The sequence below is a fragment of the Pipra filicauda genome, unplaced genomic scaffold, assembly GCF_003945595.2.
Source record: "Pipra filicauda isolate LSUMZ 115617 unplaced genomic scaffold, ASM394559v2 scaffold256_size1097316_pilon, whole genome shotgun sequence".
Classification (NCBI taxonomy): Eukaryota; Metazoa; Chordata; class Aves; order Passeriformes; family Pipridae; genus Pipra; species Pipra filicauda.
The window spans coordinates 877,549-1,021,727 of NW_024104372.1; the positions used below are offsets into that span (position 1 = coordinate 877,549).

A 144,179-nucleotide genomic window follows, 5' to 3' on the forward strand; every position below is an offset into this window, starting at 1 on the left:
TGCTCAAGCTACTGTTTCCATTTGGCCCTTTAACTTCTGTGCAAGAGAAAAGGCTTTCATCAACAGTTTCCCTATGAAATGATAATCTACCACCATGTCAACTATTTCATGGAGAGGAGACCAAGCAGGACAAGACTGGCTAGCCATAAATTTCTATTTATTTCATTTTCTCTGCAGTCATTGGTATTAGTTCATTCATTTGTTCAATGTGTAAAATAACCAGCTGTTGTGGTTTAGGGATAGTACTCCCTAATTCAGTGCCCCCAAGAAGACTGTCCCAAGCCAGAAGACACTCGCTCGCTCCCCCCCCGCCCCCCGCCCAGTCCCCTTCCCCCTTCCTGATCTAGGGATGAAGTTGAGACTTGAAGGCACAAAAGGGTGAAAATCATGGATTGAAATAAGAATAATTTACTGGAAACAGAAATTTACTGGAAACAACAATTTACTGGAAAGAGTAATGTGGCTTGGTCACACCGCCTCCTTCTGATCTGGGCCAGAACCAGGACACCAGTTCTTAAAGCCACTGTGTTTAGATAGTATTGCCCTGAAAAGGAAGAACATACCTTAAAATCTTTGAATTCTGTGTAGGGCAACAAAAACATACTGACTTTTGTAAAATAAAACAGAGGGAGTATTACATTAAATACCTCATAAATTTTCACAAGAGGGTAGAGCCTTTTTAAATTGAAGTTACTGATTCTGACATTTCAGATCATAACTACAGAACCTGGAAAAAAATGTAAATGTTCTTGTCAGTGCTACAAGAAAGATTACCCTATGCATTCTTGTGCAGAGATACATGGTGGCTCCACACATGCATACATTAACCTCAGTTCCAGGATTTCAGGTCAGCTGGGCTATGGGTAGTTAAACATTAGGCCTAGCGTTCTACAGTGTGCAAGCCACATCCACACTTCACACTTTCATTTTCATCGTTAACAGAGAGGTCAGATGCTGCGATCATGCCTGAACCAAGTGTTTTGCTTCCAGGGAAACGCTAACATAGTTTACTGCTGAGCATTCTGGTGTGGTCATAGCTCCAGATTTTTTAAGCAGTTCTTTCCCCTTCACCCCAGTGTGAAACTGGTAAAAAAAACACTTTTCTCATGCAATTTTATCTACATGAGTGTGTCTTTTATGTCTGCCGCATCAATTGCGTTTATGAAATATTTTAGAGAGTTGTGGCATGTAAGTCATAGTTCCTTACAGTCTGAACTACATTTATTGGTTCTCAACAAGGTAGGGGCATCCTGAGGAAATGAGAGGGGTAACGGAAATCTTCCACGGACCAGTGTGTGCCCTTGATGACTCCACTGAGATTTCTTCACTCTGGAATTACAGGTGCGCTATCTAGAGTCAATGCTGTGTAACTCTCTTTTATTTTGAAATTTGTTCTTTTATTTCTATAGTATATTGTTTTTATCTCCCTTTCACCCAGTTTATTTCCTGCGTATTTCTTCATCTAGCTTGGTTTCCTATCCTATACCTTCCTATTTTTGGTTGCTAGAGGCTCTTTCTGCCTTGACCACTTTCCAGCATCTGAGCTCTGTCTCGGGCAGCTAGGACACAGTGCACTACCTGATCACACGGACCAGGGCCAGAGCTGCAGCCTAGTACAGCCCTGTGCTTCCTTCCTCTAGCCTTAGACCATGAGTTATGAACTGCTCTTGGTCTATCAGATCTGGGAACAAGGAACTTGGAACTGTGGCCTGTGATCCTCTTCCCCTTTTCAGTAATCCTAGAAATCAGACAGTACACTGACAGCACCTGTCTGGATTTTCTGTGAAAATCCTAATACAAAGCATGTTGAGCCCTTTCCTATTTTAATTCTGCTTTTCAGACACTATTTCTAGAAGACAATGATGAATTCCTGATCTCTGATTTTCTCTGTTAACAGAGCTCATTAGAGCAACCTTGCAGTACCAGACACCTGACCTTTCTTCTTCCTGACATTTATCAGTCACTCTGAAGGTGTAATCTGTTTACAGCTTGTGAAAACCTATTTGCTTCATAGGAAGCTGGTGTCCTTGATCACAGAATGAGGGCACACTGTAGCACCTGGCTCTTTATGAATCTAAAGGGAAACACAGGAGCAATGCCACTGACAGATAAATGGGAATGAGAAAAACAGGTGTTTATAATGATGATGAGACCATGGGAAAAAATTGATGCCTCATGAATAAAGTAGATAGCATTCAGGAAGTTGGTAACTAAACCAAATCTATCAAATGAGTCAGATTTCCATTGCGGTTATATATGTTATATATGTGTAATATATGTTATATATGTGTAATATATGTTATATATGTTTTGACGGCAAAAGAGCTTCTGGAGAATCTCTTGCCTCAGATGTAGTTGTAAAGGCTACAAAGAGCAACCTCAGTTCAGCATTTGCAGATTAATCAAAACATGGAGCATCAGATTTTCACGTGACCATTCATACAAGAATGAATTTGGTCCCTCCAATAGAAGAATAGAAAAGATAAATGATTAATACCATGTTCTTGACATAAGAGATTACTTCTGGTGTTTCTACAACATGGTGTCAGTTGCAGACCATAAAAGAGAGGAGGCCTTTTTATGTAGTTTCTGGATAGAAGAACAAGATAACAGAAGTTGTACCCATAGTTGCCACAGTTTACCTCTTGACTCCTTTAGCCATGATGCTTCTCAGCAAAGTCTCCTACACAGGTCTTAAAAGGACCCAGTGGACCTTCTGTGAGGAAAGGAGGACAGTAATGTCCATTTCAAGTTCTTTCCTACTCAGACATTTGGCCTTCTTGACTGTTGTAACTGGCTGCTGTAGAGTGTAGATAATGGCTGTAGTAACAGAAATAATTAATTTTGTTTCAACACTTATGAAAAGAGTTGACAACTGTTGCCTCACCAAAACAGATGTTTTCCTTTCACTCATTAGGCAGGGTGAAGGAGCAGAAAGGATGGATCTGGAAAGGTCTTTCTTGTCCAGGATGAGGCTATTTGTTGCCTGTTTCCAGACCTGGAAGTCCATAAGGCCTGTTAGCCTATTAGAGAAAGTATGCTGATAAAAGACCCCTGATGCCTGTTCGTAGGGCTGCAGGAAGCCAGCACCTCTCCTTGTAGTTAGGCTTGAATATTTTCATCATTTAATTTGGGAAACTTAGAAGTGAGGGGGAATCACAACCATGTGGTTATACAGTTTAAATCATTTAGTCCAACATGCAACTCCTGCTTTCTTCTCCCTTCAGTTAGACTACACTTTCTACATCATATTTTCTTCTATTTTCTGTGCAGTTCAGACTGGGAGATGCAGTTAACTTCCAAATGAGGTAGGTTATGTTAGGCTCTATACTTCTGCCCCAGCATGAGAGAACATTTTTCACTGAGGAAGCTGCATTTCAGGGCTGCTAAAGTTGCCTTTGATTAGTACCTTTGCCTTCTAGTGGTGAATCATGCTGTTCTTCCCTCCTGTGAAAGCTAATCTTAGTTGATGTTTTGGGACAAATACCTTACAACTGCAATTATTCACTAGCAGTGAACTCAGTGCCTTTCTATTTACAGCAAACTTCCTACACTCTGTTGTCTTATGAGAGATCTGAACTTAACAGAATCACAGGGGATGGCACCGTACCCTTCTGTGTTAGAAAGAACCTAAGAAGAAAATTATGTGATACAGGAAGCAGCGAGGTGGGAAGGGGCAATGGAATACTCTGGCATAGAGATGTTCAAGACACACATTTTCTTATAAGGAGGTGAAAAGGACTCTGAAGCCATAAGAAGCAATGGGCCATTCATTATCCTCTCACTATCCAAACTCAAAAAGTTCTATGTTCCAGATTAGTTGAACACCTCTTAATACACAGCATAACATCATCCTGCTGGAGAAGGGGAATCCATCTAAGAAAGGTAATACCTTGAAAGAAATGCTGTCATGGTCAATAATTAAGTTGAATGACTGTGTAAACATAGATAACTGTGTATGCCAAAAAAGCTTTGCTTCCTGCTGGGAAAATTATCAGTGATTAAGGAGTGCCTACACCTCTGCTACAGGGAAGCATAAAACCTATTTAAATGTGTGCAACGAAAAACAAGACTGAGAACCAGAAAACAATCAGTTGCTCAGGCTGTAGTGACAGTGGGATCTATCAACTTCATTTAGAGGTTTGTTCAACACTCTACATATCATAGACTTACAGAATGGATCAGGTTGGAAGGGATCATAGTGAGTCATCTGGTCCAACCTCCCTGCTCAAGCAGGGTTATCCTAGAGCACATGGCACAGGATTGCATCCAAGCACTTCTGGAATATCTCCAGTGAGGGAATCTCCATAGCCTTTCTGAGGAGTCTGTTCCAGTGTGCAGTCAACCGCACAGTGAAGTTCTTCCTCATGTCCAAGTGGAATTTCCTGTGCATCAGTTTCTGCTTGTTGCCTGTTATCCTATTGCTTAGCACCACTGAGAAGAGCCTGGCTCCATCCTCTTGGCACCCTCCCTTCAGACACTTATAGATATTCAGGAGGTACTGTCTCTGTTGTCTCTTCTTGAGGCTGAACAGGCCCAGCTCCCTCAGAAGAGAGATGCTCCAGTTCCCTAACCATCTTTGTATTCCTCCACTTTACTCTCTCCAGGACCTCTATGTCTCTCTGTATCATAGATTCAAGAATGGTTTGGGTTGAAAGGGACCTTAAAGATCACTTATTTTCAACCCCTGCCATGGGCAGAGACACCTCCCACTACACCAGGTTGCTCAAAGCCGCATCCAACCCTGGCTTGAACATTTCCAGAGATACATTTGAGTATTGCTAGATGCTGCTGTGTTCCATGAGTGAGTTATTCATATATTTTTCCAGGTTAAATATCCTAAGATGGCAATACAGTTGGAAGACCTAATAGCAGCAGAAGGAGAGATCCCCAGTTAACATATTTGTGCATGGCACTGGCCTCCAGGCTAACAAAGGTTTGCCAGCACTGGTTTGGGGCATATGACTCCACCCAGCCCATGGGACTATCATGAGTTGGTTTGACTTCCAAGAAACTATACCCCAAATATGTCTTGATCAGATTGTGCAATGTGCAATATGAGTAGGGTGATTGCTTCTCCAGAAACCGTGTCATCCTGCTTTCATATCTTGCTTCTGAGTCAATCTTAGTGTTACACTATCAGATTTGTTTACTTGGTCCGGGATAACAGCTTGTTAAAGAAAAAATTTATTATATTCTGTCTTCACCATTAGCTGTTGACGCAAGATGCAATCCTGAAGTTGCTTTGCATTTTTATACAAAAGAGAGAAAAGTGGCAGCAATGGAAAAGGTGCAACTTGGTCTTCAGACTTGCTCATTTTGTGTTACTAAGATATTTTACTTCCTGAACCTAAAGATCTCTGTTGTTCACCATTGTATACCACACTTGTGGGGATTACTTACAAGGAAACTTAACATTATAAAGGAATGAAACATATTTCTAGCAGCATTTAATTCACCTTGATGGGTAAGAAGTAAGGAGAAGAGCCGTTTCAGTGAGGTCAGCCTGCTCTCCACCAGTGAATATAAGATTCTGAGAAAGTTTTGGTGGTGGGCAAATGGCTAAAAATTGCTCATTTTTCTTCCCTCTACACTTCCCGTAAAGTACCATTTACTCCTTAGCAAATACCGTTTATTCGTCTTTAGAACTATTCTGCTCTTCTGGGTTCCAGATTCCCATTCCTATGTATTTCAGGTGCTATTGGGCCTAATAGGTCCCAAGTTTAGTTCTTTCCAGAACGTGAAACCAAAAGTCAACCAAATTATAGAATACAGAATCTAGCAGCTTTTTCCCTTTATTTTTATTAATATGCTACAGTCACTTATAAAGCAGTGCACATCCACTTTGATGAATATGTACCTTCTGGATGGTCAGACAAGTCTTAATCCTTGCCCAGGATATCAGGAAGCAAGGTAAAACACCAGTGCTCTCAGGCAAATTGCTAACAAGTTTGTTTGAGTGTCTATATGCAGGAAGGTCACATGACTTCATGTTTGCAGTAGTTAAATGCTACCAGGCAGAAATTGAAAGGAAATTCTCTATAATTTCTGTAATTCAAAACAGCTTGCAGCATTTGCTGCCAGCACAGATTGTTCAGGTTTGGATGTTGACTGAAGGATTAAAAAATACAAGCTATGTAAAATTGATCATTAATTGATGAAAAGGACTAAATGTTTCCTATGGAAGGCAAAAAACATCCACCTACTTCCTACATCACTCCCACTGTAGCACCACTTTCCTTGCCCACTTACTTTCCCATTCCCAGGCATTTTACTACAGCTGCATCTTGCCCTTTATAAACTGCCCTTCTTTTCTATCATTTGGCTGCTTTAATAGAGAAATTGCAAGTCATACTGGTTTGCAACAGCCCCTGCGATGTATGCAAAAGAGGAAAACCAGGATCAGAGTCACATGTTTGTGTTTACTTGTAGCCTAGGAAGGGATTTGAACTCAAGTTTGTAGGAGGAACAGGCGTATCTTTTTTGTTGTTGCAATTTACAGTATGTTTCAAAAATTGCCATGGCTTAAAGACTGATGTTGAATTCATGCTTTCTTTGATAAGAAAAAAAAAACCCAGAACCCACTGTCCTTGTACAGGTCTGAAAGAATGTAAAGCATAGCATCAAATGAAGATCTTTTATGTAGGCAGGCAAAAATAAACTGCTTCCTTACTGTTTGCTAAGATCTTCTGACAAAAAGAGGTACGCCTTTTATGAAAAACTGTTCCCTGCTTCCAAAAGAACTCTGCATGTGTTCTTGTTTAGTAGCTCAGGACACAAATTAAGGTGGGTTAAGACTTACATTTTGCAAATTGTTCTGTATTTGATCATCTATGGTTAACCCTGACCATCAGAGCTGCACTGCTAGGTTAGTGAAGACACCTGTGAAAAGTCTGGCCTGTGTGTTTTCCTTGATGCTTGCAAAAAGGCACTTCTGAGTCTCTCCGGAGGGAAGGGATAGCAGTATCTGCCTCAAAGAGCAAGGCTGCTCCCCTGCATGTCCAGTCACGGTAGGGAGGTATTTGCTATTCCAAAAGTGCCCAGAAAGTAAAGCACAGCAGTGTAGCTAATGTTCCCCTTCCTCATAGGTCTTGCCAGTGACAAGAGAGAAAATCATCTTTCACAAGTTGAAATCTGACAGTAGTTTTAAGGCTGACTATATGATCAAGTCTCAGAAAGTTTCAGCTCTCTTAGTAAATGATTTCTGCTGTGGAAGGTAGTTGTGGATCCCACTGTAGATTTAACAGTCACAAAAAAAAGATACCTGGATAGCAAAATATATAGACAAACTGTCCATGACAAGTCCCTGACCTTCTTGAGTGACGATTTATCTTAGAGATTCAGAGCTGTTATTTTCTTCTCTGTCTTGCTGTGCAGTATTAAGAAAAAGTACATGCTAATGCTGTTTGACTGTTTTTAAAGTAGAACAAATACATGAAGAACAAATATAAGTCCAAAACACTTCCTGCAGTACTGTTGATACAAAGGGAAAACAGTCATTGGACTATTACGAAGTGGCAACTATTGTGTGACTATTTAATCTATGTCATACTGAATATTTATTTCCAAAATCTAAAGCAAGGCTCTACAAAAATGACAGAATTAGTTCAAAATGAAACAGGATTCAATTCAGGTGATTTCAGACATACTTGGATACTGAAAATCAATTGATACAATATTCTGCCTACTGTCAGAATAGAATGACTATTTAGTAGATTAAAGCAATCATCTAGATCATTATTATCAGTTGTTATTATGTGCTTACCTGGGCTCTTCCAAAAGATACTGAGTGTTATTTTTGAGTAGCTAGATTTTCAAATACTGTATTTCTATGCATTTCATTATATAAAGATTTAATTTGAAGAAAATAAGTACATGAAATAAGGTAGTTTTAACACTTTTTCCTGAGTGGAAGTCAGAATAAATGAATAGAAAGGAAACATAAGGACAAAGGCAGGTCAATCCCTACTAAGTGGTGAATTATTGCCCTATAATTGTTGCATTTGGTAAATAGAGCATTTAATTAATAAGCCTAATGTAAAAGTCGAAAACTCTTACATAAGTACAGATTTATTTTATACTGTTTGAATTCAGAAAATCCTTTTATTAGTAAGATTCTGAGAGTAAGCCTGAATCAGAGCTCACTGGAGATGGAGGATTTGCTTTTAAAAAAACAGTGCTCTAACCTCTGCGCATTAAAAAATGAGAAAAATGCAAAAGATTAGGAGACTGTAATACTCCTAATCCCATGTTTTTAACTACTCTGTCAACCAAGGAAGAGTTATTTCTATCTAAACCTATTGTATTTTCTACTCACTCTGCCTCCTTCTGTTTGCTCACAATAAAGAGTTCTTGCTACCTGGACAGAATGAGTCCTTTGCTCCTTTGGTCCCTGTCTGTCTTGTGGACATTTCCTCTTTGCTGGAGGGAAGAAAATAATGTGGAGAATCAACCCTCCACTCATCCTCTTTTGAGACAAAGAGTCTGCGCAACCATCAACCGTAAGGCTTCTTGTTGCAAGCATGAAAGACACCAGACACTCTTCTTCACTTTCAGGCCCCTCTCCTGAAGATTGAGATTATTTGATCCCTCGCCATTCATTTAGGCTGTTATTATAAGGTGCCAGCTGTGCAACTCTACCTCTGCATGTAACTCTACTGTTGAAGATGGCAGGATTATCAGTTTCTATCAGAGAAGATGCCTGCAATTCCGTTAGTGTTCGTGGACACGCATTCTTTCAACTCCCTTCACAAATCCTTGCTTTGGAGAATGAATATTCACTTAATTGTGTCAAACTTGTTTCAAAAACTTAAAAGACATTGAGGCTGAGTTAATTTACATTTAGACAATTTATATTCTCTTCTGACTTATTGTTTAATCCTTTTTTTCTGTTTTCTATGTTGTGCACTCTACACTGATAGTCAATACCCCATCAAATTTAGTAAATGCTTAAATTCTGGCACACTAATTGTCACAAGAAACAGAATAGTACTGTATGTGAGCTAGTATTTAGGTATACTTATTTATTTCTGTTTTTTTGAGAAAATGAGTGGCACATATATACAGGAAAGCACAAGTTACAGTTTTTCAAATTCGTTAGTAGGGGCATTTTACATAGGTTCAAGTATTGTCCAGTGAGATTTTTCAGCACAGTTTGACAACAAATAGTGAAATATTTGAGAGACAATATACTTTCTTCTTCTGTTGAGGTAAGATAACTTTTCAAGAAAAGTGAAGCTGGTAGCATCTTTTCCCCATAAAACATGCTTATTTTTTGATCTCTCAGGAAAAACAGTTTCCTGCAATTAGAATGATGGTAAATTTCCTTACAGATGTTTTTTCCAAAAAGTGATAGTGGAGTGGGGCTTATTCAGAGTTTTTTGTAATTCCTTCTTATCACACACCTTCAGTTTTAAAATAGGCAAGATATTTTAGTTTCTTCCTCCTGGAAACAATATCATGTACTGTCATCAAAGAGATGATCAGCTTGTTTTCAGATACACATTTAAAGCAGACAGAGACACTTTTCTTACTCTCACAGAATTTCAAGAGGCAAGTTTGCTCTCCGTATGAGAAGTATGTCAGCAGCTTGTGTCTGCATAAGATACCACTGGTACAACAATGTATGCTGGCAAACATAGCATGTTATTGCATAGGACCGGACCAGCACTCCTAACATTGCCATCCTTCTCCTCCAAGAATTCTTGCTGTATTTATCACTGTCCCATGTCCTGCTTCCTCAAACACCAACCTGCAGTCTTCAGAGTTATCAGAGGATATCAAGTAATGTGTTCCTTTACTAACATTCCTTGTCTTTAAGAGAGAAGGTGCCATATTGGGAAGAGTATTGGTGGCAGTAAGAGTGTAGAGAAACACTTCCTTTCTGTATTTCATTTCATAATGGAGTATCTGTTTTGTCACAGATACTGGGTAAATTTATCTTACATCCAGGATGCTGAGAAAAAAACCCCAAAACAACCAACCTGGAAAATTGTAAGTAAGCATGGTGTGATTAAAAAAAAAGTTGCCTTGCAATGAAACTGCACAATCTCACATGTCAATACCATAAGAGAAGATCCTTTGTCTCCTGACATGCTTTAGAAATAGCCATGAAAGAGATAGTGCAGTTCCATCTATTTCTGGAGATGCAACAGCATTAGGGATTGTTCCAATATTTCAAGGATTGGCTATAAAGAAAATGAAGACTCCCATTTTTACAAGGAGTGACATGGAAAAGACAAGGGGTAATGGGTACAAGTCAGTCCTGGGGAAGTTCCAATTAGACACAAGAGGAAAATTTTTCACAATGAGAGCAGTCAGCCATTGATATAATCTCCCCAGGGAAATGTTGGATTACTCAGCATTGAACACTTTTAAGATTTAGCTGGACAAGGTACTGGACTATCTTGTCTACACCATGCATTTGCCAAAAGCTGGACCTTGAGGTCTCCTCCAAACCTAGCACTCTAAGATCCCATGATTTAATTAGGTAAACTCCATCTGCCTACACAGGTGAATTCTTCTCATAACCTTCTCAGTCCTTCACTTGAATCCAAAGAAGCATTTACATGTGGCTTGCTAATGAACACTTCCATTGAAGCATACCATTAAATAATTGGAGCTGTGCTAAAAATTATTCTGTTATACGATACGCATTCTGCATAGTAACCAGGAAGCAGTCTCACATGAATCAAAGTTTGAGAACACTGCCTCTAAAAACTGGCCTGACTGATTAATGTGTGTTGCTAGCAGCTTTCATCTGCTTGTAGCAAGGTTGTACTTTGATGTCATACTTTAGTAATGTGTGGGAGAAGAAGTGTATTCCCTTTATTAATGTTGACAGAGACTGCTGACTCCAGAAAAAAACTCCGATGAGAGAAATAGCAGGTAAAAATATCCTTTTCTTAAAAACTCAAAAGGATTAAATAACTTTGCAACATCTCAGATCTTCCAACCTTTTTTCTGGAAAGCCAGAAAGTGAAAATTACAAAGAGGAAAACCCAGAACACAGCCTAGTAAAAAGAAAGTTTGTGCGTGTATCAGGGAGTGGGGAGTACCACAGGGAAGCCACAACCTGCTTCCACCTTCCTGAGCCGTGGGAAGGGCAGTGCAGAGATCTGAACAGGTTGTCTATAAACCATGATGGTTGTCCAGCTTCTCCTGTGCCATGCTGTTCACTGGCACATGAACAAGCTTTTGCAATGTGCTTCTCGAGCCCATTAAAAGTTCCTGGCTGGGTGGATGTCCTTGCATGGGTCTTTGCTAGCAGAGGGAATCCTCACCAGGCTCTGTCCCCACTCATCCAGCTCAAAAAGCAGGGATTAAGCTTTACCTGAGTAATTAAAGCCTGTGTCTTTTCATCCTGGAAGACTAGGTGAGATCTGCTCTTGTTTTTTAATCATGTCTTTGCTGTTGTACATGATGTCTTAAAATTTATATTATATAAAACTGTAGTATAACTTGCTAGTACTTTTAGTTTGCTAAGTGCCTTTGTATTAGATTCCTAAAATGCTGTTTAATGTTTCTTGTCAAGAATTTAAATGGAAAGAGGTTTTAGCAAGGTGAAAAACACCTTATCTGCAGAAATGTACTCAGAATAAGACATAACAGGGTCACACCACTTCATGTGACCAGTCAAAACTACTCAGAGCCCTTGAAGCCATTCCAAGGAAGACATAGATGATGAGGAAGACGAGGGTTGAGAGGAAGTGATGGTTGTTTTGAGACCACTGACTCAAATTTGGGAGGCATGGCGAGGATGGTCTGATAGGAGGGATGGTTTTGGGGATGGGTGTAACCAATGAGGTAACCTCCAGATATTGTCATTATATAGTATTATAAAATTGCACAGGCCTATGCTGTCAGTGTGTGCAATATATTTTGTGCACCTACAGCGCCTCAATTAAAGAACTGCTTTTTGCCTTTCTATATTCAAAATTGTCCAGAGAACTATTTCTTCAATTCTAGGCAACATATCCTGGCTAGGGTTACTGCAAACTGCCGTGGGAACCATTTAGCTTTGTAAAACACAGAAGATGTACACAAAACAATGACAGAAGGTGAACCACATTGTTGACCATCATGTGGCACTTTCAAGGATGGTAGTTCTTCTGGCTTAATGATAGCAGCAGTAGCAGAACTTATGGAAATGTGTCATTTCACAAGATGGGTGACACAGAGCAGAAACCAAGGTAGCAGAGGCTTCTGTCTGGCAACATCCTAAAAGTTGTAGCTGTTCTCCGATCATCCTGACATAGCATGCCTGGAGGTAAGAAAGCCTTGTAAGCATCTGTCATGAGAGCAGAAACCATGGCACCATTAACTGTGGCTGCATTTTATCAACACTTTGTATTCTGGCCCATTTTTAGCTTTTCCAAGTTTAGAATGACCACTTGGCTCAGGCACACCTCTTGGCTAGGCATTTTGTCCTGTTTGACTAAAAAAAATTATTTTTGGAGTTACAGGCTCCTTTTTTACCTGGATATTCCTTTGTAGTATTCTACAAGAGGTTTTCTTCTACATATAATTGCAACAACATCCTACCTCTCATATCGTAATTCATTGTTTACTAGACAGATGCAAGGACTAAGATGTTCACTGGGTTACGGATTTCTCCTTTAAAGATCTACCAGTCTCATACTGGCAAATGGAAAAAAACCAGCTTTGCCTTCAAGAGATATTATCACTTGAATTAAATTCTTTGTACACATCAATACAAAATGTTATCATGGCAGATCTACTATGGAAAAACCCTGCTGGACAGAAAGCAATTCAGAAGAGTAAGGTAATGTAAGTTCAAGAAAGGTCTGACATTATAGGGAGATGAAAGCCACACAAATAATTTGCCTTCATCACAAGTGCTTCTGCTCTACATGGTACAAACTGCTTTTTTGGCAGTAGCTTGAGCGTGAAGTCATATCTAGACAGAAGGACACAGTCTTACTTTCTACTTGTCCTGTCTCTGTTCTATTTCTGCATTTCAGAGATGACTTTATCATGAAATAGCTGTGATTTTACAGGACTTCATGCTGGAGTGCTCATCATCTCTCCTCCTGATTTGGGTCACAACAATGGGAAAAAAGTTAGACAAGACCTCATGAAAGAAAAATCGTTTGAAGAGCTACTTCCTTGCTGACAAGCAAACCTTGCTGTTAAGCCATGTAACTTGCACATATATTTGTGGAAAAAAGTAAACACTATCTATAAGCCCTAGCTACATATGGTGCATCTTCCCAAACTAAGACTTTGCTCTCAGACTCCCCACCCTTAAGGTCTCCTGCCTTGCTCTAAACTGTGACTCCAATACAATGTATGTTCCTCTTTCTCCATTTTCTGTATTTCCCGTTCCATTTTCTGTACTGCTGAAGTTGGACCCATCATACATTGTTTCTTCACTTCCAGGACCTGGCCTTTTTTTGATTGACAGGTTCCCTGTAACCCCCATGAATACTATTTAATTTCTTGAAAGCTGCAGACAGAAATATTTGCAGCCTTGCCCAGAGTCATCCTGGTACTTGCAGGGCCACATCCTCTTTCCTCTTCTGTGGATGCTGTCAAATGCAGCAGATATCAACAGGACAGCCCGGCCAGCCAGGGTAACAGAAAACTGCAACACATTACCTTGCAGTTGTGGCAAGCCTACCAAGAGCTATGCTCACCAGGCCCCACTAGAAAGTAACTTTTCCTTTCCAGGCATGTGGCATATCTCATGAGAGAGGATCCAGATATCAGAAGAACCTATGTTAAAAAAAGAAAGCTGGGGAGAAAGTAGTCAAAGAGTAATATTTCAAGCAATCATGAGCTTCTCTTAGACTAGTCCTAGCAAAGATGGAAAACAGATCTGAAATAGACCAAAATTAGGGAATGCTTTGTTTTAACTGCATGCATAGTTTCTTTAATCACTGATACAGGGCTGCTGTTACCTTCTGTATCAACACTAACTTTTATCTTGGGTTCTCTTTCTCAGGATTTTATGAGGATGATTTAGCATAATCTTTGCAATGGGACTGTGGAGTGGACCCCAAAAGCATTGAAAAATGTCTTACACTTCTTTAATGAAACAAATTTTTATATGTCTGCTTCACTGTGGAGAATGACTCTTTTAAATATGATGGAATATACCAGGTGCTATGGTATGTTATTGAAACTTACATTGCCAGAAGTTTGTAGTGTGTTGGTCAGAGTGACGTAACAAAAGCAGCTATTTATACTTTCAAGCCCTTCTTTCATCAGTAGCTTAATCACCTCCTACTTTTAATCAGGGTATTTATTTTACAGAGGAAGAGTATGTACAGGAATCTTATCTGAAGGGAAATCTTATCCATGGTCTGGATACAGGACTTGAATGGACCATTAGCAAGTACGGTGACAATACCAAACTGAGAGGTGTTGTTGACTGAGAGGTGCTTGAGGGACAAGTGCAAAGATCTGCATAGATTGGAGCACTGAGCACTTATCAATGGCATGAAATTTAACAAGAACAAATGCTGGATTCTGCCCCTGGGATGGAGTACTGCTGGACACAAGTATAAACTGGGAGAGGAGTGTCTGGAGAGCAGCCACTACACCCTACAGAGGGATCTGGGGGTGCTGGTGGGCAGCAGCTCAGTGTGAGTCAGCAGTGTGCCCGGGCAGCCAGGAGGGCAAACCCCATCCTGGGGTGCATCAGACACAGCATCAGCAGCTGCCAAAAGCGGATCATCCCGCTGTACTCAGCCGTGGTGTGGCCTCACCCTGAGTCCTGTGTGCAGCGCTGGGCCCCACAGTTTGAGAAGGACGTGAAGGTCCTTGAATGGTCCACAGGAGGGCAACAACACTGGTGGAAGGCCTGGAAGGCATGTCCTGTGAGGAGCAGCTGAGGACCCTGGGGTTGTCTAGTTTGGAGAGAAGGGGCTGGGGGGTGACCTCATTGCTCTGTACAGCTTCCTGAGGAGAGATGTGGAGAGGGAGATACCGGTCTCTTCTTCCTGAAGTGCAGCAACCCAGGATGGGAATAGTTCAAAGCTGCACCAATGGAGGTTCAGACTGGACATGAGGAAACATTTCTTTACCAAAAGGCTGGTCAAACACAGGAATAGGCTTCCCTGGGAGGTGGTTGATATCCCAAATCTGTCAGTGTTTAGGAGGCATTTGGACAATGCCCTTCATAATTTGCTTAACTTTTGGTTAGCCCTGAATTGGTCAAGCAGTGGGACTAGATGATCATTTTAGGTTCACTCCAACTGAAATGATTCTATCCTATCCTATCCTATCCTATCCTATCCTATCCTATCCTATCCTATCCTATCCTATCCTATCCTATCCTATCCTATCCTATCGAGTATTTTAGTCTTGAAGATTTAGGACTATTTCTAAGGATCTACAAAGGTGAGGGAAATATATCCATTGTCAGAGGGCTGAAATTTAGTACACAGGACCCCCTACCCCCACCTGAAATCTTGTGTATGTTTTCATAAAATTCTGGTTTAATACATCAAAATTGTGCAAGATTACCTTGAGTTATTTTAAGAGGGAAAGTCATCCACTCTTGTTCTTTAAGGTCAAATAGTTCCTACCCTAGGGAAGTATTTTGAAAAGCTCTTTTTGCCAGTTTTGTGACATTAATTCTGACTATAAAGATTAGAAATTGAAAGATTAGTAGGTGTTGCTTCTTTTTCAGCATAGTCTTTTTGCTTACACTTTAAAAAAAATTAAACAAGTAGAAAAAAAAAAGAACTATCTATACTGCATCCACTCTATATACTATATTCACTTACAGAGTGGGACCTGAGTGAAAAATTGCCCCAAATTAAGTACAGAGAATAAGGCTGGGGCAGGTGTGTCTGCATATTGGCCTGACTTGTCTGCCACCAGCTAGTCCTCTCCAAAGCAATATTTTGGCATGCCTTGGAATAACCATAGGACATTAACTGCTCTAAAGGGGATGCACAGGTGAACATAAACAACCTGGGAGGATAAAAGAGATTAGTTACATGGATTTAAGCCAAGCCATGCCTGCTGTCCTCAAGGCCAGAGAATGGTTCCTGGCCAATTTTATGTACTACTACAAATGTAAACAAGGCTTGGCTTGACAAAATAAAACCCAACTCAGGTTTGAAACAGTTACCAAAATGGTAGACTGCTCTCTCAGAGTTGTTCTGCTGCCCAGCTCCAAGTAATAACTTTCTGCCAGTCCTTCAGCAGGAACTCTGCAGCAGACTTCAGTCGCAGACTGACAAAAGCTATGTAATCTGTTCTCTGTATTACATAGTAGTTTGTTTTTAATATTCCAGACTGGCTAGCCTACAGCCTTGGGGAAACTTACTGTAAATTTCCTGAAACATAATATAAAGGCACTTTTGTTTATCCTCTACACTTCACATGAAAGAGTACAGGGAAGGTTAAAAGAAGAACCGTATGAACCAATTATAATGGTTACAATTGAAGGGTATGAGCATTTTAGACTGTTTATAGCTGATATCTTTCCCCTTTTAGAAACAGAGCTCTTTTTTTCAATTTGCAAAATACAGGTTAAAATTCTTGTTAGCTCGGAAAGATAATGAAATACACACAGAATGCTATAGGAACTCTGAGGGCTTTCATAACCTAGAATTAGAGCAAATCATAGGCAGCTTTCCACAGTCATTTGGTGCATTACATGTAAAAATTCTTAAGTTTATGATATATAATGTGTAGAATTTTTGTATGAGCATCTCCAGCCTTGATAAACTGGATATACAACAATTGGATATACTGTGAACTCGAGACCAAAGGCCTCAACTACTAGTTAATATGTTCTACTCAGATTCCATACATTTGGAATAGCAAATGATACAAGTAATTACTTGCCTCTGAAATATGATGTATGGTTTAATCAAAGAATATTTGTGCAACATTTACAGAGTGTAGTGTGTTATGGTCCAAAGCTTTTTGTTTAATGTTTTATTGAAGGCTCTTTAAGTGGCCAAAAAGCAATAAGACAATGAAAAAGGACAACTGAAATGCCATGGCAACATATCTTTGCCATTGGCAATAGTGGCTGACGATATGCAAGCAATTTTTAAACCACAAGAATACTAGAGGGGCACATTTCTACTATGTCAATCTTTTCAATAAGCTTGCACTCCTCAATAAACACATATTTTGAGACAGACTGGTTGTTTTCTCTGGCTTCATGTTGTAGTCTTTATTTCTTTGTATGCTTCATTGTAAGGTATGTTAATTGTGCTGTTAAGAGTGTGAAAGCAGGTGGCATAAAATACTTTAGGTGAACTGCAGATCAGACCAGGTAGCTTTTTAACAAATAAGTTGTGCCTCCTTCCTCATAGGACTTTGAGGAATCCTTAATGAAGTGAAACATCAAATGTCAAAGTCTTGCTTCATTAATTGCAACTTTTTTAAAGTGAAAAGCATGGGAATTCTGATAAGTAAGATTCAGGTTACTGGATTAGGTAGCTGTAGCTACACAAACTTGGGAATTCTTGGTTTTGAAATACAAACTTTGCTGTGTATCTCTAAAACTGCATCCTTCTCCTGGATATGAGTCAGCCTTAGTACATTTGATTTATTAGTCAGAGCGACAATGGGACTTCCGCCCAGGCAAGAATATCAAAGTATGCTTTTAAACTGTCCCCTTTTTTTATAATTAATATGTATTACTTTTTTCAGGATCTCCCACAGCAATTCTACTCTCAGAGTTGAGTGATTGCATCTTGAACTGTGGGCAGCTGATGAGGTCATATAATCTGGAGTCTTCCTTCAGGTAATTAATATAATAAATATGATATGATACAATATGTGATGTACTACATACACATTTTTTTCTTAATATGTCTAGGGTTTTAATAATCTTCTTTCTTATTATTTTGTTGGCTCCTTTCTAATATATATTTTTTGTTTATCTCAAACCAAGAAAATCTGTTTCCATATTTCATGATGATTCCTTAGAACTTCAGAGAAATTAGAAATTTCTACTACAGTTTGACCCAATACATAGCACAGATACAGCTGCTTTCCGTGTACAGGGAATACAGAGATTTGACCATGGCTGGTGCTGTCACTCAATGCTACCATGATATGAGAGCCCGTCACCGTGCCCGTGCTCACTCTATTCAGATTATGAAGGTTGAGGAAATTGCTGCCAGCAAGTGCTGCAGGCCAGCTGTCAAGCATTCCATGATTCTGTGTATTTTGCTCCCACTGATCACTGTAAGTGGATTTCTCAATGTATGGATTACTTGAAATGTACATATTCTGGCACTGGAAGTTAAAAACCAGTACCCTTGTTTAACCCCTTCTGAAACAACCTTGAGAAACAAACCTTAGGTAAAAGTCACATAATATTACTGAAATTGGTTTACTAGGACATGTATTCACTGAAGATTTATGTTGACAAATGGAATTTCTGTAGCATTTTCCACTTGCATCCAGACAGCTTCACTTTGAGGGCTGCACCCTGTCTACTGCAATTGACTCCAGGGATAGCATAAAGATACTGTTCTCAATGCTCTTTTTTGCACAGAAGAATGCAGGGCAGTGTCAGCGCTCCACCCCACAGAAATGCAGTTTTGTTCCTTCCTTAAATACTGATTTTCCTTCAAAACAGAACAGACTCAGTTAACTACCTTATTTGTGGAAATAAAAGGTGCTTTTTTTCCACTTAAATGCACTTAAAAAGCATTTTAGACTGTTACATGCATCCAGTTCAGTCTTTCCATTGAACTTATTCCTCTCTGCAACTAAAGCAGCCTGTCAGGTACCACATTTTTTTCAGGATAAAGAATACTAGGAAGAATAACTTAAAAGAGTCTTTAAGGAAGAAAAGGAAAGAAAAAGACAAACCATGACTCAAGGTAATATTTTCCATGGAACCTGGGAGGTGAAGAAAGTCAGCTGCCTGTGGTAAAGATAAGAAAGAAGCCCTTATATTTTAAGGTTTGAAGTTAGAACAGGTTTGTTTTGTTTGTTTGTTTGTTTGTTTTACCAAGGAAAAACATGGATTTCCACTAAAAACATTCCTCCTGCAGATACACAGACGAGTGTCTAAAAACTAGTATTTTCAGTGTTTAACAAAAAGATTGAATTTACTTCAGGGGAATCAGTACTTAATATCTGTATCTAATGCTCCGGTGACAGAAAATATCTGTGAAAACCTTTAATCTACTCTGCTCAGCACAAAAAAACAAGACTGCTACACTGTCTGGAGAGAGGTCTTCACACTATGCTGAATACAACAACTCCTCAGAAGCCTAAATGGTATCTCAGAGTATTTTTCTGCCTTAGGTTGTCAGGAAACCTACTATTATGCTTGTGTCTTTGTCACATTAACCAGGTAAGACACAGAGAGAAGAATACTTTGAAAATCATAAGTTCAGAATAATGACGAAACAACCTGGATGCTTGGTGCAAAGTACCATTTTTTCTCAATCCCAAACACACAGATGCATTAAGAATCATGTTTCATGTGAGACTTTCTGCCGCAACCTGAGCTCACCATTCTTCACCAGTGCTATTTGATTCCTGGCCTGTGATGTGCTGCTCTGCCACCCACCAGCCTCTTTATTTCTGAGAAGGAATAAAGTGCAGAGACTGCATAGTCCAAGACCAAAATGATTTTCCTACCTACATGAAATTGATTATTTGAAACAGGCCCACATGAAGCATATTTACAGCAAACAAAACATTATTTCAATGTGCCATCTGTACTTTTCCAAAATGAAGAAGTTTGTCTAAACTAAGTGTTGCTTAAGGAGTGCTTAAGAGGCCATCCAGCACTCAACCTGGCTGGGTCACACCTATCCTGAGTACCACGGGGCTGCTGAACTTATCATGCACTTTGACTCATATTTAAGAGAGATGAGTTTTTTCCACTGGCATTAAAAGGAAGCTATGAATGACCCATGCCTTAGATGGCTAAGACCATTACATATTTAATTGTGACCACATAGCTATCTAAAGTGAGGCTGCATATTCTAAAATCAAAACTTAGACATGGGAGGCCTTAGGTTCTACTTACCTCCCTATATGAGTTAATACCAAATGTGAGAAAAGGAATTTCCACAGGCTGGAAATTGCCTTTCCAATTTCGATGTTAATGTCTTAAGGCTGTGCTTTGCATGTTACAGACTTTGTATGTTGTCTTGTCCATGGGAGCACTAACATTCAGTAACAAAGCTTATTTTTGCAATTCCATTCCTCACAAGTTATTTTTTTGTTTTGAAAATGAAAATGATACTACTCAAACAGGCCTATTGTGCACTTAAAATGTTTTGAAAAGCTTCTATAGTTTTACAGAAAAACATAAAACCTCTCCCCCTGTATTAAAAGGAATTAACAGATCCACAGTTTCTATTTTAAGCTGGGAAAGAACATAATCATCACTGATTTTTATTTAATATAAGGCATTAATATGTTACCTCATATTTCCATGTTCACATGAAAGCGTGGCCTTTTTATAAAGGACATCTAATATTCTGCTAGGATTAATTACAGCCCCTTCTGTATCACATGTCCAGATAACTCATGGACATCAGATGCTCATACTGCCTTACCACCTAAGCAAGAGTGCTCATTCCTGAATTCATGTTCTGGTCATTATAGGGACAGTACTCTTAAATAGCATGAAAAGTACTGCTGATCTTGTCTTGCTAGATAGCCCGTACAGAAGGAAGAGAATAAGACTTACTGGTTTTGGTGGTGATCATCTGTTCTGAGCTGCTTGCACCACAGACCCATTCTGAGGTACAATACATAGTATTCTACTGACATTCTGAAGCAAATGTTCATCAGAATGAAATATTATATTATGTTTCATTATTATATTTTTAATATAGGATAGTATACTATACTAATAGTTTTGTTTGAGACAATGCTCTAGTTATCACAAAACAGGGAGAAACCTAGCCTCAATTAGGGCTCCTAATCCCTGCTTCACCCTGCCTGGCCCCTTGGACAGGTCAAGAACTGGTGCTGGCTGACTGGGGTCGCACTCAGATAACAACAAACAATTGCCCGTTGGGTCTCAAGTGAAAGCATCCTTCTGGCCAGTGTTAACAAGGACCTATGTCAGCTCATAATCACAGATGTAGTTACAACATATATTAAGCATTCATATTTCCACTTCAGCACAAAGAACAATTACTGGACTTTACCCAGTGACAAGGTCAGAGCTGAAACAACAGGACCACCATCTAAGGCAACAACAGACAGAAGGGCTTTCTCATTATAAAGGCCTTATAGGATTATTTGGCAAGTTTTATGTGTACAGCAGAAAACTGTAGGGAAGATGCCAGCAGGCAGAAGGAAACAGTTTGGTTCAAGAAGCAGGAAAGAGTAAGTGGGCTCCCCAGGGAACAAAATTATGTGGGTGTAGTGAACCATCTACTGAGGCTTGTTCTCCTGTGTTGAGAGAAGCAGGACATTTGTTTGATCTCGACACTTACTGCTGTTCCCCTATCTCTATCTATGACTGATCACACTTGTGTAGATACTGAGCTCACAAGTGTCTACAAAAGAGAAAAGGAACTAAATTTCAATGTTTCTGTTCTCTGCAGACTGAATCTACTCTTGCCTTCATTTGTCTATCTTCACTTGCATAATCAATTTGTCTTTTCAGTTCAGATTATCCTCAATTTGTGAAAGGAGCTGTCAGAGGCATAAGTACCATGGCTGCTCATATCACCCTGCCAATAATTATAGATCTGGATTGATTTCTGTGAATTGTGTGTCTTGGGCAAAAGTGAAAAGAAATAAACTAGAAGTATTATATTAGCCGAGACCACAGATTTTGAATGAAGCTGGTTGGTGCAGTAATTTAGATTCACATTCATTAAAAATAGCTGTCAAAGTCTTATGTCAATCTGTTAGCACAATGTTCAATTTGTCTTTCTCCTCAGCAAGGTTGCTTGGAAACAGGGAAATAGTTGGAGAAATCCGTTTGTGAAAGTGTGGTAATACTTGAGAAATCAATACACCCACTTTGGTTTTATTCAAAGATTTATAATCTCTGAGATAAAAAACCCAACAAAACAAACAAACAAACCTATTTCTAATAATTTTAAACAGATCTGGTGCAACTAGCAACTTGCAGATGGGTCTTTGTTAAACACACAGTGATCTGTCACTTTCACAGTTGTGGTGCACACTGGTATCTCTCTCCTGGTGCAAGTAACAATCAAAATCAAGGCAGAGTTTCTCTTGCAACACGTAAACTTAAGACTGAGGCCTTAGACTGGCTTCACAGAGAGAAATTAAAGCAAATTATTTTTAGAAGCAGAACCATGAAATTGCAGCATGAAGGGCAATAAGAGCATGGAAATATCTGTCCCTGGAAGACAAACAGAAGTCTCTTGGTCAGAGTAGCTCATTTAAATAATGCTACTGAAGACATAAACATCTAGATTTGTTGTCAGCTCATATACTGTTTCATGTCATGCACGATAAGGGTAAGGAGGCAAGAACAGGCAGGAACAGAGAGATGTCTGGGTCAGTTATATTAATTGGCCAAGGGAAGAAATGGACACGCAAGATTTTTCAGAAATACAGTTCCAAACTGTGAGTCTCTCATTTGACTGCGCTGAACTCTGTGCTGATGAATAATGGTCTTCAGGGAACACTTACAAAACATGAGCATCAGGCACTACAAAGAGCTTTTTGAGATAAACAGCTAGGTTGCAGGATTTCTTTTAATGCAGGGGATTTAACGAACTTTTAATTTTTTTCTTTATTGGATTATACAGAGGTTTAAGAACCCAATACAATCTTAATTATGTGAAAAAAAAATCACAAAGGCTATTCCCCTGAAGTTCTTGGGACACATGTGTGGGTTGAACACACTGCTTGATCAGGCTCCATGACTCTTTGCCAGCCACAGCTGAACCTGCTCCACATCACTCTCCACTCCCCGCAGTTGTGCTCCTCTATTTTCCACATTTCTCAGCATCTTGCCTTCATAGGCACTAGACAAAAATGCAGAACTGAGTATGCTCAATACTAAGTCATGAATGCAACAGAGGCGGCTGGAAAATGTTTCACTGTGGTCAGTTGCAACATTGTCCAGTCAGAACTTTAGGCAGATGCAGGTTAAACCAAAAAGAGTAGGAGTAGGAGAAGACAGTGCCTGCTGGAAGAGCAGGGTGAACAGTTTATGTTGAATAATTAATATGATACGCTTCACTATCCTCATTCTTTATAGATTGTCTGACAGCAGGCTTATTGTTTTCCTGTTAATTTTCTGAGGGAAAAAAAGATCCAGGTTGGTTTCTGCCAGTGAGGTTGTTTGCCATCAGTGGGGACAGAGTGAGCATTCACTATGCAGACTGATCAGCTGCACTGGTTACTTTTGACCATAAAAACATACCTGTTTTCTGTCACCTTACACGGAGAGTGACATTCTTCAAAGACTGGTCCTGCTGCAATTGAATTTTCTCCAGGATCCCCATTGACTTGAATGATATGAAATAATATCCTGCAGTCATATGCTCAAATCAAATCACTGCAGCACAGGTACTCACACTGAAAATAAAAACAAAGCCTCAGAGGAGTTTATAATCCACATGCATGAATTTTCCTGTCCAAAAGGTTACATATACATGGAGGACATGATAACAAAATGCATAGGTCAATTCCTCTTCTTTGTTAGATCTGAGTATGAGAAGTATAATTCACTTGTAGCCAATGGTTGTTTTACATTCATATATTTAACAGCAAAATTTGACACAAGGCAGGAAGGCCAAGAACCAATAACAAACCACCTTTCAGGTTTTGTGGCCTTCAGCTAAGCTAAAATGATTCAAATAATACAACATGCAATTTCAATAACCCTACAGGGATGCTGTTCATGAGCAAATGCAAATTATGGTGAATTTATGCATCTCTGGAGATTTACTCAAAGAGAATACAGAGATGATTGCCTTTGGTATGAATGAAAGCTGCAGTACTCACTGTGCTATACCCACTGTGCTATACTTAGCTTCTGTGAGCAAGACATGAAGAATGATGGCAACAGAAAGAATTGTTCTCAGGAGGGTTCCAAAAGAGTTGCTTCATGGGTGAATGCTCGTCAGAGAAGCTGGGGTATCTTCAGGGCAACTTGTCTCTATCACGTTCATCCCACAAGCATAAAGTATTGACCCGTACAACCCTATGGATGTAGGCCAAGGATTTTGGCAGTCTTTCAGTATAGGTTCTGACTGTACACAGTTTTCAAGAGCATTTAATTCATGGAGAAAATTCAGCAGCTCTAATATGGACACGAGCATATGGACTTAGATGAATGTAGCCTCTTCACTAGTGATGCATATGTTCACATGCTAAGGTGTCCAGGGATACAGGGTAAATTTAAAGCACAGGCAGGACAAGAAACAGTCATCAGGAAGTGATTATCAAGTCAAGAAAACACATGGATTAGAATGTGGGATTTTTTTCAGGCAAAATAACTTTAATTGTACTTTATTTACAAATTGCCAAAGTGAGGATCACTCTGGGCCTCTTTTTTAATCGGGTGTAATACTCCTAATACTTTAGGAGGTTGGGGTGTGTGTGGTGTGTGTGAATTACAGTCTCAGTCACCTGAGTTCCACCTCACTCCTAATCAGCTATCACCTCTTATGACCACTCTTTATAGTCTGCTTTGTTGCTCAAGGCTGGTGGGAGGGTGTGCTGTAGTTTACTCCCTGAAAGGTTCCATTCACCTCTCCAGAGTGTTATTACACTTGAAAACAGAGCAGTGCTAATTAATTTGAGACAGAGAAGTGACTACAAAGTAAAAGAATTTCTTTTCCGAAGTGCCTTGTCTTTGTTGTGATCCACAAGATGGTCTCCCACAAAAGGGGCCTTTCAGAGGGGCACTCCAACTGTTCAAGCGGAGGGCTTTATTCAGAGGGATCTTTAATTAGCAGCTGTAAAGAAATGGTGGTGTGGAAAGTTGCATAGAATACACTTGGGGTTATGATACTGAAGGCAAAGGAGGAACTTGAACACTAAGGCAAGATAACAGAAGAGGGATACGAGTAGGAAATTACAGATGAGTTTTCAAGATGACTTGATTGAGCCATTCACTGAAACTGATCTTTATACAACCTGCTTGACATTTCTAGCCCAGGCATTGGAAGTCGTGTGTTAAAAGGAAATTGTATTTCCAGGTATTTGTTAAGTGCAAGAGGTGCTTTGCTAATGGTTAAGAGATGCCAAACTTTACTAGCAATGTTAAGTTCAGGAGTCATAATTCGTTAAGTTTGCAACTCAGATATGCGTACATATATATATATATGTACAGAGTCTAAAACTCCCCAGGAAAAAAAAATCTTAGACGAGTTTCACAGACTTATTAGCCCTCCTTCCTTAGATACCAAAGAACAGCTAGCCACTGCATTGAGAGTTGGCCAAGTTAATGAAAAATTGCTTGTCAATATGAGGAAGCCCCATTAAAAAAATCCATTTACCTCAGGAGCTTGGGGGGGGGGGCCCTCTGCCGCACTGCGCTTCACAGATCTCTCCAAACATAACTGTACACATTGCTGTATTACAACAAATATGCAGAAACATATGTTCAGTTTTGAGTTGTCCATTTCATGGAAAGACAAAAAGGTAAATAGCATCTGGCTACATTTGTACATTTTTTTTTCTCTCTTGAAACTGAACAGTACTGATCTTGTTCTGATCTTGAACTAGGAGTTCAAAGGAGATCTAGAAAATAAGCTAGAGAGTCATTTACATGGAGAAATTCAGAAAGCTGCTACTTCCCTGTGCTCTTCCCCCTGGTGACTGTTTTATTAAGAAACGGCAAAACCTGAAGGGAACGGCAAAGATGACAGCAGCACTTGGGAAGAGCGTGCTGCCCTCCTCAGGCAACCTGCCTTGAGGAGCTCACTGCTGCTTTGAGACCAGCCACTAACTCAGGAGAGGTTCCACTGCAAGAAATAACTCTATTTAATTTTAACAACCATGGCACAACGCGGGAACAAAAAGCCGGCCATCACAGCCGGTGACGCTTCCGCTCTCCCTGTGAGGGCGAGGGCGCGGCGGCGGCGGCTTTTCTCAGCACCTCAAGGGCCTTAGAATGGCGACGGGCGAGCCGCGAGGAGGGTGAGAGTTGTCCTTGCATGGGCGCCCACGGGCCCTCCCGACAGGGATGTAGACTGCGTTGACGTGAAGGGGGGAGCTGAGGCCGTGCTGTGTAGCTGCCAAGCACCTACCTCCCTGCGGAGGGGCGCGAAGGGGGGAGAGCAGGGGCATGCGGCCGTTGCAGCCTTCCCTCCCTCTCCACCCGGAGCAGCGGGTGGCAGAGCCAGCTGGGGAATCTCGTTTGTGTCGGGGAAAGGCGCAGCCGAGAGAATAGTTATTAACAATTTCAACAAAGTACCGGCTAAGAATAGGTGACCGAGTTTGGCCTGGCCTCTAAAAAAGACGTGTGCTCTCAAACTGCTCCCTTGGCAGTGGTGGGGGCCGTGCACCGCCTTTGCACTGTAGTGCTTCTTGGAGCAGAAAGAAGTCCGCTCTATTCTAGTGTAAAAGATGCTGCCTTCAGGTTTTCCTGTAAGTTGAGCCTTGTATTTACACTTTGGAAATAGTCAACAGACCAGGTGGCAGAATTATCTGCTTGACTGATAAAAATGCTAACCTTGATGAGAGTTATTCATGTTCCATGCATCCACTCAGTCAAAGAAAGGCATATTGTCTCTAATATAATGCCCAAGCTTTCAGATACATAACAGCAGGAGAGATGCTTATGTGTTGGATGCTTTTGTATTGGAGGAGCAGAGACAAGCTGAAATAGAGGTGGCCACTCTCGTCCAGACCAAAACTAGACTCAAACATGGTTTGGAGTGTTTTGTTTGTTTGTTTGTTTTCTTATTTCCTTCAGATTTACAGACAGAAACTAATATGCCACATATAACCTAGTGATACAACGGCTTTTCCTTCCTTTTTATCTATGATTTTGGGACCCCAGAAGGTAACTGCTCCTCAAATGATATGACTATACCTTGCACTTGATAACAGGAATTTTGAGATCCTCAAGAACCCTTATTTTTGCCCTAGTTTCTCAAAGGACTTGAACTGCTCTGGTGACCAGCAACACGACCTAAGGGAATAGCATGAAGCTGCGTCAGAGGAGATTTAGACTGGATAGTAGAAAAAGGTTCTACACCCAGAGCATGGCTGGTAACTCCCCAGGGAAGTGGTCACAGCACCAAGCCTGATGGAGTACAAGAAGCATTTGGACAATGCTTTTGGGTACATGGTGTGACTCTTGTGACTGTCCTGTGTAGGGCCAGGAGTTGGACTCGATGATCCTTGTGAGTCCCTTCCAACTCAGGATATTCTGTGATGCTACGAACTTGAGTTTTGCATGGCACAAGTGGTAAGATTTATGTGCAAAAGCACGGCCTTGTAATGCCTGTAACCATCCCCCTTTTTAATGTGTGAAAGGCTCCGTGGGATTCACAAGGACTGCAGAAGGCCAGCATGCAGTCCTGCAGTGATCTGCCGCACCGCCACTTGGTGTGTGGACTCACCACTTGAAGCTGCTGTAGCTGGAGATGGCAAAGTAGGAAATATTTCTTATATCCCACTGAGCTCCATCAGGGGTTACTGGCTGACATCTGCAGCTCAACTCAATATTGAGTTGACAGCTGACTGTCAGGCTGAAGTGTCCAATGTGGGGGACAGTCAGTGTGCATGGAAAATTTTGTAGTTGCTCATGTTGCAGTTTCTTCTCCCGGCCTCAGCCCTGATTTCTTCCCAGAGCAGGAAGCAAAGCTCCTTCTAGGCCATTTTTGCAGACTCAAGGAATTAAGTTGAAGATTAGCTAAAGTATTTAAATTATAGTACTTTGATCTACAATCTCGTGGATTGTGCTGCAGCTACCACTAATGAGAGCTACAAGTGTAAATCTAGGATGTGATTCAGAGAGTCAAGTTCTCATTTTGGTGCAGTGTATAGCATCTGTTATGAATTCAGCACATGCAACCTCTCTCACTGATACTAAGTTATGTGAACGACTAGAAGGCGTGCCACATACATGAACTAAGCAAGCCAATTTATATTCTCAATTATACTACTGTAAAGGTAAGGTACTTCATTAAATTCTAGTGGTGCCAGGTTTATACCACTGATACAGTAATTTAGTCTAATTTAAGAATATATTTAAAAATGTATTTGTATTTTTCTTTAGTGTGATTGGTCTGAGGCTTGGGAAGCCAACTTGTGAGTTTACAGAACATTCACTGTTAATCCACAGAGTGGTGCTGTTGGTGTATTCTGGATGTACTGCAGCAGAATATAGAAATGTCTTAAGACTGTTTAATTTAGCTAGATTTTTGTCCAGGTGGCATTGTAACTAAGGACAGAATTTAAACAAAATACTTTACTTCTCTATGTACTCAGTCTCTCTGAAAAATAAGGGTTCTTTTCTAATTGCAATTCCATGTATCCAGATCAGTTTTTGTTTTTTTTCCACCACGCTTATGTCATATTATTGTTGTTTATAAGTGAAGTTAGTGTTCTTCGACACAGTGCAGGACTGGAGAGGTCTGTCTGTCCTTGTCATGTCTTTTGTCGCTCAGTGTATGAAATGACGTGACCTGAGGGTTTTAGATGACAGCTGGGGACTCTGCAGTCTGGAAAGGCTTCCTTCAGTGTGAGGTTCTGCATGCAGGGAAGCCAAGTGCAGAAGCCAGGGTAACACCTCTTGCTCGCCAAGGTTGTGTGTGATAGTCATTGCTGTTCTCCATTCTCTACTTCCTGACTGTGCAGAAACAACACAGTTGATACTGGGTCAAATTCCTCTACATATGCCACCACATGCTCTTACCTAAATTCTGCCATGACAGTGTAACTCTCTGAGAATAAGAGAATATTTTGATTCTGATGCCCTTAAACTCCTGGCTTTTCTGAGGTGATTGCCAATGAATTCTGTTTATACCATTCTGTACCACCCTACTAAAATTACTCTTACTCCTTTAAAATTTACTGCTGTTTTGGTTATTCACAGAGTCACAGAATATGCTGAGTTGGAAGGGACCCATAAGGATCATCAAGTCCAACCCTTAGCCCTGCACAGGACCATCCTAAAAAGTCACACCATGTGCCTGAGGGTATCATCCAAACACGTCTTCAACTCTGTCACACTTGGTGCTGTGACCACTTCCCTGGGGAGCCTGTCCCAGTACCCAACCACCCCCTGGGTGTGGATCCTTTTTCTACTATCCAATGTAAGCCTCCCCTGACACAACTTCAGCCATTCCCTTGGGTACTGTCACTGGTTACCACGGAGAAGAGATCAGTGTCTGTCCCTTCTCTTCCCCTCACAAGGAACTTGTAGACTGCAGTGAGGTCTCCCTGCAGTCTCCTCTTCTCCAGGCTGAACAGACCAAGTGACCTCAGCTGCTTCTCATCTTCATTGCCCTCCTTTGGACACTCTCTAATGGCTTAATATCTTTCCTATATTGCAGTGCCCAAAACTGCACACAATATTCAAGGTGAGGCCGCACCAGTGCCAAGCAGAGCGGGACAATCCCCTCCCTCGACTGGCTGGTGGTGCCTCCCAGGACGCAGTTGGCCCTCCTGGCTGCCAGGGCACACAATGTGGAGAATTATGCTGCCTTTACCTGAATTGCTGATTTATCAGCTGCAAGTTCACAAGAATCAAGTTCTTTTTACCTTGTCAGATAAATCAGCACTTTCAAAAAACCCTTGATTTGTATTTACTCAATAAAACCTTTTTCAGAGCCCAGGGCTACATTTAGCCTAGAGATTTCAACTTGCAATGAGGGTGCTGCATCCTCTGTCACTTCTTTTCAGCTGCCCTGTATACCAGTACCAGGCCCACAAAATGGCAGACTGTGCTTACTTCCAAGATGAGCCTTGTTCAGTACTTGCTCTCACTGGGTATGTGGAGGGCCTCTTCCAGATTAGATACTAGAACAGGTAGTAAACTGGGGCAGGAAAGCTCTCACCACTATTGTTCAAAGGAGCATAAAGAGCTTGTTGAAGGACCATTTCCCCAGGTAGAAAATGGTTTCTGCCAGGACTTGAGAGTTGAATGTGGGATTTCCAATCTCTACCTTTCTTCATGGCCAGAAAACAACCTTGAAATACACAGGCAAAATATGTTTCGTATTTTCTTCCACTGGTTTATCTAGTTTAAGGTTAACAATTCACGTGCGTAATCAAGTGCTCTTTTAGCCCAGAATTAGAGTCTATATGGTCTGGTATTCTATTTTTGCAGCAAAAGAGCGAAGTTAATAACATTAAAAGAAATGTAACACTCCAAAGTTAAGCACTACAGATTTGTGATTCTTCCTCTTGCCTTATTTTCTGAAGAGAGCAGCTTTATTTATTGGATAGCTTTCCTACATTCCCAAACTCTCTGTCCTCTTCCCAGAATTTTGCAGAGGCTGTTTGGAAAAACAGAATGCACACATGTACTTTAAAAGAGCAGAATAGCATGTGCACAAAGGGGCCAAGTTTCAGCAACCTTAGTATTCTTAGCTTCTATCTGAAGTTTTATACTGCAGGGTGTTTGTTTTTCCTTAGTTTAATGTAGCTTGAGAGATAAAGAAGAGGTTGTAAGATTAACTGAAGAAAACCGAAGTAGTGATACAATATAATTATCATCCTATTTGAAGTGGAAGTAAAGGAAGTATCAGAGCTAAAGGAACAGTGAAATTTGAGCAGGTTTCTCCCTTTAAATATCCTTTCTCCCTTTATCCAATATCCTTTAAATTCCATTTTGTTTCCTTTCCTCTCTGGTTATAATTCATGGAGAACTGAAAGGTGGACTGCAATTTTACAGAAAGGTAAGGACCTAATGTTTGTAAGTACCTAGGTTTAGAAAATGACCGGTGCAAAAAAGCGTGCATCTGTTTCAGTTCAAGTGACAACAAGGTATTTGGCACTGGCCAGTTCCTGGGGGTACGGTCTTTGCAGACACAACTCCATTGACTCCCCTGAATAAGCCCAAATACATTCCAGCTGTTTTTACTTTCTTTTCTTTCAAAATGGAATTTGGCATGGCTGCATCTCTGATCCTGCAGGGCTCTGACACATACTGGTGGAAAGCCCCAGGATTGCAGGTGGGGAGTATTGTACACAGCTGTGCAGAGTTAAACAGTGACAGTAATTCTCTGTTAGCAGTTGTTACATTTCTTAATTTTATGGTCACCTCTTGAATTGGTAAGTGTATCTATGACTGTGTTTCATGTAGTCTTTTAACAAAGATGTAAAGAAAGGAAACTATATTCTGGCCTTTAAAATATTGTTCTTTCCCATTCCTAAACGCTAGCCAGAATCAATGAGAGTATCTTTGGAAACATTTAATTTATTCAGCAGTCAGGCTTTGTTATTAGTGAATGGCTAAATTCACATGCCCACCAGTATTCTTTGTGACACTAGTGGCCTGAATTAGAGAGAGTCTGAAGTTTTGCAATGTGAAACTGATGGTTTAGTGTCCACCATCTAAAGAGAAAGGCTCCATTGGCCTCTCCTTCCTTGTGTGTCTTTTCTGTCTCTCAGGTTCCCTTGAGGCAGCATTAACACTTCATATTAGCCAGGTAACATTTGTCTGAAAACAGAATCGTTTTGGGAAAGTTCATCTTTTTGCATAGGATGGGACAGAGAGTAGGGAACTGGCTGGAGATTAGTCTGTTTTGCTTCATAGTTTATTATAAAATGTTAATTTTTTTTTTCGATGACTTTGCCTAAGTATTAACATTTGCTTTGGAAATCTAGTAAGCTTCTGTGAAGATGAAGGACAATACTCCATATATTCTGCTTTCAAGTTTTCAGAAGAATTTGACTAGTTATGTTATCAGGCTCAATTCACCTATAAGACTGTCTCACAGTACCCATTGCATTCCCCTGTGGTAGTCTGGACCTTCTCTACTCTGGATTTGTGTGATACTGTTGTAAAGGCAGGTGGTGTTACTGTCACACATCCTTTTTCAGGTCTCTTCTGGGACAGGGGAATTAGCCTTGGAGATGCCCTGAGGAAATACTGATGTGCGATTTGGGTCACACTTTGTAGAAGCCAGAGGCCTTTTATTTTAGTGAAGGTGGAAATGTCTCTGGGAATGTCTAAAGGGGAATTGAGACAGTATTTCTTTTCTGAAGAATGCATGAAAGCATGCAGTTGTCTTCAGAGGATGATAGGCTTCTGAGAAAGATCAGTGTTTCAGGATTGTGTTTGTCTTCGCTGGCTGGGGTAAGGATAGAGCTTGGTGTCTAAAAGGGAAAAAGGAAGGAGTATTCAACAGGAGCTCAGCTGAAGGATGTGGTATGGCAAGAGGATAAAGGAGGTCATGTAGAGGAGGTGCAATCAAGAACAGATTTTTCATGTGTGACAAATTAATACACTCTTACAGTTCCTGGAATCCCACTTTCTCCAGTTGTCAGGACTTGTGTGTGGGCTCTTTCAATGCTGTCAGTTGCAGTACTTCATTAATGACCCTTAAGGGGCTAACATTAACACCTGTTTGTGGTTATTTCCTGTCACTGTTTACTCTCCCAGATGGTATAAATACAATATGCCCAGTGTGTTAGGCATTCGGCAGTAATACACTCTTTGCCAGCTAAATGCCATTCATGTTAAATTTGGCAGGCATTTCATGGTCTGAAGAATCCGTCCTCTAAGTCAAAAGCAAAAACTTAGATTCTGAAAATAAATAGGAAAGAAGTAGCCCAATTGTTTGTCTTCCATCTTATAGGTTAGTCTTCTTGTACCAGAAGGGTAGAACTGAGGAGAAGAATCTTAAATTCTAAAATACATAAGACTGAGATGGGTGCTCCAGTGTAGTTGGATAGCATATACTCACATGATCCTGAAACTTTTATTTCATGACCAGAGGATGTGTGACTTTGTTCTGATGACTGAAAGCCACAGATATAGGAAGACTTTGCTGTAGAGATGAACGTGGTCTCTGAGTCTTGAATTAAGTCTTGCTGCTGCCTGAGAAGATGTTTAAAGAAGTAATCAGAGAACTCATAAACAGAGTTTCTGGAGTGCTCTGAGAAGTTGTCCAATACTGGTCAAAATGTTTCGTGCATGACTTCAATTTCTAGTTCTCCCAGAGCAGGGAACAGTTTTTTTTCTAGGACTGTAATGTGCCATGTCCCTTTGCAGTTCTAAGGAAATGTTTTATATTGATAGAAATAAGAAAAATGCCATAGTATCTTGGCTTTGTCAGGGTCAAAAACATTAATGACATAGGCATTTGTGACTTTCTAGCCCAATGGGGAAAAGTCTAAAAGATGAGTAAATGCATATCTATGCTAACCCATAGCCCAGTTGTTCACTAAAATCATTGCTATATAAAATGCTACATTCTGCACTGGAAAGGTTAAATGGGGTGCTTATGCCAACAGTGGGCGTATAGATTCATTCTTCTAGATAATGTTATTCAGAAGCTGAATCCCTGACAGCTGTGCCTTGGTAACAGAGATGACGGTAAAGCATTTGTCTCTGGGTTCTGCACAGGCAAATATCCAAATCTGATTATTTTACTAGATCAAGCAGAGCAAAGACCTATCGAGTTATGAATGTAGTCATTTACTGCTACAGTCCTTACCGTGGTGCATTCTGTCTGTTGTATGTGTGTGTGTAAATGCTAAAGTCAGTTAAGAATGCAAGCCAGTTTAAGGACAATTTAAGATACAGATTTTGAGTACTGTTTCTTCACTCATAGGATCTTATACATCTGAGTGATATGATCCTATTCATTCATCAACTCCTCCCAGTGTGGTGGATAATTTGTCAATAATCCAACCAAACCTGGAGACTGGGTTCTTGTAAGTAGAAAGGCTCTGCGAGAGGAGATAAAGAGCAAGGCAAAAGCTGCAGCTGGAGAAAAGCCACTTAATAGTGGGCAACTGAGTGGATCAATGAGAGGTCATCTTCCCCCAGGCTTTCAAAGGAGACAAGATTTTTTAATATAAGGAATACATGTCACACATAGGAGGTAGGTCCTTTTTACCTTTCAGTGCTGCCCCACCATCATCTCCAACATGCAGGAGAGGGTAGCTTATGGGCAAGGGGTACTCAGCTAAGCAACCATTGCCTTTGTTCACCTCATCATTTTTGAATCTCTTCTCTTTGAAGCAATCTTTAGGCTTTTGTGGATACGGGATATGGCTGCAGTATGTCGTAGAACAATGTACTTATGGTTAAAGATGTTTCTGTAGGTCTTATCAGTTTTGATATCCAAAACATTTATCTGTTTGATAGAAAAGAAGCATTTTTTTGGTAGTTTGTTGTTGTTGCTGCTGCTGTTGTTGTTGCTGCTGTTGTTGTTGTTATACATAGGGCTAGACTCCTGCATTGCCACACTGTAGTGGCCATGTGCAAACTGGCCTCTCAGGCAGGCAGTTAGACTCATGGTGTTTAGCTTCAATGGTAATGATTATAATCTGAAGCTTCTTTTGTTCCCTGCAATTTGATGACCCTTCATTGAGGTGGGTATGATAAAAGAGATTATGTCTAAATTCATGTAATCTTTGCATTCTGATTTTCTCAATCACCAGTTAATACCATGGCTCAACTGAATGGACACCTAGGACGTGCTTCAGATTTTGGAAATGTCAGGCAGCTTACTCCAGAGTTGACTTTTAGTATCCAAAGAGCCAATAAAGATTGGTTTATTTTGGAAGTGGTCTCCTGCTTCCCTCTAACTCCATATTGATTACTAAGGTTTAACTTCCAATATCAGAAGAGGTTTGCATTTCTGGTTGTACAGTAAAGAACAAAAGTGTGGGCTGTGAGGCCTAGGCTTAGATTGAAAGGGGTCAGAGTGGCTCCCTCTGTGTGAGGAAACTAAGTTTTTTAATGTTGCTGGAGGAGGTTGTGTAGTCCAGAGCAAGCGTCTTCCAGCACAAATGTTTGACAACTCTTAGAATGTGTTTAAAGGTCTGAAAGCCTTCCTTAGCATTAAAGGGAATTAAAAAACTGGAATCTCCAGCAATGGCTGGGTCACAGATCTTCTCAACGACTCAATAAGAGTTTCTCCTGTACTGGAAGCCCTGCCAACTCAAGCAGATTGCTGGAGAGCCTGTAGTATTTTTTCTGCCTGCTTTATCAATATCAATCATAAAAACAAAGTAGTTTGGAATTAGATGACAATTTAAATGCTGATAAATATTGAAATAGAATAGAAGTGATTGTAGTGACAGTATTAAGCATGTTTGTGGGTGGTGTGTGTACTCACAGAACAGGGCTAAAATCTTATTTACAAAGTTCAGGCAGAAGAAATGCATTTGTGAGAGTTATTTCTCTCTTTGTCAACTTGGATTGACATTTGAAAGCATTCACATGAATCATCTTTACAAGTCTGCTTGATACATCTATCCTTTATCTCTAACAAATCTCTTACCTGACTTTGAAAAAAGTATACCACATATCATACTACTCATTCTCCTGAGGAATATCTATAGAGAGCTGTGGAAACTGTGTGGGATTCCAAATCTTTCCCTACAAGTTGATTAACAAATAATAAATGAGACATCTTTGTGTCATTAGTGGAGAACTACCTCTGTTTCTCCGGTGTGCCATTGCCAGTGTGTGCTCAGGGCAGTCTACATAACAGTCATTAGTATTAGGAAGAGAGCTGAGAGCACTGTAGTCTTGGGCAGATGGAGCATCCTAAAAGATCGTATACTTCAGACAGTATTTACCCTGGATATTAGGTTGTGGACTCAGTGCAGGGAGCATTTTTCAGTATGAAACTGGGATTTTCCAGTCATCAAAGCCCATTTGCACAAGTTTGAATCCTTTTTATTTTTAATCACTGTTATGCTCTGCCTTTTTGCTACCATGTAACACACAGTTTTTATCAGCAGCAAATGAGAACACTTTGTTGACCATGCTGTTATTTCTAGTTTTAATGATGTCTTTGATTGATGTGAATAGTATGTTCAGCATGATCTTGTGCCACAGATTATGATCAAGACAGATTTCCTTCAGGAGAGTCTTTGACTTGCCTATAACACTAGACATTTTTTTCTCAAAAGTATTAAGAAGATTTTTTAAGGATAAGGCCAAAAGGGAGAGAGTACAGAGAGGCAACTGAAGTGTCTGGAGGTTTCTCTTATTACTGATGAAGGTGGACAAGAATTGCCGTTCTGTCTGACTCCAACTGAACTTGCTTACTGTTCCTGAGCCATAAGCTGCCTTTACAGCCTATATGAGCTTTTGTGTCCATGTATACCTGCTCTTACCAAATTGCCCTACTCAAAGAGCAGCCTAGAATGACTGTAGTTATAGCTAAGCTATGAAATTCAGCTGGAGCATCAGCTACTGAGGGGGGTTGCTTGTGTTGAGAGTCTTAGAGCCTTCCTTGCTGTGGATTTGGCCCACTCCAACTAGGGTTCAAGCCAGGCTGTTCCTGGACAAAACTTGGCAGATCAAAAGGCCCAGGGATCATTTCTAATAGGCTGTTCATATGAACTTGACTGTTGCAGAAGAGGGCTGTTCATTCCCATTCTGTGCCTAGGGATGCCACTGAGTGTGTGTAATTTAGCCAAAAGTGATAATTCCACAGTCAGGTTCAGTGTGATCAACTGCCCTGATATACTATCTGGCCATAGTGTCTGAAAGTGGAGGATCTTTTCTCTGCTTCTTGTCCCACCTATATATGAAGAGATAACAGCCTTGACACTGCTGTTATTTGCAATCATCATAAGTGACCTATCTGCCGTGATAGGTCCACGATACCCCTTTTTTCCTTGTTCAAATGCACAAACCAGAATACTGCGAAGGAAGACGAGTTGTTTTTGCCTGAGCTGGCATCATTGTCCTATTGCTTGGCTGTTCACAAAGTATTTCCAAGCATAAACGGCATATTCAGATGCAAGCTCCACAGTGTACTTGTGCATGTGTAGTTAACCCAACCTACCTATTCTGGCATTGTGATACAAAACCAAGAAAGGACAGCCAGTATCATTAAACAGAATACCAACTATTTGCCAGCCTGTAGGGTTAGTTGAATATCCAACATTGATCAAATTTCTGAATGGCCGAACACCCAGTATGTCTGCTTTTGTGTTAATGCCTACTAGAGGACTCTCAACTCTTTTAAAAACTGGGCTACACATCTCAGTTCTCAGACATGGTCTTTATGCATCTGTTTTTGAAAATCTGACTTTACTAAATGTGGTTTGTTTAAAATAAAACCCTTTGCTTCCCTGAGCTCTGGGGTTACCCTTCTTTTTCTGCTTTCTCCCAGAAATTTTTCTGGTATTACAGCCTAGAGAAAGTCTGTAATAAGGCTGCTCATGCCAATGAATTGATAAGTAAAAGGCTGAGAGGTTTCTTACGAAGACCTGTTCCCCATAGTAGGGTGACTATCTTCATAGGCATGATGTTATACTGAGAGTCTTTATGGTAGAGACGGCTGCGTTCTTTCATCCATCCTTTCCTTCCCTGAAATCTTCAAGTCTTCAGGCTGCTCGGCTTCACCTCTTGCTACTGAGAGTGATGACTTTCAAGTTCTTCCTGTACTTTTTTGTTGGAATCTTCCCAGGCATTACATGTTACCTGCATCTCCATTTCATTTGGGGAGATTTCAAATGAAAGAGAAACAGTTTTTTTCACAGAGATGTCTTCTGTATTCCAAAAAACAAATTAAACTATGAGACCCTTTAAGATGAATTGGTATTAATTGAAATGAATTTCTTCCCCAGAGGAAAAGGCCAATCAGCTGGAGGAATTTTGGTTTTCTGTGTGTAGAAATCAAGTTAGTAAATGCTAATCTATAGCATTTTTTGGTGTAAGGCACTTTATAGGTTGTGCATTTTCTATAGTGGGGAAGATTTTGTTATTACATTTGGTCCTATGGCTTGGTTTTGTGTTATTCAGCATTCTGAGCTCATTACTTTTTTTTTTTTCTTATAGTGGGGCTGGTGCTTTTTTTGAGGCATATCTTCATACAGTGCTTTGGATGTTTTGTCTTGACTGAAATTTCTCGTTCCAGCTCAGTATCCTGATTTCTGCCTTTATGGATTTTTTTGGCTCAGATAGCATTGGGACAACTGGGTTTTTTTTCTCCCTTTCTGGATTACTCTGCCTTTCTTCAAATTCCAGCTTTCCATTTGGTATGCTTTAATATTTCCCTCCTTCATTCCCTCTGTGTGCTGCTCTGCATTTTTAATTAAACCATTAACCATTAATTTAAAATTAACCATTTTTTGTTGGTTAATTTACTTGTGAAACTTTGCAAAATGTTAAAGCTGTTGCCCATCTTTTGTCCATTTTGCAGATAGTGTGTAATGACTCTGAAAGTTATTTTGGAGTAATACATGCCCTGCAAACTCAACCATTTTAAGCATGCTCATTTCTCTTTAAATGGAACAACTTTCACTGGCTATTTATGTTCTTCAGTTTACTATATAATTGCATTCATGAATTCAATTTTTTTGTTTGAAGTTCAATCATTCATCATGCCAGACAGGCTAGAATTATTTAATATCTTATCACAAAAGTTATGTGTAATTAATATTTTTAATTGAAAATATAAGTTCTTACGTTTTTGTGTGTGTTACAGTAGGGAGTATACTGAATGACAGACAAATGACACATGGTTCATAGGAAAAACTCTGCTTTTGAATTTCTTCTGGACTGATCATCCATCATGGGTAATATTTAGTTGTTTCTCTGCAAAGGTATAAGTGGCTCCACTGTTTGAAATGCAGACTTGGGAGTACTGTGTTTCTAGTGAAAGAGATTTTGGACCCAATTTGGCCTATTTGGACCATTTAATACTGATAAGGGGTGTTAATTGCAAAATTACATACAGTGTGTTTTGTGAAGAGTCTTTGCATATAACCTGTTCATCCATAAATGAGAAGATTAAATAAATTATAGGGAAGTGAATATATGATAACTGTAGGATTAGAAGATTGGCCACTGACTTCAGAGAAAACTAAATACTTTTGAACATCTTGCTTTTGACATTATTTTTGAGAATGTTTGCATAGCTGGGCAATGGTTAATATACTACAAATCTTTGACAGTAGAAATTGGCCCAGAAATTCCTTTTTAGGAAGGTTCACAGCTTTCAATTTGCTCTGTCAGCAGAGATGCTAGGTTCTGTTTTTTGAAATAAGGGTATCAAGATTTGGAAAAACTTGTGCAATATATGTCATTTTGTAGAAGAGGTTTAATAAAGCTACTTGGGAAACCATTAAGAAAAATGATGATTCAGGGATGTCTGTTTGCTGTGGCTTAACCCAGAACTATTTGAGACACCACAACCCCAAGGAGTAAATTTTATGCAAACTTTTGTATTGTTCAGTGGCTGATGACTCCACTTGGCTTGTGTTTTACTTCATTTTTAACCTCTGGACAACACTAGGAAGGGTAATGGTTATTCTACATTAATCATTCCCTGACAGTGAAGAGGCAATCTGGGCATTTGGAAATGACACAGTAAATTCTTGACCTTCACAGCAAATCTCCCAAGGACTTTAGAGAAACCATGGTCATGCAGATGTGTCAACTTCTGTACTCTAAGGCAGCATCTTAATGTGGACTCAATATCAACAGCACCCAAGATGACTGTCTTTGTGCTGTGACTGTCAGTGTCTACTCAGGCTTCAGAGAGAAGGTTCTTCCTCCTGCTCTGTCCTTTTTTACCTGATACAGGCAGTACATCACAAGACCTTTTCCCTGTTCTCTTCATCCCACAAAAACTGTCCTCATGACAATGAAGTGCTGCCTTCTGGAGCACCAGGAGAATCCAGTTGAGTAAAAAAAATCTTCTTCTTAATGAACTGGAGGTCTTAAAAGCATCTAGCACTGAGAACGTGCCCCAGAATGGGGATTAGCATTCAGTCAATTTGCTGCAGGCTCAGTACTTTATTGCTGGTGTCCACAAGGGACTCCACTCCTGACATGACAACTCTATGTATGCAGAGGCTCGGCAGCCTTGTGTTTCCCAGCAAAGCCACCAGAGAGCCTTTGTGAGGGGAGCTTTGCTGAGCAGCTTCTGGGTTGGCAGGGAGATCAGGAAGGTCTGCCATAGAAGATGGAATATTCCATTTGCTGAGCTCTCTCTGTTTCCTGAAGTATCATGCCTGATGGTTGCTTCTCTCATACATCATTTGCAGGTTACACCAATACTTTCTGGAAGTCCAGAGTCAGCAGACTTGATTTTCCTATGATGTTTACATACTCTTCTTATCGCCTTGGGTATTATTTCACTTCCTTATCTTGAATGTGCTTGGTACATGGAGGTATTTGACCTCTATACTTCTTCCCTCCTCCTAGCTTCCTTTGTTGATATCTGCAGCTGTAATTTCTACATTTTCTTTCCATAATAAACTCCTCTCATTTAATTTCTTCATTTTCAGTCCTATTGTAATTGGTACAGGTTTCTACTTGCCTAAAGTTGTCCTTATGGGGGCATATGTAGTGCCATCATGGCACAAGGCTCAAAAAATCTACACTGTGACAGCAGTGGCCATCCTCCCTGTGAATTGTGATTTCATTTAGATCTTCACATAGGTAGGCAGTGTAGATGAGTGGCACTTTGCAGGGCTGAGGTAGTATCAAGGAGAAATCCAAATACTGGGAAACCCTGTCAGGAAACAAAGCTTCAAGAGACCCTCTAGGAGATGTAGACATGATTAGCCCTGGTCGTCTTTCTGATGTGCTAATCTTGGAGGGCCTCTGTGTAAGGAGAGCCCATGCTGGGGTCAGGATGTGCGGTGATTTACCCAGAAAGTGCCTCTGGTAGTTTCATTCCCTGTGCCACTGTACAACAGCATAGGCTATCCTGGGAGCCATATACTGGAAGGTGTTGTTATTAAGCACAGGTTAATTGTGTCTTTTTCGTTGAGAACTGGAATAGGGGCACTTCCAAGAGTCAGGGACAGCTCAACAAGAAGGATTAGTAGTGTCCTATCACTATTTGTTTTGGCATATGCAGAAGTGGAAAATAAAAATTCTTGGATGTGTCCCTGTTTAATTTTCAGTCGGAGAAAGCTCTATATTCTTCCAACCTGGCTATTTTAGTTGTATTATTAAATATTATTACAGGTTCAGCCACTTTATGATCAGACCAACTTCTTTGTAAAATACGTGATCCATTTAAGGCTTTTTTTAAAGTGAGAAATATGGAAATGAACAGCTCTGCTTTCTTTAGCTCTCTAAAGTACAAAACCATTTTAATTTTAAATTTGTAAAAAGAATTCTTTTTCTCACGTGGGCCCCTCTTTGCCAAACCAGGCACCTCAGGAGAGTTAAGGACATAAAGCTTTCCAAATGCTTCTATGTAGCTTGAAGTGAGGTCATATGGGTGACATGTCTTTTATTATAAAGTATTACAAGAGGAACACTGGTGGGAAAGAAAAAAATTTTCTTCTCTTAGAGGGAATGCCTTTGCATAAACAGATGGGAGTAGGAAGGGCCAATGAAAAATAAAAATTATTGATATTTTTAAATAAATATTTACAACATGTATTTTAGCAGGTTTGTACAAGCATAAACCAGTTCATTTGCCACCTGCAAAGAAATTGTCTGGTTTTACTTTTAATGTGGGTAGGTAGTACAGGAAATTTGTACTTCTGTGAATCCTAATATATGTAAATATTTTTGTTGCTGTATTCATTTGGTAACTCTGTAATTGTACTGGAAAAAAAGAAATACTGGGCTGAAGTAGTGCTTGTATAATTGTTTCTAGCATGCCTAAAAGTCTTTGCATCCCTGTTCCTCGACTTCAGGGACTCGAGATCACTTGACTTGCTGGGTTCTGTTTGGTTTTCTTGGGGTTTTGGTTTTTTTATTAATAGAGGACTGGGAGGTGTACTGAGTTTAAACCATCAATGCAAATAACTCTTCAGCAACTTTTCCACTAGTTCACCAGAAAAGTTCATGGTTTTGTAGTGGTATGATTTTTAAAAGATTTGGTTCTGTTCAGTGATTAATATCGGTCAGCCTTTTCTTACTTTGTCTTTTGAAGTTCTCATAGGCAAGAAAATGACAGTAAATCACAGCATACACTTGAGTGCAGAGATGTTTTTATCAGATTTATGCAGCTACTCCCAGACTTTCTGTGCAAAGAGGATCTTGGCTTTCAGTGACACCTGCAAAATATTTCCTAAAGTGAGGCAGCTATTGGTGCACTAGAAAGGGAGAAATCTCGGAAGCAAGTAATGGTCCAGTAATGCAGTCTGAAAAAATGCTGAATCTGATCCCTGCATAGAAAACTGTTTGGAACAGACATGGGTAAATACATTTTCCAGAAGTGGCTTTTATTTGCACAAGTGAGAGATGGATGTTTTGAGTTCTTAACAGGTATAGGCCTAAAGTGTAAAAAAACTCTGGGTCACTGGTTCTGATTTTGACCTTTGCATTCATAAGAGAAAGACTGATCTCTCTGAGGATATACTAACTAATGGAAACCAATTATTTGCTCTCACTTCAGCTCTACAGACTATCGAAAAGTAAAATAACACAACACGCTCTGGCTTCAAGGCCATGGAGTGAAGAACATGTTTCAGGAGAAAGGCAGCACTTCAATATTTGACATTGGTAAATAAACATTGTGATAAGTTTGACCAAGAAAGACTGTGATTTTTTCATTCACATGTGATGAATATTATTCTTTTATGTCACTGTTTCACTAACACTACACCCTGTATGATACTCCAGGATAATCGGCCAGTGAGGCATATTTTAACTGATGTGAAATAAAGGCAATGTAGCAGCGTATATACAAGAGCTGGTAAGTGAGCTGTATGCTTTACGTGGAATGGCTATTTCTGGATCCTAAGCTCAGCAGCTTAGTCTGTGAGCAGAGGACGCTGCATGCTGGAGGACTTGGAGGGAAAACTGTCTCCTAAGACAGCTACTTGCGTCTGAGAGGAGACATGGGGCAGGTGGCTTGTGCAAAACTGAAAGGACACTTTCCTCCAGTCCTAGAAACTTCTCTGCCCCATCTCCATCAGAGCATGGGGAAGCTTAGAGGTCCAGGGTGAGATCCCAGAGAGATTTGCCAAGAACTAGGAAGGCCTGCATTGGAATAGCCTACATCAGCATCCACGACCTGCTACTTAGGACTGGAAGTAGGATGGATAACCAGAGATTCCAGCCACTAGGAAGCTGCAGAAACATGGGCCTCTGTTGCCACTTCATTCTAATAGGCACAAAACTGTGTTAGAGTGTATAAGGTAGCTCCCCTGGATGTGCAGGGAATTAACTGGCCGTGGTTCAGCAACATTTTGGAGCAGCCTTACCATGAAGTGCATGGTATACTGGGATCATCTACCTCTCCCAGGCTCCCTACTCACTTGTGCAAGGTCTGGCAATGAGGTAGCGCAGCTGCTGGAAATTCCAATGCTGGAAAGGATAGATATGGGGCTTCAACTTTGATGCCCAGCACTGTCATTTAGGGAGACCCTGTTCTCCCCCTTGCTTTTAGCCAACCAACTTGCTCTATTCTAAGAAAATGTTATTGTATCTTTTAATGAAAAAAGTCTTTGCTGACCAAACAGGTTTGCTTGCGTTCTGTTAGCTCCAATAACACTGCTGGGTGGAAAGCAATCAATCCTGGAGTTTTTAATAATATGTGAGCTGTAGCTTTGCTTTGCAAGCAGGCAGGACTGTAATAGTGTCTGCTGAAACTATTCCTGCCAAAACAAACACCAGGAGAGATTTCTTTTCCGTATACTGAAGTCTCACTTTAGTACTTGCTGGGGAACACTTTTCACTTCTCCAGTCTTCTGCCTATAGTGGACAAATAAAGAGCACTGCAGATAGCAACAATCAGTGAGCATGTTGGTACTGGAGGACTGCCTGAAAAGTTGTGGGCTGCAATCCTTAATGCAATGTTCTCTCTATGTTTGGAAAGGACTTTACTCTTTCCTTTCAGCGCTTTTATAAGACCTCGGGGCTGGGGCCTGCATTCTTCTGCAGTAAGCTCACAAGGTTGGATTCCCTTCAGACTTGCAAACCTTGATCACATTCATATTTTATGTGAGCCACTCTGCATAACTGATTCTTCTGGTGTTTATTTTTCTTGATTTGAAATAATTCTTATTTCCCTGTGAGTAAAACTTGCCTGTTAATGACTGCTAGCTTTAGCATGACAGCAACTATCCTCAGGTCTTCTCTCATGGCTCTGTCTCACCTCATCCGTCACCTCCAGACATGAGGTCAGAGGTTGCCATGAGGTGGGGGAAAAAATCATGATTTTGAAGAACTGAATTGTTTTGCTTAAAGCATTGTCCTGAGATTAGCTATTCAGACCTCCTTGGCTCAGGTGGTTTTCTTTCCTGTAGGAAGGGAGACCCCAAATTTCCCAGTGGTTAGGTCATAGCTTTGAGTATACTAATAACAAAAACATGTGTTACCATACTGACTGATGATAATTAGGACATGCTCTTTGCAGTTGTGCCACTGTATTTATGCTTGTGGTTTTTTGGGGGTGTATGTGTGTCTCTGTGTGTTGGTAGTTACAAAAAATTGTGAAAATGAGATGGGAACTTGGATCTAGATCTGTCCGTCACAGCCCATTTGCCCCTCCCAGGCTGCACCCAGAGCCTGGATCCGAGACCAGGAGTAATCAGAGAGAAGTTGGTTCTTCCCTTGCACCAAGTAGCCAGGAGCAGCAGTGAGCTATTGGTAGGTTTCAGAGTTAGAGATGGATGGGACTGAGTATTACCATAAAGTGATGTGGGCTCAGACTGTTTTGGAGTTTCACACACAGTTAAAAATGGCAGTAGGCAATATCTAGGATGCTGTGAAAAAGCTCAGACTTGTGACATTTGCATTTCAGTGTTGTGGAGCAAAGTATTTCTATTACTTTTGTCTAAAATTTTGCTTGTTTGACTAGGTTGACTGGCTTTCTCAGTTTCCAGGTTGTCATCAGCCACGGGAAGCATAAAATACCACAAGTACACATCATATTTAGCTGTCTTGTTTATCAGTTACTCCCAGAAAATGCTGTCTTCTATGTAGATATAGAAGTAAACCATGGATGTAGGCCATTGTTATAGGTTAGAAATCCAGGAGAATTTTATTCTCCCTGCCCTCCACTGTAAGAAAGACAGAGTCTGAATGGAAAAAAAGTCAATTAGCCTTACAAAAGAATCTAGCTGGCCAAGCTGCATTCCTTCCAAATGGCCCAAAATTTCAAAGTGCTTTACTGAGTTGCAAACTCAAAGTACCATTTTCCTTTGACTATGAAATTTGCACCTGAATCTTGCTTTCATGCCCACCAACCATATGTTTCCAGACATTTACCTGCAGGAAAATGAAGGTACCTTCCAGTCATTCTAGGAGATGAAGCTCTGAAAGAGCATTTTGCAGCTACGCAAAACACTATATTATTCTGGATACCAGCCATCAACCTTTACCTGGGTAACCATTGCTCTTAAGGTGATGAATAGTAATTTTCTTTGATAGGACTTGCGATGATGATCTTGGAGACTATCTTATATTATTTGAGAATACACATGCGAGCCTTCTAGAAACATATGGGACTCCTGTGTCCTCTCCAAATCTTTGATAAGATCTACCATCCGCTACCGTAATGGAAAAAGACACTTTTGATGCCTGATGGGATAAAAGAGTTCCCACCATGGTCTGATATTATTTAATCTGACTGTGAAGATGAATCCTCTATTCCCACTTCTGACTTTTCCTCTCTTATTTTTCCCCATGTAATTATCTTTTCACCTTCATTTTTTTTATCATGCAGATAGATGAAATGTTTCTTTATCATTGCTAAGCTGTTGGTGTCCAACACAGGCACTGTAATATTACCTGTTTTCACCTAAATTGTGGAAGACAGCTTGAATCAAACTAAACATTGAGATCTAACATCAACTAACATCAACTTTCTACCTTTCATAGTCTGCTCACATTCAGAAAGGCTTTCTTTCATCGTAAGTCATGCTGCTCTCTCGAATGTCTCAGTGCTTGATTTATGAAAATCCGTGTAGTTGAAAAGTATTACAGAGGAAACATATTGTCAATAGCCAGATGCTATGCAACAAACACTTGGAAAACAAACATGCACTCAGCAGTTGAGGGTCAACTTCTGGTTCTACTGAAGTTTCCAAAGAAATTGAAGGTTTTTTCAGCCTAAAATGCAGGTTAACAGAGGACAGAGACTGGTAATGTTTATACAAAATACCAAGATGAAGGAATTTTTGATTTTTTTTTTTTTTTTCATGAGCCAGACAAATTTTGTCTTCTTTTGAACTGATAGAGTGACCTGGAGAAGGTGAAGAAGATCTGTTAGGTTTCCCATAGGTAAACAGTTGTAGAAACATCTTTAAAAGAAAGAAATTACTTTAGTATATGAGATGAAATTTACAATACATTATTTTGTTCACCCAAATTACCTTTTTTGTTATCTCTTTTTTAAGGTTCCTTCTTAAAGGAGAAGTTGGAGGAAATTCTGTTATTGGAAGTCTTGTGCCTGTATGAGGACAGTGCTGGAGTACTGCCACGGTACTTTGACACATTATCATCCTAGTAAATGACCCAAGTGTTGAAATTCAGTGTGGAGTGATGGCTTTTGTAAAACTTTGCCATGTGTTTCAGCCCTTCTGGCAAGCACAGCATTATCTGATGGTATGTCACCGGGAGAGGAATGGAAGGAGACAAGGGAAAAGAGAATATGGGCTTTATATGAGCTATAGTATTTAAACTAAAGCTGTAAATAAAGAAAAGCTTGCCTGTAAGTTTACAAACATACAATTAAGACCCTTACTATTATCTAAATCCTTTTTCTTGCCTTATGATTTTATGATAAAAAGCATTACTGTTGGTTTTGGACTTTCATAATAACTCTAGTAGCCACAGAGAGAACCAAATGTTGTTTGTTTATTTACTTGTGAACCAAATTATGCCCCTCTGCAAACTTTGCTGTGTAATTTGCACTGGATTTGCTGTTTACAAGCATGCACACACTGGTTTAAGTACTGCCTTCTCCCTGGAATTAGAATTGCCATGCAAGTGGCTATGATTTTAGTGAAACAGTTGCAACTCATTATATCTCCCAAAGTCAGAAATAGTCCTCCATTCAAATCTGCAGTCAGTGCCTATAATAAATAAAACATGGCTGTCAGAATTAAAAGAGATGGAGTCATGGTAACAGACTCTGAGTACCGTTGAGTGTGATTAAATAAAATTGTGGATTTCTCCCCATTTATCACTTGTGGTTCATTTTGTTTAACAAATTCAGAAGTCAGTTATTGGTTACACTGGTTGCCTACCCAGAGCATACGCCTTTGAAGTGTACACTTTCGCACGCTTTCTATGTGTTTGCATGCTGGTTTTATATGTATTTTGCTATCTGTGCAGCACAGCCACGGTTGCAACTGGACATCTTCATAATTTCTGCTGACATTTGCCTTGCTGTCAGCCTCACCCAGCTGAAAAATGCACTGTGTGCTTCCAAATGATAGTGTTTGGAAATCTGGCCAAGGCCCTCTACAGGGCCTCAAAGCTGACACTGAAAACTTGCTGAGTTATCAGTTCATATCAGGTGAAAACAACCTAGCTTTGCCCTAACCGATTTTTATGCATGCTGGTGATGAGATTTAAGAAGATCTATGCAGCTAATTTCTATTGATCACACCATATCATGTTTGAGCATAAAGGAAGAAATTTCATCTGGAATGAAATGATGTCCATTAAGATAAACAGAATGAAGATTTTACACCAAAGGAAATCTGCCTCTCAGTGGGTAGTTTTCTTCTGCCTCATTCCACAGGAGGATGCAATGGGTGTGATGGCGTCCTCTTCCAGATCTTGATACAGGGCTGACTCTGGTGCTGTGGGTTTCCCAGCCAACCTGGGGAGTAAGCCTGGAAAAAACCATGGTGAAAAAACCATATCTACCCCTCACGCACCTAGCCCCCTCACAGATTCATCTGGACAAGGACAGTGGAGATGTTATGAGTTGGATCCCGCATCAGGGTTCATGGGTTACAGGGACAAAACCTGTCCTGAGAAGCCTGAACCTCCAAAGCCTCAAATGTGTCCTTTAGTTTTGCTTTCTTCCTGCCTTAATCCTTACTGCTTGGCTGCAGATCAATGCCTTTGGGATCCCAGCTTCTGGGTCTCTGCATGGTTTCCTGTGCCTCAGAAAAGCCTGTACAGGGTGTCAAAACCTCTGCTAAAAACCCTTTTCTCTTGAGACTTGGCTTGCTGTGAAGGGCTGTATAGGATGGATGTTATGACTTTTAAGAAAGAGTATTAAACAGGTGAAAATTAAAGGCATGAGTGCTTCTGTATATTTGCATGTGTGCAGGAAAGACAGCATTGCTGTTGACATCCCTCATCTGAAGTACTGCTACATCCTGGACTCAGTTGATGCTCAGTGGTGCCTTCCTATTGACCTCAAACACTAATGCCAGCTAAGAATCCAACCCAGCTCTCAAACCTTTTGCGCATTTCCACCACCAGTGCATAAGATAACTTTTCTGCAAACACTGTTTGCAATTACACGTTCCTGCTGTAATGAGTGTATGGGCAAGTCCAGTTTTCAGTGTGCACTGATGTGCACTGCTAACAACTACATTGCATGTGGTAAAGGAGGCCGAAAGAGAGAGACAGAAGGGTTTCTTGGGTACCAAATAGGGTTTTCTTGTACACCAAATAGGATTTTCTGGTGTTTTGCCTTCTGCCCTTGTGTAGTTTACATTTGCTGTCAATGAAAGTGCTGACATTACTCCAGAAGGGCTTGTTTCCAGTTGTGCCTGTGCTGATGGATGAGATTGAAGCAGGTCAGCTCAGCTTTATCATGTCCTTCAGCAATGTCTGTAATGACGCAGGGAGGAACATGCTGGGAATTCAAGGAGCATAAGTATTTCTCTCTGCTCTTTGATGCTTGGTTGGCAATATCACAGGAAAATAAAAAACTGTATAAAAAGAAAGTGCTTTTAAGATGGTTACACCACACCTTTTTGCTACTTCTATCTCTTTGTGCTACAGACCTGCAGGAGGCTTTTATGGCATTAGAAAAAAACTCATAGGAGCAAACATGGAGAGGAGCATTAGTAACATACTTCATTTTCTATTAAAGCAAATAATAAGCAGGCAAAACTATTGCTGGCAGGATTAAAGACATGCTGCTAGCAGTGTCTGAGTTGTTTTGAAATGCCTGAGGCATAAGGCATATAAAATGAAATATGAGTCATCCCAGGTCATCTTCTCTTTAGGACCACTTCTCCCTTTCAATCTTATTGTGTTCGGGACAGAGAGCCAGTCCTGATGTGACTTTTTAGACTTGGTCAGTCTGTCTGCTCTCTCTTTTTTTTCTGGGTGCTGATGTCTACTGTGGTTAATTTTTATATTTTTTTGCTTATTTCTTAGAATTCTGCACACTCCTATACAGGAACAGGCCAGGTCTGAAAACAAAAGTGTGTGGCATTTGTTCTTCAGGATTACAGACATACTTTTCTTTGTCGTGGATGTGGATGACATCACTGTTTGTACATGCTCTTTTTCACTTTTTTGTATACTTCATTATCCATCTTCCCTTTATGCCTTTGTGATTTTTTGTTTGTTTGTTGTTTAAAAGAAAATGATGTAAAAGTCCACAATTCTGGCTTGATTTATACTAGAAAAATTTTGTTAGGAATCCTGTGAGTCCCCTATTTTATAGTGTTCTTAGGTACAGGTACATGTAACAGGACAGTGGTATTTCAGTACCACTGAAATAAGTTTCAAAGAAAAACAGTTATGCTGTGGCTAATCTTCCCTCTCTATCAGTGTGACCATGAATAAATAGGTTTGTCACTTGTTGTAAAGAAGAATGCTGCAAATTCAAGGGAGGATGGTAAGAAAAGTGATTTTCAAGGGTCCTTTCACTCTAAGCCTGGGCATGTATACAGAAAATGCTGTGTAATGTAATCACTATCTCTTAAAATAATCAGTAATCAGTAGTTAGAGCACAAATTGTAGCCCAAATGCTCTTCAAAAGGAAGTGGAGGAATAGCTAAAATCCAGTTACTCCATTACAGTTACATTTAGGAAAATGCTTTGCCATGTCTGGCCAACCGTGTTCTTAAAATAGAGGACACATGAGTTCCTACCATTTCCTCTCACACAGTTGGAACTAGCACCTGGCTGTTAGTTACAGTGGAGAAAGGAAGGTAACACAGATGGAAAAAAGAGAACACTGTGAAGACATTCCAGATGCTATGACCTTATTTACATTTTTTGCCCCAATTTCTGTCTTTGAGAGACAGCCACCTCCTAAGGGACTCAGGACAGCAACAGCAGGAAATTTCTCCAATATTTTCTCCAGTTGTGATTGCTGGTGTCTCCTTTTACCCAGAGGTTGGTGCTGTGCAACAGGTCTGCACCCCCAGGTAGCAGTATGAATTACACCTAGAAATAAGCATTGCTGCGTGGAAGAAGCTTTTGTGTGGAGCAGCCCTCCATTTGGGCCAAGTAAGTGTCCCTTTTGCCAAGTAACTGTCATCGTGATTTGTTACTTGTTACATTGGCTCCCTGTGAAATGCAAAGTTGTATTCAAGGTCTCAGTGGTAATCTCCAGGATCCTCAGGACTTGGCAGTGTCAGCTGAGGCAGCGCCTCTCTCATGGGAGTGATGTCCTGGAAGAGCTGCTTATCCCAGAAATCATGAGGATGTCACTTTGGAGGCTGAGAGTGAAAGTGATTTGGAGAGTGGGGCCTTTGTGGCTTTTGAGATGTCCTGGGTCTCAAGTAGGAAGGTTAGGAAATGATGGGACCTTGCACTCTGCAGCACAGATCTCCTGACTCACAGATTCAGCTCACCAGGGGAAAGGGAAGGGGTGTGATGGATATAGAGGGGAAAGGAAGTGACATAGACAATTCAAGAAAAAAGAAAGAATTCAAATGTTTATGAAAGATGAGTATCTACAGTTTATGCCACTTCTCTGTATTTTGTTGTCTAGAAAAGCATCTGATTTTCAGAAGTGCTAAAAGGTTAGAGTTGCTACAATGACCTCAAACATTAAAAGTTTATCATCAGGCACACCCTTTGGAAAAGCTCAATCTTACTCAAATTCCGTAGCTCAGCTAGTGCTATTTGTAAATGCAATTTGGAACCATTTGTCTCTTTGGAGGCAGCAAAATACTCTGGTTCTTTCTTGTTAGTAGGTAGATTGAGGGAAGAAATCCTCATGCTGGTGGACTTAGGACTCAGCTTTCACTCATTTTGTATCCATCTTGTATCCATCTTTCTTCCTGACAGAAAAATATTTGCTTGTTGCTATGTGAAGAAATTTGCACAGAAATCTGACTTCAGAGAAGATTTGCTGGCCATCTGTGGTCAATCTAGACATCTGGTTGTGCTCCAAAAAGTTCAAGTGGAAAGCCAGGTTCCCTGTTTTGCATTTAATTATCGCTAAGTTACAATGAGTGTATTGTGCTGCAACCTTTGCAAGTGTCACTGGTGATTAGACTGTTGCAATACTATTTCGATAATGCAACATGAGGCTACATTCTAAACTTATCTGGAAAGTACCAATGTCACATTTGGCAGCTTGATTTTGTTTTTTTTTTCCAAGCTGCATTTCTCAAGGAGCTCATGATGTAAATACTTGCAGTTCATTCTGCAGGTTGCTGGGTAGAGTTTATCCTTTACACTGCCTGGGGCCTGTCTCTTGGCCAGCCATCCCTCCTTTCTGTTCTGGAGCGCCATGGCAGAGGTACGAAGGGTTTTAAGGCTCATCTGGAAGTACAAAAGACATTAAACTAAAAGTACTTTGCCATGAGGATACCAACTTTGGTCCTTGTTCCAAACTCTGGATTTGGAAGACTAATTTACTGAACTTAAATGTGTTCAAAGGCCTGTTGATTTCTTAGCCTGTCAAGACCATAGAAAGATTTGCAAGTGGGGCACACTCAATAAAACTGGTGGATGCTTGAATAATGCCCATTCTAGTGAGGTTCAGCATTGCCTTTGTAAAAGGAAGCTCATCCGCACAAACCTGATAACACTCTCAAAAGAGGCTTAGAGGCACGTGGATAAGAGGCATTCCATTGACCAACTAATGTCAGTTTTTCCAGAGACTTTTGACAGACTGTTTTCACCAAAAACTTGTAAGGAACATAACATGACAAAGAAGATCCTTGAATGGATAAATACTTGGTAAAGGGTAAAAAATGGGGTGTATGAATAAATCACCAATTCTTGGAGCACGGACATGTCAGCAGGTGGATTGAATGGTGATCTGTGGTGGGATGTTTTACATTCAGTGAGCAGCAACATAAGAAAATTTGCTCATGAAACGGAATTACTCAAACCAGCTGAGGCACCTCTGTGAAGAGTTGTAGACGGATCTACAGGATGGTATTCAAGGTAGATAAAAATAAGGTGATACAAATAGGGGGGAAATGGTCTTAAATTAATCTATTAAACAGCAATTTCTGAGCTGACCATTACAACTCAGGATTAAGATTGTGGATACAACAGATCCAAGACAATATCAGCTCAATACAGGTTGAGGAAGCATATAAAATGGTGGCAGTTATTACTGGAGAAAAAACAACCATAAATCTGTCAATGTTTTAGTTCTTTCATATTATGCAGGGTGCAGCAGAACTGCAAAAGAGCCAGAGAAGGTCAGCAAGGGTACAGAGCATCTTCCTAATGAGTTGTCACTAATGATGTCAGAGACACCCTACGAGGTCAGTGGAGTGGTGTGCCAGGCCTTTCCCAGGGTCTGCTGAGGCTATGACTGGAGCTAACTTCTGTCTAATTTGTTTCAGACTTGCCCCAGAGAGCTGCCGTGAAAGGCACTCATTTTTAGTGGACGTGAGGACAGAACTGTAAAAATAAACAGGAGTAATTTTGTTGAAAGTATCCACTCCACTACGTAGTGGCAGAATCAACTCTTTTGTAAACACATCCCGTTTCTTTTTTTCCAAAATCTTTTTCTTAAAAGCTAGTTTTCCATATCCTTCTCAGCCACAGTCTCACTACTGTAAACAAATAGCATGTAAAACCTAGGAATAGTTTGTGAACCACCTTTTACACTAGACTTCATCACCTCCATGTAAACCAGCAAGGTGCATTGCAGAAGTGAAGTTTTATGCCCCTGTAGCAGAAAAAGGGAGAATCTTAGTGCAATCAGCCATCTCAGGTGGACAGGGGAGACAGAGGATGGGGAGCCATTTCCAAGGTAAAATGCCAGTTATGTGGCCAAGATCGAAAGTCCCACATGCAGAGAGAATGCATTTCCCACTCCTTTTTTTTCAGCTCACAGCCTCCCTCTTGTTTTTTAAATTAATTTTTGGCAGTAACATAACCCCTGGAATCCTGCCATTTGCTGCTTTAAAAATTGCTCTTGAAAAGAGGGAGGGAGGCAGGGAGAAAGCAAGAGGGTAGAGGGAGTGTGAAAACCTAATGGAGCCGATTGCAAGGATACATAACTAACATTTTTTCTGCAAAAATAATCTGTAATTTTTTTTTTTCTGATGAGCCCATTTTTATGTCAGACCCTGTGGGAGAGAAGATGACTGTTTAGTGGAGATTACTGGCTATTTCAAAGTAGCAGCAGGACAGCTAGGCAGAACTAAACATGTTGGTATTTTATGGGGTTTCTGTAAAAGAAAACTGTCCATGTAACACGATCATTCCTTAAATCTTTAAAGCATGAGATGTTTATAGTTTAAATGATGCAACCATGGAAACACAGATCTATTAAAGGAGGGTAAAGATTCTTCTCATTTTGGGTTGAATGGTTTCACAGTGCTGATTGAAGAAAGAGCACACCATCCTCGTCCTGTTCCAGCAAGATGCACCATCTGGACTGCATTTTTCCCTGACAGTGATTTGGGCTGGGTCTCAATCCCATTTTTGTTATTGTCTCCTTTCAGCCAGGCGTGGGTCAGCTGTAATTGGAATTAGTTTCTCTCTGCCCACTTCCTTGGTGTTCATGCACCTGCTGGTGCCTTCATCTGGCGCCAAGCACCAGCTCTGTACAGAGTGGGTGACCATCTTGCAGCAAGATGGGGACTGGTACAGGCTCTTGTGGCACTGTCTCCTGGAGGATGCAGAGTAAAAAATTACAGAAGGCCCTCTCTATCCCTGTGGTTTACTGCAAGTTTGAAAAGGAGAGGTATAAATCAGTCCAAGTGTGGAAGAGATATTTCTGATCACTTTTTCTGCTGGGTGGGGAGGCCTTGGAAGGGAGGATGTGTGTTGGCACTTTACTGACAAAAGCCGGAGGTATACATGCCAGCCATCGGGATGTAGTGATGGTGGTGAGCTACAGTATTCACAGTTAGGAAAGAATAGGGGTGCCGTGTGCTGGTTTAAGAGTTAACCAGCAGGGGAAATGAACTCAACTCAAAGGAGAGATTATAAGTCAGAATAACAATTTACTAAAATAATACAGTAAGTACAATCATACAAACAAACAATTGGTCTTAACCCACAAAACCCAAATGTATAACCCAGTACCCTGGGGCATGAACAACGTGGTGTTCCTTGGGCCCCGCTTGAGTCCAAAGTAAAGGGAGAGGGGAAGAACCTGCTGGTGGGAGAGCTGTTGCAGTCTAGTCAAAAGTGGTGATTGCAGTGAGATGCTGGGGGGAGAGCTGTTGCAGTCTGGTCAAAGTGGTGATTGGAGTCCAGTATAGGGTGGTGATCCAAGTCTGTTTGAGAGCGATGAGCCGCAGTCCTTCTCTGGATCCCACAGAGTGGTTCCAAATGTTCCAAGACTCCAAGATTATATATCCTGCAGTTCAGGCAGGAATGCTCAGCACTTCCCTCAGGGCGGGGAGTTCCACAAAGGGTGTGAGGACAGGAGCATCCTCCTATCTCACAGGCCTCTTAACACCCAGTTTGTAGCCTGAGGAGTCAGGCTCTATGGGCAGATGGTGCAAATGGTTCATTGATAACAGTTTCTGGGAAATGGCATGGAAGGCTATAGAATACACAGTTTTGGGTTACACCCATACCCTGATGAACTGGTCTCAGTTGTCCTAACTAGGACATGCCGTCATCAGTCACTGTGCTTCCTTGGAGTCAGAGGCTGTCCTTCCCCGTACTCTACTTTCCGATTGTAGGGCTTTGCTGATTGCTGGCCAGGCCCTTGACAGCTGCCTGCACTGCCATGCTGCTCTTCATCCAGCTCATCAGTTTCCTCTCCTAAAAACAACCCCCTTACAATTAACGTGGGCTTCCTCTTTATTATTTTCTGCTGTAATTGGTTTATTCAGCTTTTCCCCGATTGGTTTCAACTGAAGCCCTATATGCACTTTATGGTCTGTATTTTATGATGAAAGAGGAAAAGGAAAAAAAAGAGAAGGGAAAAAATTAATATTGTGTGAAGGATAAAGATGTTTTTTGTCTAAATATGCTTCACCATAAACATCCTGATATTCTCAAGTAGAATATCTTTAAATGGATACTGACAGCTGATTTATGCTTGGTACTGATTGTTTTTGAAGGGACATATGTGAAAAAGAAAATGTGAAAAATATTATGGCAAAATATAAAAGGAACACTTGTTTTCATAAATGACCACATTGTTTTAAAATTTAAACATCTCCTTGCAATTTTGGGAAACTATAGCAACAACATCATGCTGTTGCACAAGGCCTACTGAAGTGATGCTGGAGAGAAACAGAAATAAAACTTTCTGCATTGCCCTGCAGAAAGGGTAAGGAGACTGCAGGTTATCACACAGTGCAGCCTCTGCTCTAAGCAGGCTCCACCATGTTCATTTGGCTCAATCACACCATTCATCTATAAGATCTAAAGGGTACATTTTCAGGTGGTGGCTAAAATTGGGTTTTAAACAGCATGACACTGCAGACTGTGAAGCAGCACAAGCCCCCCTTGGAGGACAGTCAATGGGTGGGTATGGACCACTCGTAACTAGCAAAAATAAGTAATTGCTCATATATTTTGTGCCTCGGTTGCTGATGCTAATGAAAATGTAGCAATCAGAACTGATAATGGTGAATGAGGACTAGCCAAGTCTTCTGTAAATTAATACTACCTGCCTGGACTGTTGCAGGGTGACAAGCTTCCATCAGCTGCAAGAAGTGCGACATAGGAAGAGCAGACCAGCATAGTGAAAGTGATAGTGTAGAGGAGTAGCTGGACTGCATAAGTTGACTTCCTGGAATGCCTTTGTTGGTCTTTCCCCCAAAGAAACCAGCTGATGCCCTCTAGGAGTGCTCTTGCCATGGAGAATTAATGGGTGGGAGGTGGCGATGCTCTCCTGGCCCTACCTAGAGCACTAATGTAAAAGACACCAGATGTTCAACTTAATGGGACTTGAGCAAATGGTCCCAAGGACATAGGGGTCCATGCCTTACAGCAATCCCTGTGCCACCCTGTCCCCCATAAGATCCTAGCATTCGTATGCTGCAGAGCCCATCCCCAGAGCCTGAGGAGAAATGTTTTGCCCTTGGTGAAAAATAGTGACATTTATTTCACAATTGCTTGTTTCTGTATATGTGCAGCCTACTCCTTATCTCTGAGGCATTTTTAAAATTCCCAGCATTGTAGCATGCTCTCTTGCTCTCCCAGGCATCTCACATAACTGTGTGCCTCCCTGCCACACAGTGCTAAGCAACTCGTTACTGTATGACTGAGGGAAAGTCTGGAATAACCTTAATTTTCTATCTGAAAAGCAGCTGCTTGTCTCAGCAATTGTCCTAAGGAATGCTTTATAGTTGATCTGTGTCCTGATGTGTCTAATATTACTAAGGACAGGATAAGCCAAATCTGGATGTCTCTGAATAATACTGTATTGTGAGAGACTTCCACCTTTTCTTTTGCTGCAGACAGAAAGTGCGTGTCACTGGAGAAGACAATGCTTTCAATTAAATTCACCAAGTACGTATTTCAATTTTAGGATCATACCAGATGTGCTTCAGAAAATTGAATATTAAGGGGCTTTTTTTAAAGAGTTCTATTAAGGGATTAGAAAATGTTGGCATCATTAAAATAGGCAAGGAAGCCTTTAGTAGGCTGGCAAAAAGGATTGCAGCCTCAGATAAGTCACGGAATCACAGAGTATGCTGAGTTGGAATGGACCCACAGGGATCGTCGAATCCTTAACACTGCACAGAACCATCTCCAAGAGTCAGATCATGTGCCTGAGAGTGTCATCCAAATGCTTCTTGAACTCCATCAGGCTTGGTGCTGTGACCACTTCCCTGGGGAGCCTGTTCCAGTGCCCAATCACCCTCTGGGTGAAAAACCTTCTTCTAATACCTAACCTAAACCTCCCCTGGCACAACTTCAGGCCGTTCCCTTGGGTGCTGTCACTGGTTACCACAAAGAAGAGATCAGTGCCTGTCCCTCCTCTTCCCCTCACAAGGAAGTTGTAGGCTCCAATGAAATCTCCCTTCAGTCTCCTCCAGGCTGAACAGACCAAGTGACCTCAGCCTCTCCTCATATGGCTTCCCCTCAAGGCCCTTCACCATCTTTGTTGCCCTCCTTTGGATGCTCTCTAAGAGATAATATCTTTATTATATTACAGTGCCCAAAACTGCACACAATATTCAAGGTGAGGCCTCACCAGTGCAGAGTGGGACAATCCACTTCCTTGACTGGCTGGTGATGCTTTACCTGTTCCCTGCCAGGACATGATTGGCCCTCCTGGCTGCCAGGGCACTGCTGACTCCTATTCAACTTGCCATCGACCAGGACCCCCAGGTCTCTTTCTGTGGCACTGCTTTGCAGCATCTCTTTCCCCACTGTATCAGGGAGGATTCGGACCATACTGAATCTTGAAAACCACAACACCGTTGAAAGCTCAACAAAACAGATATTTATTACCAAGAGGTGGCCAACAAAACAAACAAACCCAAAAGAGAGGAAGAAGGAGAGAAGTAAGCCCCCAGCACGACCTCCCCAGTTACCCAGCTGTTGCCCATAAAGTTATCTTACCGACCTAGCATACCTATAATTACCCATAGCAGAAGCTGCATCCTTGGAGAGTCAGTAAGTTCACAAACTGGCAGGCGGCCCTGCCAAAGGCAATGTTGTCCTTGTTGTGAAGTTAGCTCCCTCCAAGAAAGCACTATCTGCTTTTCATACAATTAATTGAGTGACCACAACCTCCCAGGTGTGGCCAGCACCGCCCAGCCCGAGGCCCTCAGTCCCACCTCCCAGTTATGTAAGTTCATCCCTTCAGCACATGCGTGAGAACATCGGAAATCCTCCGACGCACGCGCAGTATACTTTGGGGTCTTTCTTAATTGAGTCGGGGGTCGAGCCTTCCTCCCTTCCTCTTCGATTTCTCCTTCAAATGCCCTTGGCAGACAATGAACCAATAGTAGAACACCAGTTAAAATGGTTTATACAGAAGTTCTCCCTCCAAGGACGAATTCCCTGTTTTATCAGTGAACTTGGCAGGGAGAATATAAACTACTACAGGTGGCTGGGGCCAAACACAACCCAAAAGTATCAGCATAAATTCACCCTGCTACACCCAGTCTGTCCGTACTTCCCGGGTTACCCCATCCCAGGTGCAGAATCTGGTACTTTCCCTTGTTGAACTTCATCTGGTTGGTGATTGCCCAGTCCTCTCATTTGTCAAGGTCTCTCTGCAGGGCCTCCCTGCCTTCGAGGGAGTCAGCAGCTCTTCCCAGTTTTGTGTCATCTGCAAATTTGCTTAGTGTCCCTTCCAGTCCTGTGTCCAAGTCATTTATGAAGATGTTGAAGAGCAGAGGGCCCAAGATGGAGCCCTGTGGAACCCCAGTACTGACAGGTCACCAGTCTGATGTTACCCCATTCACTGTTACCCTCTGTGCTTGACCCATGAGCCAATTGCTCACCCAGCACATGATGTGTTTATCCAGCTGTGTGCTGGGCGTTCTGTCCAGAAGGAATCTGTGAGAGACCCAAGGGATGTGTCAGGGGCATTCCCACCTAGCCTAAGCCCAGTAAAATACCACACGCAGATTTCAGTCTATGCTGGATTTTTTTTCCCTCACCACAAGAGGATTTTCTTACCACCTGGGGCTTCCACCACCACCTCAACAGATTAGGAAAATCCACTTTTGCTCTCTCGTAGACACTGCTTTTCTGTAATTCAAGGGACTGTGAAGGACTGTGAAGCAATGGAAGACTCACCATGACAGCTGATGTGTGAGGATGAAGTGACAAGCTGGCATTTCACCTTTAGAAAGAGCATAGACAAGCACATGTTGGGAATGTCCTTCAGTCGTTCTTACCATTCAGGTGGGACAGGGACTAGGCGCCTTTGGAGTTTCCTACTGATCCTTTGGGTTTGTGATGGCTCTAGTGAAGTAGATACAGACATGTGGAGTCACATCAGTTAAAACTGGAGCCTAAAGTTTAGAAATAGATACTGGGTTAAAATTCTGATTTTAAAATATTTATTATTAAAAAAAAAGAAAATAAAAAAAAGATTTTTTTGTGAAAGAACATTTGCTGCAAGCACAGATTCTAGAAGAAAGAGCTCTAAAAAATAATTTCATTTTTCTTTTATTTTTAACATAGTATTGGTGAATAAATCTTGATTAGTTAACCCTTGCTTTTCACAGTTGCTTTTCATAATGAGAATCTCTTTTAAAGAAGAAAAATGTATAAAGGGCATAATAATTGACTTAAGTGATAGCATCGCACCTTTGTGCTTCATAACGTTATGCTTGTAAAATCTGCTTTGTGTTGTATCTGTTGTGGGACAAGGCAGTGCAGAAGGCTGCAAGGGAAAATTTCAAGTTCTGCATGGAGGAGAAAAGGCCCTTGTTGCCTCTATACAGTGAGACAGGAATGTAGAGACTCTTAGACTGGATTATGTACATCATCCATCTAGTCTGGCATCCCACATCTGAGAGCTGTCAGTGCCAGCTGCTTCAGATCAAAGTGTAAAAAACTTGTCTTGATTACTGATAGTTATAGTTTTGCTTAAGCTCTGGAGAGTATGTTTTAATACATCTTCCAAAATACTTGTCCTTGATGTTTTCAAAGTTTATATAAGCATCTAGCCCTTTGTCAGACCTTGGGGTCTGACTATGGGAACAAATCCCAAGGTTTAATTCTATCTTGCATGAAAATGTTTTTATCAGAATGCTTATTTTCATTCAGTTTCATATAAACCTTCTTGTGAGGGAAGGTAAAGAACAGAAGCTTTTCACATAATATCTTCCCATAAGCCAGCATTCTATGTACATTTCATAATGTCCTGCTTTTTGTTCACTGCTATGAGATGAAAACTCTGAACTCTAAAACTAGAAGAGAAAAAAAGAAGATTCAGGAGGGGAAAATTGCTCATATTTTTACTGGGTTGAACCATTTGAAGCACACAGACAAATATTTATGTATTCTTCTAGAAGAGAGCTTAAATCAGTAGAAGTGAATTACAAAAATGTGAGTCTTTGCTCAGTAGCAGTCTTAAAATTATAAAAATTTGGCTTGGATTTTGTATTTACATACCTGAGAATCTGACAATGCAGTAAAAATCTTCTTGATTGAAACTTGATAGCAATAACATTTTGTTTCATCTTTGTTTCATATGTCAAAAATGCAAAAGAACTTGATTTTGGAGGGGAGAAGGATTACTGTAGACCAGAATGTTTGATATTTCATTAAAAGGAATGTTAGTATTGGATCTTTCACATTTTTTCAGAATGAAAAATAAGTTTTGGTGGGGGAGCCAAAATCAGTGCTTGGAGCACATTTTTATGTGCTTGGAGGTTGTTTAACATGCCTTACCCAAATATACACATGAGAGAATGGGGAAGAGTGAAGAGAGAATGAGATGTTTGCAGAACTTTTCACATAGCAGAAGTGTTCTTGATGCACTTGAAAATTATTTCTAGAGCATCGAGATGTTTAAAGCATATCTGTTTGAGGAATTGTCACTGCCACATACAGTTAAATTATAATGCTTACAACTCCTGTGGCTTGAAAATGTGTTTTTGTTGTTTCAGGAAGAGGAAGGGAGGTTGGAGATTTTAATTTTTCCCAGGATGCCTTTCCAGTGGATAGAAAAGCAAAGAAATTTGGAAAAGTAACAAAAGAAAAACAGTCAACAAGACAGAACTGAATAACTAAAACCTTAGATTGCTTCAAAATTTTGTTATTAACACTTTGGTTAATATTAAAGTTAATTTGAATGATGCATACTCCCAAGGGCACTAGCTGCATCATGGGTCTCCTGGACTCATGGTGAAGCCATCCAGGCATATGCCAACACTGCTTTTTGAAACAGAAATGAGAAAGGAGAGATCTCTGAAGGTGCTGACCATCTGATATGTCAAACAAGGACATTTGAAATCTGGAAATTGAATTGCACTCCTAGAAGCCTGTAATTGGTTTTCTCCATGGTGTTTGTACTTGTGTGAACTGAAATTCCACACATTCTTATTGCCTTTATTTCAGCTTAGGCTCCACTTGATCAAAGATAACTTAGCTTTCATCCATGTACGGGTACTTTGAGAGAGATAAACCATATTTGTTATCCAAATTCTACTGATCTGTGCAAATAATCAGTAATGCTCTTGTTAGCATATAACAAATGCAAATTAAGAAAGAGTGTCCTGATTTCAATGTTAAAAAGAATCTCTATTCCACTATGAAAGCAGGTTAAAAAAAAGTGTTTACTTCACACCTCTCCCCCTAAGTTCTTGTTGTATTAAACAAGTTTTGGCTGCTGGGAGCATTCATAAAATGGAAATATTTACAATATGGTAAGTAATAGTTTCATGGGAATATGAAGAATATTTTAAATGAATACTTAACTTCATTTTGCACACTCTGGAAAGGATATTTAAGTTGTTTTGACATGTCCAGATGCTCAATTTAGAAGTACAGTCTTTCCAGACATTACTCAATCCACCTGACATTGGAGTAGGATTTGTCACTAGTTCCTGACATAATGTGTTTTCATGCTGAATTCAGAAACCTTTAACTCTATTAATGTTGAGATAGTCGTACTAAAAATATATTTTTTTTCCACAGCTCAGTCTATGCCCATAGACATTACTCAAGGGAGAATGTGCAACCTAGATACAAATGGAAGAGATTAGGAGTACAGCCATTAGGGGATCCCTTCCTCAGTAATTTTTAACCACTCTGCCTCGAGGAGAACCTTATTATTTCATACATTTATAGTTCTGTCATTGTTAGGAAGCAATTTTCCATGCTGGTTTATGGGAATTCATTAGAAATTATTAGTGAGTAAAGATTGTATTCTTGCTCTCCTTTAAAACTAAAGAAGTGTGTTCTTTTAACAAATTATATTTAAAGTGATTTAGGTCAGATCTGCTTAAGGCAACTTTTGATTTCCAGGAAGTGTCTATAGAAAAACTTACTATAGAAAAACTTTCCTTCGTTGTGTTACAGTCACAGAGAAGCTGAGGCTAGGCAGGCATTTATGGAGATTATCTTGTCCAACCCCCTCTGCTGGCACAGAATCAGGCACATCAAGCTGCTCCATGCCTCCTTGTGACAGATTTTGGTATTCCCAGGATGGAGATGTGGGAAACCTGTGCCAATGGTTTGATCACTGTAATGCTAAAGAAGGTGTGGGGGTGTTTGTTTTTTTTAGGGGCGTTATGTTGGGTTTTTTTTTAATTTTAAGTGGAATTGCCTTCATTTCAGTTTGCATCCATTTCCTCTTATCCTGTCTCTAGGCACTATTGAGGTCCATCTCCTTTAATTCCTCACTTCAGGATGCGGCTAAATCCAATTGACTCATCATTTATCCATGCTTTTTGTGGAACTGGCTACTGTCAGGAACCTGCACTTCACTCCTCATGGTTACTGTGGCCTAGGCTGCTGCTGACCTTCACATTCCCAAACAAGTCTTCCTTCCTCAAAGTATGAGTTCAGCAGAGTATCTCCAGCTTTCAACACCGAGCCAAGAAGTTGACATCAACACATTCCAGAAACCTCCTGGATTGTCTGTGCCCCACTGCACTACTCTTTCAAATATTATTAGAGTGGTTGAAGTTCCCCATGAGGACAACTTCCTGAGGAGAGGTTTCTTCCTGTTAAAAAAAGATCTCATCTGCCTCTTCATTAGTAGGCAGAATTAGCTGACAAAATGACAACATTGCCCAAACTGGTTAATTTACTAATCCTAATTTATTAACTATTTGCTGGATTGTGTATCTTTCTTATATTGCAGTGCCCAAAACGGCACATAATATTCAAGGTGAGGCCTCACCAGTGCAGAGAAGAGCGGGATAATCACTTTCCTCGACTGGCTGGTGATGCTTTACCTGTTCCCTGCCAGGACATGGTTGGCCCTCCTGGCTGCCAGGGCACTGCTGACTCCTATTCAACTTGCCATCGACCAGGACCCCCGGGTCCCTTTCTGTGGCACTGCTTTGCAGCATCTTGTTCCCCAGTCTGTCCGTACATCCTGGGTTACCCCATCCCAGATGCAGAATCTGGTACTTTCCCTTGTTGAACTTCATCTGGTTGGTGATTGCCCAGTCCTCTCATCTGTCAAGGTCTCTCTGCAGGGCCTCCCTGCCTTCGAGGGAGTCAGCAGCTCCTCCCAGTTTTGTGTCATCTGCAAATTTGCTTAGTGTCCCTTCCAGTCCTGTGTCCGAGTCATTTATGAAGATGTTGAAGAGCAGAGGGCCCAAGGTAGAGCCCTGTGGAACCCCAGTACTGACAGGTCACCAACCTGATGTTACCCCATTCACTGTTACCCTCTGTGCTTGACCCATGAGCCAATTGCTCACCCAGCACATGATGTGTTTATCCAGCTGTGTGCTGGACATTTTGTCCAGAAGGATCCTGGGAGAGAAAGTGTCGAAAGCTTTACTGAAATCCAAAAAGATTATATCAACTGGCATTATCGCTTCCTGGACGCTGTGGCCAAGACAGTCAGTAATCTCCACTTTGCTCATGAGGTCCACTCTGTTGAGAAGCAGCAGATCAAGGGAGCATCTTTCTGAGTCGGCTCCCTTAGGTCCTGTTCAATAGAGTTTTCATCCAGGTTTTTAGGAATCTTCTGACCTGAGTTGTACCATCTGTGTGATGCTCCCAGTTGATTTCTGGTAAAGTCCTCCATAAGAACAAGCAGTTGGCTTGGAAATGTCCCTCAGTTCCTCAAAGAATAATTCATTGACACAGTTGTCCTGGCTCAAAGATCTATAGCAGAATCCCACAATGACACCTGCATTATTTTTTGCTCCTTGATTCTTACCCAGAGGCTCTCAACTGTGCGATTGCCCACTGTGAGCTCCATACATTCTAGCCCCTCTATTACATACAGTGCCACCTCTCCACCTCTTCTGCCTTGCCTATTCCTCCTGAAGAGCTGGAACCATCCAATAGGGCACTCCAGTCACAGGTCTCATCCCGCCAGGTTTCCCTTATGCTAATGGTGTTGAATCTCTGGGGTTGGGCCAAAGCTTTGAGCTCCCCTTTTTCTTTGTGCTGTGTGCACTGGTGTAGAAATATTTCAGGTGTGGTACATTGTAGCCAATACCTTGTGAAGCAGATTGAGAAATCCCATCAGTGCTCCTTTCTTCGAATTTTGGCACACCATCCCGTCACTCATCCCTGGCAGGCCTGCTTTTGTCCCTTTCCTCTTTCCAAGCTAGTTTAAAGCTCTGTCAACAAGCCCCAGTAGCTCCTGTTTAAAGCACTCTGCTCCAGGTTGGTCTGCCTGTACCATGTAACTTGTGGATAACACAACATCATAATGCCAGTGTTGCAATTAGTTTTAACATGAGTTATCAGGTTGAGGTAAGCTCTAGATTTCCTTTTAGCTCCTAACATGAAACTCCAGTCTGCTTTATATTTACACTCCTTTGGGCCCATTATGCCCATTTCTTAATGAAGGTGCATGTAAAACTACATGATGTTCATAAAAACCCCCATTAATTCATCAACAAATAACATGTAGGTCCTTCTGAGATGGGTCATTGGGACTGTTGCTTTGAACCATGCTTTTGCTGTAAAATCCTAATGCTTCAGTGGATTTTACATCATTTCTGATGCTTAGAGAGAACACTTTGTGAATGTATGGGCATGTAGGAAGAAGCATATTTCCCTTGAACAATTATTTGAATGTGAAAATGAGTTATCCTCCATTCGACATGTGGGTTTTGGTTTCTTCACATTAGGACTTTGTAAAGTCTATTTCTCTTCATTATTTCTTCTTTTTATCCCCTGAACACAGAAACTTCAGAGTCACGAACAGTGAGATAAATTTAAACGGGGAACTGACTTTCTTATCCTCTACTCTCTCTGGAAAAAAATATTTCAGAGGCATACTTAAGTATTTCACCTTTTCATTGCTTGACATCCACTCCAGTTTAATCTCCTTAATCTTCATTTGATTTTGCAACCACTTCCTGCTAAGCCAAAGAAAAGATCTCTTCCCTCTCCAACAAATGAAATATTTCCCTTTTTAAAAAAAAAAACCAGGAAATCAAAATTATTGTGCTATTGTAGACCTGGTTGCTCTGCTCAGCTTGGTCTGGCTATGGCTACCAAGAACCATCTCCTGTGCTGCTGGAGGAGCAAGGTCCACACATTCCATTTCAGGGCACGGATGAGCACAGGGCCAAACAGCAGCAGCAGGAGCAAAAAACCAGAGAAACTGCAGATGACACACTTCTGGAGATGACTGTTTTTTTGTGATGTGAGGAAATGTAATATGGCTTGTTACAGGACAACTGCATGGTAGGCTGGTAGTCACTCCTTGCCTTCTTTAGTATGACTGCAGGTCTGGCTGGGGCACTCTGTCCTGAGCTGAAGTGTCAGGCCCAAGCTGGGGGCTCAGAAGGTCCTCTGGGAGGACATAATGGAGGAAAAAGGCTGCTTGAAACAGAGCCTCATGTGAATGGCAAAACAGTTGCATATGTGTGTGGGGCATTAGCCGTTGTTTTAAACTGGTTTTTGTTACTGCAACTTTTTTACATTCACAGCCCTTTTCCACAGTCAGCATTGCAGCTGCTAGCAGTTGTTCATGTGAAATGCTCCTGATTATAGTTGGTGTCAGCAAATACAGTGTCTGCAGCCCCTCTGTAGTTTCCAAAAATTTGTTAGCCTGAACAGAGGACTACCAGATCAAAACGCAAAAATGTCTGAATGTCAATCTGAGGAACAAAAGGCTTTGCAACCTGCTTTTTCATTTGTCTCAGCAAACACTGCTCACAGTAAGGGACTGAATCCTTTCTCTTTATAGACTGTGCTTTGTTATTGTGCTTTGAAAATACATCCTTAGCAATGGATCACACTCCTGCCTGCCCCTGCAGTTGTGGTTGTAGGGAGGGCTACAGATCGTGTGTCATAAGATGCTGACATGAACCATTCACTGAGTGGGGAGGAAAGGAGGCTCTGGTAAAGGTGATACTGGCAAGGAGAGTTCGTGTTAGCTAGCCACCATGATTTTGCAGCAGAACTGAAACTGTCACCTGCATTTGGCTCCTATGGTATTTTTTGAATAGGCAGGTAGGTGCTGCTGGTCCCTGCTGTATCAGCAGAGATCTCAGAGTGGGGAAGACAGGCAAGAAGAGAGCACTGGTCCCACCCCAGGGGGATTAGGGCTCAAATTCTTGCTCTACCGAAGACAGCTTTTCATCAGTGAAACTTCCTCAACCCAGCAAATCCTGAAAGTAAGAGTGCAGGTGAAAATAAATATAAACTTGCAGAGTTACATTAGATGCTGCTTAGCCATGGTTCAGGTTTCATACACAAAAAAGCAGTCTGTAATCAGCTCACTTGCTGTCTCAGGCCAGCACAACAAGATAGGCTGCAAGGGGCAGAGGTAGCTTGTGTAGGAGGGAGGCAGGGCATTTGGGAGAAGCAGACGTCAGTAAACAGGGAGGAGATGAGAAGGGACAGAGGGCTAGGTGGTGAGAGAGGGGACAGGAGAGGTGGATCAGTGTCTGTGGGAGCAGGACTGCAGGCTTGCAGACAAAAGATGGTGGATGACAAAGCACATGGATTCATCTGGGAGACCTGAATTATTCTGAAGCCAGGCGCTGAGTTTTCACATCCCTGTACTATGCTACACCATGTTAAACACTGATGTTCAGTCCCTATGTGGTATTGAAACTATGGATCTGAAAGCACACACTTGACTGAGGTACTGAGGTCCGGTTATCCCAATTATCCAAAGAGAGATGAAGGGAGGCAAAACAGCTCACCTCTGGAGCAGAGCTAAGGTTCAGCCTCCGGCCTCCTTCTGCCTGAGCCACATCAAGGCGCAGCTCTGTGGCCATGGTCACTGAGAGCCCCAAGAGCAGCCTTCAGAGCTGTAACCATTTGATTCTTGTTCTCATGTCCTGTTCCTCCGCTCCTCTGCTAGCATCTGCTCTTGGACAGAGCTGGAGGCAGGGTGTTGGACTAGTTCAACACACACTCAGGATATGTGTCCTTGAGTCTTCATAAGTAATTTAGTTACAGTCACAGAGGAAACATATGTACAACTGCTGTCAGCTTAAGGAGGTCTGTTGCTTGCCATGTGCACCTCCTGAAGTCCTGCCTCGGTGCACTCTGTGAGGCTGGGGGGTGCCAGGCACAAGGAATTGCACTCAGCATATTCCACCAGTGACACTGTGTAACAGTTCGTTTGGATACATGTCCGGAATAAAGACAAGTGCCAGAAATATTCAAACATGCAAAATATCTTTTATTACAGTGAGAATAATAATAATAATAATAAACTTAGCAAAGAGAATAAAAAACTAAAAAAGGATACAAAATAACTACCTTATTGTGTGGCCTTAAAAACAAATACTACGAACAGCATTTATAATACGATATTAACTAGTAAAAAGGGAGTTTAAAGGGATACCAAAAAGGGATCTTAACACAATATTATGGATAACTATTAACATGATATTGGTTAGTAAAAAGGGAAATTAAAGGAAAAATACTATGAACATAAAAGGAGAGTTAAAGGGACACTAAAGGGATATTAAAAAGTTTGTTCTCTCAGTTGCTTCCTATCAATAACCTGTGCTTACCCACACAGACAGGCCAGGGCTGTCAGGATCTGCAGCAGCTGGTCGGTACCCATGCTTAGCGGGCGTCCCCGCGGAGCAACACAGGCTCGGTGGCAGGATGAGTATTGCTCAGCTCAGCAGTCCCGACACCCCATTTTTATCAGTTCCACACTACACTACGTAGGGCCAGTACGCAGTATAAGGTGATGCCTGAACGGCAGCCAAACCCCGCCTAATCATGACCTCATGGCAACAGCCTGCGCATGCCCTACTTGTAGGGCAAGGGGCGAGCGACTCCTGCCCACATAATCTTCCTCCCATCATCATCTTTCTCACCCCTATGTATGACCTCTACCACTGTGTTTCAAGGGTAGATGTATCTATCTTGTAATATGTAGCAAAACCAAGGAAGAACTCAGCTCTGATAATAGGGGATATCAAGCTGACTTGCTAAAAGGCACAATGGACCTTACAATTAGCTTGTGCCATAAGTTACATTGTACCATACTCTAACCGGTTTCACATCCTAATATGATTCCTTTCTCACGCCTCTATGCTCCATTGATCATCTAATTCAAAAGCACCCCCCTTACACATGTGACAGTGGAACCCCTGTTTTCTTCAGCAAGAGATTTGCCCTGAAATATCTGTTTCTTCCCATCTGTTTAGGAAACTTCCTTGTCTGACAATTCAGGAGGCACTCTAGCAGTCACACTCCCACTACCAGAGATGTTAACTTCTGGCACCAAAGCCCCTTTGCAGCAGGTGGCTCCAGTGACACAATGCGTACCCTGCTTGACGCCCTGCACATCCCACTCCCACTGATGCCACACTAGGTTTTCTTACCTGTTTAAGCCCAGGTTTCCTATGGCAGAGTCTCAGACGTCTTGTTCCATAAAGCCATTTATTTACAGTGCAGTAATACAGAAGCAACTTCAGGTGCTGCCTCCAAGAAGGGACCCAAACAAAGGAAACCCTGGTCTTTTATAAGCTCAGAGTCTAAGCATGTAAAAGTTCTGGCTCTTCCTCCCAAGTGCATGGTTCCTGCTGTGTCTCCAAGTGTCTGGTCACATGGCTGTGTCTCTGAGTGTCCGTTCACCTGACTGGGCCACAGGTCCCCATGCCATTTGTTGTACAAAGGGTTGGCACCAATTCATGACCTTTTGCTTCAGGCTCAGCCTTCACATTGCACTCCAGTTGCACACCGAGCTATCTGCACTAAATGTATTCCTCAACACCATCAAGGAATACTAGTGTGTGAAGCAAAACATGGCAGCCTGCATCCAGTTAACTGTCATGGGCAGGGCTTTCAGACACACATGAAACACCACTTCTAGTATAATCACTACAGCTAGTTCAACATATTGTGTTTCTACATGTCTCTCGTATTGCCTACCTAGTTGTATTTATGTTTGCCTGATGATACACTACTATGCATCCCAGGCATGCTACAAGCTGCAAATGACTGCAGAAAAGAATGAGATTCAGTGAAGAGTTGTCCTCCCACCCATGAGCACTTTTTCCTTCTCCTCTGGTCCTCGTATGGTTTCAAAAAAGCCCCTGGCTTCCTCCATCCTCTTCACCTCATATAAGTACTTCCTGGAGATTCAGAGGGACAAACTGATTATCGTCAGCATAGGTCAACACAGGGCAAGTAAGACTCATAGAAAGAGTGTATATATTTTTATTAATGGATAATAAGAAACCTAGTCCACCTTACGATTATTTGTCTTGTTTCTGTTAATGAAAATGCACTCCCACATGTTTTGCTATTCTCCTTTTCATCAGGTACTCTTCTGGTGCCTGTGTAACGCACTTGTGGTCAGTGCCTTTTTGCCATCACACTGAGTAATGCTTCAACATTACAGTTGAGGACAGTTCTCTCCTGAAGGAACTTGAGGCACAAATGTGTCAGAAGGTGGTGGGAAGCACCTTTATTATCCTTCAGTTGCAAATGAGAATCTGAGACACAGCAAGAGTTACCCAAGAAAGGGTTTTTATCTCATTGTCCTGAAGTCTTGTGGCAGCAGCTCCAAAGAAGCCCTGTCTCCCATGCTAGCTGTTGCCTGTTCTTTCCTGGGCTAGGGCTCTCTCCAGGTCTATGGGCCATAAATATCCATTGGCCTTGCTGCCTATGGAAAGACTAGCTCCGGGACTACACTGAGTTACAGTTCCTCAAAGAGGGACAGGAGCCCAAGGATGATGAACAAACATGGCCTTACAACCATGTATAGCTCCCTGTTAATGAGATTCGTGGTCTGTAACACTATATACATTACTCCCTGCAAGTTATCCCACTTCTCCCCTTCTTGCAGTGTCTGCTCCCACTCAACCAAAGTTAATCTCCCCAGTAGCAGGAACCTGAATGATTATCACTGTGAGAACAGCTAAGACACTCAGTTGCCTTTGGTAGAGTAAACCCCTCAGAGACATGTGTAAGTAGAATACAGCTACATGGCAGATGTTTATATGTATGCAGACGTACACATATACACACACTCTCTCTCTCTAGTTTCTTGGCACATGGAGAGCAGCTACACATGCAGCACACTTTGTATTGTATGTCAACTTCAAACATAGCTCAAATCAACCATGGAAATGGCAGCAATTATGGTAAGCTGAAACCAAACAAAATGCAGCAACCTAATAGTTTCAATAGCAGAAAAAAAAGTCCCTCATCTCCCAGCTGCAGGAACTGATAGGAAAACAAGCCTCAAGGCAGCTTATGGTTTCCTGGCTGTCATCAGCTATCAGCTCAGATACCTGATACGATGAATAATCAGTGTTTGAACTGATGCAAGTGACCTTAAAACATGCTAGGGAGGGGGACATTTTCCCAGTATGCACTGGGCAGTGGAAATTGTGGTTGGAATGCATTGGTATTCCAAACATGGTAAATGTTTGGTCTGTGGGGCGGAATTAAAGCACAGTGAAAATAAAGGCTGTAGTCACTAAAGGGCCAAACTATGGAGACATGAAATCAGAGAAAGGGCTCTGTAGATGATAACAGCAATTTAAGTACATGTATATTGCAAGCTGTCCTTCTCCTGAGGCTTATATTTATTACAGATGGCAAAACAAGCCAGGGAGAAGCAGGAGGGAAGTGGGCAACTAAGTGAAGACATCGAAGTTGTCTGCTTAGCAGTGCATTAAGAGCACAGGGAGAAAGGCTCTTCCTTCATTCTTCCTGTCCTGGATGTGGTGATGGTGGGCAGGAGCTGACCACCTTCACTTGCCTCCACCTTCATGCTGCTCAGTGCTTCAGTAGGGAAAGTGGGTGTCTTTCATAGATCACTCTTGAGATGTCTCATGGGGTTAGGGCTTTGGGCAGAAAGCCTGGGAAAAATCCCAGTGTGCCTTTGAGTAGGGCTGAAAAGAGTGAGCTGAACTGCCTTTCCAGGCTCACCCTACATCTGTTGCAGACATCCAACTTGCGAGGAACCTGGCAGGAATGCACTCACCTTTTTGCCAAATTTCTGTAAAATTCTATTCCTCAGTTGCTTTGTCCTTTTAGCTAGCCTGATCACTCTCCAAAAACCAGGCTCTGGAGGGAAAAAACCTAAACCCACTGTGCAGGTGTTAGTCAGGACAGTTAGCATGCAACAGAGACTTTTCTACAATTGCAAATTCATAAAGAGGCAAAAGAACTGAGGTACTGGCTTTGGGAAGGCCTTTCATCATGTGTCTCCCCTCTCCTCTCCAGAACTGCTGTTCTTTAATTAAAATACAACCTCTTGGGAAATTTGGAATGTGGACAGCTTTTTATCTAAGAGACCACCACTCACTTTTCCCTCTTCTGGCTCTTTAATTTATTTTAAATTTAAAGGAAATAACTTGAGGTTTGGAACCTAAATCTCCTGGGAGCTGGTCAGTAGTATGGTATGGAATGAAGCCAATAGCTGTAGAGATCATCTAATTTGAACTGAGGTAGGTAAAGAAAAGACAGGGAAACCAAACCAAACCATTTCTATATGCATTGCTAGTGTTCTGTTTTTCTGCTGTGTTATGTTTCACAGTGCAGTGTGCAGCTACACTGAAGGGACCTAGTGTTAGCAGATAAATACAGAAAAGCCTTTAGGATACTCTGCACTCAGCCTGCAGGCTCCTGGACACAGCTGCCTATTTTGTACCCTGCTACCTGTTCTACTCCTCTGTGATTTGTGGTGTTTTGCTCCTCAGGCAAGAAGGGATCATGTACCTCACGTTTACCATAGGTCTGACAAGCTGGTAAGCTAAGGTACCGTTGAGTAGCCAGTGCAGTATGAAATTTGCAATTCTGCTTGCCCAAATGTAGCTTTTTTCATGTGCCAGGCTAGTCTGACAAGAGCACCGCTTTACAGGAACAGGAAGGTCTTCCTCAGGGCTGGTGAGGAATGATGAAGGTAACCACGGTTTGTACCAGTACTGGAAGATACTGTGCTTTGCAGAGACATAGAACTGCAGAGTTTCTTTTTTCCTTTCTGCTCTCACTCCAAAGTCATAAAAATGTTTCCTATCCTTTCCTAGTGGTAACATTAGAGTCTGTACTGTGGCACAGCGAGGGTGAGAGATTGAAGTCCTCTTTAAATCCCCAAACCACAGCAGAAGCACCAGTGGAAAGTCATGCTGCTCTTCTACTCCACTTCCAACCTGACCCGTCTCACTTGAGTTAAATATACAGCCCAGATTTTGCACTTCTGAAACACAGCTGACTTGTGAGTGGGATCGTCTTCACGTTGCCAGCAGTGGTGGTGATTGATTTGATGAGAACCACAGACCCTTGGCAAGGGGGCTGTGCATGCACTTGCCAAACCTTCTTCTGTTGAATTAGGCTGAAGTGAGGTTTTTTACTGTGGTCACGAAGGAGCTGATTTACAGAGAGGCTCTGAACTGACCAGTCTGCAGAATCGGTCTGCCTGGTAATTTTAAAGTACTAAAACACATTTGAAACAGGAAATTAGGAATATGCACAAGTGAAATCCCCCTCTGCTCCCCTAACCTGCCTTAGTGGCTCTGTTTTAACTCTGTATGACCACTCTTGGCTTTCTCTATAAGTTGGTGTTATTCTGTCAAAAAGGAGATGGCATTTTCACCCAGACAATCACAAATGAATAAGAAAACAGAATTCTGTATTTTTTTTCAATTTCTTAAGCACGTCTGTTCAAACGTGGCAATTCTCTTCTGTAAGGGAATTCAGTAATTCTGTGTCTGGAGGTAAAAGTCATAAAATACAAAAAAGTCCCCAGACAACTCACCCCCCAAATTTTGGTAAAGAGCAAACAAATGCTTGAATGATGCACAATTCTTTACAACAGACATGCGTAAAAAGAGCAGCACCTTTCTTCTTGACCTAGCCTCCTTATCCAGAGAAACAAGGCTTCAGATGCATTTGCAGGGAAATATTGTGCCAGAGGACACAGGGAGTGATGCTGTGGAGACTGAGTACTTGTTATCTTAATGATGCACCAAGGCTGGAACATTTGAAAAATAGATGTAATCTTTGGAAAAACTACAGAACAGACAAAAATGTACGTGCTTATCTTCCAATCTGATCAAAAGAGACAAGTCATTCCAAGCACTTCTTCAAACATATTCCTTTTCTCTGTGAAATAGAATGCTGCAATTCTGCTGAAAAGTGCCCATGAAAATAAAATGTTGTCAGAACACTCTTTTTGTGAAAGTAAGTCTGTTCCTTACTTAACTAAAATCTAAAGTTTCCACAGAAATTGTGAGGTTGGCAGGTCTTTCATAAAGTAAATATTTACCTTTCTTACCACAAAGTGTCAACACTGCTTTGGGCCTTACTGTTACCTGGATGTTAGTTCATTATTATTATCTTGATCAATTTTAAAAAGTAAGAAATTACCACAATTTAAAATTCAATTTGGTAATAAAAATGAATTAATGTACACATATGTCCAGACAACACACACTAGTCTTCAACACTGAGTTACTAGTAGGCTCATAAGTCTGTCATTAAACCCCTAAATGTATGTATCGCATCTAAATATTACTTTTAATTCCAAAGCACAGGATAAGGCACTAATGTTAAGAGTCCAGCTTTGTCAATGCATGCTTTATTGGACCATCTGCCAGGTGAAGCAACCAACAGTAAAAGAAAAGTGTCTGGCAAACACTCCTGTGGATAAGCATGCGGTAACTGTGATTTGTGGTGACAGAGTTTATATTAGATGTAAAGAGGTGGAAGCCACAAATATGCCTAGATCAACTACAAGTTTAATGAATTTAAACAGGGATAACTATTATCTTCAAATTCCTATCAGCAGCAAATCACCTGGGCTTTGCCTCTTACTGCCTTCAATACTCATAATTCTCCTAGTAAAAACATTTAGGCAACCAGTGAGAAGGCAGAAATGATAATGTGATTTAGGTGACTGGCTGCCCACATGAATAACAAAAAGGGAGTAGATTAAATCAACATTTCCCAAATAGCTTGAAGCATGAACATAATTCTACCTAAGTATACTTGCAAATAATACATTCAGGTAAAGGCACATCTGGTTTCTAAGTAATTTGCTGAGGAAAAAGAAAGAGGCTAAGCAACAAGTTTATAATGCAGTTTAGGGGCTTAATGATGCAGATAAGCATCTAGTGGGAGATTTATGCCTGTGTTCTTTTGAAAAACCCAAAAGGTGTCCAATTTACAACTTTAGGTTGCTAAATACTTGTACACTTTGGTCTTAGTTTCAAAATAGGTACACATTTGCCACAAAGGAATTGACTTGGCTGAGTGTATAGCTGCGTAATTTTTGTGAGTCCGTGCAGGTGTGGGCTGCAATGTGACACACATTCTGGAGCAGATAGGTTCATATCCATACAGTTATAAAAAGACTACAGTAAATGATTAAAAATGTCTTGCCAGAAAATTATAAATCAATCCCTCCAAAACATCACTGGAGATGTGAATTAAGAAGGGAATCTGTAATCCTTTATGCTTTGCAATATTGCATAGAGAGGTCTTGAAATTACAGTAGGTCTTGAAATACATTAGGAAAAAAAAAGGAAAAGGTTTTGTATGCTGTTCATTTTAAAAAGGGGGAAAAAAATAAAGATCGTCACTAGAAGAATAAATTATTTCCTTCAGTAAGTGGAGCCTGATCTACCTTGGAAAGAAAGCAACATTTCTTACAGTGAATTAGTTCCAGTGTTTATTTTAGACATTAGTGTTAAAAAGTTGTTCACAAACAGAAAGACCTCAAGAACATAATTTCTTCAGAAAATCCTACATAATACTTAACAGGAGTTGGCTGCACACAGAAACAGTTGTTTGTGGTGCAGATTCTGATTATTTCAGCATTGCTTCAGCTAATCTTTGGCATGCAGTTAAGGTAACCTGGGCCATGCCATTTAAAATCAAAATGAGTAACTATTCAGACTTTTCTATCTCTGACAACTGAGCCATCATAAAGAAGCAAACCAACACAAAAAGACCCAACCACTTCCTTTCTTTAACAGGTAACCTTCTAATAGCAGTTTCTTTCAGAAAGGCACCTATGTAAGCCAGAATTCATACAAGGGCTTCAAGGTAGATCGCATACACTCTTCTAGCCTCATGGGCTTTTAGAGTGTTTTTGTTTCTGTTTTTCGTTTTTATGGTTAATTTTGTAATAAAAGAAACCTTTCTCATGCAGCAGAAATAGAGGTTTTCCACAGCCAACTTCCCTGAAGAGCTTGCCCTTCCCCTGATCAAGTCTACCAACACCTTCTGGGCTGAATGATCCACGTCTTCTCCTGCTCAGTGCCAATATTGTCCAGTGTGATTGATAAGGGGTCAGACTGTGGGCTTGAGGCACATTTGAAGTGCACCAACATCTGGAAGTCATTCCTGGCTGGAGTGGACCGTGAACACACTAGCCAGACAGGATCCTGTAACATCTCTCCTCTCTCAGCCTCAGCTGCCTCCGATGGCCAGATAACGAGAGCACTACTGTGAGTGAAAGTGTTTATGTGTTTACGTGACCGCACTGTGTGCTTTTTTTGCTGCTGATTTCTTGTACGCTCTGCAGACAGTGAGCAGCGACATTGTAGGGATAGGGCAGATATTAAGCAGTGTGAGAGGATAGTACGGTAACCATCAGCTCCAGGAGAGTGATGAGCTCCTTTTTTCATGTCTGTTGCAGCAACACGTTGCCTCTTATCATTAGGGAAACAACTTTGACCTAGGGCATATTTATAAGAAGAGGATGTTAGCTAGCACCATCCAGCCAAGTGGAGTAATTTTCTAAATGCTTTTCTTTTCCAATTACTTTTTGAATAAGAGCAGTATCTCTTGAGTTAACTCACCAAACAGTGTGATGACTGTACCAATTTAAAAATCACAGAAACCCTTGCCAAAGATCACAAATATATGTGTATTTCCCTGTCTGTGCTGTCCCACTGGACCAGAGCAGTGAACACAGGAAGTACATTCACCATGCAGCTCAAATCCCACTGCATACATGGTGGAGATGCCTGAGGAGCCAGTGTAATCCTCAAAAACAAAACCAGCAAAACACTTCTCTTGCAGTTCCTCCAAGAGAGGGGGAACTTGGGATAAGCCTTCTGGGTGCCGTCACTGAACTGTGACAATCTTGAGACCAGCACTGAAAAAAACTATTATCCAGCAGGTTTTGAAGGCTGCAGGTTGGTGGCATGCTGAGAAATCATCATATCTTATGGTTAGGGCTCATGAACCTTGTGATCACAGCCACTGAGCACATTATCAACTTCAGCACCCTTGTCCTCTCAACTATCCTTCAGGAACCTCTGCCACTATTGCTTCTGTTCCATGCAATGACACTATGGTTATGCCTCTGATGTGTAAATGAAGCCCTGAAGCCAGGATCAGGACCTCTCATCTCACTGGCCCACTGCACCAGCTTAGGGGATATCTCTGGGGTCACACCAGCATATCCCAGGAGGAACTATTGGAAGAGAAACCAGGTACCTCCTGCTATCTTATTCCGGGCACTTTGGACAGACAGATTAGGTGCCTTGTATGAGGTACCTGGAACATCCCTGGAGTCATGAGTTCCAGCTCTGCGCCAGAGTTTGCACAATAGCACTGGTGCACTGCAGGATCACGTAACGCAGCTGCAGCGTAGAGCACCATAGAAATGTGGCCCCAAAGGCAGAGTGCTGGAGAAAGCAATGAGAGGGACTAGCTGGAGTAATTGCAAGGGGCTGAGCTTAGAAACTGAACTGTTTTATTTTCATACACTTGTTAAAAGTTCAGTTATGAAAAAAACCTATATCCTAATTTCCCTGAAAATTAATGTACACATATTCTGTTAGCTTTTTAAATGATTTCAGATTTTTTTTTACACACAATACTATCTTGACTGCTTTTGATTAACTAGTTAAATTTGAAGAGACTGGAAAGTTTGCTAAAGAGGATGAGTTATGAGACAGACCAAACTCCTCTCTCTCAGCAATTGTGAATTCAAAATTAAGGGGCTTTAATCGAGGAAGTGTGGAAAAAACAGAAGAAATAACAGCCTTTTATTAAAAGATACATGTATGTTGGCAAGAACAGTAACAGAACACAAAAAAACTAGACAATAGTCCTATACCCAAAAAGTCCCCTTCAAACAAAAGAAAAAAAAAGTCTGACTGAATACTTCTCTGTCCTTTAGCGCAGTTCCAACCACGGCCGGCAGGGGGCGCTGTTGGATCGCTGGAGGTGCAGAGCCTGCAGTGCTCGGTGTTGGCCTGCAGGGGGCGCTGTCGGGCTCTGGCGGTCACCGCGCGGGAAGGGGCTCTGGGGGTGTCTCGGGTCGCGGGAGAGACCGAAAAGAAAATGGGGACCCTTCCCCCAATGGAAGAAAAGGGGAAAAGGAAAGCAGTCCACCCCCAACGGAACTCACTGTTGTTCCCAGATGACGGTGTCTCAAGGCTCCTCTTCTCTCTCCCTCAGTGGGCACAGAGCTCCCCGATGAAAACACAGTAGGCTCCGGCTGGAGTCACGAGGCAGTGTGCAAAGCCAGCCGAGACCAGTGATCCGGCTTCACCAGGGCGAGAAGCCAGAAAGCCTGGCTTCCAGGCTTTTTCTCTAAAAATGCCTGCACATGGACCCCATCTCTGTTACAGAGAGAGAGCACCCAGCAAAACTGACCTGTCCTGTGTGAGGCAGCCAGCAACTTCCCACCCCCATCCCCCACCCTCCCCCCCCCTTCCCCCCCCCTCCCCCGCCCATGAGCCTGGGCCAGCTACCAAAATCTCAAAAACTCCTCCCCCCCACTCCAACCTTGATGGGCCATTAGCTAGGAATTCAGCTTTGCCGTAGGTCCTTTGTACCGCTAATCGCCCTCCTTTCCATTCAAACTCCGTCTTTCCTACAGTGGGGGGCAGGGGGAAGAAAAAATTCCCTCTCTCAGATTTCTAACCTGTAACAGTATATCTACTGATAGTTCCAAGAGATGTGGCAGGGTTATAATAGGTTGAATGAGATTTGTTGATGGCTTGAAATACAGAAGTTGAAATGCATATATATCTGCTAACACTCAATAGATAATAAAATAAAATATACTTCTGACCAAAATATCTACCTTTTGTCATTAGTTTACATAATTTTTCTTTTTTACTCAGAAAAAAAAAAATGGGGAAGATGATCTTAGGCTGAAACTAGTGACGAAAGGCTGTTTCGTCAACCATTAAACAGATTATATTCCAAATTCGTTATTTTCTATTCTTACAAAAATTACATTATGTATAAATAACAGAAAAATAATTTTCTCCCTCCAAAAACACTCTGGCATGTAACTCTCATAAACTTCCAAGAGTATGCATGAGCAATAACTGATAACAATTGCTAAAAGAAATATTTTAAATGTTTTATAAATTTTGTTAAACAATTTCATTGGCAATAGAAATCAGAAAAGCCTTTTTAATGTTCCACTGTGTCTAATGATGCAGAAATCAAAGGTATAAATCAAAATAATTTGTCTCATTATGGCGCGTTGATATGTGCTGTTATTTTAGATATCTATTTCAGCTACTTTTCTTATTAGGATAAGTTTTTTATGATAGTTTTGGAACTAAATTCCCATAATCCTTAGTTTACTCATATTAAGAACCCAGATAAACCTATCTAGTTATGGTTTAAAGGAGATATTTTGTTTCTTTTCTGCCAAAGAAAACATCTGATTTCTCTTAAAGGAATGTCAGTTTGATACAAGCCTTCATGTCTGATCTGCCAGTGTGCTTGTACTCCTGTTTTTAGATGATGATCAACAAAAAGTATTGGCTCACAAGTGTCCAAAACCATATCCTAAACTTGCTTTATTTAAATGATTTTAGTAATTTGAAAAAGCATTTTATAACATATGATTTAGTGGTTTTGACCCTTAAAAGCAACTGTCTCAAAATGCTTTTACAAACCACTTTTCCAGTCTGTCTGCACTCGCATGTTCTGTCTAATGTGCACATCAGCAGCTAATGAAAGAACAGTTAAGGGCAGAAATACAGGCACAGTTTGTTGTGTGAAGCCAAGCAACTATCGAAGCTATTATGGATGAGGGCACTGAGCTACCTGCATTTAAAAGAGACTTAAGGGAGGATTAATGCTGAACCTTCGGGCAAAAAGAGCTTGTTTGACAGAGATATTACCACTCATACATTGAAGAAGCAGAGATTTAATTGTAAAATACTATTGACTGAGGTCTTTGGCTTACAGAATGGCGAATTTTTGTCTCGATAATCTCTCTTTCAACTTTAACAATAACTGCAGAATGGTATTATGGAATTAAAATTAATTTGTATTTTTCAGACATAATAAAAAGCCAAAAAATTTCTCTTTTGTCCCTTTGAGTGGGTATAGATTATATTCTATAGAAAGTGCATCAAACCTGAGGAAGTGTTGAGAATTCTTCATCCTCATGCTGCACGTTTGTCTTCATATCTTGTGTTACCTGAATCCTTTTCCAACTGATTCCTCTCTGAAGTGAAAGCCATCATCAGAAGACAGGTATTCAAATTCTTCAGTGAAACAGTGTGTGTACAGATGCTACCAGCCAAGGTGAGGGAGGATGGATCTGTCTCCACAGTGACACAACTGGTATTACTGCACTGCCCTGTGCTGTCAATAACATATTGAGGTAGCAGTTGTGGGCTAAGCTAAATCCTGGGGATTGATAAACATTTTAGCCATCTGAGCAAGTGGCTAAAACTTCTGTATTTCCCTAGGTTTCATTGTGCCAGCCTCAGCAGCTAATCCCTTTGCCAGCATTTCCAGCATGCTGAATAAGTTGAGCAGGGTTTGCATAGGGTAATAAAGCTCCATGAAATGAACAGCTCAGCCAAGAGAGAAAAAAACCCACCCCCAGGATAAAAGTGAGCTTGAAGATGATTAGATTTTATTTATTTATTTATTTAGAACCAGGAAGAAGAGTGCTTTTTTTCCTGTGCAGGTTTGGGAATGTGGGAAGATGCTGTAACTGTCATGTCAAGGATGGTGAGAAACATTTGAGCTGCAGCAGGATCACAAAATAAGAGTGTGCTATACCACACAGTTCAGTTAGCTTGGGGTTTTTTATATAGGTTGTTTCTTAAAGCAACTGAAACTTCTCACAGGGACTTGTATTACCTGTGGTAATGCAAATTCTATGCAAGTATTATGCATATTATAAGCGATACAAAAAAGATAATGGCTGAATCTTTTAAGACTCAGTCACACTCTCCCAAGTCTGTTGTCATTGCTATTGCAAACCCTTCCTGGCCTCAAGAAGAACAGAAGGAGGAAATAGGCCTGCTCAGTGGATGAGCGACCCAAATCCTTCATATTCGTCAAGTGCATCGTGCTGCATGACAACCATTACAATTGCCATTCAGAGCAGTTTTTGCAGATGGGATTTTCCCTGGCTTACAACATAGTTTCTGTGTTTAATACTGCCAGGATCCCTACTCCGCCCTGGCAGCTGGCTGTCCCTACTCTTTCAATGCTAGACTGCTTGCTTAAGCAGGTTCAGTTTTGACAGCACTTTGCTTGTGGTAGCAAATGTTTTGCCTGCAAAAATTGAAACTTTTGCTAATAGTGCTGGAGCCTGTCCTGTGTTTCCACTGATTGGAAATTTCCAGGCTGTGGATAGACCTTTACAGGCTCCAAACAGCTGCAGCTCATAACTGTAGCTGCATTTGTAGCTGGCAAGGAGGAGGAGGATATTAAAATCCTATAAAGATACTATCAAATTAGAAAATACTGTACAGTGCGCTTTTGGTTTTTTTAAGGATGAAGAAACCAGATGAGAAAGGTCTTGAGCTCCCTCTGTGCATATATGCAGAATGGAAAGAAATTATGTTTAAATGACCCCTTGAGGATAGCACTTGATATTTGACTATATTTAATCACGTATGGAAAAGACAGTTACACTTTTCAACAGCTACTCTTAGTCTGAACTGCAAGGGGCTAGTGAAAAGATTAGTTCTGGGAAGAGATTTAGTCCCTTTCCCACTCTCCCCCACAAAACCTGCATTTTTCATGACTTTTGGAGTTCCAGGGGGAAAACAGAACAAAACAAAACAAAACAAAACACGTTCTTTACTGCATTCAAATCTTTACTGCTGTTTCAATAATGTCATGGCAGTATAGATGGAAGCAGATGGCCAAGAAAGAAAGCAAGCCCTGCAGGTGTGAGGGCATACCTCATCAGCTTTGGGATCCCCCATCAGTGAGGCTCATCTTTGCCCAGACATGGAAGAAAGGCCTCACTGACTTCCCAGGTTAGACTGAATAGCAGCATGATGTTTTATTCTCTTTCAAAGAGTTTCAGCCCATTTTCAGGAAGATAACTGACCATAGGACTGGATACCTGGCAAAGCTGTTAGCAGTCACAGTGCACAGAGGGCAAGGCGGGATGATTGATGGACTGAACTATCCCCAGCCCTAAAGGAGGTTCTTTCTGCACAGGGTCACATCCTGATGTCAGAGAGCTCTGATCTGCCCAGATGTGCCAAAACTCAGATGGGATACTAGGGATGTGGTATGTGTAAAGACTGCCTTTCCAACCTAAACATGTTGAGGGATGATTTCTGATTTTGATTTGAGCTTCTTTGTGTTCCTGATAATTTCTCCAAATATGTCCACTTCAGAATGGCCCTGACTGACTTAGAAATAAAAAAGAAAATTTGTGGTATTATCTTTACCAGAATATGTCTGATACTGCTATCAATATTTTAATTAAAATGTAGAATAATGAATTATTTCTCTTGGTCCTGTTTCAACAGGACCAAGAAATATATACTGTAAACTCTAAATAAAGGGGAAGACTACCATTTAAAAATTATTAAAATTTAAAACCAGTCTTCTGGAGAAGAAAGAGGTAGAGTGTTCTAACAAATGCTATTACACTTTGCGCATATGTAAGGACATTAATTTTAAATGTCAAGATTAGAAGATGGTGTTTGACATGGTTCAATATTAATGAAAATAACCTTTCTGAAAAGGTTATTGAAAGTATTAGATGTTTATAAATATGAACACCACATATTTAGATCCAAATATTATCTGCAGTCCAAGACATTTTGGGAGAGAAGGGAAAACATTTAAAACACTTCAGTTTAGATCCTAAGACTAAATACCTCATCATACATCAAAACTTAGCTTCTCTCTAGGGCTGGTGGGGAGAAATGGGCACTGTGAGCATTAAGAGGTTGAGGGCCTGGCTATAAGCTCCATGAGCTTTGCGGGTGCCATGGGCTGGTAGTGAGTCCTTGCTTGCTACTCTCTGCCTTCACTGCATGCCAGCCTAAATAAAACACCCCCACACTGGTTGACAGGAGAAAAGAAATGCTGCCCTTGCCTCTCCTTGTGGTCCTCTCCCCAAAGGTCTTTAGTGAAGCATGAGGACTGTTTTTGCTTCCCTTCTCGAGCACTGGGGCTGCTTGTGGTAGATTCCCAAAAGTTTCACAGATTAGTTAACTCATAATTTATCCAAGTTATGCATAAATCATATGAAATTATGCAAATCTACCAAATCATACTAGAACACCATTTTGATGGCACTTTGATGGCTGATGGAAGTACTATGAAAAATAAAGACAGGTACAGCTATTTGGTATTTTTTTTTCTGTGGTGAATTCCTTGACTAATCCTTTCAGAGAAAAGTGTGCAGCTAGCTTTACAATTTTTAATGATCGATCTTTGCTGCCATGCTAATGTTCATTTTCCATATTTTTCCTGTTCATTTTCCATTCTTTTTCTGCCCCCTCCATCACACAGAATTTTTCTTATGAGTAAAAGTATGATGGATGTGCTCAGACTGGGAATATGCAAAAGGCAAAACAGTATCCACAACTCAGCAGAATTCGATATAAGAAAAGCTTATTGAAGTTAAAAAATAAAGTTAAGAACTAATTGCCATTCCTAAAACTTACTTTATTTTTGTCATCTGCACTTTCATGTTGTTGCTAGCCATTTAGATCCAGGATATCAGTCTCTGGTGAACAGAAATTCTCAGCATTAGCATCTTTGTCCTTATTGGAATTACCGCATTTATACATTCACAAATAAGATGTAGTTTTGGTTTCAAAAATGGACTGTCTCACTTCTATTTACATGTCTGAACCAGAACACAGAGGAACAAAATATCAAGCATAGATTTCATGTTTCTCTTCTCCCCTTCTGTTCCTGGAAGGCTGCATTTATTGTCTCCTCATGCTATTTAAGTGAGGATTCAAAGACAACTCAGGTACATATGAGCCCATGGGTGCATATTGCACACTGAGGGCTGTGTGGTCACAACCTAGTGTAAGAACAGCATGGTGAAAAAATGGAAGCACCACTGTCTGAGATGGCCTCTCCCTGACATTTCTTGTTTACAAGGAGCAAGCTCCTCTGATCTGCTGTTTCATAGGAGAGCAGTGCTAGAGGACAAACTCCTTCTGCAGCTGAGTGCCTTGGATGCCTACTGAAAGCTTGAAAAAGCACCAGAGTTGATTCAACTTTTGCACTGGAGGCTTCAGCCTCAGACCAGAACACATCACATGGTGGAAGATGGGTAGTGCTGCCTACATCCATATTAGCTGAGCCATACTAGTTGGTTTTGGTGACAGATGAGACTTTTGAGTCATTTCATTGCTGTTGCTTCCCACCTCAGGTATCAACATGTGGCCTGGAGATCTTGCTGCTTTGAGAAAGGTTGCAAAGCTGCGGGGTCACGTTGATTGCTGTGTGCTAGGATCACTAGAAAAAACACACTGTCATTATAGAACAAGACGTGACACTAAAATATGAGGCTGTGAAAGCCTGTCATTTGCAAGACTGTAATATGCACTAATGTAGTGAAAGAGAGAGTAACTTAGATGCTATGGTGGTAATGTGCACTTACTGTATTTCTCTAGTCTGGAAAGAGCCACAACTCTTTATTTTGACAAGGGATAATATATATCTTTGAGAGTGATTATGAAAGAAAATTTAGCTTGAGATGTCAAGCAGTCCAACATGCAACAGAAAGCCTCTAACATCTGCTGAGGTGTCATGCTTTCTTGCGTGAAAATTACAACTCAGATGTAGCAGCAATCTTTGCAAGGGTTGCACCATTTCTGCAGAAAAACACCAACTAAGGTAGAACATTGTCTGTTTATTTAAAACAAAATTAGGAACCAACAGCGTATTATTCATGGTCTTCAGTGTATCCAGAGAATCTCGTGTGTTTCTTTAACTGCTATAAATACAGATTCAGCTTGCCACACACAGAGCACTTCATCTGAATCTTGTCAAATGAATACATTATTTACATTTCATCCCATCTTAAAATGTGGCTTTCTCTTTTGAGCTTTTAAGTGCTGTGGCAATGCTACGCCAACCCAAGTGTGGGTTACTACATTGCACACCATATCCTTTATCAACTACTGTGTTGTTAAATGCAAATGCCTTCCTTCTTATCAAGTCGTATTTCCATTCTCAAAACAAACCTCAGGATCAATCTTTTTATTAAAAAAACATTCAGAATCTCAAACTACATCAGTTAACCAAGTTTCCTCATTTGTCATAGTGGTGATGAATGGTGTTGCATCTAGTTGGCAGCCAGTCAGTAGTGGTGTCCCCAAGGAATCACTTTGGGCCCAGTCCTGTTTAAATATTTATTGATGATCTGGATAAGGGGATCAAGTCTACCATTAGTAAGTTTGCAGATGACACCAAGCTGGAGGGGAGTGTCAGTCTGCTGGAAGGCAGGAGGGCTCTGCAGAGGGACCTGGACAGGCTGGATAGATGGGCTGAATCCAACAGGATGAGGTTCAACAAGGCCAAGTGCCGGGTCCTGCACTTTGGCCACAACAACCCCCTGCAGCGCTACAGGCTGGGCACAGAGTGGCTGGAGAGCAGCCAGGCAGAGAGGAACCTGGGAGTTTGGATTGACAGGAAGCTGAACATGAGCCAGCAGTGTGCCCAGGTGGCCAAGAAGGCCAATGGTATCCTGGCCTGGATCAGGAACAGTGTTGGCCAGCAGGACCAGGGAAGTGATTCTTCCCCTGTACTCAGCACTGGTGAGGCTTCACCTCGAGTGCTGTGTCCAGTTCTGGACCCCTCAGTTCAGGAAGGATATTGAGGTGTTGGAGAGTGTCCAGAGAAGGGCAGCAAAGCTGGTGAACAATCTGGAGCACAAGTCCTATCAGGAGTGGCTGAGGGATCTAGGACTGTTTAGCATGGAGAAGAGGAGGCTCAGGGGAGACCTCATCACTCTCTACAACTCCCTAAAAGGAGGCTGTAGCCAGGTGGGTATTGGTCTCTTCTCCCAGGAAATAAGAAATAGAACAGGAGGACACAGTCTTAAGCTGTGCCAGGGGAGGTTTAGGTTGGACATTAGGAAGAGTTTGTTCACAGAAAGGGTGATTGGGCATTGGAATGGGCTGCCCAGGGAAGTGGTGGATGTGGCACTCAGTGCCATGATCTAGTTGACAAGGTGGTGTTGGGTCATACATGTTGAACTTGATGATCTCAGAGGTCTTTTCCAACCTAATTGATTCTGTGATTCTGTCTTCTCTTGCCCTTCCCCCTTTTCTGCATGAGTATCCCTTAAAGTCATGCATGCAATTCTCTGACAGTTATTTCAATAATACAAATATAAGTTCAATAATGCCTCTCCCTTTCTATGACTGAAATCTTGAGCTGAATCTATGACTTCTTCCAAGACTGTGCAGCATATATATTATTGCCATTTTTAGCTGTATTTGGTGGCTTTTATTTTTTTTTCACAGATACACAAAATGCAAAAGTCTGTTTGTTTCCGTCTCTCTTTATTTTTTTTTCCAAGTGTAAACTAAACAACTCCTTTTATATCTCTTGCTGGCCAGCAGCCAATGTAAATGCTTATGCTAGAAGAACAAGCCCATTTCCTGCTGTTAAGGCTTTTTTGTTTATCCTAGGGCTACTCACTGCCACTGCCTGCCCCTGACAGACTATTAACCCCTGTTTCTAGCAAGCATACCAGATGTGGGTTTCTTAAGCAAATTATTGGTTATTTCACCACATGTCATTTTTGCAGTTAAGTGTTTCCAGTCTCTCAGAACATTCCACAGAAACAACATCACATTTTCCTTCAACCTGTTAATTAGCATAATTGTTTATCTACCTGGAAACCACAGCTAGAGCTTGTTAAGCAGCAGACAGACATGCACTGGATAGTGGCCCATGAGACTAGAAAGAGTGATGAGAGCAGGGAGGCTGTGAGAAGGCATGTTGCTTACATTTCTCTCCACCACCGTCTCTGAAGACCCTTCTAGCTGGTAAGACACATCCCTCTTCCATGCTGCAGGCAGAGGAGGTTTCAGAGTTACTTGTCTGCCAAGTTGTACGTAGCTGTAACAGGGGGATCTGGCTCCAGTTGATCACCCCAAAATGAGGTGAAATGAGGAATATGCACCCTCTACTATCCCTGGCAAATAGTCCAGTCCTCCCCTTGGATTGATTTGTTCTTGATGTACTTATCTAATTTCCCTCACTGAAAGGAATGATAAGATTTGTAGAGCTTCTAGGATGTAGTTTCTGCAGTCAGCATGTGAGACAACCAAGAGGGTCTTTGTCTGGCCTTATGCGTGCAATATTCATCGTTAGGTCAAAAAATATAGCACCTTGCAGAATAATACTTTGGAAGCAGCAGGTCCAAACTACTCATTAGATCATAGATAAAATACAAAATTGGTTGATGCACTTAAAATGCTCAGGGGATTCCGTTTTTCCAACCAGCAAATGCAGATGCAGAAGGTCTTTGGTCAGACAAAGCCTCTCTTGCCCCTGAGCTCTATATGAGTCTAGTGCTAGAAGTGTTTCCACCCTCTACAGGGTGGTTTGACTCAATTTTTGAAAGGTTCAACACTGCAATTTTGTATTTGAATGTGTCCAGGCTGCTTTTATAGCTGCAGCAAGTCCTGTACTTCTCCTGGCAGCTGTACTGTGGTTCTTGCATACCTGGTAATTGACAAGATTTCATATAAAAATTATTAATAGTGGTGTGGAATAGTTATGGATAGGTTTCTAAGCGGCTACATTTGGCTAAGATCTACAACGGATTTTATTTTTTTTATTCAGTTAGACTTCAAAAAAATGTTACTTGGACAAATGAACTAGAATGTCCTGTGACAACAGTTCAAAAGTCCTGGTTTTCCTAAAAATGTTCAGGACATCTAATTATATTCCAAAGCCTTCCAGTTCATTTGCAAGCCTAGAGAGATAGTAGAAAGTGTGCAAGACTAAAATTGCTTTGATCATATGCTTCCATCGAGTGACCTGTAAACTTGATTCACCTGGGATGACAGCAGAATTTCTCAAAGTGTTAGCCAATCTTTCTTCCATAATGACCTCTTCCTTGCTAATTTATCGTATATTTTATTTTATCTTGTATTTTTGTCTTTGCATAAAAAGGAGAAGGGTTTTTTTCATAGAAAAACCTACAGTTCTGGTATTATTACTCATCATGCGTAAAAAGCTGTCTAGGCTTATGCTCTTTAATATACTTAAATAAAGCATACAACATTAATAATGTTTGTTATGGAAGATTAGTCAAGTGAACACCAGCATTCACTGCAATATTTCAGCCAAAGGGGACAAATTCACTTTAATTTTCTGTCTCTTTTTTTTCTTCACACCAACAAAACATTTTAAAAAAATTTAAAAAATTAAAGTAGTACTCCAGAAGTCTCTACTCAAAGCCCTTTCAGAATTGGTAGAAAACATTCACCATGTTTGTAAATCCTCCTGTTCAGATGCTGTTTTTTTTGAGGGGTGGGGTTTTTTGTAGACTTTAGAAAGCTGGAAACCAAAGCAATTTCGAATAGAAATTCAATAGAACAGCAGCTGGTGGCAAACCCTAAACATCCTTCAACTCTTGTTGCTCCGGTAACGTTTGATAGTAAGGGTTTTAAAGTTTCAAGAAGCCACTGTGATACTTGATACAGTACAAATAAGCATCGTAATTAATACTCTTTCTATTCATTTGTGAAAGTTCCTAAAATGTAGTTCCTAATACTTAACTCTTGTTTCTCTCTGAGAAATCAGACAGGCAGCCTGAGCAGCCTCCAGTGCATTGGGGAGCTAGAGCAAGAAGTTTCCTGACCCTACTGTGCTGGCCAAGTACTGTAACACTAACCAGTTCTCTGTTGTTGATGCTCATGGTGTTTCTTCCCCAGCACAGACAGCAGAGAGCAGAGATGGCTGGCTTGTGTTGGTTTTGCTCAGACCCTCTAAGTTATTTAACTTTCATTTTTTGTGCATGTGTGTTTAATTTAATATAGGTACCAATCTCCACTGGAATGCCAGAGCCCAGCATTGCTGCACCAACTGTAATGGAAAACAGTAGTTGCACACACTGGCGTGGGGCTGGTGCAGGTACTCTGGCGCTGTGCCCTGGCTGCTGAGCTAACTGCGGCACCCTCCTATCCAGCCCTTTGCTGGACACATCAGGGGCTCTGCTCTCAGCCGCTGGGAAAGTGCTGCAGAAAGAAATGCAGAAGAATATAAGAAGTGAGAACTCACTTGAGAGCTAGCATATGAATACCAGTTTGACAACTGCATGTGACTTTAATTGAGCACTAGGTCAAGTTTCTGAAGAGCAAAGCCTGTGCTTCAGCTGCAGAACCCCCCGGAAAGCATCTGACTGCATAACTGGCTGTGAAGCAAACTGGCAAGGCTTGATATCCTACACATCCTGGCTATCAGTGTGCAGGAATCTTAATGGCAAGGATACTCATTTATTTGTGAGCCCAAAAGAGACCTGATTTTGGCATTGCACAACACCTTCCAATATATCCAGGAAAGCAGTGAATAAATTGTATGAATATTTAATTTATTCCTATTTTAAAATTCATATCTACAGAGATTTAAAGAAATAAAACAGAGTCATGAACATGGTCGTATATCTGGTTGACATGGCAGGATGGGTCGATGAGGGGAAAGTAGTGAATGTTGTCTACCTTGACTTCAGCAAGGCTTTGGACACTGACTCCCATAACATCCTTGTAGGTAAGGTCAGGGAATGTGAGTTAGATGAATGGACAGTGAAGTGGATCAAGAACTGCCTGAATGACAGAACTCAGAGGGTTGTGATCAGACAAGTAAAATCCAGCTGGAGGTCTACAGTCAGTGGCATTCCACAGGAATCAATACTGGGTCCAGCCTTATTCAACTTGTTTAATCAATGATGTGGATGAATGGATGGAATGTACCCTGAACAAGTTTACTGACAGCCCTAGTGAGGCCACATCCTGAGTACTGTGTCCAGTTCTGGGCTTCTCAGTACAAGAAAGACAAGGAGCTACTGGAGGAGGTCCAGTGGAGGGCCACAAAAATGGTTTGGGGTCTGAAATGTCTCTCCTATGAGGAGAGACTGCAGGAGCTGGGCCTGTTTAGTCTGGAGAAGACAAGACTGAGAGGGAATCTCATTAATGCATACAAATATCTCAAAGGTGGATGTCAAGAGGATGGTGCCAGGCTCTTTTCAGCGGTGTTCAGTGACAGAACAAAGAGTAACAGACATAAACAAAATGACAGGAAGTTCCATCTCAACATGAGAAGAAACTTCTTTACAGTGAGGATGGTAGAGCACTGGAACATGCTGCCGAGAGAGGTCATGGAGTCTCCCTCTCTAGTGATATTCAAAACCCACGTGGACACATTCCTACATAACCTGCTTTAGTTGACCCTGCTTTTGCAGAGGGTTTGGACTGGATTATCTCCAGAGGTCCCTTCCAACCGTAACAATTTTGAGATACTGTATTTCTGGGATCTACTGCTTTTATGATCATTTGACTGTTTTAAATTCTGCACTACTCAGCAACCATTGAGGTCTGTAAAAGAGTATGAAAAATTTCCTTCTGTGATGCTCACCATCACGAACATATACCAAAATAACTGTGTCACTCAGGGTACAGGTGTGATGTCACGGTGCAAGCTCTGACTGGCAGCACTTTTCTGGTCAATGTCCTTAGGAGAAGATGTGCTTTATGTCAGAAAATTGGTGCATCTGTCAGAACTGTTCCTTTACTCAAAATATGTTTTTGCCACATCTTGACAAACATAGTAATTGTGTCTATGTTGAGCATGATTTAGTATACTTCCACTCATGCTGGTAATGAATTCCTAATGTCATTTTCTGTGAAACTGCTTCCAGTATTTTTTGTAGACCTGTGCAATTACAATAGTGAGTGCTCAGAGTGACACATTAGAGTGGGGCCTTCTTTGTATATAGTGTTGTCTACATTTATTTTATTGTATTGTAATATATTATGCTATATTTTCCTTTCTGGACAGAAAGAGGAAGTATAGCTCAGACAATGAGGATAAAAAAGTACCCAGGTTGAGAAGCATGGTTTTGCTGTATTACGTCATGGCTCTGTATTAAGAGATCTACAAGAAACTGAAGATGCACATGGTATGTTGCTAAAATGTGTCCCAGGCTACCTGGTACATCAAATCTCTGGAACAACAGTTTCTTGATACCATTCTACAGACCCCTTGTAGTTTACAGACCTGTATTGTATGTCCAGAGGGGAAATATTATCTTCATAGTGTTTAAATTTGAAGTTAAATATTCAGCTATTAATCTGAAAAGAGATTTCCTTAGAGCAAACACCAGTATCATTCTCATTTTCTTTATCAAAAGTGTCACAAAAATGTCTCAATTTTGTAACCCTCATTAGAAGAATGCCTGAATGACCCAAAAATGCCACAACATTTTACCTTATCGCTAGTGCTTTGACAGAAAGCATTCAGCATTTTGTTTTCATGGGAAATATTTAAAAATAATACTTTTATGACCCATGTGAAGAAAAACTAGGATCTCATAGTTAACAGGGAGTCACACTTAAAAGTTGGGAGTTTTCACACCTTTACTCTAGTTCATTTTAGCCAGTAGCATTCATGAAAAGACCATATACTTAAAGGCGAACTGATGGAAAATCTCATCTGCGTTTTTTTGACCTCAACATTCTTCACAGCACTACAGAAGCTCTGTTGCTAGCCAAATCCAGAGAGTAGAGAAGAAATGGAAATAACAAATAAGTTCACTGTAGCTAGTTTCAATGGAATCACTGATTTTGAGGTTGGATCAGGGCTGGTTCTTACATTCTTCTGAATAGCTCAAGGGTTTACAGGAAATTTGACACTATTCTGCACAAAGATGCAAGAATAAAATGAGTTTCCCATGCAAAAAGCAATTTAGTGGCATTTCCATCCAAGGAAAATAGACGCTTGTTGGCCAAAGACTAGATATGAGATATTTCTACCAGAAAAAAAAATTTAAAAAAAGCTTTTCAGTTCAATCACAAGCCTAAGTCACCCAGAGTTTAGAAATCCTTTAGAAAATTTGTGGTGTATCTGGATAAGAAAAAGGTTAGAACAGATTTTAGGACATGATAAAAAGGCTTTGTGGATTTAAAGGAGCAGTTTAAATGTCTTTGCCATCTTTTTTACAGTATAGTAATATTTTCTAGGATAAACATGCTTAATTACATTTTCTTACAAATATAAAACTGGCCAAACTCTGCACCTGGCTTTGCTGGGATAAATTCAGAGTGAAGCCTGTAAGCTCAGTAGATAACCTATAAAATCAGCTGAAGTGATTCAGATTTGCCTACTGGTAATTTAGAGCAGAGGTTGAATGCAGTTGGCTTCGACCTAATATCACCAAAGAGACAGTGTGGAAAAATGGGGGAAAAAAGTCTCGCCAAATCAGTAGAGTGACTCAGAAAATATTGCCGTTGAATTATGATCCTCTGAGCAGGCTAGTCATTGCAAAAGAAATGTTCTCTAGCCTTGCAGCAATATAGAAACAGGGTTTTTACTTGAATTCTTGCAGTGACCTCAATGTTAAAACAGGTTTCTGGGGTAGAAACCCAGAATATTTCTTGAGGTCACTTATTTTCTGCAGGACTTGTACAGCCTCTGCTTTGTGTATATACTTATTTTTTTAACTTTCATGTGTTTTCAGGAAGTGATATCATATGAACATGCTGGTAAAATTAGCCTGAGGCTTTACTACATTTATATACAACAAAGGAAATCTTTGTCACTAATTACTTGCAAACTTATTACTGGTCCCTTGTAATTGTGTAGCCAACAATTATGACAGAAAACCAATAATTTTATGTAGTTATGACTAAATTCCAGAACAACCCTCATATTATCAATAATCAGTGTAATAATCTAGCTTATTGTTCTAGCATTAAAAGGTTTGAGTATATACTTGATGCTTATGTTAGCTGAATCTGTGTTTCAGCTTAATGTTGTTTCTAGGAATACCAAGATAATAAAAAATTACTGGCTTTCACATGATACACATATGCCAGAAGGGACAGCCTCTGTTTTTCAGGCTGTATCATTAGTAAAGTTGGCCTCTTCAAAAAGGACTCAGATTTTAGTAAATCTCAATGCCTATTTTTTTCTCCAGAGAGCTTTCAAAAGATGCCAGGCACATACAGTATATCACCATTTTTTTCCCAGTTGAGTGCAATGGACTTTTATATACAGAACATTGTAGGTGAGGCTACTTTGAAACATATGTATATGCCATATATGAAACAAATAATGTTGGTTAAAAACTTCAGACTCAGAACTTGAACGTTATGCTCACATATTGCTTCCTCTGCAATACCAGGACATTTTCTGGCAGTGGGAACACAGCATTTTGATAAATTCAGCCCTACACTGAAAGTTTTTCAAATCCCCAAGGCAAATCTAGATTTATTTTTTGGGAAAGGAAACAGATGGTTTAATTTACACTTGCCATACTTTGCAACGCTCAAAGAGGACTGACGGTGAGTATAGTAGCACAGAGCAACTTTTCCGAAGAGGCCAGTCCCTGAACACACCTGCCCAGGTTCTGAAGCCTTTCTCATGCCCAGAAGCTGCCAGCATGAGCATTGCTACATGGCAGCTCCCTGGGCTTCCAAGCACAAAAGCTGCTGGGAGTTGGGCAGTCCCCACCTGCATTACCCACAAAAGGTTTGCAACAGGGACAACAGTCAGCTTTTGTAAATGAAGATGAGGCGATGCAGCCTGTGCAATTTTAGTCACTTATCTCTACCGAAGTCTCTGTCAGATCCCAAAAGAAATGACACTGTCTAATGGTTTGGGCTCAAGCCCATTATTCCACACCTACTCAATTTTAAATTTTTCTTCTGCCACCACACTGGTGTATGGCCATGGTGCTAAAGTGTTTCTGCTGATTCTTTCATAGGTTGAGTAGGCATAATAATGTACTTGTATCAGCTTGAGAAAGAGGCATACAGAGGAGAGACTTGTCATTTTGTAATGACCGTGAAGAAAGCATGAAAATATGATAAAGTTTAATTCTGCCTGTCTTTTGCCACTTCACTGAAGCCAGGAGTTTACTCTGCATGTCTCCCCACATGACTTACCAGAAGGTAATGTGCAGGAAGAGACATGGGGTGGGAAACAATGTCTTCAGAGCTCCTCACCAAGACTGTTGCAGAGGAAGGTCTCAAAATAAACAATTCAGCCTCAGGAAGGCTTTTCCTTCCTGATGGATCCATACCCAGTGGGGACAAGGGAGATGTAGGCCTGGAGGTATACACGTGCATGTCAGGGTATAAATTGAGCTAGACTATATTAGTATATCACTGCTATAACTTTAACAGCTGCCGGACAGCTACATAATCTGGCTCAAGCAAGAACAGTATACATCACTTGCTGAAAATACACCAGTTAGTTTTTGCCTTCTCTGCACATGGCCCAGTTTGGTAGCGTGAGTCAGCATGCATTCAAACAGATAGAATGTTGCCCGACAAAGCTTAAACAAAATACAGTATTCAAGGTAGGAACATCATGTCAATCAGAAAAATATTACTATCTTGCTATTCTTATATACAGTGAGGAGCCTTCAGTACTTTCATTTAAGTCCCCTCCAGAACACTCTCAACCCCTAAAAGCCACTGCTGCCTTTTATATTCAATAACAGAATGAAAAGAAGCCATGAGAAAGGCATGTAAGAATGTGCTTGAAATTAATGACTCTACACACATGCTGAAAATTAAACATATACTTTGTGTTTTCCTGGATGTCGGCCAGAGAAGGCAGCTCACAGGATGAAGTCACTAATGAGTACAGTATACAGCTCATACAGCTCACAGCACACTGCAGGGATCTTTTTCTTCTCTGCTGTCTAGCAGTTTTAAAGGAAAAGACTGAAGTCGTCCTTCAGTGAACTGGTGTTTTGCACAGAAGGGAAGCATGATTTTTAAAGGGGTTTTATGTCATGACTCTTGAAGTGAGAGTCACATGGACATTGATAATGACAGTACATTGACCTGCCCTGTACTTGTGGACAAACATACATAAAACCAGTAGCCTATATAGAAACAGAGCAAATGGAGATCCAGCTCTGCTTGTTGACATCGTACTGTTTTTCAGTGTTTTGGCATTTCTTTTGTTTGGTTGTGTAAGTAAAATGACACAGAAATTGTCAATCACAACAGCTTGTGACCTGTCCTCTGCTCCAGTCATCCTTCATAGTGTTGGGTAACAAAAGTGGAGAAAATTTGCCTAGACTTTCCAAAACAATTAATAAGTAAGTGTGGGTATTTCTTGCTCAAAATAGAAACCTACTCAGTTTGGAGACTTCTTCTGGTGGACAAGGAATGGGAAAATTGTTTCGTTAATTTAATTTCTTTTCTCCTCAGAAAAAAAAAAGGCAGCATTTTTGCTTTTTATTTAATTGGTCTTCCCTGGATTACTATTTCAAGGGATTATAGATTATGTGAAACATGAGAATTTGAGAACTCGTGTTCATGAGAAGAGGTCAGCATTGATCTTACCCAGTGTTTCTTTGTGTACAGTCATTCACAAATACCAGAGACTCCAGGCCCACAGAACATAATGCGTAACAAGGGAGATGGAGATCTAATGCTTTTGTATATGGGTAGAAAACAGCATATAGGGAAAATACATGAGGTTTATATTACCCTTTGTGCCCACCTGTTGACTTTGGCTGCATTAATTAGTTCAACCAAATCCTAACCAAGATCAAGCAGGGGAAAGGACACACTGATCAGCTGCAGACTCCAGACTAAAGCTAAGGCAGCTGTGCAATGCACAGCAAATACAATGCACAAAAGCAAGATCAATGGGAAAACAGGAAGGGAAAGGAAGCCTGCCTATGATTTGTAATTTAAGCAAATACAAATGGATCATGTCCCATACAGCAAACAATCACATCCACTTCTATTTACAGTGCCTGTACAGAAATTGCCTCTGAAAATGCCAGTCCCAGAAGCAGAGGAGAAGCCATGATACAGAACAAAACCCTTAAGACAGGAAAAAACAAAGTGCTGCCCTGTGGGCTTGACAAGCACCAAGTCTATCCTTCCTCGTCTTCATTCAACCCTGATGCCCTGTCAACTGCCTTAGGGAAAAATACCTTTGTACAACCCAACTTCCTTCTGCTGTAATCCTAAGGGTTCAGAGAAGCAAGCAGTAGTCTCACATAAATCAAAGATATTCAGACTACTAACAATCTTTAAAATGAAAAATAGTCCAAGGACGTCTCTGTGATTAACAGAAAGAGGTTGCAGAGCAAGTGATGTTCTAGCTTTTCTCTTAGTCTGATCTAGCAGACTGGGAATCAGCATAATTGCAAATAAATAAAACATCTCAGCCTGTAGATGCAGTGTCAGGGTAATGCAATTCTACTTCTACCATCTGAATACTCCTCGTTATGTTACTTTCTTGCCTTTCCCCATCCAATTGCTCAAGTGTGCTGGTGTTCATTTTGAAATAAGGCTGCATGTGTTCATTGTCTTAAAATCCACTGCTTCAATTCCTTTCACTTCAATTCAATTCTTTGTTCTCCTCCTATGCTATGCCATTTATAGCAGGGACTAACCTGGGAACAGTGACCAACTCTGATGGTTGAGAGCTTTGTCCAGAGCTGGAAACAATCACACTCTGGCTTTAGGCTGCTGACTTAGGTGTCGAGCGCTGATCAAATGCAGCCCTGGTGCTGTCCTCTGGATGAGACGGGAAAGTATTTTTACTTCAGAGACTTTGTTTCTCTTCCAAAAGCTCAAGATAAGATAGAGGGAGAAACCAAATGCAAATGAAAAAAAAAAAAGTGAAGGAAAACAGCAAGGAAAAGAGATTTAGGTATTTATATTTAATACATTGTTTAGATGGCAGATTTGGGAGTGGAAATATCTGTCAGCTTCCTGACACAGTAAAGGTTGGCTTTGTCTCTAGCATTACTTGTTGTTGTGCAGTTACAGCTACAGAATGAGTTAAGCTTTACCCTTGGAGATATTTCTCCAGCTTTGCTACTGACTCTTAGTTGTCCTGTCTACAGCCAATTTCAAAGTGCAAACAGTTCTTGTTTTCTTACATGTCCTTTAGCCCTGAATGAGCCCCTAGTTTTATGTGGCATTGAAGAACAAGCTTTTAACAAGTATTTAAAATTACCCATTAATCTGTTTACTTGTATTTTGGTGGCTGCTAGCTATTTCCCAAAAGCTGATGGACTTGCAAGAAGGAGGTGCTATAGTGATGATGTAATCGCTGAGGGAGGACATACAGAAGGGGAATGCTTATTTCTCTAATCTTTCCCTTGTATGTGGCTTTCACAGTGTTTAATTTTCTAATCTATTTTTTTTTCTGGCTTTAAATATTTTAAAATCATAAACAAATAAAGATTAGAAAAGTCAAACAGTCTGAGTCTGCTTCTGTGTTTAACATAGTAGATACTTTCATAATATAAAAGTTTATTTCTAAATAAGGCAAAGAGGAGTTCTGACCACATAAACTGGAGCAACAAAAAGAAAAAAATCATCACTGCTGTTGTCACCAGTATGTGCTAGTGAACTTGATCACTGTCTTGCAGAGGTTTGAGGCAAAAGACAGTTTCTGAATCATGCAAGTGAAATAGGTCATCAGCATAATGTTAAGCCCCTGTAAATTGTCCTTGTGAGAATGAGTTAATGCTCTCCTCCACATATCAGGCAGAAGTACATCCCTACCTTTGATTACGGTCACGGACATCTTAGTTGAATTTAAAATGTAACAGCTGGTCCTCTTTTTAGTCCTCCTTTTGTTCTTTCTTAACTAAACCTTTTTCTCAGGAGCTTTTGCCATGTATCTTGCATCACTGTACTTGCTGCCTCCTGGTGTGAGTGGGAAGATCCTGTCAAATGCCATTGCAATCAACATAACCTGATTGAATTAAAATATTCAAATATAATGTCAACCTAGATCTGTCAGAGATGCAGATGCATCAGAGAGGTTCTTCATGGCCCATAAAAGGTCTGCAATCAACTTTCATCTCTGTGTATCCAACACATCACCCTCTCTAGGCATTTCATTGTGATCCCTAGAAGAAACAGCCTCTCTGCAAGATTCCTCTACGGCATTCTGAAGAACACACATCTCACTCCCATGATAAATCTCTTGTTGTAGCAAGTATCAGTTACAGGGTTGCAAAAGAGAAAAAATATTGGCATTCTTCTCCCTGGTACTTACACAGCAACATGCAGAACCAAACTGTATGTACTGATCATTATACTGTTCCGGATACCCTGGCGTTGTTTTTTACAAACATAACTGAAACATTTTCCATTAATATTCATTTGCAAAACATTGTTGCTTTGGTGATATGAGAAGATTTTTCCACAGATGGTAGATGAAGGAAGAGAAAATCAGATCCTGCTTTGCAAATGCATACAGCCCTGAACCTGCAGGGGGAGGGAGGTATGGTGTTTGTCACAGCTATGGGAGACTATGCCTATGGAGACCCCTTGTTTAAGTGTCAGCAACACACTATTGATTAGCACCTGCTCCCCACATTCAAGTGGGACATTGTGAGTTTATAGATCACAATGTTTCCTCAGGTGCAAGGTCTGAGGTGGTGTATTTGAACAGTTATTGTTAAGCTGGGAATGAAATTAATTCAAATGACTTGCGAATCTCCGGGGAGGCAGGAAATGGGAAGGACCAATTTCCATGAGGTAGTGCGCACTTCGCCAAAATGGGTTCTTGGTTACACCTCAGACTTTTTATCAGTTCAAGGATCCTGCTGGGATGGGAATGGAGCCAGGATCTGTCCTGGAGTCTCTTTGCATCAGCTTGTGCCCCAATATAAAATGTCGATTGGTTTCCTCGCTTTTCTCCCCCTACCAGCTTTCTCCTCTTCTGTTTTAATTCCAGCTAACTTATTTTTGGCTGGCGTACAGTGGGAAGCTATCCAGGCTTTTTCCACAGACTTTATTCTCCACACCAGCAATCACAGCTGTCATGACTTCATAACTATGAAACAGTACTGCAGGCAGGGGTAACAGGCCCTGAATTGTATTCATCTGGCAGGAGATATAAAGTGGCAAATGCAACCTGTGTAATTCTTGACCACATGCTGTGTTATTGCAGAGAAACACTTTTATCAAGCACACAAATCACTTTACTTCTTTTTTTTCCTCTTCCTTCTTTCGTTTTTCTTTAGCTCAGAAGGTCAGTATTTTCAACACACTCTAACTACTAAAGAAAGAATGTGCTCACAAATAAAGTCCGTAAATAAGAATGGGTTATACTGACCCAGGCTGAATACCTGTGGTAACAAGCTGGTCCTCTAAAGGCCATGGCAAAGCTCCCACTGACTTTACTTGGGCCAGGAGTTTGCTCCTAACCTTCATTTTCTCTGTATTAAATGCGATGCCGGTACTATGCTCTGATGAAGGACACATGTAGATCTACTTATACGGCAACACTATTATATTTTTGTCTTTTTAGTGGAAGCCGTCAGAAAAAAATAATATGAAGAAATTACAGTTAAATGTACTGATGATTTTTTTTTTCTCTGCTAACCCAGTCCTGCTGGATAGCTGCTTCATGCTGCTTCCAGTGATTTTATTTGCAGTCTTGTGTCTTCCTGAGATGGTGTTGTATCATATACAGCCTGTATTACTGAGCTGGGCTGTATTACCGAGCCATGTTGGCTTTTTCATTTTCTTTCTATACATGCTTTCCCACGACAGTGGAATTGTGAGGAATCAAGCAATTTGCCTCTTTTTTGAGGATTTCAGTGTCTGAGACTTTAATAGTCATCAAAACATTGGTTTCCACGTTGAGTCTATTTAGAAGAAATATCTGCTAAGTCACATCGGTGAGCATTTTGTAAAACATAAAGCTCATGCTCTGCAGCAGACTTCAAGGAGCTCAGATGCATCTCTACTTTCATCTGTTTCTTTCAGATTGCCAGTTTAAATTAAGCATTCAGTCATCAGTTACAAACCCACCACTGAGTGTCAATGAACACACCTGTAACTACACACAACAGAATTACTCTGGCTGTCTAAGTCAGAGTGTAGTACTTAGCATTTACTGGGGCAATCTTTCTGCAGCCTTACCCTATTTTCCGCTGTATTCTGCTGGCCATGTTTCAGCATTATGCATTCTTATGAAAATTGGAGTGATTTTGGCATATGTGTGTATATGTATGTGTGCATATATGTATACAACATGTATAAATGTACATATATTTGTTCATGTAAATTTTATATTCATACGTGACTTTTCTTTCTGCCCTGTACTATTCAAAAAGTGTATCTACATGGAATATGCACATAATCCTATACAGACAGGGACATACTACATAAAAGTGCTTATTTCTAGTGCCCCCCATCTTAACTATTTTCTAGTGCTTTGGCAATCACATTTTGCTGGGGGTAAGGTGTATTTAATGTTGGGTTTGGATCAAATTAACAAATATTATGTCAGTTTACTTTTGCTTCAGTACAGATCTTCCTACTGTGTTGGTAGATTGCATTAATATGTAAACCATGCAGTTGTGATAAAAAACTGTCATCTCTATTTCTACAGAGAGAAAGTTTGCCAGACCAAAGCCAGTTGTTTCCTTTGCAGAGCACTACTAAAATATGGTGCATTTCTATAGTTACTCCTGTTTTTGGTTAAGAGCAGAAAGGAGCATGTTCTGAGGCAGAAATTAATTCTTTGTAATCTAATAACAATTTTGTGCGCATACCCTATGGTCAAAGTCATGATCACCACTAATTGCAAAAGGGTCAGCAGTACTCCACTCACAGTAACTATCTGTAGCATCACAAGGGGCACGGTTAACACTGAAATGCTTTTCCTTTGCTGACATGCTACAGCTCTGAGCTACGCAAGAATGAGCAGTTTTCAAATTATTAAAGTGAACATATCTATCAAAAGTCACTATTTTCACTTTGTCATTTGTATAGCTATAAGTAGTCAGCCAAAAAACCTTCAGTTAAAGTAATTTTACTGTTGCAATGACACAAGTGAACATCTGCAGGCATAAGTCCTTCTTAATATTTGTTTAAAATATTTATTTTAGATTACGACTCCCTTTACTGAGGAAAACATTTTGCAGCTATAACTTGCTGATTGTACAGTTGCTGAAGAACCCACATAACAGCAGGGTTGAGGTTTTACAAGCTCCACAATAATGTCTAAGCTATTAAACATCAACAATGGTTTTTTTTGCCTAACCTGAGAGGTCTCCAGGGAGAAGCCATAAAATATAGCCTTGTACAAGATGTCATCCACAGGGGCTACACTGAGTTTGTGGATTAGACTCTAAGTGATTAACATTGACATTTAATATCTGCTAACAGTGTTAGTGCAGATGTAACTAGCATAAGAAACTGTGTTCAATTCCTTTGTTATGAACATAGAGTGAATCAGCTCGGAAGGATAATACTTGTGAAGCCAGACCCAAGATTGTTTACCAATGGTAAAATCAAGTATTCTCAGGTTTGGCTGATTTTTAAGAAATTATTAAAATGAATAAGCAGCTACAGAAAGCATCATGGAAAATACCTTACTAGAGAGAAGCAACAGAAGAGAAACACAAAGAGCAGACTTGAGGATTCAAAGAGGCTGACAAAGATGCTTTGGTTCAGGTCATAGCTGGGAAATCCAGCCACTATTGCAAAGAAAGAAAAACAAGAATAGAGTCAATGATTTGCTTTACCTTCAGCTTATAAATCATTCAAGTGACATCAGCAAGCAAACTTTTGAGCCAAATCACAGACTATGCCTTGCAGTACTGGGAGTGGTAAAGGTAAGTACAGTAAGATATACTCACTATTTTCATTTAATCAGTCCTGAGAAAATAAAAAGCTAGGCTGATTGCCTTGCCAAGAACAAGTCTTCTCTTAACTGTTGCACATGCACTTAATTCCAACAAAAGCACTTTTCAAGCTTCTGCACATCACCCAGCTGATCTCCTTCCTTCCCATAGACTGCCATGTGTTTTAAGCAATATTATCTGTACTTTGTATCCACAGCACTGATGCCTGCAGCTACTACTAGTGGGCTTAGAAATCTATAGTCCAAGCAGCCAGATACCTCAACCTATAAACAAGCCCATGCAGCATAGACCTCATGACATCTGTTGCCAGGGAGGATGGGGAGGTGATTCAAGACAGCCAACACAGCTTCACCAATGACCAGTCCTGCCTGACCAACCTAGTGGCCTTCTATGATGGAGTGACAACATCAGTGGACAAGGAAAGGGCTACAGATGTCATTTATCTGGACTTCTGTAAAGTTTTTGACATGGTCCCCCACAACATCCTTCTCTCTGGACCGGAGAGAGATAAATTCGATGGGTGTGGACCGTTCAACGGATAAGAAAATGGTTGGATGGTTGCATCCAGAGGGTAGTGGTCAATGGCTCAGAGTCCCAATGGATATCAGTGGTGTCCCTCAGGGGTGTGTACTGGAACTGTGTTATTTAATGTCTTCATTAATGACGTAGGCAAAGGATTTAAGTGCACCTTCAGCAAATTTGCAAGTGATACCATGCTGAACTGTGCAGTTGACACACCTGAAGGATGGGATGCCATCCAGAGAGGCTTGGATAAACTCAAGGAGTGGGCCTGTGGGAATCTCATGGGGGTCTAACAAGACCAAGTGCAAGGTGCTGCACCTGAGTCTGGGCAACCCCTGGCATCAGTACAGGCGGGGAGGATGAACTGCTTGAGAGCAGCCCTACTGAGAAAGACTTGGGAGTGCTGGTGGATGAGAGGCTGGACACGAGCTGGCAATGTGTGCTCACAGACCAGAAAGCCAGTTATATCCTGTGCTGAATATGCATGGCCAAGAAGTCAAGGGAGCAATTCTGACCCTCTACTCCACTCTCAAGAGTCACCACGTGGTGTACTGCATCCAGCTCTGTAGTCCTCGGCACAGGAAGGACATTGACCTTTTGGAGCAATTCCAGAGGAGGGCCAGCAAGATGATTAGAAGGATGGAGCACCTCTGCTCTGAGAAAAGACTTTGAGAATTGAGATTGCTCAGCCTGGAAAGGAGAAGGTGCCACGGTCCGAGGGGGGAGGGGAATGGGGCCATGACACAGCACAGATGGGTTTGGGGACAAGGTAGAGGTGCAAAATGTGATCCTTTATTGAGGTGTGTCACGGTTTTAGAAGTTTTAGGTGGGGAAAGGGCCAGGATGTGGGGTGGAGCATGAGACAGACAAATGGGGGAACAAATCAGGGTAGGGACACAGGCAAAAGGGGGAGGGAAAGGGCAAATGGTAACTGTCTCCTCTCTGCAGCTTCTTCAGCCTGTCAGAGAAGGGAGCCGGGGAGCAGGGAGCAGGCAAACTCCTGGCGAGCCCGAGCATGCCCAGGCTGTGCGCTTTGTAGTGTGGATACAATGAAACCACATAATAACAGTAAAGTCCGTATAATAACTGTAAGGTCCATATAATAAAGTCCTGTCAATTGCTGTATGTTTTTCTCCACGCCTGGAACTGTTCCCATCCTGAATCTTGCTCCTTCACAAGAAGGCTTTGAGGCAACCTAATTGTTGCCTTCCAGACCCTGAAGGAAGCCTAAAAGAAAGATATAGATAGACTTTTACAAAACATGTAGTGAGCACAAGAGGCAATGGCTTCAAACTGAAAAGAGTAGGTTTAGATTAGATGTTAGGAAGAAATTCTTTGCTGTGAGGATGGTGAGGCACTGGAACACAGGTTGCCCAGAGAAGTTGTGGATGTCCAATTCCTGGACATCTTCAAAGCCAGGCTAGAGGAGGCTCTAAGCAACCTAGTCCAGTGAAAGCTGTCCCTGCCCTTGGCCAGGTGAGTTGGAACTAGATGATCATTAAGGCCCCTTCCAACTTAAGCCATGTCAGCTCTGTGCCATCTACTTCATACCTAGACTCTTGATGATGTCATCCATCTATTCTTTTGTAAGCCCTTTGATACAGCTCTCCCCAACATTTTTGCTGCTTAATTGGAGATATATGGGTTTGACAGATGGATTGTTAGATAGATAAGGTTCTGGTTGGATGATTGTGTCCAAAGAGTCATAGACAATGGCTCAGTGTCCAAGTGGAAATCAGTCTTTGAAGGGTCTGTGCTGAGACAAATACTATTTAATGTTTTTATCAATGACACAGACAGTAGGATTGGGCACCTTGATGAAGGTGCCTTCTGCAAGTTTGTGGATGACACCAAACTGAGTAGTACACGTGATTCACTGTAGGGAGGGATATCATCCAGGGCGACATTGACAGACTTGAGGAGTGGGCCCATGTGAACCTCATGAAGTTCAACAAGGTCAAATTCAATGTTCTGCTGGGCGCAGGGCAATCCCCAGCATCAACACAGACTGAGGGATGAAGGGATTGAGAGCAGCCCTGCAGAGAAGAACTTGGAGATACTGGTGGACAAAAATTGAACATAACCCAGAAATGTGCATTTGCAACCCAGAAAGCCAACAGCATCTCAGGCTGCACCAAAAGACATATGGCCAGCAGGTCAAGGAAGGTGACTCTGCCATGGTACTCTGCTCTCATGAGAACTCATCAGGAATACTGCATCCATCTCTGGAGTCCAGAGTACAGGGAAGACATGGATGGACCTGTTGAATCCAGAGGAGAGTGACAGAAATGATTAGACAGAGGGAACACGTCTCCAGTGAGAAAAGTCTGGGAGCTGGGTTGTTCAGCCTGAATCTGCCAATGTCTCACAGTTGAGAAAGATGTTTTAATAGGGCCTCTAAGTGACAGGTATGTGTATATGACAGTGGAATGGTCTTTTAAACTAAAGAGAAGGTAGATTTAGATTGGACATAAGGAAGACATTTTTTATGATGAGGGTGGTAAGACACTGGAACAGCTTGTCCAGAGAAGTTGTGGATTCCTCATTCCTGGCAGTGTTCAAGGCTGGGTTGGATGGAGCTCTGAGCAATCTGGTCTAGCAGAAAGTGTTTCTGCCCATGACAGGGGAGTTGGACTAGATGATCTTCAAAGGTGCCCTCCAATCCAAACTGTTTTGTGACTCTGAATTTCTGTGTTGTTTATTGAGGGCAATGCTACCGGGGCTAAAATTCTCATAATTACGCATAGTGAGCTGTGAAACAGCTCATGAAACAGCTTACTTTCAATGACTTAAAGAAAATACAGGAAATACAGGGCAGAAAAATTAGGATTGAAAGAGTCTTTTTGGTTTACTCAGTCCTGTGTGAGCCTTCTGAATTTCAGTGTTGCTCAGGCTTTTGAGCATGTAAGTGTGCACTGTGTCACTCCTTGTTCTTGTGGGAAGCAGTATGTTTGCGGGGAAGCGGTGATTTATTGTGCAGCCAGTTTTCATTGAACATTAAGTGTCTATGCACTAATTTGAATAATAGCAAAACTATTTGAATAATGTGAAATGATTTACAAAGTGATTAACAGTCATCCTGTCTGAGCAAGTAAACAGGGACATAGAGTTAATACATAAATTTAAAGTCAAAAGTAGGACTAAGGAAAAATCATATATACAGTCCATAGTTCCTAAAGAATTAAATGCCAGCTCCAACAACTGGACAACTCTCCCTACATTTATTCTCATTTAGGCAGCCATGCTATAATTAATATATGTCTGACTTTGATCCCATTCCGCTCTCTTTATTATGTCTGTAAAATACTGTACTTCTGTAAGAAATTATCCAGTGGGGCATTTCCATGCCACATCTTCTTGCTGCATAACATGTAATATTGAAATCTGGATCAGGAAAATTGCATAAGAGAGTAAGACTGATTGTCAGAAAGGAAAATCCAATGGATACATTGCATTCAAGTGGGAAGGAAAGAAGGAGTTTGTTCTTTTATCAAATATCAGTGATGACCTTTTCTGGCTGTGAATGGGGTAAAATTCCCTCATTTGGGTACTTTTAATTCTTATTGTATTAGGAAGCTGTGCCATCCATTTGTGCTTTCACAGCAGAGTGTCACAAAAATTAGATGTGGAAAAATGTCTTCTTCGTCTTCCCAACCATCTGACTATTCCTAAACCTTCTTCTCCCTTGTCTGCGGTCTAGGCTTTATTCCAACCTTTTACACTTAATGCGTATTCTGTATTAAGTCAAAAACCAGGCATCACCAACCTCCAGTTTATTTCCTCCTCCTAATACACCAGTTGATTGCTGATATTTAAAATCTCCCATTACTGCCACTTAGCCTCTTTTACATGCTTTTTTTATTTGAACAGTCATTTCACAGAAGATAAATCACAAATTAGTAGATGCACAGTACTGATAGCACAGTGTTCTTTTCTGGATCTTCAGCATAGGAAATGAGATATGTGCCTGTAGGTCTGTCCCTGTGCTGCTTCTGCTGCCTTTTGGTGAGCAGCCTTACTAGCTGAAGGACACAGCAGTGGCAGGAAGCCATTCAAAAGCTCGCCTAAATGTGTTGTTTATTTAATATTACTTTGCATTTAATGGCACGTAGCTTTAAAGTTATGAAAGGTATGAAACTCCCACATTTTTAATACTTTTCATACATTTTCAGTTGCATTTTATAACATTTAAAGGCAATTTAAGGTATATGGAGCATAATTGTGAGCTCTGGAAATGCACGCATGGATTGTAGTTTACGGATTTATCACTGCTTACAGTTGGAGACCTGTTTCCAAGCATTAACTTCTGAAAAGACAACTTTTATTATACACGCTATTGACTTTCCTATGAGGAAAGGCTGAGAGAATTACAGTTGTTCAGCCTGGAAAAGTGAAGGCTCCAGGGAGACCTTATTGTGGCCTTTCGTTACTGGAAGGGGGCTGATAAGAAAGAGAGGGACTGGCACTTTAGCAGCGCACCTGCAGCGTATATGTTAAGGGGCGATGGTTTTAAACTGAAACAGAGTAGATTCAGACTAGATACAAGGTAGAGATTTTTTGCCATAAGGTGAGCCATTCAATTTGATACAGTACCACCAAGGGTAATGTGTAAAAAAAAAAAAAATCCATGAAAACCTCTCTGTTCTGCCAAGTAGAATTTTCTAGTAGTTGTAATGTATAGGTCTGTGCTGTAATACAAGAGGACAGCTTCCCAGCAACATTAAAGCTTTCAGCAAAATTGCTTGTCATCAGGTTTGTCTTAATTTAATTTTGTTTTAAAGTTCTCATTTGTTGTGACACTTGTCCTGTCTCTCCCACCAGCTTTCAGAGGACCCAGACCTATAGCAAGGTGCTGTTCCCAGCAAGATACTGGGTTGCCTTAAATTCATCTGTTTTCTATGCTGATTGAGTGCTCTGCAAGAGACACCAAGAAAGTTAGAAGCCCTATGTTTTCAGTTTGTGAGGAGTTTGGCAGGTATTGTAGGAATGTCAGTCTGATAGTATTCCCCAGGGTTGTGTATGTGACTTGAACCCTCACGCAGGGGAACCCAGACATATGGGAAAGCCTCCCTATACATATGGGCTTGCTCTAATTCAAATGTGGCTTGTCTGGACTTAATTTCATATATCACACCAGCCTCAGACAACAAAAAAACCCAAATCAAGGCACACTATCTTTACACAGGAAGCAAACAGGCTCATTACCAGTCAATGGAAAGTACACAGAGTTCCTGAGATGTGCTAGTACAAAAATAATTTAGGGAAAATAGGATATTTTCTTCAGAATTGTAATTCTTTTTCAACTTTTGAACAGATCTTAATATAAGGACATGGAAAGATGCAAAAGACTAAACTCCAAGCCCCAAAATTTCTGTGGTTTTAGCCCTTCAGAGCTTCTGTGACTACCGAGGTGGGAAAAGGCACCATGTGTCCTCATCATCTTCTGCTCTCTAAACTTTTCCTTAGAGAGGCAGAAGGCCTTACTGCTCACTAGCATGGGTATTTATTCTGTAACAACACTACACAGAAATTTCTTGTTAGATACTGCACAAGAAAGTAGATTGACTCTCTCTGCACTTATCTTCACTTATCTTGAATTTAGTCTAGGCTGGGTGGAAAGTAGGAGGAGAAGGACAAGACGAGAAAATTGGCATTAGGAAAGGGTAAGCACTTGTGTTCAGCTCTGCCATACATATCTTCACTCTTCTGTGTCCCAGAATACTGAGAATTGGGTGAAATTAACATTTGGAAGTGGAATACATAATCTCTGGGCTTTACATGCAAAGTCGGTATTGCTGTGTTGATCTATTATTGCAATCTGTGGAACTGGGGAATTTCCACAGGTGTTAAAGTGGATGAGATCCTACTGGGCACCAGCACACAGATACCATTTCTCCAGGCCAGTCCATAAATTCAGAGCAAGACACACATATATAAAGCAAAGCCAGGAGGACTTGTTCATCATTTCATTCCAGGGTTCAGAAACTTTGCACCAGGATAAGTGATATTATTAGTGCACAAAATTCCTGTTGAGCTAATCTATCTACTAATAAAAATTAGTATATTTCTTATGCTTTGATGCATAATGTAAGAGCTACATGATATTGTACCTATGGATACAAAGCAACTGCTTCCTCTCCAAGGCTGGTGTCCTGAGTTGCCCTGAAAGGTCTGATAAGGAACATGATGTGGTAATGTTGGGATATAATAGGTCCTCTGTGAGGCAGACCTCAAATATTTCTCTTAAAAGTTCGTGTCACCATGATCATAATCACCTAATAATCTCTATACAAACTACTTTGAGAATGTAGAGTATATTTTATGGTATTTGCTTCAGCAGACACCTTCCGTAATGGAGCTATTTTGTAACCAGACATCCAAAAGAAAAAGAAATTATTATCCACAATTGTAGGGTACATAACTTCCTAATGTAACATTTTTGTTTTCGTTTAAAACTGCTGTAAGTAGGAGAAAGGTTACATGAATAAGTGGGAAAGAGGCAGCTCAGTGCAAGAGTTGGAACAGTTTTAATGTTTAAATTATTTTCCAAGTCTAGATTCTTTTTCACAGTATCATTTTGATTTTTTTTTCAAGAGCACATTAAAAAAATGACAATTTTATGATCAGAATATAAAATCATGAGAAAAGTCTCAATGGGAATCTGTGGACAGACTTAAGTTGGGAAAGAAACGTTTATATCCCTCTACAAACAGGTATAATCCCCAGAGGCTCTTTGAACTCAGCTTGATATTCAGTTACATGGGCACTGTGTACACCCTGCACAAATGTGGTTTTATATTTACTTTATCCATCTATAGGGCATACCATATACTGTATACATGCATATGGTGCCCAGTGGGTTGTGTAGTATCTGTGTTCTTCAGTGTGCTCCACAAATAACTAAGCACAGATATATGTGGGTGTCTGGAGACTTGATTTGCTCATAATAACAAGCCAAGTTCATGCAGGACTAAAAGGATGCCCATGACGGGTGTAGCTTTACCTTGTAATTCCTGATATCATATAAATTAAGAACATTTTAAACTCTGCCACAAATCCTCACAAATTCCTGTCACGTGCAACCCCTCTCCCTGAACTAGCCCATTCACTCTTAAAAGATACACAAGGATTGTGGATAATAATACAGTTGATAAGAGTGGAGAAGAACAATGTAACACCGAGAAGTTTCTGCCTTTTTTTTCTGACCCAGACCAACCACTGCTACACCAGTCGTGTGAGCAGCCCTGCAACACCGTTGTCACCAGCAACCCACCATCCAGATGCAGAACTGCACAGGAGTAGATCAGGATACAGACACATGTCACAGCCTAGGAGCTCCAGTGTCCCTGACCTACCCTAGGTCTCGCCTCTCTCCCATGGCCTACTGGCCTTGTTGCTTCCATATTGGCATTTCCCTGTTCTTGGTTACCTTCTTGAGGTTGCTATGCCTTCTCCTCCTGTTTCTACCCATTCCTCAACAGAGATGCTTCTTTCTTTGTAGCTGTGTGAGCCCGTCTCAAAGATGCTGTTGGCCCTTGCTGGTATGCTAAGTGAAGTTTGGGTGGTTGGGTAGCATGGGTCCTGACAGCTTGCCAGTTCTTGAGCTCAAATGTCAGCATAGGACAGTCTCTCCAAGACTGACTTCTCTCAAGCTGGGGCTGTTCAGCCCAGAAAAGAGACAACCTTCTTTGGCACTATCCATTCAAGAGATGCCGAATTTCCGTGGCTCTATGAAAGATCACGTGGACACCTAAACAGCTCTGGTTTCTTGATGTTTGGCAAAAACAGCAGCAGAGTGAGTAATGCAGTGACCTTATTGGTTCAACTGACTTCTGGAAAATATCAGCTTGGCTGCCTACCTTTAAATTTCAGAATCAGGTGGCAGAAAATTAGAATCACATGCTACATCACTGTGTGCATATCTGAAGGAATGTTGCCTGGTACCTAACCTCCACTGCTCCATGCTTTTGTGCTTTGATGACAATATTTTTAAAAAATGTCTGTGAAAATTTTCTTGACTTTTACTGTTTGTGTTTTTCAAATCACTCCTTTTTTTTTTTTCTTTAGAACTAATCCAATGCAAAGACAGCAAACATCGAGATCTTGATAGTCACTGATGCTTGACATATAACAGCACATTGGAGGGAGTGGATGTGATAGACTGAATGTTATTAATGTCTTAAACATTGTCAAAATCATAGAAAGACTTTGTGTCAAACTGCAAGGAAGCAACAATCTGTCTGCAGCTACCAAAGCACCACCCCCCCCAATGCCTCCTGACTGGAATTTGGACTGTGGCTGGGGACTTGAGGTAAGACCATTGTCTAATCATCTCAAGTTTGAGGAGAAGTAAACAAGGCTCAGGAAAGAAGAACGTATCTGTGTTAAGAACGAGCCCTAGCTGGGCTCAGGGGTTGGTGGGGGAGAAGGGTTTTGGGTGTGTGGTGGTGAAATCTCTCTACACCAAATCACCTTTGCCCCCCTGGGAGGACCACGTACACAAGGGACATTCACATGAGAAGCAGCTGAGAAGGGGTCATAAACCATCAAAGACCCCCAAAGCACCCCCCTAATTCATTCCTGAGGCCTTCCACCACCAGAAGACTGCACGTGATTCAAGTGAGGCAACAAATCCAAAGTCTGTTACAAGAGACTGCAAAACTTCCCACCTCCTGCAAGGAGAGGTGCCGGACATGTCCTGAACATATATTAATCCATTGGACTCTGTTTTTTGGGAAACCCTCACCACCAAGAAGACCAGAAGAACTGGACCGATGGGACGCCACCAGGTTACACGGAGTGGTGATACATTTTCTGTTTTAATCTCTCTCTGCCACTTCCCTTCCCACCCCACCCGTCCTTTTCCTATTTCTCTCTATCTCTTTTTCTCTATCTCACATTTACCATTAAGTAAAACCCACACTATTGACTTTGGCATCTAGTCTCGTTTGCACCTTTATTTGGGTAGAGGCATTTCTAATAATTTTAAAAACCAGATCGTAACAGAGGAGTAATGTGAAATTAACCTTATAGCAAAGCAATATTCAGGAGGGCAGTGAGTAGCCCTGCTAATGTCACACCTCGCTCAGAGCAAAATTCATCAGCCCTTAGAAACTGATTTCATTACAGGACATGTGCCACAGCATGTGTTGAGCTGCAATACTCACAAAATCTAACGTAACCAGATTTAAGGGCAGCGGTTTGCACCAATGACAGGAATTTATCCACCAACACGTAAAATGGAGACAGATAGCATTTACCGATCTCCAAGTCCTGTCTCCACACAGCCTCTAGTTCTCCTCCTGTTTGTGAAGTTAAACAAAGTAAGTGTCCTCTCTTCCTCTACTGCAAATTTTTGGACCCAGTAATGTTGAAGCTTCAAGGCATTTTTCAACAGGATTTGCTGTAAGTGTTAAAAGTAGCAAAAAATGGGATTTTTGAGCTTGACGCTAAGGACATGATGTATCAGGCTTTACTTCTCTCACATCTTCTCTCCTTGGGAGCAATCTGCTCATTCTACCCATGTGCTTCCACCTGTAATTTCAGCAGCTGATTAAACTGAACATAATTAAAATATGGCATTTTATCTTACTGCAGCTGTGTTCCAGCTGGAAATGTTTTCTAAATGTCCCTTCCTGTATGTGGCAGTTTAAACTCAAAGATGAATGGTTTGTAACAAGTCAAAATACAATCAGGTTCCTTAGAAAAAATTACTGCCTGAACCCCACTGTGAAAAACCATTTGGTTGCTAAAAGCGGTCAGTATGTTGTCACTAGGGAGGCTGTTGGTTGAGATGAAATGATTTGCCAGTCTTTGGTTAACAGGTCTCTGTATCTTTGTCTAAATCTGACTTATCCAAAGGCTGCACAATAACTTCCCATACACTGTAAAAACTGAAAATAACGAATATATGCAGACTTTGGACTAAACTTGGTTCTAATCTTATCTGTGGGTAGCAGCCTGATGCCTGAAAAATGCCAGTCATTGGGATAACGAAGATGTTGAAACAAATAGTACCCCTGATTTTGGACTTTAGCTGCAGATTGTTTAAAGTAGCATTTACTTCAGATTTACTGCAGCAGTACCAGCATCTGGCTGCAAGTCATACTCATGTGGAAGCCCCAGATGCTCATCTTAATTCATTAAAGAAAATCAATTTTTAAAAAACAGTTAAATAAATCTACTTACACAGAAATATGGATATTTAAGGATATTCATTTAAATTAATACATCACAGTACCTGTTCACTGAAACATCCTTTCACTATTGTTAGCTGTGAGGGTTGTACCCCTTGCTGCAGCTAGTTGCAGTGCTGTTGATGTGACTCTCTGTACTGGTTGCTGTGAGTAGGGACAGCAAGACCTTATGGTGTCATAGGCAATGGCTGGCTGCATAAATCACAAGTCTCTGAGGAACTGACCCAAAGTATCTGGCATGCACCACGTGTAATATAATTCTCGAGGATGATTCCACTAACTTGATTTGAATAATATGAGAAATGGCAAACAACTTTAGAAATTGCTGATATCATTCTTCCTTCCCTCCACCCAGTTAGCAGATGCTAACAGAGACACTCCAAAATCCCTTATGATAGCAGTTCCTTGGGTTTATTGCTTTTCAGTTCCAGTTGTTCAGTGGAAACAAGAGAATTGAAAATTGATTTACAAACAAGAACCAATTTGAGAATTATTTTACTTTTGTCCCTGAGGTTTTCATGTTTTGAGAAATTGCATATATTCTGGAATTTAATACTGAATTGTTTTAAATTGCACAGGCAGCACAGCACAGCCTTGGTTTTGTGCTCTTTGAATTTATGCCTATGTGTTTGCATCTGTAGGCCACTATAATTTGCTTTTCAAAAAAAATATAGAGATGAAATCTCTCAATATTTAGAGATTAATTTTTCCAAACTGTTTTGTAGATGGTTTTGATCTGGCTTCTACAATTGCACTCTCCGTTTTGCTTGTCCACAAATTTATGTGCTGTTTTTTGTGGCCTCAGATGTGTGCGTTCATTCTTCATCAGCACATATCCACATGATCAAGCAGACGTTCCCTTGAACAATCCAATTCCAGCACAAATGCAATCTGAAGGTACGAATCAAAGAACTGGTTGCAAAAATCACGTGATAAAGTCTTTACCACAAAATCCAATAATTATAAAATGACAGTATGTCTTAATAGCTTTTATGTTTAGTGCACTGACCATAGTGCCCCCACTGGAAAGTACTTATTTGATAAGGGCATACACATTATTGGCTATAACATAAATGAAGCCTATCCACAAAAGACTAGAATGATATTGTTGCATTCAGCCTTAAGTTTTTTCTCTACTTAGAAAATCTACCCAGAACCTACATGTCATGCAAGCCTTTTTTAAGAACTTGAAAAAGGCTTAAGCAACATATATGTTTTCTGCAGAAAAGTTTTTTTAGAAATGTGCTTAAAAATACACTGTTTTGGATAATGTGATTGGTTAAAAATTTCAGCAAAGTATCTAAAAGGTGAAGTGGAAAGCAAGAAATGTTTGATTAAGAAGTACAGAAAGAGAATCAGAGACGAGATTTCTCAAGACTTGCAGTCGCACAGATTACTCTAATTTGAGAGGAGAATGAGAAATTAAAGTTAATATTACACTTGAGAAAAGAGTGCAAAAGTTGTCCTGAAATGAACCATGTAAAAGACTTTCTTTCAATTACCCATGAATTGGAAACTAATCTTAGAAACTATTTGCTTTACATTCAGTAATTTAAAGCCAAGTTCTTGTTCTTCGGAGAGAGCTACAAGTCCATGTGAAATGTCACACATTTTCCAGACACATTTGTGGGTGTGATCTTCAAAATATTATAAAATTTTTATATCTCCTTCCTTAGCTTTGTGTGTGGTAAGCAGCACTGATGCCTCTGACTTTGAGTATGGAAAAGATTCAAGAACATTCATGTATCAATTTGGCATATTTTCAAGAATTTAAATTTTTTTGTCTACTACAAGCTCAAGGTTCCCCTGGGAAAAAGAACGTATTGTTTAGAATCCAGTGTTCAGTAGCCTGATCCTGGAGCATTTTATACTATTTTTCAAGAAAATTTATGATGGAGAGAACAGTAAAGGGAGTATCTGTCAAAGCCACATGGATATGTGCATCCTTCCAAATATAATTCCTTTCCAAACTAAGGAAGGATTAACTAAAGATGTTTTGGAACCACAAAATGTTATTTTTAAAAGGTAGCTAGTGATTGAGATAGATTAAGACTAGACATGGCTGGGATCAGACAAAACCACGAAGAGCTTAACTTGTTCACTTATTTATGACTGGAGCAGAATTTGAGGGCCTTCAGCAACCCAAGTCCTGAAATCCTCTAGCATATTTTGCAGTGGAATGGTAGGCTGTTGGTTTTGCTTTGCTTTGCTTTGTTTTTTTTAATGGGCTTGACCATTGTAAAACTTGTCCCTTCCTCCATCCCATGCACATAAGCAGATCAGTTCAAACAGTGTCCCTGCAGGTCATTGTGTCCCAAAGCATTGCCCAATGCTTTTTAAAAGGCAAAGATGATTCAGATGAGAGATGCTGCACAGCCTTGTGATTAAGGTCACATTCACCAAGTGGCTCCTCTCCCACGCTGTCTCCTGTTCTCAGTGGCACAGAACACTGGAGCAGTCTTTCCATGGACATGTATTAGCATGACTGAGGATGGGAGGTGCAAATGAGAATTAGCATACATGTCTGTGGATATGTGTCAATGATGAGGCAATGATTATTTCTAAGGCAAAGAAAAGAGTTTCTCAGTTTATCCCAGTGGGAACCACTGTTTATTTGTATGAATGTCTTTGCAACTGTACCTTTAGGTGTGTTATTGTGCCCTTTTCACATTAAAAGCAACAACACCAAACAGATGTCTTTGATGAACTTCAAGACCCAGACCCAAAGACATTTACTCCTTTTATCTCCACCACTTGCTGAATCAATGCCATTCATCATTTCATTGTCAGACCCGAGAAAATTAGCAATATGCCTGTAAATTAAGCTTCTTTAAAATATAAAATGTCTGGCAGTACAAGGCTGCATCCATTTCAAGAAGTCCTCCTACTGTTGCTCTGTTTTGACTTCAGTGGGACAAGGTTGATAACCTGGGCTGTCATCTTGGTAGGACAGGTTATTCAATAGCCCTGACATTACTTTCTCCTTTGAAAAATGTGTTTAAAATTTGTGACTATGATTCACTCTGTAGTGTTAAAATTACTTAAAAAGCTGAAAACAAACCATCCATATACCTATATAAACAAATATATGTGGGCAGACAAAGAGAGACAGAGAGAGAGAGAGAAAGTATGTGTGAGACAGAATGAGAAAGTCAGTAATGCCTTGCTGTGCCCTTTGCTAGCTAAAAGGAAGGGATTCAGCTCACAAGATTTACTCAGTGACTGAGAAGAAGACCTACATCCATCTTCACTGGCAAAAGCAGTAGTTAAGAAAAACTAATCTTTGGATATTTTATTTGGCCAGAGGTTTTAAAGGATAAGTGTCTTTGTAAAGGCAAGGGCAATATATGATAGAAGAGATATTTATATATGTTCTCTAACCACAATACTGGAGTTGCTTCAGACTTAGCTTTCCTTACTCTTTGTTCATGTATGCTGACTGCATGTTATGATAACTGTGAGAAGGTTTTTCAGAGGACTGGGCAGCTTCAAGCATATTGTGTTCTGCTGATGTGATAACATTTTGCCAATAACAAGGCAGAAAGTATATGCTGTGAGTGCAGCTAATTTATTTGACTTCCAAGGGCATTAAAAGAAAAATTTAATTTCAGCAAATTAAATTTTAAGAGAAATATCTGAAAACAGAAGATTCATTCCCCTCCACTAATGGAATGAGAGATTTTTACTAACTATCCCTGGTTAATATGGAGGAAGGTGTGGTGTACAATTTTTCTTGCATCATGCAAGGAAGAAATATCTAAAATCAAAGTTTAAATATCCTGTGAAAGTTTAGGTTCTTCCAACAATGGCCAAAAAGGTAAAAGGGAAAGAAGAATCTATTGATTTAATTCCTGAATCTTACTATGCGCTAGTGGGCAGAACAGGACTAGTGTGGATGGGGCATCCAGGGTCTTCTTAAGAGATCACCTCAGCTCACATCCCTCAAGTTCAGCAAACTATTACTAGACATTTGGTTCATGCAAACTGAGACAATGGCAATCAGAGTTCATGAAAAATGCTAGGTCTTTCTAATAATATTAGAAACTTGCTGGGACTAGGAAATGAACTGCTGAATTGTATCCTTTGCACATAGGTAGGAAACTATTAGGAGGAATTTGGGTGTAATTATCCCCTGTATCTCATATAATATGTGAAATAGAAGTTACATTTTGTGTACAATAACCCTTGTCCTTCAAGGGTCCTTCCCAGAGGCTGCCACAAAGGAATATGATCTAGGGTGGGATTCCATTGATGCTGGCTCCTCCTTCCTGGGGTCTAAATCATATCACTTCTCTCATAACCTGGCCAGGCTCCATCCCATAACCCTGTAGCCATCTGTCCTTGTTTTCCAACAGAAGATTGTCTCAGAGCCTTGTGCCACCAGGGTGAGAAAGCTCCATCTAACTTCTGGCTTAAATATATCCATACATACTATCTTCCCATGAATCCTTCTGTTGGCGTTGTTCTGTAACTTAAACTACTCTCTGAGCATCATGTGCAGCGGTTCACCAGTGTTCTTTTATGGCCCCAGCTGCCACTCAGCCTTCTTATGCCTTTCACTCTTCAGATTTCTTTTGTGAGGCCACAGACTCCCAATTTTCTCGCTTGGGACTGATCTGCCACCGCTCTATCCTATTGTTACTTCTCCCCTGCCTCACATGCCATCCGAATTGATCTCTCTTGATCTGGTGTAGAGCTAAGTGTAGCCAGCTCTACTGGATACCTAGCTCTGAGTGGTCCTAGCCCACTAAAATCTATATTTGTCTTTCTTATGTTTCTTCTCTAATTACATCTGGCAGCCAATAAAACTTTGTTTCTCCTTCGAGTACTTTTTCCATCAATCCATTAACGTATCTATTGTTTATGTTGACCTTTCTTTAGGCCAGGCACTGCCCATTTTCATGCTTTATAAAACAGCAAATGTACTTTGGCATGAAACAAAGACGTTAATAATGATGTATAAATTCAGATGCACAGCCAGGAAATCCAGATTACAGTCACAGGGAGGAGTCTCAATTATTTCTAGTTCCAGCATGTAACTGTAACACCATTAAGCACAATATTATCCAACTCTTTTAAAAAGTCAGTGTAAAAATTGAAGAAAACTGAAAATACCTCTACATTTAGAAAAAAAAATAAAACATTTCAGGTCAACGATTCGGAATTCTTGAGAATTATTGAGTTTTTCAGAGGCCTCCTCCACCCCCACTTTAATGAGATGCTTTACCTGTGATGCCAAATAGCATGAGGGAACTTTCACTTTTTATTTTGCTAAATCTTTGCAGTAAGTCTGGAGAAGTAATTGACATTTAGCCAGTGTCCTAAATGTTCTAGTAATATATGCCTTGACAATATCACAACTAGACAAACAGATTAAAATAACAAGTGGTACAAAGACTGCTTTGCAACACTTTTTCCCATTAGAAATACTACTTTCAGTTGCTTATCACTTTGCCAAACAATTAAAGTTGAAATGTTGAGTGTCTGCTATGAGGCTGATTTTTTCTGGGAAAAAGTTCTGCTAGAATGGAAACATTTACGAGAATGAAATTGAAAGATGGGAGAGGGAAGGAGTAGCAACTGCTTGCCCACACTAAAAAAACTTACTCCAGACTTTTGACTGAATTGTTGTTGCACTCTAGAACTGGGATTTATGATCATGCCAAAATAGGGTTATTTGACACTAATGGTGCTCAATGTGAAATAAATAAAGACTATGCCTTTAGAGCAAATACAAAGCAATAATCCCAATCTGATGCCTTGGTCAAATGCTTAATACTTCAGAAGGGATTTGGAAGAACCTGAAATTTTGAGACGATAACTACTTTGAGATTATATCTATGACAGCAGTCACTTCCGTGAAACTTGAATTTCAGTCTGAACTTGTTCTCAGATGTGAACTTGGCCAAAAACATCTGTGAAAAGAAACAAATCTGAACAAAGCCTTTCAGGTCTGTATTTAGTTAAAATGGAGTAGACTTATCTCAAGAAAAGGTTATTACTGAGAACAAAGATAACACGTGGTATTTATTTCAATTGGAAATGAAAGATCTATAGCGCTGAAGCCAAAAGATCCAGAATGATACTGTGCTGTTAGTGATGGATACAGCCATCAACACAGAACCTCAGGAGGAAAATGTAGTCCTTAAGAGATGCAGAATGCGGGAATTTGTCGTAACAGTCTCAACATTTATCCTGCACACCGTATCCAAACTCCTTAAATGAAAGCCATAGAAGGACAGGGGAAACTGAGAAGCTCTGGGTTCCGTGGAAGCAAGAAGTCTACTCTGCTGCAGCACAACACGCTGAGCATTAGTGTGTTCATTTTTGACTCATCCTTCCCAAATGATCAGCCAGCTGCTTCTTCTTCCTTTCTCTTTTCTTCTTTTCATTCAATGATTAAGCTGATTCCTGGTAAGGATTCCTGTGAAATCCTGATTCAGCAGGTACTGCAAATTTTGGGCAAATTGCATTATTGTTGTTGCCTGTGTGTTTATGACACACTGCACTGTGCCAGATGCCTGGGGTCCCAGCATAACCCTAGTCTTGTTGGGCTGGCATACAAAGCAGGGGCAAGAAGGGACACGCTATGGCCCTGCACAGCATGCAGGGCTTTAGGAAATGCCAAAACACATAGAGGAAGAAAGAAGATGGGTGGCAAGAGAGAGCTATGGAGGTAACCAGGCAGAATCACACAACAAAGAGATATGCCCTGCCCCTGGAAAGCTGAGCAAACAGCATCTGAGAGGAAGGGAAGCTCATCCCACAGTGGATAGAGGAGGATGTACATATGGCCCAAGTCCCACAGAACACAGAAACAGAATCAACATCTTTCCCATCCCAGCCAATTCCCAGCTTGTTTCCCCTCTCCACTGATGCTCAGGTGTCTTCCTGCTACCAGGTTCCTCCCTGACACTTTTCAAACTGAGCCCAGCCCTTCTCCAACAACCCCTCCTACCCCCCCAAAGGATCCTGAGGGACCAGCACAGTTTTGGGGCATTTTGGGGTGTTTCCACTGGGGCCATTGAGAGGGGTAGTGCATCCCTTCCCAGTCAGGCAGGGGCTCATCCAGAGCAGGTGAGGGCCCAGATGCAGTGCTGGGTGGCTGGAGATGCACCCAATGGGAAGCAAGGAAATGTGGCTGCCAGTGGGGATGGAATGTGGCCGCCAATGGGGATGAATATCTGCTTTGTTTTTGGGAGTTGCCGGAGGCAGGAAACAGGAATGTCTACAAGCAAGTCTGCCTTCAGGTTTTGAGTTGAATTTTTTGTTTCTTGTTAAAGTCCCGGGACACTGTCCATATGTTTTCTCAGCATAAATCAAAGCAATTGGGCTGGCTATTTTCTTGTAAAGTGAAAGCAGAGTAATTTTTGGTTTAGAACGTAACTCTTCTCATGGCTGCCAGCTAAAAATCAAAATCTCTGTTCTCTCTCTAGAAGTCTTTTGGCTTAGCCAGAAGGCTATTTAGCTTTCCCTAGGCTGGTGTGGTTTTGGAGGTTTCAATTTTGTGGTGAAATCCGTAATTTTTTTCCCCTATAACAAGAGTTTTAGTAACATTTAATAACAGTTGAGTAGTTTAAGTGAATCTTGAGTTTCCAATGAAGAGTAGGGAGAAAAGTAACACTATTTGGTTTAAAAGTTAGTACTAGCATTTCAGTAGCAAATACTACCTATGGAACCTTTTCTAAAGCAAACTTATTAAATGATCGTTGTTATTTTCTTCATTTTTTTTTCTTCTGTCTTTCGAAATATTTGTAAGCTACAGACTGAAGTTTTACAGTGCCTGAACATACATATTCTGTGAGCCAGGGCCCTAAGGGCTTCCTACCAATTCTTGAAACACCAGGAGAGGCTTTCTTTCCCAAGGAAGAAAACTGCACTCTAGGAGGAAAACTCTTCAGAAACAAGTGCAAAACTGAATGAAAGGGGCTCAGAAGCACACAGTGAAACATAGAGATCCTAAAAGAGAACATCTGTATACAATTACATATACTAGTGTGCTCTCCTTTCTAAAGACAGAAAGAAAGACCTTTTGAACTAATGTCTCTCTTCACTTTGAGCTGGTGGTAAAACTGCTGATAATACCCAAGAAATATCATCTGAGCATTAAAGAATTGGAAAGAAATTACATTAGAAGCTCAGGTGTAGTTTTCATGAAAGGACAAAATCCAAAATATGGGGTGACACTATTAATATGTAAGGCTTTTGATCTGGGTGTGACGCTATATGTGAATTAGTTTTAAGGACAGAATCTTTCTCAATCTCCAACTCCTCCTCTCAAGATTCAGAGCATATATTTTCCATAATACTTACCCAGATATTCTACTCAATGTCTGGCCAAACTTGAGAAATTCCCCATTATAAATCTTTTTCTTATCTGAGAAAGCTGGAAGGTCATAGAATCATGGAATATGCTGATTTGGAAGGGACCTATCAGAATCATTGAGTCTAATTCCTGGCCCTGCACAGCACACCCCAAGAATGACACAATGTGCCTGAGAGCATTGTTCAAAAGGTTCTTGAACACAGAGAGGCTTAGTGCTGTGACCACTTCCCTGGAAAGCCTGTTCCGGTGCCCATTTCCAGGAGATGGAGACTTTAGTGTTACAACTCTGGATTTACAGCCTATTTATTTTCTTGAAGGTGCCTCTTGAGCAAACATTTGAAACCAGCAGCACGAGGGAGAAGGGAGAAGTGTAGAAAGAAACCACAGTTTATTTCCCAGGAAATTTAGCAAGTGGGTGCCACCTCAAGTACACTGCTTTATTTGCTGTTGCTGCACTGACTAATATATGGGACTCTTTAACATAGTCATCCAGAGCTATATTTTGCCATTGTAAATGTGTCTTCTTATGCCTTCTTGCATTGTCTTGCCTTACCTCCTGTGCTGCTCAAGACTGCAATGCTGTACTCCTACAAACTAGGCTGATTCAGCCATCAATGTCAATATCTGAACAATGATTGTGACTGCAACTGCTTGTGGTTTCCATATTCTATGTAATCTCAGTGACTAGTCACAGCAGACGAGAGACTTGCATGGCTGAAAACCAGGACTCGGGTTAAGTGTTTGCAGAATACACATGGTATTATGCAAGGACAACAAGGAAAAGATTTCATATATTTATGAGTTTCCTAACAAAAAACTATGCAGACACACAGAAACACATATACACTTCTTGTATAATGCAGTAATGAAGGATGCGAAAAGGAAAAAAGGGAAGACTTAAGAATGAAGAGTGCATAGGTAATAGAGGTACATGGAGAGGTTAGGGAGAGGATGTAAAAAGAAATAAAATAATGAAAGTTTTAAAGAGACAGGGGAAAAAGGGGAAGACAATGGTATGTGATGTCAGAAGTGAAATATAAACTGATAAGCACAGGCCATTCACTTGAGAGTTGTACTTGATGATCCTTGTGGGTTCCTTCCAACTCAGAATATTCTGTGAAACCTGTGAAACAGCAGAATTCTTATTTTCATATAAAATAGGCCAATAAATTTTGGCCATTAATATATAAACATATATTATACATATGCATACCCTGCCTTAACATGCAATAAACACATAGAGTTTTGCTGAGTTTCATGGATAGCAGGAAATAAAACAAAATACATTTATCAAAAACATAACTGAGCAGTATCTGCTCATTTTAAAGCTATCTGAAAGACAAAAGAGTATGACCTTCTTTATCTGTAACTCATGGAGGGATCTTGGGGAATATTACCATATAAATTTAATAAAAAGTTGCTGTCATTGGCATTTTTATAAATAAGATAGAGGCTTTGTTATCTAGGCAAGAGGAGTTTTTTTCCAGTCCTGATTCAGTCAAGCTCTAATTAGGTGAAGCCTGAAACTATAGTCTACAGTTTTTCCAATTTAGCACATGCATGTCACTCAACCTATGCTACGATGAAGGATGGCTTTCTGAGTTGGAACCTTGAAAATCATGCCTATAGTATTTACTCATGAGAATAATCCTTTTTGCTTATCTGTTTAAACCTATAAACAGATTTAAACTTAAAGGCATGACATTCAGTCCTGTTTTACCCAGGGAAATAAACCTTGCATGTAGCCATAATAATTACAGGGACAGTTCTTTACAGTAAAAAGAAAACAGCTGCTCTCTAGGGTCTGGAGAACACTTCCAGCTCCCTATTCCACAGGATCTGTTGTCCCTATTATCCCTTGTAAGTAGGCTAAGTTCTGCTTGATTCAGTAAAAGAATACTCTACGAAGGACCCTGGGTTCCAATATTTGCCCCAAACTGTCCAACTGTGTTTCATATGTCACCTAAATATGTTACCTAGAAAGCTGGTTAAAATTAAGTAGTCTGGTGTTTCCCAAACTAGTCCTCTGGGGAGGAGGCACTTGGGAATATCCTGATGTTCATTGTGGTGCTGAGTGTCAAGCAACTGCCCACAGAAAATAATTAAGTGGAGGCTATTTTTGGCTTTATTTTATGCACAGTGGCCATTGTTATCAGTAGTGGTGCACTATACTGTTTTTACACATGGGCTTCCTGCACCCTTTGACATATCAGGGGCCTTCTTTCCTCAGGATATCTTGCCATCTTGGCCATGCCCAATTCTCCTGTGTACATGCATCCATATCTCTACATCATAAGCATTTTCCATGGCAATGGAAAGCCTCAGCAGGCTGCTCTCACCCACAATGTGTTTATTTTCAGCCATCTCTTCTTTCTACCTTTCAAGTCAGCTATTTCCTTGAGAAAGGCCATGCCACAGATGGCCAAGGCCCACTATTGGGCTTGGGTTGTTCTCTCAAGTTTAGTCTCATCTGCCTCTCATTGGATCAAATTTTCCTAAAGGAGGAACTCAAAGCCTGGGCAAATGAGAGATCTAGTCAAAAGGTGTATTTCTTTCCCCACTGATTAGGAATCTGCAGTCCAGGGCTATGTGATGTATTTTGAATATATATCTTATGTCCCTCCAGAACTTTCTGTTAATGTGAACATCAGTCTGAAATGGAACCAGCAGTCACAGTTTTTCTGGCCAATACTATCTACATGTTCAATAGGAGAGGAAGAAAATCAGCTCCTAGGTTCGGATACAAAAAACCAAGGTAATTGTTCAAATGCAAAGGAAAAAGCTGTGTATTAGGCATGTATCTTAAGTACCCATGTGAAAACTATGAACGCTGATTCTTAGGCAGCAGTACTCTAGGGCTAATTCTCATACTATTTGTGATATAATAAATTTTACTAAGTGGTAACTCTCTGATGTTCAATGGCATCTGCCATCTGGTTGCTCTCAGGCCCCTGCCCTCCAGTTTCCCACTGCTGCTTTGGTCCTCTGTTTTTGCATTGCCTTTTCTCCCAGATGCCAGAGGCTTGCCATAGTCTTGCTCTTGCATGGGAAGAGGACTATGTGGCCATTCAGTGCTTGCCTGATTGCACTTGAACCAACACAAGCCATTTTGACCATGGTCATTTTGACCATGGCTCTCTAGCTGTGTGTTTGGTTTTAAGCCACTACAGTGATTTCTGTGCTACTACACTTGGGAGCTGAAGTCTACATCACTGACAAGGCTCCTTTTGCTCTGAAGCCATTATATAAGTGACTTGGTCACTAAGCATTTTATGTGTAGCATTTCTACAGTCATTTCACAACACAGGGAAGTGGAGACAAGAACATTAGGGAATGTCTCCTAGAAAGGGAGACAAAATATTAGGGCAAAGACCCAAACAAATACTGTTCTGCCTGTTATTTTCAGACATCTGTGTCAGATCTTTAAAAGCACATTGATCCTCTCCAGTTGGCCTGCATGAGATGGATATGCTAATCTTGCTCTGGCTACTGTCCAACAGTGTTTGGACAACACAGAAGAAATTAGGACCCAGCTTGTTCCACCCCTCTCTAACTCACTCCAGTCCAAAGAAACATAAGGCATTCTTCACCTTTAAGTAGTGCTACTTCACACCAGACTGCTTGTGTTTGTTTGATATTTGGGAAAACTTGTGTGGAACAGCTGGCAATAACCATTGCAGCAAGAAATTTGTGCAGGACTAATCAGTACTTGTATCCCCATGGACGCTTTCTTCCTTATTCAGCATGGCTGCTTCCTGTGCTCCCTTTCAGTGCTTCCCATAGTGCTTATTCCACATATATTCCTCCTTCACTCTTTATTACTCCTTTTTATTTTGGTTTATATCTCCAAGAAGCAGATTCTTCCTCCTATTCTGTCTCTGCAAGGTGTTTTGTACAATGACACAGTGTTTTCCATGGGCCCAAGCACCTCTGGCTGCTGTAAGCATGCAGTAAATATGATTCACTCCAGGGGCACGTTAGATTTACGGCTGCAAAGAATTTCAGCTTGGACTGCTCAGTATTTGTAAATCCTGGGCATGGACTACAGCACATGCTCTACCATAAAAATAATTTGTAGCATAAGCATGGTTTTTCTTTCCCGAAAGTAGCAGAGGGGGTTTCACAGTGTGACTTCATGATGCATTTGAGATGGTAGCACCATGCTCTTAGCCAAAAGAAAAAATGTTCTTCTATTGTCAAAGTGCGTTCCTGACCTATATTTTGCTTTCCTTTGGGGTTCTTTCTTTTCAAATAGGAAATTAAAAATGGATAAATTTTGCAAAATACAGCACAACTCAAAAAGTAAGAATTTCTTTTTCCCTGCATCTACTTCCCAGCACTGTGTGGTTAATTATTATTATTACCACAGTTCAAATCCATGAGTTAGTACCAATACAGTCATATCCAAATTGCACTGTAAAAATAAGAAAATAATGACCAAATTTTAAAATATATTTCCTAGTAGGCCGTGAAGTATACCTTGATCTGCCTTTTTTGCAAAATTATCCAATATTTGTCTATGCAAACTCAGATTGGTGTCTGACCTACAGCTCCAGATACAGTTTCAGCTACCACTTTTTAAAAATTAGCATAGAAATGACTAATTTCTATTGGAAATGTGAGCCAAAGAAGAGTTATTTTAGATTCAAATGCTGGAAACAATTACTTGTTGCTTAGGGTAAAAAAGCGACTTGCTTCCTCAGCTATCTTTCTGAGAATTTTCCTTTTCAGGGAAAGATAATGCATTATCTCTTACAGATGAGAGGTTCCTCTGCTAAAAAGCTCTGTTTTACAAAAAGCACCACCAAGGCCTCCTGGTGAGGTCTGAAGACAATGCCAAGCAGGGAAAGTTTGAGAAACAGGAAGGGTACTGGCTCTGAGAAAGAAAAAGGAACCAGAGTAGTTTCAGTTTTTACTGGAGAGCAGAGATAAGCATGGCTAGATTTCAGAAGAGTTAAGTGATATTTGAATTTGGCTGTGTCTTTCTGATTTTAGTAAGCTTGCTCTTGTGATCTTACTGTAGCCCTTTGCTTGGCACAGATTTGGATTTTTCTCCTCATCAGGACTTGCAGGGGTGTGGGAAGGCTGGCAGGCATCTTTGAGCTGCACAACTGGATAAAGGTTGGCAGCACAACCCTCTTGCCTGTCTCTGAATTATGATTTTCTAAGAAAGGAGATGAAGGCTGCACAAAGTACAATAATTAATAACTCTAATGCTGCCTCACCTCTTCTTCCACTCTCTCAGATCATTCTTCTCACAAAGACAAACAGTAATCCTTGACAGCAGCCTGAAATACAGACTCACACAGCTTATGTCTTGTCTGTCACAAAGATTTAAATATTTTAGGCCCTGGCAGCACGGTTGGTTCCTCACTGATTAGAGCCTGATCAGGCTGGTTTCCTAACAGGGACTGGTTTTATTCATGGCCCTTCAGGTTCTCCATTTTCCATCTTTAGCACTTTATTTGCTCTGGGTAATTAAGAGCTGATTTTTTAAACTGCCCTGAGAAGCACTGCAAGAAGAGTCCCACTGTGCACAATGAATGGAGCCCCAGACTCTCTCCTTCCCTGGCTATTATAGGAAGGAAAGCCTCTGTAGTCCGTAGACAGACAAGAGGGATATTATTTTTCTTTTAAATTCACCTTGACTCTTGTGTGCAGTTTTGCTCACCACAATATAAGAAAGATATTAAGCTATCAGAGAGCGTCCAAAGGAGGGCAACAAAGATGGTGAAGGGCCTTGAGGGGAAGCTGTATGAGGAGCAGCTGAGGTCACTTGGTCTGTTCAGCCTGGAGAAGAGGAGACTGAGGGGAGTCTCCTCCTCGTTGCAGCCTACAACTTCCTTGTGAGGGGAAGAGGAGGGGCAGGCACTGATCTCTTCTCTGTGGTGACCGGTGACAGGACCCAAGGGAATGGCCTGAAGCTGTGACAGGGGAGGTTTAGGCTGGATATCAGAAGGAGGTTCTTCATCCAGATGGTGGCTGAGCACTGGAACAGGCTCCCCAGGGAAGTGGTCACAACACCAAGCCTGACAGAGTTCAAGAATCATTCGGATGATACTCTCAGGCACATAGTGTGACTCTGGGGGACAGTCCTGTGCAGGGCTAAGGGTTGAACTCAGTGATCCTTGTGGGTCCCTTCCAACTCAGCATATTCTGTGATTCTCTGATGCTGTGATTCTGTGATATTATTACTTGAACAGATTCTCTAAGGACTGCACAAACCCCTCATTGCATTTTATGTTCGTATGTGAAAATCTACTGTCTGTGTAACTTACGTTCTGTCCATCAGCTGAGGAAGAAGGAAAGATGAGAAAAAATATTTGCAATCTGCTGGGAAGAAATCCTTTGGGTAACTGAATTTGTTGTTTCACTGAGTACTTTGGCATTTGAAGGGTCAGTAAATAAGTCAGATGCAGAACTGAGATAATGGATCAACAGGTAAAAGAAAGGCAAACAGAGAAAAAGAAACTGTACTTTTTCAAGTACATAGAAGACACTTTATGGGTGTCTTCCAGAGGATGCTGTCTACCAGGAACAAACTTTCTGGAGAACATCATGTAGCAGTAGGGATACATTTTACTGCATTGCCTTATTAGCAGCCCCTCAAACCAGATTGTACCTGTCAGTTGTCAAAGGAAATGAAAATTTTCTAGTTAGATCATTTGGGCCATTTTTCATGACTAAGAGAATTTAAACCCTACTGACGGATTTCACCAGGTGATTAAAAAATCAGAAAAAGGCTACAGCCTTGCCCCACCATTTAGGAGCTGGGCTGATGAAGCAAATCTGAAATTCTGGGGTACTCAGAACTCCTCAGCCCTGGAGGTAGTGGCTCTTTGGAGGATATAAATCTTGTCACCCAGCCATGCTTGAATGAGCATGAACCACAGTACTGACCAGCAGTGAACTTGCCACATAGGATCTCACAGTAAATCCTGACCCTGTCCTATCTTCCCACAGGTAAGAGAGGCAAGGGAAAATAAGGCCCCCTTGCAAGATCAATGCACTTAGGACTTTGGGATACTAATGAGGCTGACCATTAGGATGATAAACACTGATAAATGCAAGCCTTTACCTTAATTCTGAGCTGTCTTCACCTTCAGAAACAATATATAGGTAGAGCACAACCCTAGAACATCTTTATAAAAGTAGTCTATTCATAACATGGTACATAACACAGGTGGTAATAATGAACAGTGTCTCTTTAACTGCATTTCAATGGTGCACTAACTGCTCTGAATAAATATTGCCTGTGATTGATGTGCTTCTGAATTAGCATTTCATTTGAGACAAAGTTTTCACTGACTGATAAATACACCAGACTTGTTCTGGCATTCCAGCTTATCTTAACTCCACAGGAATAACGCTGCAGAAATGTCTCCTCAGGAGAAAAAGCAGGAAAATAGTTATGAGACTTACAACCCACACTAGAGTCCACGCAGCCTGTAAGTTTTACTGTTAATCTTCAGTAAAAAAAGATGCAAAGGTTTGCTAATGTTTGTAAGGTTAACTGCAGACACTTTTCAGCACAGCAGCAAAAGCATCCTAATTTCCTTTTCTCAGAGTGCTTGTTTTTCCCTTGGCTTTTTCTAAATCCTCTTCTATAACCCAGTGCAGGGGCTGGGCATCAGAGAGGGGAAATATGGGGAGATGAAACCAGTTCAGGGCCCTACAGTGCAGATTTAGAAAGTATTGAAATGAATTGAACTGAAAGCAAATCCTATTGTCCCCAAATGAAGTTTCTAATTGCCTAATCATACAGCTCTAACTTCAGTCAGTGCTTTGATTTTTAAAAAGCTTTTAAAACCTTAAAAGTAGCATTTAAGGTAATTTATTAAAGGGTTAAACGTGGTAGAAACTGCTTAAGAGTCTTAATATTAGGTACTTTACCCAAGGCAAAAGACAGCTTCTTCAGAGTCATTCCATTCTAATGTGTAAATGCTGAAAGTAATTAGACTGCGTCCTATGCGTATTAAAGTATTTTGGAGAAAAAACTTTGGAAAGAGTGACTTTTCATGAGCAGCTGCCAAATATTTTCTAAAAATTATTGCATTGCTAATAATACAAGAAACTTTAGTTTTTAAAGCAAAGACTGTTTTGAAACATACAATTCCAGAAAAATATCTTGGTGGCTAAACTTTTTTTAGTATTTCAGTATCAGAATGGACACTACAATGTCTGTTGGCCAGAAAATGATGTTATAGGGAAGTATGCATGAGAAGAGTTTACATTTGCAACAAAATTATTTTGTTCTAAAGAACTGAAACACCATCTTTATTTTTAAAACAACAGCCTGAAGTGCTCTAAAGAATTGTTTGGCTGTCATAGTCAGTTTGAGGTGAAAATACTCTTCCAGCTCTGAATATCAAATATTTTTTGAGAGATGTCTTGTGTGGTGCACTAGGTTGCACATTTTTATCTCCCTTCTTAAAAGGCAAAAAGGGTAAGGATAAAGAGACAGCATATTTCTGTTTCTTCATCTTTTATTGCAGAGTAAACGTACAGACTCTCTAATGCTGTTTTATTTATAGATTCCAAATCCCTCCAAAAGGATCACATGCCCTCTGATGCCTGCAGAAAGCCCACTGACTGTTTATGGCTAGAAAGTTAGTATTCATATAGAGACTAAGCATAAATGAGAACCAGACTCTACATGACTTCAATCACTGAAGGAGGGTGGCTAAATTAAATGTATGCTATAAAAAGGCTTCAGCATTAGTAATGTCTGCCTGGTGAAATAAGACCATGTCTGCTTAATTAAATATTATCAATAGTCTTAAAATATCCTGCCAACTAATGAAGCCAGTTACCACCTGAACTGTTTATATAGTTAACTTCTCTGGCTTTTGATCCTCTCCATCCCACATATGCTGCCACTGAAAGGCAGAAGGTAGAGCCAAGAGTGCTCATGGAGGAAGCTGGCTTTCTCAGTCATCACCTGCCAATTTTATCAAAGTATGAAACATGGTGTTCAAAAGGCTAATAACAAGGAAATCAGTCTCATTCTAATACCTGTATTTTCACTGCACAAAAAAGGAAACATGTAAATATGAAAATTAGGTACCCTCTTAAATCAGTGTGCTTTGGCTTGTAGCTCTGTCTTGTTAATACTTAATAGAGCGCATAAACATTTCTCTGGCTAATGTAAGAGCTGCCAAATGACCACAGGGATTTTAATTATAGGAAGAAGTAATTGTTCTGGGGAAAAAAATGTTAAGAGGATATAAATATTGTATTTAGTCACAAGGGGAAAACAGGAATCATCTGTCAGAAGCGCACAGCTTCTCTTGAGTTCATGGTAGGGGTCAAAACTTCTCTGTGGTTTGGGCCATCTTTGCCCAGTGGAATGTTCACCTTCATACAGTTGCACTTAGACAAAATCCTGGACTCATCTCTCCTTCCCCCCACAATTCCACAGTGGAAGTGTGGCTTCCTGCACTGAAAAAAAGCAACTGCTAGAAAGCTCTCCTAGTGTACAGAGCTCTGGAAGGCAGACTGCAAATAGGCAAAGGGATCTAGAGACATACAGAAGTCCATCCTTTGATGCCCAGGGTACAAAAGGACTGCAGTGTCTGCCAGGAATGTGCAGTCTGTGGGAATATTTGAACTAGGAGTGTTTTGCTCTGACATATATATAATAAAACCCACTGAAGTGATTGTTTGAACAAAATTGGACAGGAACTGAGCTGAAATTTAGAGACCAATCCAGTACATCTGAGAAGGTTAGCTGAACAGGTTGGTTGGGTTTTTAGAACTTGCAAGACTGGCAGTCAGAATTTCTAACACCACAGTTAATTCTGATCTTCATTTTACTCTACGCCATAGACAGCTTGCTATCCAGGTCACCATATTTTCTATTCGCATCCTGCATAACCACCCTGCTCTTTTGTCCATACAGACAAAGTCAGGCAGGGAGAACAACCCAGATTATTTTGGATGTCCTTTGGAAAGGTGGAACTACCAGAGAAGAGTTAAATGTAAGAAATGCATGTTCATCTGAGGGCAAAAATTAATCATAAAGTTATTTGAAGTCAGTGTGTGTCATGGTCCTGCACCAATGCTGGGATTTTTCACAGTTTGAATGGGAAGTTTCTTTATTCTCTTGTTTTTTGATCTCCTGTTGTCACAGACTGGGACTGTAGAAGGTTATTAACTCACCTGCTCATACCTTTTTCCACCTAAGCACAATAGCAATGACGCTGTTAACTGCTAATCTTAGAATGTCTAACATACACTAAGAACATCTGTACATTTGTTGTAGTAGTATAGTGTTTACATAAATCTTGTCAATGTACCATACACTTACATTACACGTGTAGTCTTTATATTTAAAATTGCATTTGCTTGAATATAAATATCAATGCAAAATGTAATATTTTATATAAACACATATTTTACTGTTGTATATATTGTGCGTATACAGAATTTGTTAGGAGACAGATACCAAGTGCATTTTTAAAGATGGTCTTACTTGGTAAGATTAGAGCTCACTTGACACACTGAATGGCTTAGCAATCTGGTAATGGGGTACAAGCCTTTACAACTTCATATCACCACTTCAGATCCAGTTAAAGCCAAGAGTGATCAAAAATTTTTATCATCCTGACAGTTTGGTGACCAGAAAGATTGAGATTGCTTGTCTTGGTCCCTGCTGGTGTCTGTCTGCCAGAACTCAATCCCTCTGACACATGGAAGACAGAAAGGCACAAAACCAGCATTAGCTCCCCCTGGCTGACGCTGGCAGGAAAGGGCCTCCAATGATGGTTAAGACAGCCTCTGTCTAGATTCTGTGGGTTTGGTTGGATATTTTTAGTATTTATTTTGCTCTGGATATTTTTAATAGAGGGGTGAGTTTTATAGTCATTCACTATCAGCTATCCATATTTTGATAGAGCTGCTGCTGATATTAATTGGGAGAGAAGTACTTGCTCAAGAAACTTGATTGATACTGGTGGCTGGATTGGTGTAGGATACTTACAAAGAGCTTGCAAATGACAGCAGTGTGGCTGTCAGGATGTACCTGAGTGACTGAGACAATATGTACCTCTCTGTGGGAAAGTCACCCAGAGAAAGAAAAACACTCTCCAACAGAGAGAAAAAGGGTTGCACCTTGCCCTCATTTGCACTGGTGAAAGCTCAAGATCACTCGCTGACCTTCTTTTGTGGAATTCGTGTTTCAGGAGGGATGCCTAAGGAGCATCCTGGGAAATGAAGTCCCCTATGCACTGCAGCACACATGGGCACTAGAGTACTCTGTGGTGATTGGTTGATGTGTACTTTCAAAGTGCATATAAAAGGTGTTGTTTGTTTCTAATAAACGGATTTGTTTGCTGAACCCTCAACCAACTGGGTCCGTGTGGGTTTATTACTTATTATATTAATAAACCGCCACGCATGGTGCCCAAACAGGGACCTCCCCTGTACCAGGGGTGAATGGGGACTGCCCTGTATCAGGGTAATTGCAGTAGTGTTTGGGGCTAGCTTGTTTTAAAAGCTAAAGCAACGCTCTCTGAAGAAAAAATTCGGGTGTCGGGAGACCAGCACAGAAGGCGGATGAAAGATGCAATGCAGCGGGACTGCGGAAAAGAGCTCTGAAAACTGAAATTGCATGCAACAAGGGATGCCATGGAAAGAAGGCAACAGAGAACTCAAGGTAGGAAGCCGGCATGGGAAGTCTAAGTTCCAGGGAGATAGACAAATATGCAGAAGATGTATGTCTATTAAGACAATATCCCACAGAGATAACACAAGCTACTGTGACTGAACTGTTGCAATGGATAAGAGTAATTGCACCAGGGCTTCCCATGGTTGGAGCCTTAAATATAACCACCTGGCAAAGGACCGGGAGAAAAATGAGAGAATGTTCGGTGATGTGGAAGCCTTTAAATGCTTGCCCACCTGGACACAAGTTACGAATGCTCTGCAAATCGCTCAGAGAAAGCAAAATCCCTCCGTAGAGGCAAACATCCATTTTCCTGCACCCCCACTAGCACTGCTAGGCTCAGGCATTCCCCAGAGATCAGGATTAGAGATGGGAGTCAGGGGGAACCATGGGCAACCCGGGAGGAAAATAGGTGAGAGGACTTAGTAATGGACTCGGGTTGGACTTTTTGTGAGAAGGAACAGGAGGGGAACAATGTAAGTTATGGCTCTAGCCTGAGTTTTCGTGCACACGCGGGCTGTGGTGATGGGGCACGAAATTCAAACTGTGGAGCTGTTACAGAGGAGCAGTTTTTGAATTCCCACTGTGGCGTGGGGGAGGGGATCCCAGACAACTCACCCCCTTCGGTCACTGATGAGTCACGGCCATGTGGCGAGCAGATCGCTGCATGGGCGCTGCCATCTTGCACGGTCAGGGGACCAGAACTCGGGCCATCTCTTCCAGCCCTGCAGCCATCTTGTCCTAACCGTGTGAACAAGGACGGTTTGCCTCTTTCATCACAGCAGCCATCTTCTGGCATGCCTCTACCAGGAGCTGAATGTGTTGGTACAGCGGGTGGTGAGGCATCGGAAGATGCAGGAGAGGAATCCACTGTGGTTCCTCTGGGTGAGGACAAGTGTGTGCGAGCGGGTACATCAGTAAGCCGGTGGGAAAGGTGTCGAGAGGAAGCGATATGGAGGGGAGATTGGAAGGTTATAAATGCACGTCCAGTCATTTACCGGCCACGGCAAAATCCTCAGTTCCAGAGTCTGCCTTATGACGTAACTAAGGAGTTGAGGCAGATTGTTAAAGAAAGCGGCATTTCCTCGTCTCATATGTTCTCGTATTTCGAGACACTGAGTACTACATATGTTTTTACCCTGCAAGATTAGAAGATGTTGTAAAAGATGATTTTAACAACAACCCAGTACAGATCTGGCTTACTGACTTCCGGGAGAATTGCACGGTTATGCAAATGATCCAAGTGGCTTGCAGGCAGGTGTGACTTGTAATCATTTGATGGGGGAGGGAGCCTACACAGCACCCGAATCCCAGGTTGGTTACCCTCGAGAGACTTACGAGGTAATCGCAAAATGGCTTTAAAGGCAGTAACAAGGCTTCCTAACACAGACAGGGATAGTAACTTATCCTTTGCAAAGGTCCTATAGGGACTGAGAGAGTCATTCTTACAATTTCTCAATCGGTTGCAGGGTTCATTAAACAGGTAGATAGAAAATGAAAATGCTAGAGAGTTGTTTTTCAGGCAGCTTGCTTATGAAAATGCTAACCAGGATTGTCGGCGAGCCTTGCAGACCATCCCTGAAAGGGAAAGCTGCACGATTGCTGAGATGGTCCGAGCATGTTAGGATGTCGGATCAGTTGAACATCATACTGCCTCTCTAGCAACAGCCTTAAGTGCCCAGCTGAGAATACAGGACAGAGGAAAAGGGAAGGGCAGCTGCTACCGATGTGGGGCTGCCAATCATTTCTATAAGAACTGTCCTAGGAAACCCCCTTTGGCAGTATGCCAAAAGTGTCATAAAGGGAAGCGGTGGTCTAGTGAAGGTTGGACTTGAGTTGACTTGAGGTAAAACCCTTCCCATCAGGAAACTGGAAGCGGAGTGCGAAGCCGCGCACCCCGGTCCATCAAATAAATGGTGCCCAAGAAAACTGGTTAGTGACTTACTCGCCACCACGGCAGGAAGTGCAGGCCTGGACCTGGCCTCAGATCAACCAGTAAACATAAATTCCACTGCCGTAGTGTTGATTCCCACAGGAGTTTGGGGACCCTTAGGCCTGGAAATCCATGTCCTTTTAATTGGATGTTCATCGACCACTAGGATGGGTTTGTTTGTCTTACCCAGAGTGATTGATTCTGACTCCTAAGGTAAAATACAAATCATGGCATGGACACCAGTGCCTCCCTGCTATATACCTGAGGGACAACGACTTGCCCCTTCTATAGTGCATCACCACCTGGGGAGGGGGAAAGGGGCTCAGGGGCTTTCGGGAGCACAGGAGAGCCTCAAATATTTTGGACAAGGGTTATCTCTGCGGCACAACCTATAATGACTGGTCACATAGACGGATGCAGATTTAAGGGATTAGTAGACACAGGCATGGATGTCTCTATCATAAAAGACACTGAGTGACCAGCTGACTGACCCACTGTATTTCCTGCTTCAACTATCCAAGGGGTTGGAGGTATGCAGAGGCCTAGGCAGAGTGCACAGGTGCCTACAGTGTTGGGGCCAGAGGGGCAGTTTGCCAAGATAGCACTCTTTGTTGCTCCTATCCCAGTTTGGCACTGTCATGCAAATTGCGACGAGGGTTGCTCAGGATTTTCAGTGAGGGCCGTTGACCATCCGTTCCAAGGATAAATTGAACTGACATGGAAAACCCATGACCCCATACGAGTCGATCAATGGCCCTTGAAAAAGGAATGGCTCGTTTACCTGAGAGACTTAGTCCAAGAGCTACTAAATGCAGGACATATAGTGCCAACCTCCAGTCAGTGGAACACCCCGGTGTTCTGTGTTCCAAAAAAGAGTGGTAGATGGTGTATGCTGCAAGATCTTAGAGCAGTGAATTCAGTCATAGAACCTATGAGGGCATTACAACTAGGACTCCCCTATGAGGGCATTACAACTTGCTATGCTTCCAGCAGGATGGCCGTTAATGGTAATTGACCTAAAGGACTGTTTCTTCACCATTTTCCTACACTCTGATAATGCCCCATGTTTTGCTTTCTCAGTCCCTCCTTTAAACTACACAGAGCCTATGCAGGGGTACCACTGGGTCTTTTTGCCCCAGGAGATGCATAATAGTCCAATAATTTGTCAGACTGTTGTGGCTAAGGCTATCCACCCTGTCAGAAAACTTCACCCTTCAGCTATTATTTACCATTACATGGATAACATCTTAGTAACCACAGTTGCAATCTGTTATAACTGCTCTGACTAGTGCTGTCCAAGAAGCAGGGTTGCAGGTTGCTCCAGAGAAGATCCAACGATCTCAATCCTGGGCCTATCTTGGATGGAGGATCACGCAGCAAGAAATTGCACCCCAGCCACTGACAGTCAAGGTAAAAGACACTTTAATTTTGAATGACTTACAGAGACTTTTAAGGGCTATTAACTGGTTAAGGCCTATCTTACGCTTAACTACAGAGGAGCTTCATCCTCTTTTCGAGCTGCTCAAAGGTGATCCATACCTGACCTCCATTCAATCCTTAACTACAGAGGCAAAGCAAGCATTAAAGACATGTTCTCAGGTGATTGAGAGCAGACAAGGCAGAAGGCAAAATCCTGAACTTCACATTTGCCTTGCACTTGTTCATAGCAGGTTCCAGCCATTTGCAGTTTTGTTTCAGTGGGACCAGGCTGAATCGGATCCACTGAGGATCCTGGAGTGGCTGTTTCTGTCCCACTCACCACCAAAGACTGTGTGAACAATTAATGAAATGTTTGTTAAGCTTGTCATTAAAGGCAGAGGACATCTACAGGAGCTGGATGGACTGGACCCTGAAACCATCTACATCCCAGTGATGAAGGACAACCTCGACTGGTTACTAGTAGAAGATGCTGGATTCCAGACAGCCTTGGCAGGCTATCATGGTGACATTTCAATTCATTATCCTAAGCACAGATTTTGGGCAGAAATGGGTAACCTACCCTTGAAAGCCACACGCAGATGCCAACACCAACCAGTAAAAGGCCTCATGGTTTTTATTGATGCATCTGGGAGGTCCCAAAAAGCTGCACTGACATGGGTAAACCCTGCCACAGGACAATGGGAAAAGGAGGTACAAACCATAAGTCATGGTTCAGTACAGGTCCTAGAACTCGCAGCTATTCGTATTGCCTTTGAACTGTTTTGTAATCAGTCAATTAACATTGCCACAGATTCGTGTTATGCAGCAAGTTTAGTCTCACATCTCGAGGCTTCCTTTCTTTGAGATGTTACTAGTCCCCACTTATTTGCTGAGATACGTACTGTATGTTTTTTTGTTAACCATAGAAAATTTGACTTCTGTGTAATGCATGTTCTTTCGCATACAGAAATGCCAGGGCCCATAGCAGAAGGTAACCAAAGAGCTGATGCTGCCGCTCTGATTGTCACAGCGCCTAGAATTCTGGAGCAAGCTAAATTATCTCATTCCTTTTTCTATCAGAAAACATGTTCTCTAAAGAGACAATTTCAGATCACCATCAACCAAGCTCGAGACATAATCATGTCATGTCCAGACTCCCAACAAATTACTCCAATGCCATCCCAGGAAGGAGTTAACCCCAGCGGACTGATAGCCAATGAGATGTGGCAGACAGACATCACATATATAACTGAGTTTGGTTGACTAAAATACGTCCATGTTACAGTCGACACGCGTTCCAGATATATAACTGCCACTGCACATACTGGGGAAAAGGCAAAAGGTGTCATAAGGCACTGGCTTAACTGTTTTGCAACATTAGGAATCCCCAAAAAGAAAAAGACTGGCAATGGTCCAGCTTATATTTCAGCAAAAGTCAAAACCTTTCTAACGGACTGGGGAATTTCTCACTCCACAGGCATACCACACTCACCTACGGGGCAGGCGGTAGTGGAGAGAGCACACCGTACCCTAAAGGACATGCTGCAAAAACATATGCTTGCATATCTACAGGCAAAGAATTAAAATGGATTCCTTCCAGGTGTGTCAAACCTTATGTGAAGGTGTACCACCTTCACAGCAGGAGCAAGAGCCAGAGGTGACAACCGAAGAGACTACGGACAAAGACACATAACTGATGACTATTGCTGAGACTGACCTCTGTGGCTAAAATACAGAAACCTAATAAGAATTATAAGTATGCATGAGAAGAGAGAGTGAGACGGCTGTCTGCATGAATGTCTATAAGTGAATGAGAGAGAATTGTGTGGATATAGGATTATATGTGAGTGTATAAGCACTTTAAACCCAATAAACCTTAAAAAGGCTGCACTTACAAGACAGCAGTACCTCAGCCACATTATGGTGGTCACATTACATGGTCACATTAGGAAAAACTCAGTACACAACATTTATCCCCCCAAAAACCCTTTCGTTGATATAAGTTTGAATTACCCCTGTTATACACAGACCCCTAGAAAAATAGAGGTCAAGGTTTCACCCAGTTACACAAAAACCCCTCCGATTAATAAAGTTGTTGTTCATTCCAGTTACATACAAACCATTAAAAAATAAGAGTTCAAGTTTATGTCAAACAAATTCAAAAGTTTAGAAGAAAAGTTCAAATACATCTACTTGTTAAAGAACCAGGGTAAAGCAGTGAGCTGTGTCATTGTGATACAATGGTAATTGTTAAAAAAGGTTCGAAAGGTTTAAAAATGTACTGCTCTATAATATGCACTATTCTGTAATTCATCACAATAATAATAAACAGGGGGGATGTGGGATTCGTGTTTCAGTAGGGATGCCCGAGGAGCATCCTGGGAAATGAAGTCCCCCATGCACTCCAGCACACATGGGCAGTGGAGTACTCTGTGGTGATTGGTTGGTAGAATCACGTGTTGTGACGTGTACTTTCAAAGTGCATATAAAAGGTGTTGTTTCTAATAAACGGATTTGGTTGCTGAACCCTCAACCAACCAGGTCTGTGCAGGTTATTACTTATTATATTACTAAACCGCCACATTCTTTTCCTTCCACCATCATTCATCCCCTCAGGAATGAAAAGGTGTTTTGATATTTATCGCGCTTAACTGTAATAGCTATATAGTGCTAAGAAAACACACACAGTTGTGATGTCTGAAGTGGTACATAAGAAAATGGGATATTCTGGCAACACCAAGAAAGCAACCCACACATTGCCTGTGCCAGATTTTGCCATATGGCAAGGCACCCTATGCAGCAGAGTTGAAGGAAAGGAGAGGGCACACATAGGTTTTCCCTGATATAAGTAATATGGTATCTGGACCTACATATCCCACAGTGCACAGCCTGTCCAAAAGTGACGCTGTGCAGAGACGTGCAAGGGCTGGTGGAGAGGTAATGCAGAGTGAGTGCACTCTAAGCCTTACTGCTCCTGCAAATGCAGAGTTAGCTATGTCTTGCTGCAGTGCTCTGAATACAATCCAGTAATACAGCCGTCCTATGGATGAAGCATTGGTGGGACTGAGTCGTTTCCTTCCACTCAACTACCAGAAAGAACTGCTATTCTTGTTATTGCATTGCATGCATTTTTATTCATGTCTATGGCATCTGACTGCTTTACCTATCTTGAGACATCCAAACTCTTAATTAGATAGATCAAACAATTATATTATCCCTGCTGCCCTATCTTCAGCTCCAAGATCAAGATTTAATCAGTGAGAATGCCTGAACAGATGCTGATCCTGATGATTGTTATAGTTGTATGAACAATCTCCAAAAATTGGCAAAATCCTGTGCTATATTTGCTCAGTTTGCATTAGCACTTGCTTTTCCATGACCCTCTTTCCTTCTCTATTGCCTGTCTTTGTCTTTTCAGCAGGGCTACTGTTGAAAGGAAAAAGTTTAATAAATTTGAATTTTCAGGTGTTATTGTCATTACTGTTCTCATTTTGCCAGTACATGGACTGCATGACAGCAAACTAGAAAGATGTTGTGATGAAAAAAGAGATCTGCTTAGCTTGAGATTTTGTCACTTGCTGCCAGTTGTCCCAGCTGCTTATTAACAGGAGGTGATTAAATACTCAAGGCATATTGAAATATTATTATATTAATTAGTACAGAATTGCTGTTAGAATATTCTAATCCAATAAAATATGAGCAGCGTCCTGGTGTTCTCACTGATGTCTGGCACTTGGTAGAGTCACTGTGCTTGAGTCTGCTCTTGTTTATATGGCAGCAGTTCAGGCAACTCTTTTACCTCTTAGTCTATAGTAATGTAAAATGGGTCTGACATTTATTGGAATACAGATTGATACTGGTTACACTGAATCTTGCCATTGAAGTTGATTGCTTTTGCTAATATTTCTATCAGATGATTGATCCAGTTCTTGGAGATGCAGATGTAGATCTCTGTTTTTTATTTCCTTCTCCTGCATTTCTGTTAGATGATAGAGCCAGAGCATTATCCAATAAAATTATCTGTTTGTGCAAGGGACTGCAGTATACTTACAAATACTCAGGCCAAGTCATATTTAAATAAATTCAGGATTCTCATCTTCTTCAGTGGCCAGAAGTGGCATTAGAGATGGGACCAGGATAAAGAACAGACATGAACTGTCCCAACTTGGACAGAGGAAACCCCTTGCATTGAAGTACTCTAGCATAAGGAATATAAATCAAGGTTCCTCATTTTCAAAAGTGAGGTGAAATCTGCTGACTTCGACACTCTTTTAAAACACTGGTCATTGTTGCTTGCGATTAGCTTCTAGACCACAAGTCTTACCTTTAATTTTTCAAAAGAATTTTGTTAAACAAGAGTAACATGATTGAAATACCTCAGGATGCCTATACTGTGTATCAGAACACACTGAGCTCCCATTATCTCACTACACTGGACAGCCTTCTGCAGGCACATCACCTTCTGAGAAGTGCTCATGAAGTTCTGCTCGTAGAATTTAACTACTTTGGCACAAAATTACGTGATCTGATTCTCTGATACTTGCCTTTCTTACCTGGGGATTCAAGATAAACATTTAACAACACCATCTCTCCTCTCTTCACTGAAAGTCAATTAAGATGTTTATTTAAGCAGACCAGCATTTAACTTCCCCAGCCACACTTCTCCCTGTAGTGAAACTCTACTGCTGCCCACCTACTGCACGGTAAAATTGTACTTAGTTGTGATCCCTGGCACAAACTGTGCTTATGCTTGATGGCTTGCTTGAAGGAGAACAGACCACTAATAAATTGCACAGTCATTACCCTTTACGCATACTTGTTCTAATAGGTGTCGCAGATTCCTGCCTCCTAATAAGGAAAGGAAGTAGAAAAACACATAAATTCTCCCAAGGGAGTCAGACAGCCTGAAGCCATGTTCAGCAGCTGTTACTGTTACCATGAACACCCAGAGCAAAAAAAGGATTAGAAGGGGGAAAAAAAAAGAAAGAAAGAAAGGAAGGAAGGAAGGAAGAAAGAAAGGAAGGAAGGAAGGCAGGAAGAAAGAAAGAGAGGAAGAAACAAAGAGAGAAACAAAGAGAGAGAGAAAAAAAAGAAAGAAAGAAAGAGAGAAAGAGAAAGAAAGAGGGGAAGGAAGGAAGAAAGAACGAAAGAAAGAAAGGAAGGAAGGAAGAAAAGAAGGAAGGAAGAAAAAGAAAGAGAGAGAGAAAGAAAGAAAGAAAAGGAAAAAAGTTGCATTGCAAGGGATTTTGGCAAGATTTTCTTGGATATGGAATGTGTTTTGCACTGCCACAATCTATAAAAGCTCAGCACTCCTCCAGCTCATGATGGAATTTGGAGATTAAACAAACATTGCAATTAATTAGCCTATTAATGGATAATTTAATTTATCAGAAGTTTGTATTTCTGTATCTTGTTGGGTTTTTAAACTGTCACTTTAATCTCCAGCAAAAAGATTTTTGTGTTCATTGGAACTTGGATGTTATAGTGTTATTAAATCTAATTCACAAGATGTTTCAGAAAATGTTTTTACAGGGTTTACCTTTCATCTTCTATCCTTAGCTCTGGTCTTTATCCTGGGAGCCAGCTAATAGAAATCCAGTGCTTCCCTGGAGCTGTGCTGAGTTACACCAGCTAAGCCTCTGTCCCTCAGCATCATAGCTGAGAAATCCAAAGGGGAGACTCACGTCCCGTGGAAAGAGGTGTATTTAGTCTACCCCTCAGATATGGTTTATGCCTTTGGTAGGGAAGCTGTTGATAGTGTATACTGTAAATATAGTTTGAAATGAATTTGAAGTCTTGGAGCTGCAACTCTCCCTGTGCTTGTTACATTAATTTATTAAAGGTTCTCAATGTATGTATGTACATAAAGAGTCACGCCATCGATTCAACACACTCACTTGATATTGTTCTGAAAGTGACAATGGCACACACCACAGACTGCTGCTTCCTTTTTGAGCAAGGCACAAAAACAAGGTCATAGCATAGCTGGGCATTACAGCGCTCCTGGCATGTGTCACAAGCCTGCTGTACTTACATCCTGGCCAAGTTCCAGTTTCTGCAATTGCTACCCAACAACTTAAAATGGTGTTTCAAGTAGATACAGTGTTTCTTACTCTTGACATGAACAACGAGGGGTCATTACTTTGCTGGATTGAATGTTTGGCACTTTTAATTCTCATGTTGGGTTCAGGTGCCCACAAAGTGATTTTTCCTTTTCAGGCCAAAAATCACAGCTGCTTTCATCAGAAGACAAAAGTTACAACGGATCCCCAAAGTACAAACAACTGAGGTTGAGACTGCGTACTCTCACAGGACAATCTACTGGTATCTCACTATTTCTGTGGTTTTCCACATGTTAGACGTTTTCCCCTCCCCCTTTGCCTTGCAAGCCTGCTTGAACATGAGCAAGGGTGGAGGACTACCTGGGGATGCTGACAACTCCTCCATTCCCTTCAGAGATATACTTCCATCCCACTTCAGGATTTGGCCTCCTGTAAACAACTATAAGTCTTGCACTCTTGGTTAATCAAAACACTGCATCTGAGGTCCACCCTGATGGAAACATCAGGCCTAGATATGATATCTCTGTCTAGAGCGGAGCAAAGAAGTGGGTAGTTTAAACAATAAGTATTAGTGTTTAGTAAAGTTTTAAAAAACCATATAGTAATTCCTATCTGAGTTTAAATTATGGTTTAAAAAACTCCACAACAAACATTTTTATAGCAATTATCAAATCATTCTTGCTAAAAGTATTTGTAACAAATGAGAGTAACCAGTAATATTGCTTAATATTCTAAATCAGTGTAAGTTACTGTCCAATGTCAGTCTTAACACAAACTAAAAATATGCTACTTATTGAGCTGGAAGAAGGTTTTGATTTACAATTATGCCTTGATGGATTACCTGAAAGCACAACCTTCAGGCAAACTGTGATTAAGCTGACCAAAGACATCTGGGAGAGCCATCTATGGCCTAAAATTATGACCTTAGTATTCTGGGCTGAAACTAGACACCATTTAAATTGCAGTGCTGAAAAACTCTTCTACAGAGGCCTTTGTTTAGAAGGGCAACAGGTTTCTTAGCTTCAGTAGTTCAGCAGAAACACCTCCTGTGAAGTTACAGGGGGAAAAGAAAGTACTTCCTATTTTTTTTGCAGCCCTTACTTTAAAAACAAACCCCCAAACACTCCCAGCTTGTATGAATCAAGAAGCAAAAACAGTTAATAACCTAATGATTAGCAAATGCTGTAGGCATAGGTTTGGATTTCACTTAGCAAGATTTATGGAGTTAAATATAAAAGTATGACTCTTGAAAGCCATATGCTCATAATTAGCTCAAGTTTTACCCCTGGATACTGTAAAATCACAACATGCCGTCAGAGCCCATTTTCTGATTCTGTTATCAGCATGGAATAAAGTTTTCCACTAAATGCAAAACAGATTTACAGGTGCTAAAACAGCTATATTATCAGTGGGAAACAGGCTACCTTTTGTTCTCTGAAAAGGGATTTCATGATTTTACATTGATCAACTGATCATACAACAAAGGGAAACAAAACAATTTTGGTCATCTACTGGAACTGAAGAAGATATAATGTGAAAATAAAACCAAGGAAAGTGACTGCCTCTCTTAATGTAGGATATACAGTCTTCCATGTTATCACCTACTCTAAAATGAAAAAAAAAACCAAACACAAAACTCAAGAACAAGATCAAAGCAATGTCATTCCCTTACTCTTGCTGAGTGTGCTATATAAATCCTCAGCATTCCTACAGACAAAATCAAAGTATAACTGCATTCCAGGCAGCTGTGGACACTGGAAATTAAATTACTCCATTAAAAAGAAGCCCTGCAAAGATAGCAGTCCTTTCAGTGTATAAATTCCTACCATGAGCTCTCATATGAATGAATAGGTCCACAAGTTTTCTGTACCCTTGCTATTGTATTCCCAACCTACAATCCCCAGGCCAGGAGGACAAGTGTCCTTCCTAGGGGAAGCAGCTAACTTTAACTTGCCCTCCAGCAGTCAAAAAGGAGATGAATGGCTTCTTCCTTGTTTGCAGGCTGGCATACAGCACTGGGCAGGCACCTCTGAGGAGTGGTTTGGGAGTAGTGGGGCTGAACTACTTCTAGCAACATCTGCTTCTGAGTTTGATGATGTTGCAGCAACCACTTGCCCAAGAAGAAAAAACATCTCTTGTCTTCCTGCAATATGAATGGCTTAACATAGTAGCCAGTGGAAACTATTTTAGAGCCTGTGTCTGAATACTAGGCCTAGACGTGCATTAACTTGAACCCGTGAAACCTTTGATTAGCAGACCAAGTCTTCAACTACAAGACATTTTTTATAAGTGTCTTTAACTCCTAAACATTTAGATAGAGGTTTTGAAAGGACTCTTAAGTGATTCAGTGGACTACTTTCTCTGAAACATCCCACTTAAAAAATCACAATCCAAGTTTGTACCCAAGAAAAAAATGTGTGAAAGCATAGAAAGCAGGACCCTCATGCAGAAAGAATACGAAGTACTGTGTAAACATTCAGCATTTCTTTACAGCCCTGGCCAAAGCAGAAGAATGAAGGAGTAGAACAGTGATGTTGAGTCTTAGGGAGGCTCCATCTGATCCACTTGTTAATCACGCAGCTTTCTGAACTGGAGATTGTTCAGTGGCCACTAATTCTGCTGTCCTCTGTGTTTATCATTTTAACTCTCTGCTGGCTGAGTCTGCATTGTCCAAAAAACCACCTCTTATT

The 144,179-nt window shown here is 40.9% G+C and overlaps 2 long non-coding RNA genes across 3 annotated transcripts; one reads left to right on the forward strand and one right to left on the reverse strand.

Annotated features, from left to right (window-relative positions):
* Positions 1-434: 434 nt before the first annotated feature.
* LOC113999340 lies at positions 435-25,674 on the reverse strand. Of its 2 annotated transcripts, none has more exons than XR_005563823.1 (3): positions 25,419-25,674; positions 23,336-23,490; positions 435-544 (listed from the first exon to the last, which is right to left on the reverse strand). It is a non-coding gene; the product is annotated as an uncharacterized LOC113999340 (long non-coding RNA). The 2 variants fall into 2 exon arrangements; XR_005563822.1 differs by lacking the exon at positions 435-544 and adding an exon at positions 22,394-22,934.
* A 119-nt stretch (positions 25,675-25,793) lies between these two features.
* LOC113999341 lies at positions 25,794-47,051 on the forward strand. Its single transcript, XR_003544830.2, has 2 exons — positions 25,794-26,061; positions 46,339-47,051. It is a non-coding gene; the product is annotated as an uncharacterized LOC113999341 (long non-coding RNA).
* Positions 47,052-144,179: the final 97,128 nt, after the last annotated feature.